The sequence below is a fragment of the Mus caroli genome, unplaced genomic scaffold (assembly GCF_978045245.1).
Source record: "Mus caroli unplaced genomic scaffold, Mus_caroli_1 scaffold_6, whole genome shotgun sequence".
NCBI lineage: Eukaryota > Metazoa > Chordata > Mammalia > Rodentia > Muridae > Mus > Mus caroli.
Window position 1 is genome coordinate 1353565 of NW_028227261.1, and position 141099 is coordinate 1494663.

Sequence of the window (141099 nt, forward strand, 5' to 3'; positions counted from 1 at the left end):
TCTTTTAGGTTTCTTAAAGATTTACTTTCTTGCTTTTTTTAGGGTGTAATTCCCCTCCTTGTGTTGGTGTTTTCCATTTATTATCCTTTTGAAGGGCTGGATTTGTGGAAAGATATTGTGTGAATTTGGTTTTGTCATGGAATACTTTGGTTTCTCCATCTATGGTAATTGAGAGTTTTGCTGGGTATAGTAGCCCGGGCTGGCATTTGTGTTCTTTTAGTGTCTGTATAACACCTGTCCAGTATCTTCTGGCTTTCATAGTCTCTGGTGAGAAGTCTGGTGTAACTCTAATAGGTCTGCCTTTATATGTTACTTGACCTTTTTCCCTTACTGCTTTTAATAATCTATCTTTATTTAGTGCATTTGTTTTTCTGATTACTATGTGTCGGGAGGAATTTCTTTTCTTGTCCAGTCTGCTTGGAGTTCTGTAGGCTTCTCGTATGTTCGTGGGCATCTCTTTCTTTAGGTATGGGAAGTTTTCTTCTATAACTTTATTGAAGATATTTATTGGCCCTTTAAGTTGAAAATCTTCATTCTTCTCATCTATTATCCTTAGGTTTGGTCTTCTCATTGTGTCCTGGATGTCCTGGATGTTGACCCTTCTACCTCTGCCTTCCAAATAACACTGTGATTACTACATGATCCTCCAAACTGGGGGGTGGGGAGTGGGGCTCCAGTGCTTTCTATTCTTCTTGTGTGTGTGTGTGTGTGTGTGTATTACCCTGTTTTCCTATCAGCCTCAGGAAAATCAAGTTTTACCCTCTCACTGTTTCACCAGCCCCAGAGAATTTACATGCTCAGAAAAAAGTCTGCAGAGGGATTGATCAATTGCTGACTCCACACCTCTCCTCAGTGTACCTGACCAATCCAAGCTGGCCTTTGACACTTGTCTCTTAGTAGCTAGCCATCTTGAGCTAACCTGGACTTCACCAATTTGGCTAGATTAGCTTACCATTGAGCCCTGAGCCCCGGGTATCCCCTTGACTCTGTCTTCTCGGTGTTGGGATTAAGGTACTATGTCAAGCGTTTAAAGTGGATTCTGTGGATAAACTTAGCTTCAAGAACACAGGTCCTTATGCTGCAGAGCATGTACTGTAGCGATTGTACCATCCCCCTGGCTTTGCATGAATTTATAACTTATAGAAAATAAATATTTGCCAGGCATGGTGGTGCACGCCTTTAATCCCAGCACTCGGGAGGCAAAGGCAGGCAGATTTCTGAGGCGTTCCAGGACAGCCAGGGCTACACAGAGAAACCCTGTCTCGAAAACCAACCCCCCCCCAAAAAAAAACCAACCAAACAAACAAACAAAAAAAAAACCCTGAAAATAAATATTTTGTTATATGCTCTCTCTGTCTTGTGTCTCATTAAACATCTGTCTGTCCTGTGAGAATGATAGTGGTTGCTCCAAGTTAACTATGTTCTCATGCATGCCACATAGTCGCTTGGTGAGGGGCTTCCACTGGCAGGAGGTGCAGTCACCCTCGATAATATCACAGCAACCACAGGTTTTTCCATCCTGCTTGGTGGTTGGTTTCATCGTTGCCTTATTTTCTGGCTCCGGTGTTTCTGTGGGCATCCTTTCCAATAGGATTCTTTGAATATCTCCCATCACCTCATGGGAGTGACTGCCCGTCAGGCCAAATGCTGTGTTTCAGGCTCACCTGTTCCTCTACACCTGTCCTGGCATCTCCCAAGAACTGTATGAAGCCAGCGACCATAAACTGCTACAACTGTGAGCAGAAACACAGCCTTCCTCCTTGAACTATTCCTCTCAGGTGTTTGCCACAGCAGTGGAAAGCCTCATTAGGCTACATGTCACCCCTCTGTATATCTGTCATTTTATCTCCTTCTTAGTCACTGTTCTGTCGTGAAGAGACACCATGAACAAGACAACTCTTAAATATTACAAACAAACAAACAACCATTTTATCATGGGCTTGCTCACAGTTTCAGAGGGTTGTCATCTTGGCAGGAAGGAGACAGGCATGATATTGAAGTAATAGCTGAGAACTTTATATCCTCATCTACAGACAGTAGCTCTCTCTCTCTCTCTCTCTCTCTCTCTCTCTCTCTCTCTCACACACACACACACACACACACACACACACACAGAGGGAGGGGGACTGGTCCTGATGTGGGATTTTGAAACCTCAAAGCCCACCCCCAGCGATACACCTTCTCTGGTAAGGCCACGCCTCCTAATCCTTCCCAAACAGTTCCACTACCTGACAGCTAAGCATTCAAACATATGACCTTATGGGAATTTTCGTTCAAACCACCACAATTTCTATTTATCTTTCTCATCTGTTTGTTTTATCCACCCATCTTCTCTTTATCATCTAGCTTTTCTTTTTTTTTTAAAGAGTTATTTATTTTTTATATGTAAGTACACTGTAGCTGTCTTCAGACACTCCAGAAGAGGGTGTCAGATCTTGTTATGGATGGTTGTGAGCCACCATGTGGTTGCTGGAGTTTGAACTCATGACCTTCAGAAGAGCAGTCAATGCTCTTAACCACTGAGCCATCTCTCCAGCCTCCATCTATCTTTTCTTATCTTCCACGTGTCTATCTTCTTTACACCATGTAATCTTGTGACTCACACTCTCATTAGTCCATGGAACACAGAGAGGAACCTGTTATGTTAATGCTAGTGGTTAAGGAAGTTGAGTTAGGAGGCAGAAGTGGGCAGGTTGTACGAGTGCCTGATGTTTGCTGTCTCTGGTTGATTGTAATTACAGTACAGAACGAGACTGCATCCATGTCTCACAAAGAGGATATCAGCACTTGAACCCATGATCACAAACAGGGCCTCCAGAAACACAGAGGGCTCTGTCCACCAAGGAACCACACAAACTTTGGGTGAGCGTTCACATGCATGAATACAGCTTGACCTGATGTAGCCTTCCTGAGTCTTAACCACACAGCAGGCCCCGACCTACCTGGTCTGTTTTCTTCAGATAGTCTCCCAGCAAACAAACGGAGACAAAACCATTCAGGGTGACATGGAGCCTCATGTGGGGAGACTCTGCTATCAGCACCCGGAACATGCTTGGTGACCCTGGAGTCCGTTTGAGATAAATCAGGTCTTGACTGGCATTGCTTTTTCTCTGGCCACTTTCTAAACCCTTCATTCTGATGCAATTGCAGGGGTCAGTTTTCTGCCACCCAGGCCCATACATACTTTGCCTGTAAGTCTCCAGTAAAATGCCCGTTGTATTGTTCTCGATCTGTTGGCCTCTGACTTTGCTCTGACTACATCTAGGGCCTGGTCTTCAAACACAAGGCCCAGGTTGCCTTGGAATAACATTGATCATGGAGCTGTGAATTTAAAAATGAGATGCTAGAATTACTGGGAGATGTCAGAGTGGTTGTTAAACAAGATTTAGACAGAGTGGGCCTGAGAGATGCTCTTCTTGCTGCTGACAGAGTGGGTGGACATTCGGAGCAGGGACATGAGCAGGGCCTGGGACACTTCTCTGCCACTGCAGATCCCTCTTCTCTCTGTTCTGCTCTCCTACAGCAACACAGGGTGTGCATGCTCAGCCAAGCACAGGCAGAGTCCACATCCCCCACCCCCAATAAATGGGTGCCTGGGCAGCTGCATGGAGCCCTGTTCCTATTGCTCCTCGAGATGGTTATCTGAGGATGCAGAGGACTGTGGGCCTGCCCGGTCTGGATCAGCACTGGAGCCAGGGGTCACCAGGACCAGTACCTTCAAGCCACACTTACCTGAGAGGCGCAGTGGGACCCTTAAGGCAGCCTGTTCTTTGTAGCCAGCGGCCCACAATAGATGCCTATCCTGAACATGGTTTCATTCTGATGGCTTGACATCTGGAGGCTCTCTTATCCTTTTGGGAAGAACCAACTCCTAAATTCGGGAACCGGTGACCTGGGAGTTTGCAATTTATGTTCAGACCGGCCAGTCTGAAGCCCACCCGTATGAGTGACTTTTCTTAGTGCTTGGCTCAAACAGGAAACCATGTGAGGAAGAAGGGGTTATTTCAGTTCCTGGTTTCAGGTCCACCATGGTGGGAAAGACGGATGTGAGTTGGCTGGCCACCTTTCGTGTGCAGTGAGGACACTCAGCAACGGATGCTGGTGCTCAGCTTCCTTCCTGAGCTTTATTCAGACCCTTGCCCGTGAGAGGATGCTCCCTCGAATTAGGCTGGGTCTACCCACCTCAACCCGGTTCATTTCCATGATGATTCTAAATCTCATCAAGTTAATAATCAATGTTAACCAAATTGCACTGTTGGACTTAGAGCCGGAGCCTGTGCCGAACAAGCTCAGTTTGGACTCCAGCCCCTGAGGAGGCGATTTAACTTTTTTTTTTTTAATTTTTAATTTTTGAAAATCTAACTTGCTTGCCTGAATCATGGTAGTGTCTGCACCGTGAGCCACAGGACAAGGCTGCATTGTCTCTTCAGGTGGATAGCTAGAGCAACCAGGCAACACTAGGCCACCATGCTGTGTTTCCAGCCCAGCTTTGTCTATTATGTAACTTTCCCTGAGAGATAGGAGCGAATGTCTAATTACCCCAGATTGGGTGCTGAAGACCTTTGCCCTGCAGGTCCTGCCCCTGGGGCCTCTGAGGTGCCGCCTCAGAAGTGTCCCAGGAATAAGGTGTGTTCACAGGTGCTTCAGGATGGGCTAAGGGATGGCAGGTGGGAAGGAAGGTGCCAAGGTTCATCTGAGGCCAAGGAAGTGGTGAGGGCCTGGACTCACTAGAATGGAGTCTGCAGATGGCCACACTGGGAAAGGGGACAGATACCCAGTGACCCCAGCAAGTCCATCTTTCTTTCTTTCTTTTTTTTTTTTTAAAGATTTATTTATTTATTATATGTAAGTACACTGTAGCTGTCTTCAGACACTCCAGAAGAGGGCGCCAGATCTCGTTACGGATGGTTGTTAGCCACCTTGTGGTTGCTGGGATTTGAACTCTGGACCTTTGGAAGAGCAGTCGGATGCTCTTACCCACTGAGCCATCTCACCAGCCCAAGTCCATCTTTCTAGTCGTGATTTGAAGTTGAGGTTAAAGCAGAAGCCAAAGTTATGCATAACTTTGAAGCAAAGTTATTCAGCAGTCCTGGGTAAGGTGTGGTCCCACCCATCACCACCTCTCCTGTGAAGTCGCATGGCAAATTGGAAGTCTCTTTCCAGAACAGTTTCTCTTCTTGCTGGTCCATGCTCTAGGCTTTCTTCTCTCAAGGGATGAGAATTCTGAGGTAATTTCAGTCCCCTGGGGTCTACTATTTCAATAGTCTGAGAGTCAATGAGAGGAACAAATGAGTCTTTAGACTATCTTCCTCTCTGTCACACCACCTAGAGGTGTCCTCTGAGGCCCTTTATACCCCAGACCAATGGTCTCTAGAGCCCCAGAGCTAAGATTGGACCCTATAGTCCAGAATCTATAAAATCACCTACATAAACCTACCCACACCATGTCTTCAGCTTGTGACCCCAGACTTCCTGACGGTCAACCACGATTGGTCCCTGTACCTCAGAGTCTGGAAAACCATGATCTGTACCAACCTAGCCTATGCCTGCTCAGTGACCTTGTCCGGCCTTTCCCATGGAAACTACATGAAGGCTCTCACCTGTAGGGACCTTGGTCCTTCTGCTTATTGATAATCCCTGGGGCTTCCCCGGGTGGCCTTGGTGGCACGGAGGAAGGGTTATAACAAGCCTGCTTCTTGGTGGTGGTGGTTTCCCCTGATCTGCAGTCTTTGCAGCCTGCACCATGGTAATACCTGCACTGTGAGACAGGTCACAGGGCAAGACTATGCTATCTTAGCCACAGTGGATGGCTAGAGAGATAGAACAACCTTAGGGCCATAGGGCTGGGTCTTCAGCCTAGCTTCTCTTCTTCATGTATTGTGTGAGCTTTGTGTAGAAGATACTACCTAGGTCTAGCTTAGGTAACCGGATGGAAGTCGCTCCTCTCAGCTGCCAGGATCCCTAACCCTGGATCTCTGTGTGTGAAGCACTTGGGGCCAGGCTGAAGCCTCTCAATAACAGGTTTCCGCTCCAGGCAGCCCCTGCAGGTCCCACCTGTTGTGGGGCCTTTGAAAAGACTGCCTTGGAAATGTTTTGGGAGAGTGGTGTGGCCCACAGAAGCTGGTAGGAATGGGGCAAGGAACTGGCGCCTGGTGCCAGAGGACAACAGGGAGGCAAGAGGAAAGGAAAGCGGGGAGCCTCACCTGAGGCCTGGGCAGGACTCACCAGAGTGTGTGGAGTCTGCAGAATGCCATGACTAAGGCCTAGGGCATCAGCTCCAGAGACTGGGACTGTGCAAGAGGCTGACTCTTGGTTTGTTCCTAGCCTAAGCAAGAGGACGACTCTTGGTTTGTTCCTAGCCTATGTGCCCCAGCAACTCAGCTGCTTAGTCAGCATCTCAGCAGAGTGCCTGAGCCCAGTCTGCCAAGGTAACTATTGTGGTGGTGGTAGGTCAGCATCAACCCTGAATGCTTAGGGGTCTATAAAGCAAAGTGGAAATGGAGGGGTACAGGTAGCTGAAGGGGAGACACCCAGGATGGGACAGTAGGCTTCAGGCTCCCCATCCCATTCCAAGGTTTCCCCTTGGAATTCCCCCATAAACAGCCTCACCCTCCTCTGTGAGGATTCATCCTATCTACACAGGATAAATGAATGGATTACTGAGACCTGGGTATCCTGTCAGGTGTCTGGAGAGGCTGTGCACATGAAGTAGGGCTTCTAGTAAACACACACACACACAGAGTTCACACTGGACAAACCGGGAACAACAGGACATAAATTAATAACAGCAGCCAGGATCAGAGCACTTGACTACAGTGAGAAGCCCCAGGCAGTGCATTAGGAACTGGAAGAAAGAGAGTGTTTTGCTGCAGTAGATGGCCAGCTTCGCTAAAAAGGAGGCCAGAATCTTTGCTACCCCTCCCCAACCATAAAAAAAAAAAAAAAAAAGCGCAGAATTTGGACAACCATGAAGGGCAAAAGTGGGTGAGAAGGAAGAGAAGGAAAATGTTCCCAGCCTGAGGTGTCTTCTGACTCCATTTTATCATAAATACAGGGAAAGGGGTGGGGCTGGAGATCTGGCTTAGGGAGGAAAAGGCTCTTGCTCCAAGCTGGTGGCCTGAGTTTAATCCCTGGAACCCACATGATTTAAGGCAAAAACCGATTTCTCCAAGTTGTCTTGTGATCTCTGCATGTGAGCTGTGGCCCATGCTCACATGTACATAGACACACAGGCTCACATGTACACAGACACACAGACTCACATGTACACAGACACACAGACTCACATGTACACAGACACATAGGCTCACATGTACACAGACACACAGACTCACATGTACACAGACACACAGACTCCCATGTACACAGACACACAGACTCCCATGTACACAGACACACAGACTCACATGTACACAGACACACAGACTCCCATGTACACAGACACACAGGCTCCCATGTTCACAGACACACAGGCTCACATGTACACAGACACATAGGCTCACATGTACACAGACACACAGACTCACATGTACACAGACACATAGACTCACATGTACTCAGACACACAGGCTCACATGTACACAGACACACAGGCTCACATGTACACAGACACACAGGCTCCCATGTACACAGACACACAGGCTCACATGTACACAGACACACAGGCTCACATGTACACAGACACACAGACTCACATGTACACAGACACACAGGCTCCCATGTACTCAGACCCACAGGCTCACATGTACACAGACACACAGACTCACATGTACACAGACACACAGGCTCACATGTACTCAGACCCACAGGCTCACATGTACACAGACACACAGGCTCACATGTACACAGACACACAGGCTCACATGTACACAGACACACAGGCTCACATGTACACAGACCCACAGGCTCACATGTACTCAGACCCACAGGCTCACATGTACTCAGACCCACAGGCTCACATGTACACAGACACACAGGCTCACATGTACACAGACACACAGGCTCACATGTACACAGACACATAGGCTCACATGTACTCAGACCCACAGGCTCCCATGTACACAGACACACAGACTCACATGTACACAGACACACAGGCTCACATGTACTCAGACCCACAGGCTCAAATGTACACAGACACACAGGCTCACATGTACACAGACACACAGGCTCACATGTACACAGACACACAGGCTCACATGTACACAGACCCACAGGCTCACATGTACACAGACCCACAGGCTCACATGTACACAGACACACAGGCTCACATGTACACAGACACACAGGCTCACATGTACACAGACACACACAGGCTCACATGTACACAAGCACACATGCTCACATAAATGTAATACTCCTGCAAGTTGTCCTGTGATCTCTACGTGTGTGCTGTGGCCCATGCTCACATGTACACAGACACACAGGCTCACATAAATATAATACTCCTGCGAGTTGTCCTGTGATCTCTGGCTGGCACTATTGATACCACTGTGCCCAGTCCCACCCAGCCCCACCCCAACTCCATCTCTACTGTACAAACACCCTTATCAGCAGAGAAGGGTGCAGGTGCTCAGCCCCTTGCCCTGCCAGGGCTGCAACCGTCATGGTGCTACCACCACTGCTTCTGAATGAGGGTCAGAGGCAGGGGCTTTCTCAGTGGGGCTGGCTTCCCCGAACCCTTCTCCTCCAGAGATAGGACCGTGCAGTAGGGCCTGGGAAAGCTCTAGAGAGAAGAGCATAGGCTTTTTCTCCATGAGCTGCAAAGCCAGACAAGGCCGTGGAACCTAGGGAGAAGTTTGAGGTGGAGGCTGGGAGGGATGGGGACAGAGGGAGGACTGCAGCCTGTCACCTGAACTCTTGGATGGAAGAGGAACTCTGCCACCGTTGTGTCTGATAGCTGACAGTCCCTTGAGTGTGGAAGTTGTCAGAATCCAGAGTCAGCAGTGTCAAGAAGGTTGAGAAGGAGTGGCTCTCCCCTCACTCCACATTGCCTCAGAGCAATGACCACAAGCGCTTGGCCAGAACCACAGAGCCTTGTATGGAAACACTGCCGTGGGAAGCCAGCCCAGTCCTGCGTGTTCAGGCTCAGGCTGGTGTCCCCCTCATTAGTAATCCTTGTGGGCAGAGATTAGGGCTTCATGGGCTGTAACAGTGCTCACTTTATCTTTAAGAACCCCCTGGCCCCAGCTGCCTTGAATACGGACACTGTTCACTGCTGTACATATTCATTCCCTTGGAATGCTCCATCATGTCCAAACTCCTGGAGAATGGCTCTGTGGTCATCGGGTTAACAAGACTGCCCGCTGACCCGGGCTTATCCCTGTACCCGGTTCACCCAGGCAGCAAAGGGGTATGGAGTCAGAGTCAGCAATGGATCGATCGATCGATCGGGGTCAAAACTGCTTTACCTTTGGCAATTCTGTCAGCGATTGCATGGCCAAAAGCTGCTTGCTTTTGTTTGTTTGTTTGTTTGTTTGGCAGTTTTCTGTCTTTAACTCTGCTATTCTGTGGCCAAAAGCCACTGACTTCTGCTGACTTAACACCATGCTGATACTGCAGGGGATTTAAGAAAGAAGTGTTAGTTTCTTTCTGGGTCAAGGGCCCTTGCTGGGTAGAGGAGAGACTTGGAGTTTGTTAACTCTTCATGAGCCAGAGAGAAAAGAAAAGGAAGAAAGAGAATTCAAGCACACACAGAGACACACATGAACACACACAGACACACAAACACACACATGCACACACAAACACACACACACAAGCACACACTTAAACTTTGGCTGGGCCCAACTACCTGTCTCAACAAATCCACAAGTGTTCATGCAAACTTACATACATACATATACCTACACGTGTATGTATGTACACACATATAGACAGACATATGCATATATACATTTGGTGGATGGGGCTGAGCCCCACACGCCACACTTTATTCCTTTGCTCAGCCTCTCTTATATTTTCTTAGACAAAGAAAGTTACGTCATAGATAGAATGTTACACAAAGGGGGTTACAGAAGGATGCTAACAGTCAGTTCAAAGCAGTCATATCCGACGAGTGGGAAGGACCTGTCGTGCCCATTTGGGCACAGGGAGGCATCCCCCAGCCCCTAGTTATTTCTGGCTATTTTTATTTCTGGTTAATTGAGTTTGGAGTCCTGCAGATCCCCTGCTGGGACCAGGAGATGAATTATGAAGTTTCAAAAGTTTTGAAAAGTGTGAAAGTTTCACGCTCTGAGATGCCAGGCTTTGACTCTGGCTGTCAATGAAAAGGATTGGTGGACTTCTAAAGCAAAGAGTCCCAGTTGTTAAATGTTGTTGCCTTGTTTCTCTGTTTTTGCTTTGGCTTTATGTGTCTTGTCTTGTGTATCTGGTCCATATTCATGTGTTCTGATTTGGGGCCGTATCACCGCCACACAATGGTCCCTATAAGACAGGTGCTGCCTGTGCCGCCCCACTTCCTGCCCAGGTCCAGCTGGTGGCAAGGCTGAGCCATGGGATCTGTGTTGACCTCTGACCTCTGACAGTACTGCTGTGATTTTGGTGGTTCAAGATTTGACAGTGCTCTGAGTGCTTGCTACTCGGTCACAGGATTGTGAAGTTTCTTCGGCTGTCTTCTAGATATAGACTTAGAGATGTCTTTCTTCGGGCTAAAACATCTCTGTCAAATCTATATACCTGGCTTTCTAGACCAAAAACAAACAAACAAACAAACAAAAACCCATGCTTTTTAACCTGAAGCTACGATTCTTACATAGATGCAAAGGCTTGAGTCTCCCTTGGAGGTTGATTTTGTGCATTGTGTATTCATTCAAATGCTAATTGCTGCGTCCAGAGATCTGGTTGCAGTACCGACACACTGGCATCATGGAGAATCCCCTGTCTCAGCACTGTATAAAATTGTTTTCCACCATCTCTGGCTGGTTAATGAAGATCTGATCAGCCAATAGCTGGGCAGGAGAAGAGGAGGAGAGAAGTCTCCATGAGGATAAGACGGATGGAACAGGAGCAGCCAAAGAGAGACCAAGATGGCAGCTAACCTGTGTGGCTGGGAAGTTGCTGGGAAGTAGTCAGGCTAGTGTGGTCGGGTTAGCATAGATAAGAACCCTGCCCAGAGGGCTGGTGAGATGGCTCAGTGGGTAAGAGCACCCGACTGCTCTTCCGAAGGTCCAGAGTTCAAATCCCAGCAACCACATGGTGGCTCACAACCATCCGTAACGAGATCTGGCGCCCTCTTCTGGAGTGTCTGAAGTATAGCTACAGTGTACTTACATATAATAAATAAATAAATCTTAAAAAAAAAAAAAAAAAAAAAGAACCCTGCCCAGAAATAGTGCAAGAAGCTTTTTAAAAAAGATACCAGCTCTCCCAGTCATCATTTCAGAGCTAGAGCAGACATGGAAAAGCCCTGTACTTTCACATTGGTACCTAACAGAACTGGATTGCAATGGTAACTGCAATGGTACATTGGTAGGCACAGAATCCAAACTTAGACAGATACTCAAACGTATACAGAACCAGGCTTAGAGCCTGAAAAGTACCGGGTCGAAAGCGGGCTCTGTGAGTAGAGCAGATGAAGTCCGGCTGGCCACAAGAGCCAGGGAAACAGCCCGTGTCCTAAGGTGAGGGAGGCTTGGCGTGAACAGGGATCAGAATGGGCAGCTTCTCAAGGTCCGGAGCACGTGCTAGAGAGAGCTAGGTGGTACACATGGGTACCGAGCCGGGTGGGTGGGGGCGCTTACTTAGCATGTATGCTTTCACGGTCTCTCCCGAGTGTGCAGCTATGTGGTCGACGCACAGTGCCATGGAGGAGGCTATGTTTTTGCCTGTAGCTGAGACGCACATTCCCCAGCTAGCAAACAGCTTGCAGCAGGGCCTCTTTTCTGTGAGCAGAAGGGCTGGGCGGGGCTAGCCACAGCTAGGTGGTGAACCGAACAGCAGAGGGAGACAGAGAGCACGGATGAACTTCTGAGCAGGTAAAACTGTTTGGAATTGCGCTTAAATGCAGAAGAAAAAAGGAAACTGGTTGTTAAAATATCATAGACAGAGATAAAGAATTTGAAATGAACAAAATTAAAAATAAGCCACATAAGGCTGGAAAGAGTTTAGAAAAAAATAAATCCAAAAAGAAAAGATATTTAAGTTTAGAAAGCAGTAAGAGAAATAAATACACATAAAAGATAAAGTCCCTGAAGGAAAGAAAAAGAAATACATAGAAATGTTTTAAAGGGTACACAGAGGCTAAAGAAAGTGAACACAGTCATAAATACCAAGTTTAAATATAAAAGATAAAGTGTCCAAAGAAAGAGAGTTAGAGAAATTAGAGAAGAAAATATTTTCCATGTTAAAAAAACGGAAAAACACTGTAGAAGAAGGTTTGGACCCCATATAATTTTGTTTTGAGTGTCAGCATGAAAATAATTGTATGTTCAGTAATAATTACAATTTTATATATTCTCTCTCTCGTTCTCTCTTTTTTGTTTTTGTTTGTTTGTTTGTTTGTTTGTTTGTTTTCGAGACAGGGTTTCTCTGTGTAGCCCTGGCTGTCCTGGAACTCACTCTGTAGATCAGGCTGGCCTCGAACTCAGAAATCTGCCTGCCTCTGCCTCCCAAGTGCTGGGATTAAAGGCGTGTGGCACCACTGCCCGGCCTTATATATTCTCTTTAAGAGAGACCAAAATAAAACAGACTTAGAAAAAGAGAAGACTTAAGTAGTAGATGCTGGAACAGACATCACAGAACAGAGATCAGAGGATTTTTCAATCAGGATAAAGAATCTTCAAAAGATCCAGGCATGGTGGTGCACGTCTTTAATCCCAGCACTTGGGAGGCAGAGGCAAGCTGATTTCTGAGTTCAAGGCCGGCCTGGTCTACAAAGTGAGTTCCAGGACAGCCAAGACTACACAGAGAAACCCTGTCTCGAAAAAAATCAAAAAAAAAAAAAAAAAAAAGAAAGAAAAGAAAAGAAAAGAAAAAAAATCTTCGAAAGAATCCAATCTGGGACCAGCAATGACAGCAAGAAAAGGTAGTTCCAGATAAGAAAAAGCCATAAAGGCTTGAGGAAGTAGAATGAAAAGCCACAGAGATACAGTATACTGAGTTAAAAATACAGATTCTGAGATACAAAGTCACCTTAGAGCAATGTCATTCAATAGCTTACATGTTTCATTTCATAGAATTTGAAAATTTAAAATATATACATATGTTGGTACATCATACTATTGATACATGATCAGAATTCCAGGGGGCTCCCGCCCTAAGTTCTGAAAAGGATGACTCCTAGATTGCACATTTATTAGAGGTAATAGCTGTCTTGAAAATGCCTTTGCAGATCTGTGGAAAGCCTTTTGAGGCACCGCTTGGCAGGAGTCTGACACTGGCCAAGGACAAGGAAATGAGCTTCAGGCAGGAATCTGACATTGGAAGTAAGCTCAGGCAGGAAGGACTCTGACATTAGGGCATAATAAGGAAGTTTCGGCAAGAATCTAACTTTAGGCTGTAAGGGAAGTTAGGTAAGGCAGGAATTTTAGTCTTAGGGTGGAACAGAAGAACTAGGCTTCAGGCAAGATTTTGGGCTTGCACGAGGAAGTGGGCTCAAGTATTTCGGCCATTATGACAAGCCCTTTTAAACAACTGTCACGGGAGTAATCTTAGGACTTTGCTTGCTGCTTTGTTAGCTCCTTATTGTACTTCTTGCCCAAAATATTTGCATGTAATTAAAATGGTATAGAAAGTGGACTGGAAAATAAAAATTTGCCTTCAGTCTCAGGATTGACTGGGGTCACACTACAATGTTGTCTAACTGTCTTTTTTCTTTTTAATCCTCACTCCCTCGCTGGAGAACTTGTTGACTGACTGAGCGGGCTTGGTCACAGATCTGAGCTGATGATGCTCTGACATATGTATCTATTAGGGTACAACAGTTTTTTTTTAGACATTATGGCATAAAATATGTTACAAATGTATCTTATAACCCTACAGGTCAGGGTAAGAAGTTCTAACTATGCTTTAAAGAAAATACTCATGGAACAGAAAGGGGATATGGGATCTCCCAGAGATCAACTAAATAATGCTTTATTGATTTAAAATTTTTTAAATGTCAAGGAGACAGATAGCAATAGAAAGCCCTGGAGTTTAGAAACATCTATGTGTTTAGCCCATGTATGTGTTAACTTCAGAATGGAAGGAAGGAAATAGGTTGCATTGGGGAAGAGGTTTTGTCTTTGTTTCACTGGGAGAAGAAAAGCTATGGATTCCATCAAAATTAATAAAGATTAGATTTGACTAGGGGAGATCTCCTGAGAATTTTGGCTGCAGACATGAAGGGGGAAAAGTAAGAACAACAACAAAACAGGTAATGTTGATTCCTCTGCGTGGGGACAGTTCTGAGACCGGCTGGGACATGAAAATATCTCCAGCAGGACTTCAACAAATCCTGTTGGCTACAGGGTCCTCAGTTCTTATCATGCCATCCTTTCAAATGGCATAGATGAAATTTATATTACGGTTTGGTTATACAATCCAAACCAACGTATAAGGACAGATGCCTCACCTGCTCTGACAGAGAGCAGAGAATCCTTGGCCGAATGATGATCACTGCACATTCCATATATATGCTAATGCGCAAATGTATAGCGTCTACAGCGCAAAGGGACCAGACACCCAAACAGAGGAGACAAAAGCCCAGGTGTCGCCTGTAGCTTTGCCATCCCGCCTAAGCTCCGGGGATGGGATGTGTTACTAACCCCCACTCCAGCTTCCCATGAATCCAAGGATAAAAGAGACACACACAGGTTGCTCATTTTCAACTTGCCTTCTGACACAATTGCTGGGCGCTACTATCTCCCACGTGGAAAAGAGTGCCCTTATCAAAATGCTTGTCTCTGTACCTCTCCACTTCCCCTAAAGTTTAGTTGCTCAGTTGCATCCAGTCCCTGCTAAACATTTGCAACCTTCTGCCTTATAGGAGCGGCCACAGGACTCCACTCCTCCCAAGATCTCACACAGCTGCTTGGCTTTTTTCTCTCGAAAGCCTGGCGAACTCTGTCTCTCCTCTCCTTGCATCTCTCCCTTGCCTCCTGGAACCCAGTTCCGCCTATTCCTTCTGCCCAGCAATTGGCCCAGGGCTTCTTTCTGACAGATCAAGAACCAAATTGGGGAACAGGACCTCACCGTCTGACCCGCCCCTACACAGGTGATCCAGCCTCATTGGCTGCCTCAAATGCCGTTTCCTCAAAAATCTACCTCCAGAACAACTTGAAAATGCCGCCAGGACTTCAATTACGTCCTGTACGTTCAAATCACACAGAGGCTGGAGCAAATGTTGCAGCGCGATTTCTTAGGACTTGAACAATAGTCCCAGTTTCCTTAGGGCCCTCAACACAGCAGGAAGCAATTTTAAGAGACCGACGTTCCCTTTCTAAGAGACGGGGTGGGTGGAGTTTGGTGATGCATGCTTGTCATTGTTTAAGGGGGATTGGTTACAGTTTGTTAATGGTCTTGATCAGGGGAGAAACAAAGTATAGCAGGCTAGATTCAGGGATTTTTCTCTTTCTTTTTCTTTTCTCTCAAATGTTAGGGGAAAAGGGTGGAGAAGGGATGAAAAGAAAAGGGGGAGATACAGAAATGATAGGATAAAAGGGTAGATTATTAAATCTACTTTTTTTACTTTTTCACTCTGGATTTTCTGGGCATTTAAGGTGGTATTTATTTATTTATTTATTCATTTGTTGTTTATTCTTTTCTCTTTCTTTCTTTCTTTCTTTCTTTCTCTCTCTCTTTCTTTCTTTTTCCTTGTTTTTGTTTTTGTTTTTCGAGACAGGTTTTTCTGTATAGCCCTGGCTGTCCTGGAACTCACTTTGTAGACCAGACTGGCCTCGAACTCAGAAATCTGCCTGCCTCTGCCTCCCGAGTGCTGGGATTAAAGGCGTGCACCACGCCCAGCTTGTTTTTACTCTTTAATCCTTTTACTCTTTAATCCTTGTCTTTACTCTTTAATCCTTTTTTACAGTCCAGTCTTCATCCCCCTCCCAGTCTGCCCCCCCCCCGCCGCTCCCCATTCCATACCTCCTCTCCTCCACCCCAATCCCTTCTCCAAGAGGATATCCCCATCTCCACCCCCACCCCCACCTCACCAGACCTCCCCACTCCCTGGGGCCTCAAGTCTCTTGAGGATTAGGTGCATCTTCTCTCACTGAGGCCAGACCAGGCAGTCCTGTGCTGTATGTATCCGGGGCCTCATATCAGCTGGTGTATGCTATCTGGTTGGTGGCTTAGTGTCTGAGAGATCTCAGGGGTTGAGGTCAGTTGAGACTGCTGGTCTTCCCATGGGGCCGCCTTCCTCCTCAGCTTCTTCCAGCTTTCCCCCAATTCAACCACAGGGTTCCCAGGCTTCTGTCCATTTGTTGGGTGTAAATATCTGCATCTGACTCTTTCAGCTGCTTGTTGGACCTCTCAGAGGGCAGCTGTGCCAGGCTCCTGTCTATAAGCACACCACAGCATCACTAACAGTGCCAGGGCCCTGTGCATCCCTTTGAGTTGGATCCTAATTTGGGCTTGCTGGATCTCCTTTCCCTCATGCTCTCCTCCATTTTTGTCCCTGCAGTTCAGACAGGAACAATTCTGGGTCAGAGCTTTTGACTGTAAGATGGCAGCCCATCCCTCCACTTGATGTTCTGTCCCTCTACTGGAGGTGGAATCTACAAGTTCCCCCTCCCCACTGTAGAGCACTTCATTCAAGTTTCCACCCTTTGAGTCTCTCACCTTCCAAGTCTTTGGTATATTCCAGAGAGTGCCCCCACCTCCTACATCCCTATGTTGCCTGTTTGCATTCTCTCTACTGTCCCTCAGGGCTTTAGTCCTGTTACCCCCTGCCCCTTGAATCTACTTTTTTTTTTTTTTTTTTAGATTTATTTATTTATTATATGTAACTACACTGTAGCTGTCCTCAGACGCTCCAGAAGAGGGCACCAGATCTCATTACGGGTGGTTGTGAGCCACCATGTGGATGCTGGGATTTGAACTCTGGACCCCTTTGGAAGAACAGTCGGGTGCTCTTACCCACTGAGCCATCTCACCAGCCCTTGGATCTACTTTTAAACTAAAGAGCATCAACAAGCCAAATATTTTCACAGGCAAGCTGATTTTTATCCAGAAGGGTGGGAATTAGATATGATTAACAGCCTAATGATCTTCAGGGCCAGGCCATTATCAAATCCCACAACCAGGACCAGAAATAGCAAGTAGTTTACATGACCCTTACATAATCTGTGTAGTCAGGGATTCCCCCAAGCTCCCACAACCAGGACTAGAGGGGGCTAATAGCCCAAATGACCTCTATGTTACTTGTACGACCAAGACCATGGCAGATCCTTCCCTAGGGATAGCCTATCTGTGAATCTTCTTGGAAGAAATGACATCTACTTTGAGTTTCAATGTAATTATATCTTCTTGTGCCCTGGGGATTATATTACAAAGGGAAACGTTCCCAAACTGGACTGTGTTTAAATATTTTGGAAAGTTTGACTCACCTCTTTGCAGATCATTTTTGCTATCAGTTGTAGTGCCTGCAGGGACCTCTACAGATCAGCCATACTTCCAGGGTGTGTGGTCAGAAATGGCAGTCTGAGCCAGTGACCCAGAGGGATCACCTGTGAGGCCTCTTTGGTCTCTTACATGTTCAGGACCTCCAGGTAGGATAGCCAGGCTCCTATTGGCCTCTCCCTCTGTATCTGCACTGTGTGCCAAGGATGGTGTGCTGGTTTCAGTAAGAATGGCCCTATAGGATAGATATCTGCATGCTTAGTCACCAGGGAGTGACACTCTTTGAAAGGATTAGAGGGATTAGGAGGTATGGCTTTGTTAGAGGAAGTGTGTTGCTGTGAGGGTGGGCTATGAAATCTCTATCCTCAAGCTCCACCCAGTATGTCCTCCTAGCTGCCTGCAGAAGACAGTCTCTTTCTGGCTGCCTTTGTATCAAGATGTAGACCTCTCAGTTCCTTCTTCAGGACCATGTCTGCCCGTATGCTGCCATGCTCCCTGTCATGATGATAATGAACTGAACCTCTGAACCTGTAAGCCAGCCCCAATTAAATGTTGTCCTTTATAAAACTTGCCTTGGTTATGGTGTCTGTTCACAGCAATAGAGACCCCAACTGAGACAGTCATGGTGTCCTTAGAACAGTGACTAAGATAGGTGAAATTCCCTTCTACCCAACTACTGATCAAAGATATTGCTCAGGATTGTGTATGCCCCTCTGGCAACTCTCAAGGGACCTCTACATTACCCTGCTTGTGGGCAGCACACACACAGGTCCCCCAGTCTGCTGTGTCACACATAGTTACACCCCAGGAAATCAGCCTAGCATTTATGCCTGGAGTCTCATATTTTCTGATAACAGTGATGGGTGATAACTAGCTTGCTCAGTTCCAGACTAGAAAATGCTTTGTGGAAGACATGTACTTTCCTGTCCCCAGAATCCACCTGGCCATTACTGAGCTCTGGCCAATGTCATGTGAGCATAACAATATGTCCCAGTTCTGTTCTGCCAGGAGAAGGCAAGTTCCAGCGTGCTATAGCTCTTTCTCGTAGCCTGGATCTCAGAATAAGCAAGCATCGGGAGTACAAAGCCCTACCTTCTGACACACACTGGAGCAGGAGGTGTAACTTAGTTGCAGTCTTCACTTGAGGCTTGAGGTTGTTACTGTAGCACAACCCAAAGAAAGCTGACACAAGATGACATATTAAAACTTACAGATGAGGGCTGGTGAGATGGCTCAGTGGGTAAGAGCACCCAACTGCTCTTCCGAAGGTCTGAAGTTCAAATCCCAGCAACCACATGGTGGCTCACAACCACCCGTAATGAGATCTGATGCCCTCTTCTGGTGTGTCTGAAGGCAGTTACAGTGTACTTACATATAATAAATAAATAAATAAATAAATAAATAAATCTTTAAAAAAAAAACTTACAGATGAATAAACCCAGCTGTCCTCTGAGGTTGGCACTTCTCTGCTTAAATGTTTAGTTCCACAGGTGACTTAGTTTGGATTACAATGTTATAAAGAGACAACATGACCAAGGCAACTCTTTGAAAGAAAACATTTAATTGGGGCTGGCTTACAGTTTCAAAGGTTTAGTCCATTATCATCATGGCAGGAAGCAAGGCAGCATTCTAGTCGACTGGGGCTGGAGAAGATGCTGAGAGTTGTATATCTTGATCAGCAGGCAGTGATGGTGACTGTTCCACACTGGGCAGAGCTTGAGCATAGGAGACCTCAAAGCCCATATCCACAGTTTCACACTTCTTCCAACAAGGGCCACACCTCCTAACAGTGCTACCGCCCATGGGCCAAGCATTCAAACCCATGGAGTCTATGACAGCTAAGCCTATTCCAACCACCACACATGTCATTGATATGAGATAGTCAAGATTATGCCAGTCCAATTTTACTGGTTTGGCATAAGAACCAATAAAAGCAGAAGCTAAAATGATCATGCAAGAGAGGCACTGGAGGAAAACCACAACAACATAGGAAATCATAGGAAAGCATAGGAAATCAGCATCCCTGGAAGATTCTGGAAATACAGGAAAGGAATGGCCACAAGTGTTTTTAGGTCCTTGAGCTAGGAAAGGAATGGCCACAAGTGTTTTCAGGCCCTTGGACTAGGTACCTCTAACCTATAAAACTTGGAGCAAAGACTCTACAATGCTCTGCTCCTGATGACCTGTCTTACCTGGGGCTCCATGAAGATGAGGTGGGTTCTGTCACACTGTGTAGGCATATGTGAGTGAGCAGCCTCAGGCCTGCTGGCTCTTCCTGTTCAACATGCAGCACTTTCTGCAGGCATCTTCCCATGCTCCTGGGACCCTCGCATTGTACCCCTCAACACTTACCAGGACGCAGAGGAAGCCCCATCTCTGGATTTCTTCTGGTGGTGCTTCCAGGACTAGTTGCTCTATAGGACCAGCTCCTCCTGACTCTGCAATTTTCTTTTCTTTCCTTTTTTAAAATGTATGTTTGCACACCTGTGTGCACTTGTGTGTGCCCGGGGAGTTCAGCAGTTGAGTGTTTTACTCAGTGCCTCTCAATTGTATTTCTTGAGACAAGGTCTATTGCTGATTCTCATGCCTTTGCTTCCCCAGGACATGGGATTACAGGTCTCTGTCATTTTACCGAGTCACCCAGGACATGGGATTACAGGTCTCTGTCATTTTACCGAGTCACCTCCCCAGCCTACTCTTGCTTGCATAGGTTTGGGCCCAATGTGAGTGTCTGGTGCCTGAAGAGACCATAAGGAAGCATCAGGTGCCCTGAAGCTGGAGTTGCAGAGGATTGTGAGTCGCTGTAGGGATGCTGGGAACCAAACCGTGGGCCTTCTGCAAGAGCAGCTAGTGCTCTTAACCACTGAGCCATCTCTCTAGCTTCTCCTTTTGACATAGTGCTATGTATGGTTCCTAACTTCCTGCTTGGCTGTTCAGCCTCAGCTAGGTATCTTGTGGTGGCTCTCTTCCTTTCCCAGCTTCTACATCTGTCAGATGCTTGAATATGGCCCTAGAAAGCATCACAGGGCTTACTTAGTGAGGAAAGGACAGAACACGTGGATTCCTGAGCCCTCTACTCTTCCTAGGGACACACCACTGCGAGCTTCTGTTTATCTCCTTTGGATTGTTGTACACGAGAGCCCATAGTTTAAAAACTGACACCCACACAGCAGGAAATGGTACTTTACGATGGAAGTTAATAGGATTTCGCGAAAATGCAAAGCAGGAACTTAGACTTGGAAAGGATGGTCCTTTCACTATTGTAAGTGCCGGCTGCCCTACTGTTCCTCACCTTAGTGATTTGTGAGTTCGATTCCCCGCTTCAACTTTTTAGCTCTAATTCTACCACCCTGCTGCACTACTAGGGACCACCTGATGCTAGTGGAGAGCCACGCAAATGCTAGAGAGCCACACAAACGCATTCTGCGCAGGCGCACCGCTTGCAGCTTGTCGGTTGAGCTTTACCTGCTACGCCATTGGCTTATACATATGCAAATAAAGCAACCCAGGCAGAGGCAAAGAGATCTTCAGTGATTGCCTCTTTGGAGAGAGGGTGTGCCTGTATACTAATATCAGGGGCGGAGCCTGGGGCGAGACAAGCGCATAGTCCTGTGACCTGAACTCCCTGGAGGTGGTGCCCTCCAGGACTGGGGCGGGATTATGGGCGGGGCATAGGCTGGCTGAAGAGCCTGCGCAGGACTGAGTGAGCCTCCCCGGGGCCAGGAGAAGGGATCCCGGAGCAGAAAGGGACGGAGGAGGCCATGAATGTGGTGGACCTTGGTCGCGTAGGAGCGTGTGTCTTGAAGCATGCAGTGACTGGGGAGGTGAGATTTGGCTCGCGCAGGGCGGAGAACGCCTCCCCTAGCACCTGGCCCAGAGCCTTGGCAACTCACATGGGTTGGAGTGGAGGTCCTGAGGGGTCCTATGAGTTCGCGTACTGGGTGTGGGTACAGCTCATGGTCCACAGAGGAACCATCAGGAGGACCAGTCAGCTGCGAATCTTGGAGCAGCACGCTGCGGGACATGTGAGGCTGCCGGGCATAGGGGGTTGGTGAGCCCATGTCCCCTGACCCATCCATTCTGTAGGCTGTGGAGCTGCGGAGCCTATGGCAGGAGAAAGCGTGTGTGGTGGCCGGTCTGCGACGCTTCGGCTGCATGGTGTGCCGCTGGATCGCCCAGGACCTCAGCAACCTCCGGAGCATCCTGGACCAACACGATGTGCGCCTAGTGGGCGTAGGGCCTGAGGCCCTGGGCCTGCAGGAGTTTCTAGATGGTGGTTACTTCTCAGGAGGTGCGACTCTTCCCGGACTCAGAGCCTGGACTGACCTCTCCCTTTCTAGGCCCAACAAGAACATATTCATGTGTCAGCATATGCAGCTCTTCCCTGCCCAGCCTTTAGCCTGTGCTCTGGCTGGTGCCCAGACCTAGTGGCAAAGTCCCAGTGACTCTTGCCCTTCCCGTTTAAGCTCTGGTGACATTCAATCCTGCCTTGCTACTCCTGGCTTGGGTGGGTGGAGCTGGATACAGTAAGTGGAGGGGACAGACTGTTGGAAGCCTGGGGCGCATAGCTGTGGCTTTCCTTTCTAGAACTCTACCTTGATGAGAGCAAGCAAATCTATAAGGAGCTGGGCTTCAAGCGGTAAGTGTTACTGTTTGGGGGCATGAGTTTAGCCAGGGACAGGAGGACAGAGTGGCTACTGCTGTCTTATGCGCCTTCTTGCTACTGCCGTTTGCTCTGCTTTCCAGTTTGTCTCCTGGAAACTGACACTGGTGCTTCAGTCAGCCCTTCTATGGGGTCTTCTAATGGGTGTTGGTCCCAAGCCAGGCCTGTCCTCAGAAGTCTGCAATTTCATAAACAGGAGGGACCTTGGAGCCCAGTGCCTTAGCCATGGCCCATTGCAGTCCTCTGTTGCCACAGACTGCCTGTCATGATAGGCAGTGCCAGCTAAGCGAGATCCCTGGGCACACCCAGCTTGGAGCTCATTTCCTCACACTCCATACCATCTCTCTTCAGGGCCCCCAAGGCTAACTGTATTCAGCCTGGGGTCTCTCAGGGCTTGTGTAGATCCTGGTTAGACTGGTTGCTGATCTGCCTGAGCCCTGGGTTAGATAAGTGGGTGGGGCAGGACACTGGGAACAGGTGTGGATACTTGTGCTCCACCAGAATCTGGACTAGGGACCCTATGTCTTTGTAGGTACAACAGCTTGAGCATCCTACCAGCTGCCCTGGGAAAACCTGTTCGTGATGTAGCCTCCAAGGTTTGTGGTTTGAGAGCATTGGTGGAAATCCCTGTGGCATTCCCTCCGAGACTGACCTGAGTCCCGTTCCTGTCTTTGCAGGCTAAAGCTGTTGGTATCCAGGGGAACCTGTCTGGTGACCTGCTGCAAAGTGGAGGGCTGCTGGTGGTCAGCAAGGGTGGGTCAGGGCAAGATAGAGAGCCCCATCTTGCTCATCTTGGTGGCTCATGTCATGTCCTTATGCTCCCTCTCTGGTCTTGGGTACCTGGGTGAGGGATTGGGCTGCTTGGCTTGGTCAGTGGATTACTCTCACTTCCCGGCACAGAGATGCAAGATGCACACAACTGACTCCCTGCCTGTGATCACAGGTGGCGACAAGGTACTGTTGCACTTCATCCAGAAGTCCCCGGGTGACTATGTTCCCCAGGAGAACATCCTGCAGGCCTTGGGTATCTCTGCAGAGGTTTGCTCCAGCAAGCCACCCCAGGTGAGCAGAGGCCTTGGGGAACACTGCTTGTTACCAACCCTTAAGTATATATCACTCGCTTTGGGACAGTGCTTGGCGTAGCCAGGCGCTGAGCTATAGCCTCTTAGGATTTACGTAATTTTCTCCACGTTGGCAGCCTTGGGAGGTAGATGAGTCTCTATGATTCTGCTTGCAGAGAGGGGGATAGGGTGAGCAGTAGAGAGGCCAGTGGGCAGGCAAAGCAGGGCCCCACTGTGTGAGAAAAGGTGGGCTGTTACCTAGATGTGTCTGTCAGGCCTTAGTATGTCCTGCCTCCCATTCTCCCGTGGAAGAGAGTAACGTGTGGGTTAGGCTGCTTCCCATGTCCAGCGTGCCTCCTTCACGATTTGGGTGGTGGGCGCCACTAGCCTCTGAGGAGTGCGACCAGGCTGACGGCCCCTGCGGTCTCCACAGTGTGATGAAGAGGTGTGTGGGAGGTGACACGCACAGCCTGAGGACCTGGAGGCATCTGTAACCTTGGATGTGTTTGGAACACAAAGAATCCCTGTGGAGCCACTGAGCCAAGACGTTGGACCTTGTTCATCTTTCAACAGCAATGAGCCATTAAAGTGCAGGTCCTGGGCAGTGAGCGTCTCACTGCTTCCACAGTGCACCCACATCCTTCCCCACAGCACTGTTGTTCCCTACAGGCAGGAGGGGTGTCAAAGTGTCATCTTCCTAGAGGACAGACTTCAGGCCTTGGTTATGGGACCCTGGGGACAACCATGTCATTTCCTTCCAAGGTGACCTAACGCTGTAGCTCACTTTGTTTGGGACAGAGAGTCAGGCTGAGGATATGGAGGGGAGAGTTCTTCAGTAGGACTTTGGCCCCAGCCCCCAAATGGAGCCCAGTTGTGGGGACTGGGAAGGCGGGTGTCTGCTTGTGTCTATGGTGGAAGACTGAAGGCTAATGGGGTTCAGGGAAGAGATGACAGATGAAGACCGAGGAATCCTTCCCTGATCTGAATGGCTGGTATGTCCTGGGAGAAGCCTGGGTCAGGATAAGCATGTCTGTGTCCCCAGGGTCCTAAGGTCCAAGCAGAACTCCAGACACCCCACCATTTCAGGGCTCCCCTTGTCAAGGGATCTTCCCTCGAGGTGGGGCCCTGATGGCCAGATTAGCACTTTCTAAATCCAAGCCAGGGTGACTACAATGTCCACCTTGATGTCCTCCCTCTATCCAGTGACATTTTGTAAACAGCAGGTGATGTCCCCTTTACAATCTAGACCATCTCTGGCTTCCAGATTCCACCCCTTGCTCCCCAGGTCTCTGGGTGTCCCTGCCAGGTACTGACGTGAGTCACCAGAATGTAGATCTGGTCCAGCCCTGTAAGCCCAATCCACTGAATTGTGGTTGTGGCCTTCAGGGGTATCCTGGTCTCCTCATGGTTCCCACAGCACCAGGATTCTCAGAGGCTGGTCTTGAACCCTTTCTCTCAGCAGCTGTAATTCTCCCCCTGGCCACAGCTTACCCAGGCCTTCCACCCCCACTCCCCGGACTCCAACATATACAAAACAAAGTCGTCTTTGAAGCGTTTACTTAGCTCAAGTCTGAAGCTCGAGAACGTTTAGCCACACACTATGGAGAGGGTGGAAGGCAGCTGACTGCTCTTACCGGGCTGCTGACCCTCACTGGCCTGAGGGGGCGCAGGACCGGCACCACTCATCCCGGGTGTGTGTGGGCGGGTGGCTACACTCTAGGCTGGGCGCGGAGGGCTGGCTGGTGGCTCCAGTGGCCTTCAGGCAAAGACCTGCACATCTCTGCCAGCTACACCATTCAAGAAGCCTCTGGGTGGCGAGGCATGGGCTGCAGCATAGATCAACCTTGGCTACCAGATGCGACATCGCTTCATGGGGTGCATGGGGCTGCCTCGTGGGCAGTGGAATGCCTCAGAGAAGCCTGGCAGGTTCTGTAGTGAGCCCAGCACCCTGTAGACCAGCAAGAAGGTCTGAGATGTTGGGAGGAGCCCAGGACCGAGGCGGTGTAAGCATGCTAGCTTGGGGACTGCACTTGCCTGTACTTAAGAGGACTGTGGACATCCGTCTTGATGGACTGGACGGCGAACTCTGGCCTGTAGGACCCACACCACACCTGGAGATGCATGGGTGGTCTGGTTACTGGCCTGAGGGCCAGAGCAGCACCCCTTGCACTAGGGAGTTCCTATCTCCCTAAACAGCTGTTCGTAAGATGAGGATATGGAGGCCAACAGGTCCCTTCCCTCCCTCCACATCTGCTGCCTTCCCCCCAGCCGGTGTTTTTGGGGTGTGGCAAGCTCATGGTGACCTTGGAAGTACTCTAGAGAGAACTCTCCAAAGCCATGAGAGAGGAGACCAAGGACTAGGTCCCTCCTAGGGATTACCTGGGCATAGTTGATGAAGAAAAGCTGGGCATAGGTCAGGTTCAGTCCCGGCAGTCGCTGATCTTTGCCACCATCAGCCAGCCACCGTAGGTAAGCCTGCGAGCACCAAAGTGGGTCTGGGTCCAGCCAGGCTTCCAGAGAGCCACATGCAGAATAATCCAGGACCTGCCCAGGTGGATGCCCTGCCTCCCAAGCTTAGGGCTGATGTGCATAAGGCAGCTGATGTGCATAAGGCAGCTGCAGTCCTCCAAAGGTCTATTCAACAGGGCTCTGTGAGACCCTCGGCCAGAGAGCTACCACCCGGACTCTACCTACATGGGTCCTGGTACCCGGTGCTCTCTATCCTGAGGCTGTCCATGTGGGCTGTTGACACCCATGGTTATGTCATCTCTGTTGCGTATACTCGCTAGGAGACAAAAATGGTTCCTGTACCAGCTCAAGTGTGGGAAATGTGCAAGACTCCAGGTATACGGCTATGGGATACAGCTTCCTCCACAATTCAACTGGAGGGGTTTTAGGACACAGCCCCAGTTTGGGCATGGCCCTGCTTTGTTAGGACAATACCAGTGTCTCCAAGGGCCCTGCTAGGGCCCACCTTGTATGCCTGTCGCACACCTCCATTGTCGGCAATGTTCTCCCCGAGGGTGCTGAATCCGTTCACCTGCATAAAAGGATGGAAGCTAGCTGGCCCTGGCCCCCTCTCGTCCCATGGGGCCAGGGCTGGGTACAGTTGCAGAGCCACCACAATGCTGGTGACATGCTTACATTCTGGTTGTCTGCTAGTTCCCAAGAGAAGTTGCCGTACTGATAGATCATGCATTGCGACTGCTGTTGGAAGTGCCGGGCCGAGAAGTTACTCCACCAGTCCAGCATGTTGCCGTTCTTGTCAAAGTTCCGACCTGCGCAGGAGCAGAGGACCTGCACACTTGGGGACATGCATACTGTCCCCAAGGCCCTGTTTTACCGCCCCACTGCACCCTCTAGCAAGGCCAGCTCAGTGCTCGGATGTTTATGATCTTTCTCTGGCAGCTAGAGTTCAGGGGTTCCAAGCACATAGCACCATGTTTGGGGGCTGCTTAGGAGAGCTTCCATGCCACCCCATCCTTGCCCCTGAAATTAGGGCCAGGAGTCCCAAATTCAGCTGATCCAACCCCACATGGAGGAGCACATGGCTACCCTCATATGATCCCCCTGGCTAAACCACGTGGGAGAAAAAGCTAAGACATCATTGATGGTGTCAGGCCCTAAGAGTCAATGGGGCAGCTCCTTCAGGAATGGAGACTAGGCGAGGCCTCTGTCCAACTAACCCGTTAAGAAACTAAATGGATGACCCTAGCCTGCTCAGTGTGTTGGGGCACTCCTGAATGCTGCTTTACCATTATCATCAAAGCCGTGTGTGATCTCATGCCCGATCACCATCCCGATGCCCCCAAAATTCAAGGACTGTGGTTGGTCCTTGCTGAAGAAGGGCGGCTGGAGAATCCCTGCTGGAAAGACTGTCCCCCCCAGGGTGACAAAGATGATCAGTGAGTGGGCACCTGTGTGTGCCAAGCTCAGGTGAGTGCCTCCACTGGGCCCTGTCATCTGAAGCTAGGACTCCTGCCCAATGTACAGATAAGGAAACACTCAGACACCAAAGCAGGAGTGTTGGATGAGGACCCATGCCCAATTTCTTACTGACTACTGCTGCCTTCTGAAAAGTGCTCCCTTCTGTTTCCTTTGTGTCCCTCCCGACCTACGACCCTTGAGGTGGACCATAGGTGACTGACATCACCTGGAACCCATTCCCCTTCTGAGAATAGACAGTTTCCTGGACAAGGGTGAGGGGCTGTACTGGAGAGGCAAGGTGGACTTACCGATCTGGTTTCTGTTTGGGGAGTAGAATGCATTGACCACTGCAGCCCCGATGATCCAGCTGTGGTAAATACACCGGTCACTTGGAGTCCACATCTGCCAGGATGCTCTCTATGGTCCCTGTGCCCTGGCTGACCAGATCCTGCCCTTAAGAGCTCTGTGGCAGAGTGGCCAGCTACTACTGCAGCATCCTAAGCCAACCCCAAGGTCTGGTTCCTCTCTGAGGCCCCCAAAGCAGAGGATGCTGGGGAGGAGGAGGACTTAGGTCTAGTGTCCTCTTTGGCTGGCATCAGGACAGACTCGTGTAGCCACCCTAGTAGGTAAGTCCTGTGTGCCAGGCTAGCCCATGTAGCCATCCTACTCACAGATTCTGGTCCACCTTTTCCCGAAGCTTCTTGAGGCTCCTCTGGGCATTGTTCTTGAGGTTCTGAAGCCCGTTCTCAAAATACAGGTCCTCATAGAAAGTCAACTATGAGAAGAAAAGAGCTTCGTGTGGCTGGCACTCAGCCTGGGTCCTCCAGAGTATGACAGGAGGGGCTAAGGGTTGGGGAAGGGTCTCAAGACACAAAGGTCAGCTGGGCTGACTCCTGGAAGAGGTACATGGGGAGGGTACCCCAACTCCAAGCATTTATGTGACTGTCAGAAAACTCGGTTTCTCTGGGCCTCAGTTTCCCCATCTGTGAACAGGGTGAGGTTAGAGTCACTCCAGGGTGTAGGGGTGTGGCTGAATGAATTAGGAGAGCAGAAGAATGCTTTACATGGAGTGCCCCCCCTCTCCGGGGTGGGGTGGGGGAGGTTGACTCAGAACAGGGGACTGGGGGGCGGGCAGGCCGAGCACTGAAGGTACGCACACTGGAGTACTCCTCATCCAGGTGTTTATTGTTATCTTCCAAAATGTAGTCAGGGTAGCCAATCTGTTCCCGGATATTCATGGCCTGAGTGGAGGAAGGGCTGCTAGAGTCATCTGCCATGGGCGATTCCCCCAGCCCCACTGCTGGTTCTGCTCCCTGCTATGTCAGCAAGGGAGTAACAGACAAGTTCCCTCCACCAGCTCGCAGAACCAGGCATGTAAGTGGTTCTCTATGTAAGTAGTTCTCTAGGCTCGGGAGTGACTGCCTTGTCACTGGCCCCAGAGGAACTTGGCTAGGTTCTAGCCTCAGACCGCAGAGCCTCCTTCTGCTCCCTGGGGATTACCCAGATGTGGGACCCATTCCAGCTTCCCTCCCACTAGGGCTGGACCTCCAGCAGGGGGTCCTGACCGCAGGAACTCCCCTGGGGATATCACACTGGTTGTGGCTTGCCCACCTTTTCCTGGGCCTTCTTCTTGGATTCCTCGTCCATCCAGTTCAGCTCATCCAGGTTATCCACAAACACGGACCTTACCTTCTCAATCAGCTCTCTGACCTGGGGAAATGCGCATGCCCATGTCCTAGAGGGCACGATTCGTGATCCAGGCTTGGTCTAGGATACCTTTTAGGAGGAGGCCAGTGCCACCCTGGCCCTGACCTCCTGGAAGAGTGACATTAATGTGGGCCACTGTTCTGGCACAGGGTTGTAGCCTCACTGGCTTTTTGGAAGCTTGCTTATACTTGGCTCAGAACCCATACAGCCTGTGCCTTCCTGGGGAGCCTAATAGGGTCCAGGGCTGGAGCCCAGGGTCAGAAACACCTGGGGTGGGGTTTCTTTCTCTGGGTCTTCCTCTGTTTTTTTGTGGGCACTGGCATTAATGCATATTCCATTAGGAGCCACCGACTTCAGGGAGAAAATAGGGGTTGAGTTGCTGTGCTCAAGTAGAGTGGAGATGGAGTCACCGGGTGGGGCGCTGATGACGGGGACTGGTATCCTTGCCAGGCGGCTGACCCACGGTAAGCCTCAGGTACCACGGGCGGTGCCCGTTTGGAGTCAAGGATACGCACCGTACTCTTGCTGTCCTTAGAGAAGGCCCGCTTGATGTAGAGGGAGCCCACAGCGCTCTCCATGTTACTGTTGACATAGCTGACACACTCTCGCCAGCGTACCTCCTCCACGGTTGTGCCGTACAGCGCCTGGTGTGTTTCTTTATTCACTGGCTTGCTCACCCACTCACTGTTTCCCGTGTGCCAAGGCTAACTTTCCCAGGTCAGGTTTGGGGCCCTGAGCTTGTGAGGCAGGCAGGTCTCTCCCACCATGGGCTTCAGGGTACCCAGAGGGGGACACCAGATGCTGCCCCTGGACATGAGAAGGTCATTGTGCTATTTTGAAGGGACTTGTCTTTCCCACTCAGACTCTGCTCTCATCCTCTGGGTGCTGTGGTCTGCCTGGACTTTTCCCAAAGCTCAGGGCTAGCACTGACCCTGGAGCAAAAGCATGGAAATGTGTACGGCTTTGGCTACCAGCTCTCTAGATCCTGGTTCCCCTGGCTGTAGTGGCTGTAGGATTGCCTTCCTCCCCGTTCAGACTTGGTCCCTGAGCCCAAGCCAGGCCATTGAGAACTCTGTATCCTTGAAGTGGAGTGTCCTGCTCATATGGAGGCCTTGTGGCTGTTTCTCTTGTCTAGCCACTTGCCTTTTCTAGTGTCTCTACTGGCTGTTTACCCCTGGACCTCTTTGTCCTAATCTCACGACTTCTATAGAGCAACTCCTTAGATGTCCTGGTCCCTCCTCTGGCCACATTTGGTTTTGTCGGCTGCTGGCCGTTGACTGCCCTAGTAGAGCAGGGGCCCTTGTCTACCAGGTTCCAGTCTCAGACCCAAGGATGACAGACAGTGCATGGCCCTCAGCTTTACAGGCTGAAATGGACCCTGGAACCCTTGCCTGGGCAGGAGCTTCATCTCCAGGATGCGCTCACCTTGCGGTAGTCCACACGTGCCTCTTTGAATCTCTGGCTCAGGCTGCCAATGCGATCTAGCACCAGGCGCCATACCAGGTAGTTCTGCATGGTCCTAGAGGTAGCAGAGGTTAAATGAGACAGGGGACATGGGTTAGCCAGCAGGTTCCACACCCTGCATGGTTCTAGATTCTCCAAGAATTAACCTACTTATCCCTCATGCTTGACATGAGGTGCTGTGGACACCAAAATTGAACCTCTGTGTTCCTCACACTGGAGGAAAAGTGCTGGATGGGATCTTCTCCAGGAAGTAGTAGAAACTGTGTGTGTGCGTGTGTGTGTGCATGTGCGTGTGCGTGTGTGTGTGTTGTGGGCCAGGGACAAAGATGCTGAGGCCCTGTGGAAACTACCCTTGGGCTCACCGTGCTGAGTAGCTATCAATGATATCCTCCAGATTCTCCAGGTAGGGGATGCCGTAGACCACCACCTCCTCATCTGGGAACAGCTCGACTTCCACAGAAGACAGCACATTTTGTATGAAGAGAGTCCAGTTAAACCCCTGTAGAGAGGTGGGGAGGGAGAGAGGGGCTGGTGGCCCATACATCTAGGAAACTCACTTCCAGCTGAAGAACTTTTGGGAAACAGGTCAGGGGAGAAAGGACTGTCAATAGGAATCAGGACCAAAGGTGACATTTCTCTAGAGCCTGTGGGCTATGAAACAGTCAAGAGTCTATGTAGGCAGGGTGGTGGTGGCGCACACCTTTAATCCCAGCTCTTGGGAGGCAGAGGCAGAGGCAGGCAGATTTCTGAGTTCAAGGCCAGCCTGGTCTACAGAGTGAGTTCCAGGACAGCCAGGGCTATACAGAGAAACCCTGTCTTGAAAAACAAAACAAAACAAAACAGAAGAGTCTATGTAGAATATTTGAAAAATTAAGTGTAGTTGGGGAAAAATGCTGAGAGTGACTTACAAAGTAGGAAATATGATAGTCTTATATACTACATAAGTGGGATATTTATGTTTAAACATTTTTTTAGTATTCATGCTGAGAACTGAACACAGGACATCATACAGGCTAGGGCAGAGCTCCATTACTAAGCTCTCCCATTCCTATGGTCATATTTACTCTTAATAAATACTCCACAGTGCTGAGCTTTTAATGGCGTAACTTTAACTACTTTGGAAAAAAATGTGTTGACACATGGACTCTAGTCAGGCTGGCCTAGAACTGCTCTTGAGAATGCTCTTGGGGAGCTTACTGTGTGTGTGTGTGTGTGTGTGTGTGTGTGTGTGTGTGTGTGTGTGTGTTTTGTTTGTTTGTTTGAGTCAGGACTTCTCTGTGTAGCCCTGGCTGTCCTGGAACTCAGAGATCCACCTGCCTCTCCATCCCAAGTGCTGGGATTAAAGGCCTGTGCCACCATGCCTGGCTTGAGGTTATTGCTTAATTGAAGATTTATTTTAATTTTTCCTATGTGTGTGTGGTGTGCTTGCATATCTGTGGGTGTCTGTGGGTGCCCATGGAAATAAGAAGAGAACATTGGATTCCTGGAGCTGGAGTTGCAGGTGGTCATTAGCTGCCTGATGTGGGTACTGGATACTGAACGCTGGTCCTCTGAAAGTGCAAGTTCTTAATTCCTGAGCATTGTCTATAGCAACGACCTTCAAATCCAGGGACATGAGATGTGAAACACTGGATGTAATGAGCTGGGTCCCGGGCTCTCTTAGGCTTTTCCTGTTCTGTCCTTGGACAGAGAAATATAGATCCAAATGTTTATTTAGATGCTCCGGTCAGTAGGGAGGGGCTGAAGGCCCAATCACTTACTTCTGACCCGGGCCCTGTCCCAGCCCTGTCCTCTCTCTGACATGGCCCTTTAGAGCAGCTGTATCTCACCCTAGGGAGGAAGCCTGTTCCAGAGCAACAATGGCTGTTCTGCTGGGATTTTTCCACTGTGCTCATTTAAAGGTACTTTCTTCCCGAGTGCCAGCCATGTTAGAGCCAGGAGTAGCTATCTGGGAAATGAGTACCCAGATGGGTTGGGGCTGGGTCAGTGGGTGGGTACCTGGGTCTCACCTTCAGACCAAACCTTTCCTGTAGCTCCATCAGGTCCATTCGGTGGTACAGGGCAGTGACATCATGCCTTTTCTCCTGGGGGACTGTGGCCTGTGTGGGGACCAAGGGTCACACAGTGTGGTACTCAGCACCTAGCCCTAGCCTCCCAGCACAGCCCTGCCTCACGTTGGCCAGATGCGTCTCCAGTTCCAGCACCTCCGCCATCTCCTCCCGCACCATGGTGCTCTCCTTGGACAGGTTCTGGTCTTTCCTAAGCATAGTGGCCACTGACGTCATGAACTCCAGGTAGGCTTTCCGTACCTGGGCCAAAGGATGGATGGATGGACCTAGGTGGCTTTGGCCACCTGGGCCATCATGGAATACTCTGTGGGGTGGGGAAGGGGCGGGGTGTGACATGGAGTGGCCCCTGGAAGTTTGCCTTTCTAGCCTCCTCAACAGGCTCCAGCACAGATAGCACAGAAGGGAACATGTGGGGACTGTCCACAGCACACCCAGCTGTCACTGCCACCCTGATCCCCCTCCAGGGACAAGCCTGCCCGACAGCCTTTGTGTTCTGTGGTTTGGGCCAGCCAGCCAGCCCCTGTTCCTTTTCACCATGCCCATGCCTCTGTGGGTGAGGACGGTTTTTCAGAGACACACAGTGCCAGATTGGCCTCCTCAGGAGCTCAGTGTGTTCTCAGCTGTCGGTGCCTGGCTGAGGCTGCCCTGGCCATGATTCGACCATGGAGTGGTGGGGTATTGCTTCTTCAGGATGTTTGTCTATCCACCTGACATCTTTCTGCCTTCATGCCCATTCTTGAAGGGGCTGCCCTCGCTCTAGCTGAGGCTGGAGACTACCCCCTCCACTAGTGCTTAGCTCTGCCACCTGCCAGATTGCTGGCCACACACTCAAGCTTTTGGGATATTCCAGATCCCAATTGTCTGTATCCTGCGACCTTCTTCCAGCCCCCATCTTTGACCACATGGTCCTTCCTCCTGGTCCCAACCATCTGTCAGATCCCGGCAGCTTGACACCCATGAGCCCTTCCAGCCCTGCAGCGTGGGTTACTCCTGCCTCCTGCCCCTTCCCATCCTGTTCCTGGGTGTCCTTGCTGTCCCTGTCTTCTTTCTGCCCATCCCAGCTCTCCCTCCCACCCTGGGCTACTTAATAGTTGGCTTCTCTTCACAAATGCAGGAGCCGACTCTACCTAGCAGTCTCGGGGCCTCTGCCCACCCTAGGCTGAGTTCTGGGCCTCCCAGACACTGGACATCATTCTGCAAGGGAGGGTCAAGTTAAATGGATTGCCTGGGGCTGGAGAGATGGATCAGTGGTTAGAAATACTGACTGCTCTTTCAGAGGTTCTGAGTTTAATTCCCAGCAATCACATGGTGGCTCACAACCATCTGTAATGGGATCTGATGCCCTCTTCTGGTGTGTCTGAAGACAGCTATAGTGTATGCACATCAATCAATCAATCTTTTTTTTTTTTTTTTTTTTTTGGTTTTTCGAGACAAGGTTTCTCTGTGTAGCCCTGGCTGTCCTGGAACTCACTGTAGACCAGGCTGGCCTCGAACTCAGAAATCTGCCTGCCTCTGCCTCCCAAGTGCTGGGATTAAAGCCGTGCGCCACCACGCCTGGCTCAACCTTTAAAATAATGGATTGCCTGCCTGGATGAACTCACCCACCTCAGGACTGACATAAGTGTAGAAATTGAGTGTCCATGTTTTTGTCCCCAGCACTTAGTACCTGGCCACATTCCCATAAGTGCTTATACAGGCTGATTTGGGAAGCAAGGCTAGTGGATAAACGGTAGTGCTGAGTCCCAGGTGGGCCCAAGGCCTGTGACATGCACACAACGGTATCTGACATGAGCCCTCAAGGCTCCCTGCTTACCTTGTGGTTGTTGTCCTCCTGGAAATAGTACTCCCGGGATGGCATGCCCAAGGTGGGCTGGTCTATCTGGAAACACACAGAGGGCGTGACTCCTGGCAGAGTGGGGATCCCCGTAGCCTGGCTGAGGTGGGCACTGGTCCCCTCCCCCAGGACTGTGCCTGGTAGAACACCGGCTCCCTGTGGAAGTCAGATGCTTCCAACCCCAAACCTCTCCCTGACATAGAGAGGGGGTTGCAGGTTGGGACTTGCAAGGAGGCCAGAGAGGGGATGGATGGGACACAGGTCCCCCATGGGAAGAACTCACATCGTACCTAAAGTATGCTTCTCTGACCTTCCAGCTATGGCTCCTGCAGGCTTCCTGCCCAGGTGCCAAAACCCTCACAATGGGCAAGAAACAGGCTAAGCACAAGGCCAGCCTCTCTGCTCAGCACAATTCACATCATAGCCGTGGCAGAGAAAACATGCACTGAGCTCACAGGTCTTCCCCAGCCATCGTCCTGGTCTATCTCCCTGCTTTGCTGCCAAAGTCCAGAGTCAGGCACCGGGGAGCCTGCTGACCCTGTTCCACAACCCCCTCTCCCCGAGGGCATTGCATACGTAGATGACGTGCCGGCTGGAGTTCTGGTCGTCATTCCAGATGAAGAGGTCGATGAGGACCCGTCTGTTGAACTGTGAGTTCAACACAGCCAACTGTCGCTCCAGTTCCCACTTGAAGCCTGAGGAGTTAGCACCCATGATGGAGACCAGCTAGCCCATCTCCAGACAGGGAACTAACTGCCTCCTAAGCACAGAGCATTCTGGAGGTGTAGGGAGCCCTGTCTGGCTTAGGTAGGAAACTCACTGTGGGCCTTTGGGGACTGAGGGACTATTCTCCAAGTATTCCGTAGGGAGATAGGTTCTGAGACAATCGTGTGTGTGTGTGTGTGTGTGTGTGTGTGTGTGTGTGTGTGTGTGTGTGTGTGTGATGCTGTCTAAGGGATGAGCAGAGGGATATGAAGACTGGGTCTAGAACAGAGGTTCAGGGAACCAGCTGTCACCGACTTCCCCCAATGTGGAGCCTAAGCCAGCTTTTGGGATCCTAAATTGGCTCTGGAAGGAACGAGCCCTCGGGGCTTCCCAAGAGCAGGTGGTTAGCTTGTGGGCAGCTTTGGGGTTGAGTAAACCTCTCCCTGAAGTCTGCAAACTGGACGATACTCACCCATGGTCTCGTTCCACTTATCCATGGCCACAGGCCAACCTCCTACCATTTTTAAGACGCTCAGCAGGGGCTCAGAGTCTCTCTTCTCAATCACACCTGGGAAGGGGAGGAGGGATGTGTGCTCAGTTAGACTCCACTGGCTCAGGCGCCATGACACAAACCCGGAGCATGACCCCTTTGTAGGCTCAGCTTTAGTTCAGAGGTTGCTGGTGAAGTACACACTTCCCTGGGGCCAAGGAGCTTGGGAACTAGCTTGGTGAGCAAGCCTAGGAAAGGAGTTGTGGCCAGGAGGGAGGCCCAGAGACAGAAGGTCACACGGGGCCCATGTGACTTGTGTCTGCAGCACAATGGCAGTCTAAAGACTTGGGCTAAGGAGGGTCCCTCTAAGGAAGTGTTTTTTTTTTGTTTTTTTTTTTTCGTTTTTTTTTTTTTTTTTCTGACGGGAAACTTGGAAGAACTCCAGGCAAAGACTAAGTAGACAGGGTACATCCAGAAGTCACCACAGACACAGAGGAGGACTCTCGGGTGACAGAAGCAGAACTTCAGAGCTGGCAACAAGAAGGGGCTGATGTCCATGTCAAGGCATGTGGCAAAGGCTGAGGGGACACAGGGAAGGGACAAAGGTTTGGCAGAAAAGGGAGAGCTATATGGCTCCGATGGAGGGTACTAGCCTCAAGATGCCATGGATGGGAGACAAGAGGTAAGGCTAGAAATTTAGTAAAGATGAGAATCCAAAGGAAGTTTTCAATCTGGTAGGTATTGGCCACATGATTTGGGGAGATAAGATAGCCCTGGGCAAGCCCAGGCAGGGGTTCCAATGGAGATGACCTCATAAAACCACGGTCCCACTGACTCCCATTGGTGGTACACTGGACTCAACTTCAAACCTCTAGGAGATGCCCAGCTGAGCTGGACCCATCCCTGCTGCTCAGAAGTGATGATTTTGGGCAGTGTAGCACAGGTTGGGACTTCAAAGCCCAGTACACAGGGCATCTGGTAGGCAGTCAGGCCGGTCTGGGCACAGCACATAGATGCTTTAATGTATGTGCTCTGCAGGGTGCCCTCTCCCATCTCATGGCGTTCAGTGTGTGCCTTGGTACTGGAGCTAACTGGGCCCTAGCAGGGGGTGGCTCTACTCACTTTGGTTCATACAGGAGCGATATAGTGTCTTGGCCTTCTCCACAGCCGGGCGGTGCTGGGAAGTGGAATCCTCCAGCACCCCTGTGGGCAGAGGAGAAAGCTGAACAGAGGTTGAGGTGACTGTTGAGGGCCTAGGTCAACAACTTAAGTCTCCTGTAGCCCTTGGTCCCGTCTGGCCCTGGGCAAGCATCCCAGGGTTCCCTCTGACAGACCAGGGGCTTCATCAGGCTAGGCAGAGACACCGCAGTGACGGCTCAGTTCAACTCCTGAGCAGCGATTTCTCTACTGACCCTGCTGACCAAGATGCTAGGCAGGAGCCCACCCAAGGGTCAGTGTCACCCCCTGTTCACTGGTGGTGGCCACTCTTCACCTTTGAGGATAACCTCCAGCTCGTCCCGAAGGATGTCAAAGACGCTGTATCGGGAGTTGGTCTCCGGGATCACATGGTGCCTCAGCCAGCCTCCGCAAGCATACTGGTAGAAGTTTTCACAGGGGTTCCTCGATTGGTCCATGTTTTCGAGGATTCTGGCAGCTTTGTATTCCAAGGGGGTGGAGGGAGGACAGGAGACTGGATTGTGGACACCTTGACACTGTCTTTGAGTCAGAGACAGCGGCACCCCTCCGGGGACAGTTTGTTTGAGATTTATTTCAACTATCAGCTCGCTGGCAGCTACTGATCTGCTCTTGAGTATGTTAGTCACTTTCCCTGAGCCACAGGAAGTCTGGAAACATGGGAGGAATTGCCCAAGTAGCTTCAAGGGCTACGGTTGCCACTGATAAACCACAGGACCTTGAACCCTCCTGTCTTCTCCCATCTGAGGACCTGATTTGGAATATGGTTTCTGCCCTGAGGAAGGCCCCAGTGGATGACCTTGCCCTCTAACTTGGTCCCAGACTCCTGGATGTCTCCATAGCCCTCTGCCTCTTGTAGTCTCAGTGGCTTCTCACTCCATGTCCTTGAGGTTTCTTACTTAACAGACGGGACAACTGTTTTCCAGAATCTGGAGTATGTTGGTGACAGGAGCCTGAGCTTACGTGCTCGGCGCTCTGCCCGGGATCCCCTAGAATCTTGCCCAGCTTTTTATCTTGGTCTCTTGCAGTTGGAGATTTCATTAAAAAGCATCACTGTGGGACTCCAGGATCCACCCAGATAAAACCATATTCTGTGATTCTGTGTCTCTCTGTAGGCTTTTTTCTGTCCCCTTTCACTTCCCCACAAGATTTTTTTTCTTTCTGCCTCCTCAGAGCCGCCCATAGCACCCAGTTTTAAGACAAAAAAAATCTCAGCTTGGCTTCAGGCAGCGCCCCGCCCCCTGCCCCCCGCCCCCCCCCCCCGCCCTGAATGGCCACCCTGGGGGAGAAGCTCACCTGCTATCACGCAGCTTGGGGTGGTGCAGATGTCACTTTTCTGTGATGAATCCCTGAGGGCTGGAGGAACAGAACGGGGAGGAGCGTGAGGTGTGCAGAGTCAGAGGGCTTGGGTGGGCGTGGCGCAGGCTGGGTGGGCGTGGCAGGGTAGATGAGGAGGGCCTCTATTTGTCCCACCCTTCATCGACACCTCCAAGATAGGTTTGAAGTGTAGTCTTGCTGCAGTGACCTGGGATCCCCTTCAAATTCTCTGCCTCTGTGGACCCCTACTGTGGCCCAGGACCCTCAGGGCTTGAGGTGGCTCATGCCCTGCTACCTTGCTGTCCCACCAGCTCTAAGGTCCTATACTATCCCACCTTATCCTTACCCTGTGGTTAGTACATCCATAGATGGTATCAAGCCAGCCTCACGGGTGGTACCCAGCTGTCCCCAGACATCCCACATACAGCAACCACTGGCGATTGGTGTCCCTGCCAATATCCTTTCTTCCCCATCCCTCCTGTGCTCCCTGCCCATCCATGTGACCCCACCCATGGCAGGTCCAGATGCCAAGCCCACCTCCTCAGGGCTGCCTGGCAGGGAAGGTAAAGGCTACCTCGTTTTACAACCGTCCTCTCATCCCAGGAGAAGTGCAGCAGGCTAGTTAAGAGGGGCAGCTGCTTCCCTGGGGAGAAACACAGTGCTCAGCCCCCAAGTCACCCTCAGAGCCTCGGGGATCATTGCATGTCAGCGCTCAGGGCTATAGTGTTCACCACACACCAGGGAACGGAGGCAGGGAGACTGTCTTACTCGTCTTCTTCTCTTCCTCCTCTTCCTCCTCCTTATACTTTCTGCTAGGATTGAGTGGGAGAGGGGAAGTTTCCCCCTAGCTTGTTATTCCTATTTTCTTGTCCTTCCTGAACTACCCAGGCTCTGACTGCCTTCCCGGGATGTGCCTACAGAAGGCTGCTCTTGCAGCCCCACCACAGGAATAAATAGGTTAATTTAGGAAAATTGGGTCTTGTAGGTAGGGGGCTTCCCTAGTGGCAACCTTCACCCTTGCAACTTTTGTATTCTCACTGCCTGCTGAAGGTTCAAGGCTACCTACCCCCCTTGACCCTGTCCCTCCACTACATGTGGGGAGAGACTCTGTTTAGCATGGGAGTCTTCAGGACCTGGATGGGGGTCTGGGAAAGAGCAGGTTTAGAGCTAATAAGAAATTAGAACAAGACTGAGGTGGATGTTACAGCGAGGAGCAGCTAGCTCATATCAGCTGCCTGGAGTAGACAAGAGCTGGATGAGCAGCCAGCTCCCGCCAGCTCCTGCCAGCTCCTGCCAGCTCTGTGTGTAACTGATAAGAATGAAGTAATAGACAGTGATGTAATGTAATGATGTAGCTAATAAAAGCAGAGGCTCATAGCAGACAAGCAGAGACCGTGATGCTGGCATAGTGAAGACTGTCACAGTGGTGTTGGCTCTCCGGCCAGAGGACAACCAACTGCCACCCTGGCTGCAAGAGGATACAGAGGAGGGAGTCGTAGCCCGAGACATGGCCAGCAACAAGCAAAAGAAAGATGGGAAATGAGGTCACTGGAGATACCCAAGGCCACCCAGGAGATAGACATGGGAGGACTAGGAGTTCAAGACCAGCCTCTCAACATAGCCAGTTTAAGGATACACAAGGAAGCAAAGATGGAAAGGCTGAAGCTCAGGGATGGCCTAGGCCAGTGAGACCTGAACTCAGACAGAAATGGAAACAAGCTGTCGCCCTGGAGCTAAAACCACAGGATGTGAATGGCTACAGGGGATGGGATTCCAGGAAGGATCAAGTTCCTTTGGCGCCCTCTGGTGCTTGTTTAGGTAACTTCTACAGTATGCCAACCTCCCAAAGTAGCCCTGCGATGGCTCAGTGGCCATGCAAGTGTGGGGACCTGAGTTTGGATCCCCAGTACCCAAGTAAAGGCCAGCAGGCATGATGACCCCATCTGTAACCCCAGTGCTTTGTATGTGGAGACATGGAGTCTCTGGAACAAGCTGGCCACCCAGATTAACTGAATCTGTAAGCTCTGGGTTCAAGTGAGAGACCACCTCACACATAACATAGAGAATGATGGAAGACACTCAGTGCCAACCTCAGCCCTATACACACACACTCCCGTACACATGTATACCTCCACACATACAAACATATCTCTCTGTGTGTGCTACACATACATTCATAAAAGAATAGTCGTCACAATTCCTCTGAAACTTTGTTTTTCTAAAATTTTGTTTTTCAAAACATTAAAAACTCCTCAACTTGGCTAAGACTTTAATTTTTATAAAATTTATTATAGCTGTGAGCTGCTGTGTAGTTGCTGGGTATTGAAACTGGTTCCTCTGGGCTGGAGAGATGGCTCAGTGGTTAAGAGCACTGACTGCTCTACCTAAGGTCCTGAGTTCAAATCCCAGCAACCACATGGTGGCTAACAACCATCTGTAAGGAAATCTGACACCCTCTTCTGGAGTGTCTGAAGACAGCTACAGTGTACTTACATATAATAAATAAATAAATATTACAAAGAGAAAAGAAAAAGAAACTGGTTCCTCTAGAAGAGCAGCCAGTGCTCTTAAACCACTGAACTATCTTCTCCAGTCCCTTAAATGACTTAAGGTTTTCCCCTCCTTCTCAGCCTCTCTCGGGGCATACCCACCACTCCAGTCAGTGAGGTCCTTGCTGAACAAGTGAGCCCCAGGTTCAGTGACAAACCCTTTCTCAAAAAATAAGGTGGAGCGCCTGGAGAGACAGATGGCTCAGGATAAAAAGCATGTACTGTTCTTGTGGTGGGTCAGACAGAATTCAGTTCCTGACTCTGGGATTCTTGATGCCCTCTTCCTGCCTCAGAGGGAAAATGCACTGTGTACACGTGTCCCTACACAAACATACATGTGTGCAAAGAACTAAAATACAGATATAATAACTCTTTACAAGATAAAGTGGAGAGTGATAGAGGACACTGTCACACTGATCTCCGGCCTACATGCCTGCATACACAGTGCATGCACACACACATGTACACACACAGACATCACACACACAGACATCACATACACACAGACACAGATCACACACTCACACACAAACACACATAACACACACAGACACACATCACACATTCACATCACAGACACATCACACACAGACACACATCACACACAGACACATGACACATCACACACTCACACACACACATCACACACATACAGCACACAGACACATTACACACATCACACAGTCACACATCTCTCTCACACACACACTTCAGACACACACATCAAATGGACATCACACACATATCACATATCACACACACACATCAAATACACATCACACAGTCACACATCACAAACTCACTCACACATCTCTCACACACACACATACATCATACATCAAACACACACATCTTTTACACACCACACGCACACACACATCAAACACACACATCAAATACACATCACACAGACAAACATCACACATCATACACACATCACATAGACACATTACACACTCACATATGCATCACACACACACACACTCTTACACACACACACACACATCACACATGAGAGACAGGAGAGAGAGAGAGAGAGAGAGAGAGAGAGAGAGAGAGAGAGAGAGAGAGAGCTAACTAGCTTCCGGGCAGGGCTGGGAGGCAGATGTCTGTGGTGTGGCCAAGGGAATGGATCCTGACAGTCAACAGGAAGCTCTCCCAAATGGAGACACCAGATGGAAACAAACACAGTCTCAGAGGTAAACCTTCCCCACTTACATCATACAGGAGGCCAAAACAAAGGCCACAGGGATATGTGAGTTTATGTTTATGCGCCATGCGACCTGAGTACTTTCATGTGTCCCCTTGAATTTCTTCTCTCCAGGAGAGGAAAATGACCAGCTAGGCCTCTGTGCCTGGATGAGGTTCCCCTGCCACAGAGGTGCTCAAGCTGAGTCTGGCTTGGGCCAGCTTGACCTCAGCCAAGGACAGATATTAGGTAATTGTTGTTTTGGGCACTCTGTTTCTCTCTGTCTCCCTTTCTCTGCCTCCATCTCTCTGTCTCTCTCTTTCTGCCTCTGTCTCCCTCTCTGCTTCTCTCTCTGTCTCTCTCCCTCTCACACACACCCATGCATTTTCACCTCCACACAAATAACAAATACAATAACACATATTTTTAAAAAGAAAAGCATGCAGTTGCTGAAGTTTATGAACAACTGCAGACCCAGAATGGATGGAGTCAACTAATGATTTACAACAGATCATTTCCAGGTAGGCATCACTGAGGTGTCTGAAGAAAGACTTAGCACTAGAAGGATATTCTATGGAATTTACCAGGAATGCATAGCAAAGCCAGGGACAGAAATGACCACAGAAAAATTGAGCATCAGAAAGGACAGACTGAGAAAAGGCGAGTCTATAAGCAACGGGAATTTTCTTTCATTAATGTTGTATTTCTTGTTTGTGTGAGGGGAATGGATACATGAACTTGTGTGTGGAGGTCGGAAGTCAGTCTTGGTATTGTTTCTCAGCGTGTGGAGGTCAGCGGTCAGTCTTCTCAGGCATGCTCCACCTTATCTTTTGGGTTGGAATTTCTCATTGGCAGGCTGCTTACCAGATATGTTAGGCTGGCTTCAGCCCCAGGGATCCCTCTCCCTCCTTAATGCTGGGCTTTTTAGCGAATACACTACCATGCCTGACTTTCCTTTATGGAATCTGGGGACAGAACTCAGGCCTTTGCTTGTACAGCAAGCACTTGGCTGACTGAGCTCTCTCCACAGCTGTTAGCTGAATTTTAGGAGTGAGTAGAGATTCTCAGTCTCTCTCTGTGTGTGTCTCTGTCTCTCTCTCGTGTGTGTGTGTGTGTGTGTGTGTGTCTGACGTGTCACACTCGGGAAGCAGCTTGATCACACTTTTCCCTCCCGCACCAGGGAAAGCATGGAAACAGAGCAGGAAGTGGAGCCGAGCTATAACGCCCACCCCCAGTGACGTGCTTCCGTCAGCAAGGCTCCACCCGCTAAGGGTTCCATAACCTTTCCAACAGCGCCTCCAGGCGGAGACCAAGTGATCGAACACGGGATCCCACGCTAGGCATTTTCGTTCAGACCTGTAATGACCAACCTGATAATCAAGCTGCCCCATACCAACAAACTGTTTTAAAGGTACTGGTTGAAAACGGGTGTGGAGGTGTAATCCCAGCGCTTGCTAGGTACGGACAAAAAGGTCAGAAGTTCAGAGTCATCCTTGACTATATATAGTAAGATAGAGGCTAGCCTGGGCTACATGAAATTCTCTCTCTCTCTCTCTCTCTCTCTCTCTCTCTCACACACACACACACACACACACACACACGTGTGCTCACACGTCAAATACACAAAAGGCACAAACTGCCTTTTGAAATGCTAAAGACAAACTTTGCATAACAATCACTAGACAGAAAAAGGACCTGTCAAGAGAGCTATGAAATGATGAAATCCAGACAATAGCAAGGAAAGAAAATATAACTCGAGCTTTTCATAGCTCAGGTGTTAAAAAAAAAAAAAAAAAAACAGTGAGACCAGGGCCTGGAGAGATAGCTCACCGACTGAAAGCACTTTCTGTTCTTGCAGAGGACTGGAGTCCAGGTCCCAGCACCCACATAACTGTTCAGTCATTTGCAACTTTAGTTTCCAGAGTTGACCTCTGAGAGTACTCACACTCATGTGTGCACACATCCCTCCATACATGTAATTCAAAATAATATTTAAAAATACAGCATAAAATATATAACTGACAAGGGTGTGTTTAAGCAAAAACTTTGGAGATATCTCTATTGGAATGTGCAAGCATGTTGTCCCACAAGCTAATTTACCTTCACACAGGACAAAATGTCAAGATTGATAGGATCAATAGCAAAACTGACTTCTTGTTACTAAATCTGATAATGACCAGTGTAGTGGTCGTTTTTCTAAGCATTCCTGTTGCATTAAGTTTTCAAACCCTCGTGTGAGCCTCTAAGACACACACCCCTATCAGTTCTGTTTTGCAGGCCAGGAAGCTGAAGCACAGAGATGTCATGGAAGTGGTCTGAGGTCACACAGCAGGGATGGGAGCTGGAATGCCCCGCCAGCCAGGCTGTATAGCTGGGCAGTGGCGTGCATACCACCTCAGGTCCCTCCTTTCCTCACTGAGTAACAGGCAGAAAAGCCCAAGGATGACCAAGGATGAGCTGCCGACTCCGAGGACACAGCTCAGGTCCAGGCTGGTGACATCTCCCTGCAAAGAGGGTTGCTGGCAGGCTCAGCCTCACCTACGCAGCTCTGCTGCTTGGCGGGGAGAGAAGCATAGCACACACAGTGGGCAAGGCAGCGTGCCACTAAAGCTTTGTTTACAAAAACAGACAGAGGCTGTGGTCAGCTAACCTGAACAATGAATGTGGTTGCTTGTGAACAGAATTCCCGATGACCATGAATGAAAGTGGAGTGCCCAGCTATTTATGAAAATACTTGACATCCAGAGCCTACCTGATAGCTCAAGGACAAAAACACTTTTTCAGAAAGACTGGGACCTGAGGCTGATCCCCAGAATCCATGTAAAGGTGGAAGGATTGAATCAACTCCAAAAGGTAGTCTCTGACCTCCATACCATGCCACCACACACACCACCACAAAGAACACAAAATAAAATAGGCTTTCATGGAGGAAAAGGATTTGCATCTAATTTTAAACTAGCAAAAAGTTAAAAGAAAAAGTCAGCAACTATCAAAAGGATAGAAAAAGAATTTCAAGCAAATTGAGAGGGGAAATAGCTCAGATTGAACAAAGGCAGGAACGGCTGGAGATGCATCAGAAACACAGCCATGGTAGACAAAAGACAGATTCTGGAGATTCAAGGAATGCAAATAAGGAAAATCCTCCCAGTAAAGGACAAATTCAAAGCCCAGCCTTGCATGGCTGCAGAAGAAACAGAGGAGCGGTACACAGAATGCTCCAGATAAAAGGACAGAAGTACTCATATTCAATTTTCTGCACTCAGTGGGAGAGTAGTGGCACATGCCTTTAATCCCAGCACAGAGGCAGGGATTAAAGTTCTAGAGGCCAGCCTGGTCTGTACAGTGAGTTCCAGGACAGCCAGGGATATACAGAGAAACCCTGTCTTGAAAAAACCAAGCCAATCAAACTTAACCAAACGGAAAATCAACAACAACAACAACAACAACAACAAACAACAACAACTACTCTCTGGATCCATGTGGTAGCAGGAAAAACTACAAATTGTCCTCTGACCTTCGTGTGTGTGTGTGTGTGTGTGTGTGTGTGTGTGTGATAACATTCTCTACCTCAAGTAATTGTAAAAGAAAAATTGCAAATAAATTGGTTTTATTTTTATGTATAAGGGTGTTTTTGCTTGTATGTATGTATGCCTGCGTGCCACATGTGTGTCTGATGCCTGTAGAAGCCAGAAGATGATATCTGGTCCTCTGGAACTAGAATTAAACACAGTTGTTAGCTGCCACGTGGATGCTAGGAGTCGCACTCCTGTCCTCTGGAAGAACAGCCAGTGTTCTTAACTGCTGAGACACCTCTCCAACCACTTATGGTTGAATTTATGTTCATTCACTAGTCTTAAATTATAGACAAGTTGATGGGCAGTGGTAGTGCACACCTTTAATCCCAGCACTTGGGAGGCAGAGGCAGACGGATTTCTGAGTTCAAGGCCAGCCTGGTCTACAGAGTGAGTTCCAGGACAGCCAGGGCTACACAGAGAAACTCTGCCTCAAAAAAACAAACAAACAAACAAACAAACAAACAAACAAACAAAATATAGACAAGTTAATCCTTGGTCCCACTCAGGAAAAACGACAAGTCTTTAGTGCAAGGTTTTCAGAGGCACTCCTTTGAACAACAGGAAGACTAAGTGATAAAATCTGGGGTGTGAGAGATGGCTCAGTGGTTAGGAACACTGACTGCTCTTCCAGGGGTCATGAGTGCAATTCCCAGCAACCACGTGGTGGCTCACAACCATCTGTAATGAGATCCCAGGCCCTCTTCTGGTGTGTCTGAAGACAGTGTACTCACATACAAAAAAAATTATATGAATAAATAAATAAATTGTGGCGAGACAGAGAGAGTCGGGTCTTTTTTTTTTTTAAATACTTTAACTGAGTTGTCAAATATCAACAGATTAGATATTATAAATGTGTAACCATACCTTATAGTTTTCATAATTGTTATAATTGTATTCCACTTATATATGTATATTTTAAAAGAGCCTCTTATTGGACTGAAAAGGGGAAATTGTAGAGAGATTGTCTGGTATATGATACAGATGCAGCACCTGTCAATTACAAAGCCTGTGGCCAATGGCTTAGGCAGGAAATAGAGGTGGGACATCAGGAGGAGAAAGGATTCTGGGAGAGAAGAGGCAGGGAGAGGGACGCACGGTGCCTGAGCACAGGTCACCAGCCACATGACACAATGTAGGCTACAGTAAATGGGTTGTCTTTGTCTTTAGTTATGATCTAGTCTGAGTAGAGCCTAGCTCTATGTCCGAGGTATTTGTAAATATAATTGGTGTCTGGATCTTATTTCTGGGAGCATGGGGCTGTGAGACAGAACCAGGGCCTAACATCAACAACCAAGTGAATGAAGGAAGCCAATATCTCAAGGGACCTTGACTGAGCTCACAGGAACCTATGGTCTCTCCTCAGGTTGGGGCTGGCATGGCCTACAAGAGTACCTGGCCTATTTTACACTTTTTTTTTTTAAATTGACCAAGCCTTACTTGGCCTAGGCTAGTGAGATGAGTCAGCGTTATCAACTAGATAGGATCCAGAGTCACCTGGGACAAAGGCCTCTCCTGCATGCTAGAGGGGGATTACCTTGACTGAACTGAGTGTCAGAGCTGCCTACTGTGGGTAGGGTATCCCAGGATTGAACAGAATTAAAACAAGGAGCTGAACATTGGTAGTGTTCATTGCATTCCTGATGACTTCAAGTTCCTGCTGCCTTGACTTCTGGAAAAATGCTCTCTCTCTTAACGTTGCTGTGTCAGGATGTGTTTTTATCACAGCAACAGGAGCACACCCAAGATTAACCTCAGGCAAGCACCAGAGGTCTCACCAACCAGCTCCCACTGCCCATGGTACAGCTGACCCAGAAGTCAGTGAAATTTAAAATGGCGGCATAAGGCCACACGACCCAGAAACGAAAGAGTAAAACGATAGCTCACAAATCAGAAACTATAAGAAAGCATCAGAACAGAAAGGAGAAGAAAATACTTTAAGATGGGTAAATACAAAATTTTCTATCTTTTCAGTCCTGGACGGAAGCTGATGTTAGCTGTAGGGTCACTCCAGGGACTCAGGAAGCAGAGATTGTGGGGCCCTGGCAGAGTCAAAGAGATCCTGGCTATGCCAGAAGTCACACTGCTCAAAGGATAAAGGGAGAAGACACATGGGGGTGGGGGGTGGGAGGTGGGAGTGGGGGACAGAGCAGAAGTCCCACTCCCATCCCCCAGTCCTGTACCTCATGGCTGGCTGTGAGCCTATAGGGTCTGGTCTCTAGAGGCCTCAAAACCAGGTGTTTTGAGACCAGTGAACTTCAAACAAAGGTCTCTGGAACCCTGGGCTCCACTAGAGGGTGGACCCTGTCATTCCTGTTCCTACCTGGAGTTGGTTGCTCCTGTCAACACTTGCCTGAGAAACACATGGGCAGAAGTCACACTATGTGGGCCCTTGAAGGCAGCCCTTGGATGGGGGATATACCCACCTCCTCCTTAGGCAGAACCCACTTATGTTTTCCAGCTGTCCCTCATCCGTAGTCCCCTGAGGGAACTTCCAGGCTCTGGTGCCCTGGTGTGAGAGCCAGAACCAGGTTAGTGCATCACTGCAGAGACATGGCCAGAGTAGAGTAGTGTAGTAGACTGATGCTGTATGTATATCTATATGCTGCATGTGGGTCTTCCTTCCTTCCTTCCTTCCTTCCTTCCTTCCTTCCTTCCTTCCTTCCTTCCTTCCTTCCTTCCTTCCTTCCTTCCTTCCTTCCTTCCCACCCCTGGCTCAAAGGGGATGAAGAGATTGGAAGGTACAGGGTGCGGGGCTGCTGGGTGTCTAGATTCCCCATGCGAAGGGGAGCACCCTAGTCCTACATGTGGTCCTTTGGGGAGGGGTCAGCGTGTAAAGCCGTTCCTAAGACACCTGAGGTCTACCCAAAGGGCAATCCTAGCCACACCCCCACTCTCGTGGATTCTCAGGCTAGCCCCTTCCTTCGAACGTGCAATAAACAAGAGACTGTATCAGAAACCACCAGGTCATCCTGACTAGCGAGCGCCAGGTGAGACAGCTGGAGGGACCCCCTTGATTCAGGGGCTTGGGCTCCTGCTGCTGGGCCACCTGGGAACTGCAGCAGTCACTCTGCTGGGCTGGGCTTCGGACTAGAAGGGGGCTGGACCGGTGGGGCGGGGGACCTGTGAGCTGTCTGCAGCATCCTAGAGTCCTGCTGAGGCAGAGGGGGGCGGAGGCAGAGCCTGCAGAAGCTGCCGCACCAGCAAGCCGGGACAGACAGAGCTTTCTGGATGGGGTCGCTGGGCCCGTGCAGGTTAGTGTCCTTTCCGTGGCACCTCTGGAGTCAGCAGTATGGCCCTAGGAGCTGGCGGGGCGGGGGGGGGGCTAGCAGACCCCCACCCCTTTGCCCCACTCTACAGGGTTGGTTTCTCTCAGGGACATGCAAAGCCCTGGGCAGGTATGGGTTGGGGGAAGGTAAGGGGGTAGGGTATCCTTGCTCACCTATGCTGTAGAAGACACCCAGAGTCACTATGGCTCCCAGCAACAGCAGCAGCAGCAGCAGCAGCAGCCCATACTCCACGAAGCCTGGGGACTTCTTCCGACACCAGCCTGCTCTCTCCACCATCCCCACTGGGCTCTCAGACTTTCCCTATCAGCCGGTTCTGGGTGGAAGGCACACTGCTAAGCCCCCCAGGCCAGGGCTAGGAGAGAGGCAGCTGGAGCCCGGATGCCTAGAACACACTGAAGCTGGTGCACTGTCCTGGTCTCTGCTTTCAATGCTGTAAGCTGTGCCCCAAGTGCCCAGGGGACCCTGTGTAGAAGGGAAACCGGACCAACTAGTCCTCATGTCCATTGCTTCTCAAAAGCTTCTCTCTTGTTCCATTGTCTGACATGGCAAGGACTAGCTAGGCAAGGACTAACTAGGCCTGAGGTTACTCTGCCCAATAAATGCAGGAGGCTCAGTCTAGGTGTCCACTGGCCTCTACGGTGGAGCCTGCTTGGCTTGCCTGTGCCCAGAGGCTCCAGGAGTTTGGGGGCTTGGAAACTGGATCGGGAATGTAGTTGGGGAGGTTGCTCAGGCCCTGAGATCCTTGCTTGCCCTTTCTCTGTTCCTGTAGGAATCGAGGAATATTGAGGGTCGGTGGGGTTGGAAGGACAATGTGTGTGGGAACAATACATAACAAGAGGGTTAGGGTTAGCAGCTTAAAGCAGGGCCCCATTATCCATAGGGCTTAGGCGTCTCTGTCTGTACATCATCTTCCAAGTGGTCCAGCCTGGGGAGGGGTTTAGATGCTTACTCCCCGCTTCCTGGCTGTCAGTCACATGCTGCCTGTCTCTTGGTGTTCACATGCCCTGCATTTCTCTGGATGCTCAGTCAGTGGCTGTCTGGTCCTTCACATCCTCACAAGACCTCTGCTGTCCTCCGTCCCTTTATTGAAGCCAAGCTTTGGATCACACTTGATCCTAGGCCTTTAGTTCTGCTGGAGTCTGACCTTGCCTCCTTCCTATACTCTATTTGCTCCAGGCTGCCATCACCTTGAGTTGCAGCCAGACCTGAGGGTGGATCTCCCTTTCCACCCAGAGAGGATCCCTCTGGAGAGCCAAAAGATGTCACTCTCTAGTCTTCCCTTATATCTCCCTGTTTCCTCAAGCCCCTTTGTCAGGACGCCTGTCTTCCAGGTCCCTCACTAAGGAGAAAATGAAGAAGGCATCATTTTTTCAGGGTCCTTTCCCCTACTTGGCTTTCAAGTTCAACTGAGCAAACCTTAGCCTGCTCCTGTTCTGAGTTATCCTAACATACAGTTCTGTAACCCTGAGTGTTCTTATTCATGTCATCCCTAGGAGAATATCAGCTCCCCCAGGGCTGGGGCTCCTGTGTCTTCATGTGGGGGTACCCACAACATCAGTTGAGCGAGTGGGTGAGTGGGTGTGTATGCCAGCCTTGCAGGACAAGCCCGGCCTTTGCAGCTCATGTTCCAGCATGTTCTGACTCCAAATGCATTAGCTGATTCTCTTCTGCATTCTGTTGGCTCACATCATGGCCTGCAAACTTCACTTCCGCCTGACAAGTCCCACACAGTAAAAAAACAAAACAAAACAAAACCCCACAGCCAAGTGGCCTGGGTCAGGTGTGGGGTGATTGTGCTGTGTAAGGGGGAAAAGAGTCAGTGAGACCCCCCAAAGTGAGTCTTCCTCTCTCTAGAGAAGGGGGTCTCTGGGCTGTCATGAGGAGGAGGCAGGGCACCCCAGGCAGGAAGTGGTATCAAAGGTGTAGGTGATGAGGTGCTCACTGGGCTCTGAGTGAAGTGCCTGGGTCTTAGAGGCTGTCATGGCAAAGCTTAGGTGTCAGTATGGTGGCACAAGCATGGGATCAGCATTTGGGAGGCTGAGGCAGGAGGATGACTGTGAACTCAAGACTGTCTCAAACAAAAGGAAACTAAAAACAAACAAACAAACAAACAAAAACAAGATACCACCTGGTAAAGCAGCCGGGCAGGCCCCTCTCAGTGAATCCTACCTGGTGCTCTCAGCCACTGCTAGGCAAGTCCTTAAAGGGTAGGTTGGGATGTCTCAAAGCTGGGGTGAGCTGGCCAAGGTGGGCTCCGGGTGGAGTAGAGCAGCGGTCAGGCTGAGCTGGCTGTGAGGTCACACGGTGCTGGCTCCCGGCCCACCTTTGTGATGATGTGAACTCCTTGGAGATGATGATATACCAGGGCATTCCGTGGGCTTTCGTGTGGGGGAGGGGCGGGTGGGCTTTCTAGTATAGGGACCCTGCTGAGTGGGTGTTCTGCCCCCTCCCCCCAATCCCATCTCTGTCTCATTTCTGTCTCTTGACTCTAGCCCAAAGCGACCCAGGGTCTGCTGGCCTGACCCTGGTAGGTTTTCTATGGGCTGACATGAGTGGTTCCTCCCTGGGTGTTCTTCCTTGCAGTCACTGGGTGGGGTAAGGGGGTTGGTTATGGGGGCTTACCCATGTAAGGGAGGACCTTCCCATCTTGATGGACGGGCACAGGAGTAGGAAGGGTCCTACCTGGAGATGATGGTGAGAGGCTGCACTGTTCGTCAGTTCTGTCTCCAACCAAGGAGTCTCTAGAGCCAGGGAGGGAGCCTGGCTAGGGAGCTGGAACAGGGGCTTTGGACTCCAGATTTTCAAATATGAGCCGGGAATGGGCTCAAAGAAAGGAATAGGGCTCTAAGCAAGAGCTGATCAGGCCTGGGTGACCTTCGAACAGTTCTCCTGGCCTCCAAGGGCATCAGGAAGGGCTGGACCACAAAGCTTGGGTCCAATGAGAACAATCTCCAAACGGTGCTGTTAGAAACATTGGGTCTGTGCTCTGATGGCTTCTGAGGGTGGCCCATGGCCCTGAAGAAGAGCAGTCTCCAGCTGCAGCTCAGAGCTGGGATCAGACCTTAGGTTTATCACCTGGGGCTTGGCGTAGGATTAGGAGTTACTTTTCTTTAGGTATGGCCGAGTGCTTAACAAAAGCAATTTAAGGAAGAATTTAATTGAGTGGTCTGAAGGTTCAGTGCATCACGGTAGGGAGGCAGCTGACCTCCTTACATCTGCAGCCAGAATGACAGACGCTGGCACCCAGCTCATTTTCTCCTTTTTATTCAGTCCAGGATGCCAGCCCACGGAACGGTGCCACCCACATCCAGGGTGGTTCCTCCCTCTTTAGTTGAACCTTTCTGGAAATACTCTTGCCAACACACTCAGAGACGTATCTCCGTCCGAGGTGATTCCAAATCCAGGCAAGTTGATACTGATTAACCAGCAAAGAGGGATTTGTCATGAAAATTTTGCAAACTCAATGTCAGGCATAAGAAGTGGTTAAGCTTCACCGGAGAGGGGCTGGGCAGCTTGAGTCGGGGAGCTGTTTCCTGAGCAGAGAGGGGCAGCTGATGTCTGGTGGCTGCCTTAGAACTTTGCAGTCTGTGGTGTATGAGTTAGCACAAAGGAGACACACTAACTCCCTAAGAGTGAGTAGCTCTCTGTATAAACTGATGCTACGGCGTGGCTTCTGCTGCTGCCTTTGTAGATGTCTCCTCCTGCCTACACAAGTAGGAAGGCTGTCTGGTCAGTTAGCCTCAAGGACGCTCTTGTCCCTGACTTGCCCGGCATGGAGATTCTATGTGTGGGATATTCTGGCCTCGTGAGTTTTTTCTTTCTTTGCTTGTTTTCTATTCCAGTTCCTAGGATTGAGCTCAGGTCCTGTGCTTGTACAAGAAGCACTTTACTGACTGAAGTGTTACCCTGCCCCGTTACTGAGTTCTTATAAGAAAAACTAGGGCATTGAGCAAGAACTGGACTCTGAAACTTGGAATGGGCACATCTGAATGGGCTGAGGTGAGGACCCCCATTCCTTCAAGTGCATTTGGGGACACTAGCCTTTCTCGCTTGAAAATGCTATGGTCAGTCAGTGCTAAAAGACCTGGCTTTAGGCCCTTAGCAGGTCAGTTTTTGGGAATCCCTGAGTACAAATAAAGACCAAGTTGGGCCCTCGAGGCTGTGGGTCACACACTGTGACACCTCCAGGAGTTCTGGGATGGCAGGTGGGAGCAGAGACTAGGGTCATAGCCAACTGGGCACACAGATCCCCTGATGATGACTCTCTTGTATCTGATCACACACTGCTGGAAGTGACCCACAGTTTGCTTTGTGAAAGCTGCACTCCATGGTCGACAATAAACTAGAGACACTGGGACTACGCAAGGGCTGGACACCTGCCCTTGGGACACACGGCTTGGGTTGTTTCCACTCCAGCCAAGCATGGAAGGAGGAACTGGATGGTTGTGGGTAGGCTTTGGGGGGCTGCAAGGAGGTAGATGGGTTTGCAGAGTGTGAGCTCTAGATGGTGGGGGCCAGCAGCCCTGGACATGTCCTGTAGCTAGGGTGAAATGCCTCATACCTCAGCTAGGGTGAAATGCACAGCTTCTAGAACCCTCCACCACAGTCTCCAGGCTGCTGGGGTACCTGGTCTAGCCTGGGATTCTTCCATGAGACAGTGTGTAGGCTGAGCGGCTTGACCAGCTAAGACTCATCTCCATCTTCAGGGATTAGAGGTCTGTGGTCAGGACAGAGGTGGTGGTGAGGAGACGGTGCACTTCACTGAGACAAAATCCTACAGGCTGGGAACCTTATCAAGTGAGATTTATTTCTCATGGCTGTGGAGGTAGAACTCCAAGGAGGAGCCCTGGTAGGTATGTGGGGACGGGCCTGCATCCTGGTTTGTAGGTGGCACTCCCCGACTCCGTTCTCATACATGGGTGGGCTGAAGTACCTTCAAAGCCACAGACCCCAATCTTTAGGGCTCCATCATCACAACCTAACTCCTCCCCACCCACAAGACCCACATTCTGGCAACATCCCATCAGTAGTGGGGTCTCAATGCATGGATTTTTGGGAACCTATTCAGACCACAGCAAGGTGCCAGATCAGTGGCAGAGAGAGCAAGTGAGCTAAGACCTCGGGAGACCACGAGGTGCTGGATGATGCCCCTGGTAGCTGGGAGGAGCTCTGCCAGATCTGAGTTCCTTCATGTTTAGAATGTCAAGGCTGAGGCATCCTGGAAGGAATAGGCATGACAGGGTACCTTAGGCTGAAAGCCAGCAAAGGCACAGGATGTGGAGGGCACACCCAGGTGACAACTGCTTGACCTTGGTGCTGCTGGATGTCCACAGGTGTCTGCAGTGCCAAGGGACACCCAGGTGGAGAGATGGACATGAGGTGGGTGAAAGGGTAACCCGGTGGAGACATGCACCAGACTATCCTAGAGATTATGGTGGGGAAGGGTGGCAGGAACCAGGGTGTGCCTCACAGAAGAGCCTTTCTGGGCCCTCCTGTGGAATACACGGAGGCATAGCTTGCCAGGTCTCAGGTATTACAGCAGTGGGGAGGAGGGCTCCCGCACCATGGAGGGATGTCAGGGCAGGTGAGAAGGCTTTCATAAGAAGGGACTGCTAATCCTATCCAGTCACTTCATCACTACCTGGGGATGGGCAGGCTCAGGAATCCTGTATCTGAGCTGGGGGGGTTGGTTTGTGTAGGTCAGACGGTGGGTTTCAACGGTGCTAAAAGGACTGCAGGAGGAAGGGGCAGAGAAGGCAGCCTGGGGCAAAGGGAAGTCTCAGACCCCACTCTCATCTTCACTGTAGAAGCTAAGGAAGAGGTTTGCCATGTCATGCCAAGCAGTCCTGTCCATTGTGAGTGCATGAAGTGCTCCAGCCCGGCCCCTGTGACAGACAGCTTTGGTGATGGTGGTAGTGAAGGTGACAGGCTGGAGCCCCCCTGGCAGAGATCGAGACTGGATGGGAAGTTTGCCCACATAAAGCTATCTCAGCTCAGATGCACCAAAACACACGCTGACACTTTGGACAGTAGGCTGAGTGGAAGCCTGAGGTCTCTCGGCCTTATGAGGGAAGGGGCTGCCTGGGCTGTGCTTGCTGGCATGGGCACTGGGTCCCTGGAGGATGACCAGGCAAGGTCAGTTCCACACAGGCAGCCAGGAATCTGGAGCAATCTAGGCCTGCTTTAAGCAGCCTCCTTCCCCAGAAAGGGCTCCTTGGGCCAGCGACTCTCCCGCTAGGCCGTGAGGTGCTAACCCTGACCTTGCCCATGTCCCAGGTATAAGCAGAGTACTGAGGCTGCCCACTGCAGTGGGGCTGTGAGCCACCCAGGCCAGCTGCTCTGTATACGCAGGAAGTTTCTCCTCTAATCCCACAGCAAAGGACAGGCAAGGGTGGCCAGCGGAGAGAACCACTCTTGGATCTGGGGAGCCAGGCGCATCCTAGATGAGAAGTGGTACTGGTAGAGGAGTCAAGCAGGTTAGTGTAGTCTGCAGCCAGAGGTGGCCACCTTGCGAGTTCTCAGCTTCAGTTTCTTTAGCCCACTGTGGCTGGGGTCCACCAGGAGTCCATTCTGGACTGCTGTCCAGGCCTCCTCAAAGTGCTGCTCCTCTAGACAGCGCTGGCCATGGATCAAGAACACACTGGCTGTCATGGCCTGGCCTGGTTGCTCCAACAGGCTGTTTTGAGCCTGGGCTGGTGCCAGGGCCAAAGCCTGGGTAAAGGCCCCTGCGGCTCCATCCTTATCCCCCAGGCTCAGAAGCAGGCGACCCTGGGTGCAGAAATCTTCCGACCGTCTTGGCAGGTCACTGTCCTCTGCAGGGTGCTGCAGCACCCGGTCCAGGTCCCTGAGTGCCCTGTCATACTCCTGCAGCTGGGTCAAGCAGGCCACTCGGACACGTAGATAGTAAGGATTGTTGCCTCCGGCCAGGATGGCCAAAGAACAGTAGCTCAGTGCCTGCCCTGGATTCCCTAAATCCAAGATGTTGCTTGCTTCCTTGGCAGCTGTCTGTGAAGGGGACACAGGGAAAGAGCTCAGAGTTAAGTCTCTGGACATAGTCAGCCTCTGCTGGTGTCTGGTCCCCTCCCTGTGCAGAAGACACCCACACTCTGGAGGCCTGGTCATGGATAGGGGTAAGGGACTGGCTTCCTCCTGTGACTGAGGGCTGGGGCTGGCCCAGTATGTCCACCTCCCCATAGTCCCTGAAGGCAACGTTGTTTCCGGAGCAGACAGGTTTGCACCCGAAGTTGCTAAACATTTTCATCTCCTCCTCCCTGATCCTGTTTCTCTAGGCCACTATGAAGGCAGGCAACTTCATCTCAGCATAAATTCGTTAGACTCACAGAATTCCTCCTCTGCTCAATAACCTACAACGGTTCCACAGAACCTGAGACGGGCCTCTGGGTCCCTCCCTCCCCCTTTTAACTGCATCCAGTCTCACAGCATACACCACCATAAACTCTTAAAGCCTTCAGAGGCAGGTAAAGCTCCGAGCATCCCGGGCAGAGTCACTCCTAAAGGGAGAAAACACCACAGTCTCCCAACACTAGACTGAAGGCTCCCATGGAGGACTCAAGGCTCTGAGGCTCGCACAAGAGCACCCGCTTTTCTTGTTCCCTGCTGTGTGACCTCGCAAGAGCCTCTTGCCCTCCTTGCTGCATGGTCCACGTGGCTGCTGGGTACAGATAGAAGGGATTCAAAAGCTTAAAAAAAAAATGCTTAAACACAGACCCAGCCTCTCAAGCTCTGAGCTCCGCTCCGCCCAGCTCGGGGAGGGACAACAGCTCTGCAAACGCAGGCGCAGTACATAAGGACCACGCTGGGGGCGGAGAGGCGGGGTAGTGAGACTGCCTCGTGGCAGGAAGCCAGAAAGGTCACTTCCGGGTTGGCCCCTGTTGCTGGGCAACCGAAAGCTGCCTTGCCAAACCCAGCCCCTGGTGTCTAAGACCCGCCCGCCCCCCCGCCCCCTTAGGCCTTTGGATTTCGCCAGTGTTTTCCTGATTCTCTTCTTGGAGTTCGGGAAGCTCCCAAGCGCTCCACCTCAAGTTCCCTTTCCCTGCTTTAGCTCCAGGACTGCCCCCTCCCGGACCTCAGGAACTCAGGGTTCTCCAGTCCTAGAGCTTTGGGATCAGGATTCCCCTCCCGACCCTTTTGAAGTTTCAGGATCTCACTTCCCCACCCCACTCCAGTTCTGGGACTCCTATCTGGCACCAGGACCTCAAAGACAACCCTAGCCCCACTCAGGACTCCCTAGGTCCTGAACCTGCGTAAGCTTGTGGACTCTTGCCCACCTTCCCTGGATGTTCAGACACTTTATCTTACCCCTTTCTCTTAGTTCACAAGCCATGTCCCTGGCCCTCCCTTCTTAGAGGCTTTAATCCTTAGAACTCTATATTACAGAACACTATTCTATAGAGTTCATAGCCTACAGCCTAGACGTTCCCCTCGGTTCAACTCCAGCCAGTACCACAGTCCTGTTTGCCTTTCCCAGGCAGCAGGTCCTTTGCTTTAGGAAGCATTCAACACGGTTCAGCCGACTCTCCTGTTTCAGCCACTCTCTGATAGGCCCTTTTCCATGTCACGTGACTGGCAGAACTCCGAACAACTGACAGGAAGGCATTTGGAGTAACACTTGTCTTGCCCCATGTCAACTCTTGACTTGGTTCCCTCTGACCCCAAGGCCTAAAGCCTGGACCTGTTAGCATTCCTTCTAGGCTCCACCCCACAGTTACCTGGTATGATGGTTTGTATATGCTCCGCCCAGGGCACTATTAGAAGGTGTGGCCCTGTTGGAGTAGGTGTGTCACTGTGGTGGTGGACTTGAAGACCCTCATCCTAGCTGCCTAGAAGCCAGTATTCTGCTAGCAGCCTTCAGATGAAGATGTAGAACTCTCAGCTTCTCCTGTACCATGCCTGCCTGGATGCTGCCATGTTCCCGCCTTGATGATAATGGACTGAACCTCTGAATCTGTAAGTCAGCCCCAATTAAATGTCTTTTACGAGGTTGCCTTTCAGAGGTCCTGAGTTCAATTCCCAGCAACCACATGGTGGCTCACAACCATCTGTAATAGGATCAGAAGACCTCTTCTGGCATATCTGAAGACAGCAACAGTGTACTCACTCACATTTAAAAAAAAAAAAAAGAGTTGCCTTGGTCAGGGTGTTTGTTCACAGCAGTAAAACCCTAACTAAGACACCTGGCAACATACAGGTGTGCCCGACTCAGTATAAAGAGAGCTGTTTGCCCCCTCCTCACTCTCTTACTCTCTTCCCTTCTGTCTCTTCTGTCCCCATTCCCCTCCCCCCTCCACATCTTCATGGCCTCTCTCCTCTCTCTCTCTCTCTCTCTCTCTCTCTCTCCTCCCTCAATTTCCCTCCCCATCCCCTAAATAAACTCTATTTCATAATATATTTCATACCATCATATGGCTGGTACCTCAGGAGGAAGGGATGTCTCCACATGGGCCCCCAGAGGTACCCCCTTCCACCTCCCACCAGTACCGTGCCTCTATAAGCATATCCAGGTTTTTTCTTTCTTTTTATAAAACACAACAGGACCTATATGCCCTGATCTGGGTCCTGGGGTGGGCCTTGTACCAGGACGAGGTTCCTCAGCCCCAGTTACCTGTGGCTTGCATGCACAGCAAAGAAACAGGGATAGTATTTCCAGAGATCTTCCTTGGCCAGGTCCAGGGCTTCTTACTCTATCTCATCCCAAACCCAAGAAAGCCGGCTAGCATCAAGAAGGGAAGGGCTGCCTGGGGTGAGTGTGGAAGCCAGCTAGCATCAAGAAGGGAAGGGCTGCCTGGGGTGAGTGTGGATCTGGGGCTCCTGGTGCTGGGGCAAGGTCAGCATAGGGCTTGTGGACTAATACATACCTGCGCAAGACTCTGCCGCTCTGGGGAGTCAAGGAGGCGTAACAGGAAGCCAAGGTCCTGAGTATCTCTCTCTGCCAGGCACTGCAAGCCATGGGCAGCAGCTGACACATCTCCTTTTTTAAGCTGGAGCAAGCCTCGCCGGGCCTGGGCAGCCTCTGATGATGGGGTGAGGTGTAGTGCTTCTTGCAAGTGGGTGCCGGCCTCCTGATACTTGCCTGTGGGGACCAGGGAAAGATGTTCAATGAGTGTAGGTGTGGCTGGGATGGAGGCATGCCCAGGAAGGCAGGCATCTAGCCCCAGGGAGCTACTCTGATGTCCCCTACTCTGTCTTGGGTGGAGTCCAGTTGATGGGTGCAGACTTAGCTCAGGTAATAGTAGAGCTGAGAGGTAGCCCACCCCCCTGAAGTCTTTGGAGGGCAAAGGTAGGTTTCAGAGAGCGTCCCTTCAAACAAGGGCGACAGAGACCCACATGGCACAAGTGGATGTACAAATCCTTCTTGGGGTCTTCCCTCTGCCAGCAGAGGGATGTGACTTGAAAAACCAGAGGGTAAACCCAGGCAGTGGTAGGACACACCTTTAACCCCAGCATTCAGGAGGCAGGGACAGGTGATTTTCTAAGTTTGAGGCCAGACTGGTCTACAGAGCAAGTTTCAGGACAGCCAAAGCCGGACACAACACACAGAGAAACCCCGTCTCAAAAAAATATATCAACCAACGAAACAAACAAACAAACAGAGAAATCCAGAGTTGCCATTCCACAGGCCCCACAGGGGTTGGAGGATTTGGAGTGTTAGAAGCCATAGTTCAGAGTCCCTTCTCCACTTCACAGGGAGAAACACTAAGGGTTGGGAATGTGGCCCAGAGACCCATGTCCCCTGCCCTTACACATACCCAGTCCTGTAAGGATGTCTGTGAGAAGCAGGTGCCAATTGGGCTGTGTAGCATTTATTCTAATCAGTGCCTTCCCCATGGCAAGGAGGCCTTGGGTGTCCTCTTCCCTGAGGGGCACCCCAGTGTTCAGACACTGGTTCAGGAGGACCCGGCAGCGAGTGTACAGGCCCTGGGTGAGGGGCAACTGAACTTCTGTCTTCAGGGAGAGAATCTCTGGGGTAACAGTGCCCGGGTCAAGCTTCAGGGCAGAGACCATGTCATCCATAGCTTCCTGCAAGGAAGGAGAGCCCATGAGTGTCGGAGTGGGATGGATCATTCCCTCCCCAGGAGACTCAGAAAGTCGGTCCCATCCAGCTTTCTACCTTCTCTGCTCCGACTATCCATGGCCTACCCACCGCCCACATTCACTGTGGAAATATTTAAGATCCACTAGCTGCCCCCAGGGCTTGCACACCTATCCACACACACTGAGGTATTGGAGCATGAAAGGCAGGATTACTCAAAGGTGGATCTGTGGGAATGTGGCTTTTGATCCCTGCAAGTGCTTGTAGCGGGGTGGAGGGTGGGAGAACATGGAGTCCCAATGTACACCCTGAGGGCTGGAAGGCCTGATCTTGCTCACCCTCCTTCAGGAGAGGAGGAAGGCAGCACCATGGTCTCCCTCACTCCTGCTTGCCCAGCCCCAGGTGGGGAGGATGGGCTGGCACCTGCAGCTGGTCCAGGGCCAGATGCACGAGAGCTCGTCCACACAGAGCTTTCACATTTCCTGGTTCCTCCCGAAGTATGGCGTTGAAATCAAACATGGCTGTCTTCTTCTGACCCAGGAGCCCGTAACAGCGGGCTCGGACAAGGAGGGACTCACTGGCTCCACTCCCTGAAGGAAGAAAATGTGGTCAGGCACAGCTTTGGCTGGCTCTCTTGTCCTGGGTCCCATCTAGTGCTCAACCTTGGTGGGCATGGGGATGTAAGGTCCACCCTGGGGAGCAACCACCCCACTGGGTACAGAGACAGAGCCAGGTAGCCAGGGTTAATGGCCACAGGGCAAGAGAAACCCAACCAGGACAGCTGAAGCCTGGGAGTACTGGCAGATGGTTGGGGTGTTCAAGAAAAGTCTATGGCTCTGTTTTGGGGGGAGTAGGCAGGGGTTGAGTAGGACATGTTAGGCCAGGGTAGAAGCACAGAGTAGGTACAGTATGAGGCTCAAGGTGGGCTGCAGTTCCTAGTGAACTCTGGGAAGGAACTCTGAAGGAAGAAAATGTGGTCAGGCACAGCTTGACTACCAAACAGAATGCTTCCTCCAGAGTCCTTCTGTATATCTGTCTGGTGTTCCCCCAGGGAACCACACAGTGAACTCAGGAATCAGTTCACTAACCACTTCCCTCCCATGGGCTCTCTTCCACTTACTCTGAGGAGGAGCAGTGGAGAGATGCCAGTACAAGTCACCTCAATCGGCATGATCACACTACCCCCAGCCCTGGCCATGTCACTGTCCAGGGACTTGTATGTGCACCATGGCACTCACACACTGAGTCACTCCAGCACACCCAGGGCAGGCCTGCTGCAACCCAGATGGGATGGCTTGGCAATGTATGGAGGGCAGGTGTGACCATACAGAACCTGTCACTACTGTGAAAGGTTCAGGGGAGCCAAGGTCTGGCCTACACCTCAGCATGGAGCATGCAGTGGAGGGCAGTCCAGGAGCAGGGCAGTGTCTCAGTTAGCCCAGGCCCTTCTGAAGCCTTGGTATGTTTATGGACAGCCAGGAGTTCCAATACTAGGTACTCTTGGTGAATGGTCCCATCTTGTCCACACCCTGGAGGCTCCAGGGTGCAGGATATTGAGAAGCAAGCTTGTTCACAAATCCCACGTGCCCCATGCACCTGGCACAGGATTGGACCTCTGAGGCTGATGGGGGTTCCTACCTGCAGCAAAGATGGCCAAAGAGAGATAGGCGATGGCTTCCCTGGTGTGGGCCTCGCTGTCTGACCCACCTGGCCGAGCCCGCAGAATGCTTAATGCCCGTGTATGGCAGTGGTCTTGCAGCAGCTGCAGGTCCTCATGATGGAAGATGTCCAGCATGTGCTGGAGGCAGGCAGTGTCTCCAGACTGGGCTACCTTCTTTACTAGCTGTGGATGTGAGATCAGAGTCATTGCAGTCCTCTCCACAGGCCCGCCCCCTTTTCTTCCTATCCATGCCTGGCTCTGTTTCTACAAGCCTGGAGTTTATTCTGAGCCCTGGAAAGTTTTCCATGAATTGCAGCCCCAGCCACTTAAGCCTTTGAAGGTGTGTTTGTCTCCATCTACTGTGCCTCCTCCAACAAGGACAGGGATGAAGGGAGCAAGGAAGCGCTGGGCAGAGCAAAAGCCCAATCTGCAAAGTGACCAGGTGGGGTGGGACTCTCCTTTCCCTGAGTCGCCTGGGTGGAGACCCCACTCCAACATGCTGATCCAAGGAAGGCTCGAACAACAAGCCTGTGCAAGGGACCTTCAGAACAGCATGTGACGGGAACTCAGAAGGTGTAGTCCAAGAGCCAAGGGTCTTACAGGCTCTAGCTAGGTGTCCTCAGGCAGACACAATCTCCTCCCTCCATGACTTCTGTCTGGGAGATGAAACATTGTTTCTCATGGGCCTGGTACAGACTCCCTTCCCTGCTAGAAAGAGATTGGTTGGTTCTAGGGTGATCTTTCTACCTACTTGTCTGCCCAGGGGATCAAGATTCCAGCTAGGGCAGAGAAGAACAAAGAGGCTGGCTGGTCCTTCAGCCCAGACTTTGAGGCCTGAAATCCCCCAGAAACAGGACTTCAGTGAAAACAGAAAGCCCTACTACACCTAAGTCAGGTTCTAAACTCCCCATTCCAGGGGAGGGTTCTCAGAGGCTGGCAAGCAGAGTCAGGGGTCTTGTGAAACCCATACTTCTATCCCAGGCTAAGTTATGTTCAAGTCCAGCTTATCTGGGAGGATTGAGTAAGAACTCAGTCTATGAAGCATTAGTTCTTGGCCACTTTCCATTATACCACAGCCAAAGCAAATCAGAAGCAACTAGTGTAAGCAGGAACCTCCCAGGTCCCAGGGACCTCAGCCAATTCCCTAGACAATTTACAAAAGCAGGCACAGATGAGGAAGCTGAGGGTCAGAGAGGCAAGGGCTGGATACAGGTGTGAAGTGGGTCCTACCTTTTCCACAAGGCCACATGTATCTGGGGCCACAGGATACATAGTGTCCCCTGCAATGCTGTGTTCATTCCTCCCTGCACCAGCCCACCTAGGTCGACTCACCTGGTTGGCATCATAGCAGAAGCCCCTCCGCAGCTGAAGTAGGGCCAGCCGCACCAGCACAGGGGCTGCCTGGGGCCTCTGGGAAAGAGCCACCAGCAAGGATTTGTGAGCATCATCCAGACGGCCCAAGCGGTACAGGGCATCAGCCGCCAAGAGGCAGGAAGTCTCGTCCTCTGCATCCATCCCAATTAACAGCATGGCCAGCTGGTAAACACCATAGGCATCCCTATGAAGAGGGGGGCTCAGTGTGGGACAGGCCTTTTTCTACATCCCCTCCATTGAGGTCAGGGCTCAGGTGAACCTTGTTCCCATCCATGCCTATAGTCTGGGTAGCTCCTTTCCCAATGAGCTGCAGAGGGACCATCACATCACCTCTGTCCAGATTCCTAACCTGCTCCTTCACTCTCTCTCCCTGCTCCTCCTACCATCCCATGGGGCAGACACTACACAGAAGTAGGCACCAAATCTGCCTGAGGACCCCAGCAGACTCCACTTCAGTTTCCTTTTTTGTAAACACAAGAATCGATGGTTTAGCTTTGCTGGGTTCATCACAAAGAAACATAACAGCAATTCACACCAGGGCAGAGGAAGCTCATGGGGAGGTGTGGGGTGTGGACTGACAGTGGTGGGGGAGGGATAGGCAGCTGGAGGTGCACACACCAGGCAGCAGTGTGTCACGTGTGTCTGGAAGGGGAGGGGAGGCAGCAATTGAAATCAAAGACCCTTCCTTGGAGCTGCCCACTGAGCCAGAGCTACACCTGTCCCCTCTTTAAGACAAAGCGTTCTAGAGACAAGGTGTCACAAAATCATTTAGCAACAAAGAGAAACTTAAAACTCATTATCTACTGCAGGTGGGACTAGCTACAGCTTCAGCAAAAACTCTGTATTTTGAGACATGCACAAAAAGAAACAACCAGAACTATACACGGCAGGGAACTAATGTTCAAGGATTTTGTTTTTTCCATTTAAAAAGGAAAAAGTGTGTGTGCTAGTGGTGGGGAGAGGGCAGAGAGGTGCCTCAGTGGTTAAAAGGACTTTCCCAGAAGACTGGGGTTCGATTCCCAGCATCCACTTGGTGACCACAATTGTAATTCCCAAGAGCTGACACCCTCTTCTGGCTTTTGCTGGCACTGCACACATGTGATACAAATACAATCCAGCAAATAAAAAAAAATTAAAAAAAAATAAAACAAGAAAATTATTTTGAACATTGTGTGTGAGAGCATGTGTGAGTATGTACGTATATGAGGGCAAGTGCCCTTGAAGGCCAGAGGCATGGAATTCCTCTGAAGCTGGAGTTATAGGCTGAGGTGAGCTACGTAAGGCAGGCTGCTGGAAACTAGGCTATCAGCACTCACGCTTAACTGTTAAGCCATTTCTCCTGCCTCCTGCCCCTTTCGATTTTGACTTTCTGGTTTGTTTGCATTTTGTGCTTTTGAGACAAAGTCTCACTCTGTATGTAGCCCAGGCAGGCCTGGAATTCACTGTGGAGCTCAGGCTGTCCTCCTGCACCAATCTTCCAAGTGCTGGGATTGCAGGTGTGAGCCAACACCTCCAGCTTGTTCCTAACTTTAAGGGGAGAACGCCCGCAGGGCACCACTTTCTGAGACCCAGGATCCTGAGATCTCAGCCCTGGATCCAGATCCCGAACTTGGCATAGGGAAGCCATCTAGCGGATCCCAGCGCAAATATCAGACTCTCCTTGCTAGCTTCTCCACCTCCGGCGCGGCGCAGGTTCTCACCCCTCCTGCGCCTGCGCAGCCTTCCCCGCGTAGCTCGGCGAGCGCCGCAGCATCTTGCGGCCCTCCTCCCGCAGCACGGTCAGCAGCAGCCCACGCTGGTTCCAGGGCACGTAGGCCTTGGCGATCAGCAGCGCCTCCTCCGGTCGCAGCCGGCAGGCGGTGACATAGTCCAGCGCGCCCAGGAAGGCGCTACCCGCCAGCACGCGTAGCAGCCCTCGGCCGCACAGCGCGCGCACGCAGCCTCCCGCGTGCGGCGCCGCGCGCTCCACCACTGCCTGGAAGTCCTCGCGCGCGCGCCGCGCATCCCCCGCGTGCAGCGCGCAGAAGCCGCGCAGCGCTAGCAGCGGCGCGTGCTCTCCGGTGCGGTCCCCCGCGCGCTCCCCCGGACGCCTGGGACGGAGGAGGCGCTCACACTGCGCGCGAGCCCCCGCCACGTCCCCGGCCAGCAGCAGGCACTCGGCCAGTCGGATGCCCAGCGCTGGTCGCTGTCGGGCAGGTGCCACGCGAAGCAGGACGCGGAGCGCGCGCGTCACGGGAACCAAGAGCTCGCGGTCTGCATCCCGGCGCAGCTCGCGGCTTCGCACAGCCTCCAGGAAGCGGGCAAAGCCCAGGCCCGCGGCCTCCTGCGCCTGTGTCTGCAGGCGTTCGCGGTCCTCCGCGGACAGCAGGGCCTGGAACTGCTTCCGTGCGCCGGCGGGGCTCTCGCGGAAGGCCTCCTGTAGGTCCCGCAGCATGTCCCCAGCTGGTCCATCCTGGAAGAAGGTGGCGGCCGCGCGGGTGATCAGCAGGGCCGCCAGGTGCTCGCCTAGGGACAGAAACAGGTGTGAGCCTGACTTCCTACAGCTCTCTATGTCAGCTCAGGGCATCTCTCCAAAGTCTGCTAGAATCCAGGGCTCCAGAGAACCACAAGGATGACTCTGAGCCCATGGGCACCCAGAGAGTGATGCTACAGGACTTGTGCCAGCACCACAGCCAGCAGCTCCCGGTGCCACTCAGCATTGCTCCCTCAGAGTGACTCTTGTAGGCATCACCTCTCGGCTCAAATGGAAGTTTATTTATATTCCTTTCTGCCCTGACTTTTAGTGATGGGCTTTAGTTTCCTTTTCAGGGATGTAGCCCCACCCAGCCCATTCTGTGAAGCTGGGGTTCCGACTCTGATTTTTTAGGGTCACCAGTCCTGGACGTTTTTGCTGTTTTGCCTTCTTGGAACTCAGCACTTGTCTGTAGGAAACAGAGACAGTTAGAGGGTCCAGAAAGGAAGCACTTCAGTTATCTGAAGTCCTTACCGGAAGCCCGAAGAGTGGGTGGACTAGGTGTCTGCCCCCTCCACATTGTTAAGTGGAGAGTTACAGTTATGGACACTCCCCAGGGTCTGAGGATGGGTGTGGGGAGGACACTGCCACATCCCGGAGGCCAGCGAAACAACAAGCAACCGGTTTGCACAGACTGGTTGAGAAACCCACCACCACCAGTGTTCCCTGCCCAGTCCTGGTGGCAGAAGCCAAGGGTGAACACAAAACATTGTGAACCAAAGGTCAGCCGCGGAAGCAGCAGAGGCCCCCAGCAACTGCTAACATCACACCCATGTCTCTGTTCAAGAATACAGCCACACAATACATTTCTTAATGGCCCTGCAAGCCAGTAAGGCTGTAGCCATTTTTCTTCGGTTTTGCATATCACAGAATCTCTATTTTATTTTAAATTTTGCTGGCTCTTCTCCAGTCTCTACAACTTTTCTCTACAACTGACTTTTTTCATTATTATTTTACTTCTCAGCTAATTTCCATTTTGGGGTGGTGGTGGTGCTGGATATCAAACCCTGCTCTGTGTACACATTAGGCAAACACTTAACCACTGAGTTATATATCCCAGCTGGTACTTTTTAAATTGTACACCAGACATTTGAGCGATGCTTCATAAAGACTCTGGATTTAGTTCTGTGCTTCAGGTGAGGGCTGAACTTTATTTTAGTAACTGGTGTCACACGCCTTTAATCCCAGCACTTGGGAGGCAGAGGCAGGCGGATTTCTGAGTTTGAGGCCAGCCTGGTCTACAAAGTGAGCGTTGTCTAGACTCAAACTTCAAATTCTGTCTTCAGAAGCAAATTCTCTTTTTAGTTCCTGAAGCTGCCACCTGATGCTTTACACAGACCATCTTGTTTCTCCTGCCTGTGTTCAGTCCAGCAGTCAGCCATAGGTTTATGTTTAGATTTTGGAGTTCATCCCTTCTGTAACCGTTCAGGACTTTGCTTCCCAGCTTCCCATTTTATTCAGCCCCGAACACTCTGACATCTTCTCAAGTCAGGAAAACCATGACTTTAATTGTACACATGACTGTACAGAAGAAAAATCACCAACCTGCAGTCTCACCTCATATAGCCCCAGTTTTATGCATTCAGGCAGTGACCATCCAACACTTTCAGGCACTGGCTTTTGGTATTTTGTCCAAATTAGGAGGTTGTTGCCTGAGGGGCAGGTGCCCTGTCAGATTAGCTGATCTTTCCCAGGACCAGATCTGCTGTTAGTCTTAGCAGTTTTGACAGCCTGGGTCTTCTAAAGTGCTATTTCACCGTTTTAATTTTCATTTTTTTCTGGGGTTCACTAATTTTCTTTCCAATCGGCTGTGTCCAAAGGAAATACTTTTCCATTGTGTTAATTTGCCTCCATTGCGTTACCATGGTGATGACGATTTCCCACAGTTTTTGCTCGCTATCTGTGTTTTCTCTTTGGGGAAAAGTTTTCCCCCCACTTCCTTTATTCATTTGCCTTGCTGATATGTGGGAATTCCACAAATACTTTGCATATGGTTGTATTTTCTGCCATTGTATGTTTTAAAAACATTCTCCTCTCTGAGAATTGTCCTTTCATCTTTGTACAGGTATGTGGGAAAAACTTTAAAATTTTAATTTTATTGGGAGGCAGAGGCAGGCAGATTTCTGAGTTTGATGCAAGCCTGGTCTACAAAGTGAGTTCCAGGACGCCAGGGCTATGCAGAGCAACCCTGTCTTGTGTCTTTTAAAAATAAATAAATAAATTTATTTATTTTATTTATATGAGTACACTATAACTGTTTTCAGACATGCCAGAAATGCATCAGATCCAGTTACAGATGGTTGTGAGCAACCATGTGGTTGCTGGAAATTGAACTCAGGACCTCTTAACTGCTGAGCCATCTCTCCTGCCCCTACTTTTGTATATTAAAAAAAATACTTAGCCCCAACTTTGTATCTTTTAAAAATATTTATTATTATTAATTTTGAGGGAGATAGGGTTTCTATATGCAGCTCTGTATGTCCTGACACTCATTCTGTAGACCAGGATAGCCTCAAACTCTGAGATATGCCTGCCTCTGCCTCCCAAGCCTTGGGCCTAAAGGTGGGCACCACCCTGTCCAGCTGTCCTATATGATGTAATACACTTTTGCCTGCCTGGCTGTCCTGTATGATGTAATGCACTTTGGCCTGCCCGGCTGTCCTGTATGATGATGTAATGCACTTTTGCCTACCTGGCAGTCCTATATGGTGTAATACACTTTTGCCTGCCTGGCTGTCCTATATGATGATGTAATGCACTTTTGCCTGCCCGGCTGTCCTATATGGTGTAATGCAGTTTTGCCTGCCTGGCTGTCCTATATGATGATGTAATGCACTTTGGCCTGCCTGGCTGTCCTATATGATGATGTAATGCACTTTTGCCTACCTGATGCATCAGAGTCAAGACCTGGGGCTTTCCAGTTCTCTCCAGCTGATTCCTCCTTTTACCTTGCTGGTGTCCAGGTCCCTGGGAACCCTGCCACTCAACAGATACTTTGTCTCTCTTACCACAACTCAACAAAGGAGCTTTGTGTACTGGCCCCTTGGTGCCCTGTGAGACCCTCTGGACAGCTGACCACAGACTGAAATCCACAAAACCCGGCAAACAGAAAGGAACCTTCTCTTTATAATTTGGTTATCTTAGGTGTTTTGCTATTGTAAGAGAAAGCAGGTAGCACAGGGTTACTGCCCCAGCCAACCCCTCTGCAGTCAAGTCTTCAAGGCTAACTCTTTAAATCACTCGCCGTCCTCCGTTAGTTAACTATGTCCACAGTCCTGCTACAAATGACTCAGTGGGCTCTCACACTGCAACACTTCCTCCCAGGTAAAGGCCATGGTCTCCTGGTGAGAGTACAAGGACCCTTGATAGATGGCTCTGGTCTGGACCATCCCTCCAGCTTCCCAGCCTCCTCTTTGTTTCTTAGCCTCCCAACCTTTCCAGCTCCTGTCCTGTTCCTCCAGTCTCTGCTTTCCTACTCCCTCAGTCTCCCCCCAGCCTTCTAGGTCCCAGCAGGTCTAGCCCCCTTCTGGCTCCCGAATCACAGTCCATACATAACAGCGGAAGAAGCAGGCTCACATCAGTTTGAAAACGCTCTTGTGGTTTTAAGAGTAAGATCCAGACACTTCCAGGCCCTGGCCTGCTGCCACCTCTTTCCCTTCAACCACCGTGACTATTTGGTGGCAAGGACATTTCAAGCTTTCTTCCCAAGGGCATTGGTATATGGTTTCTTATGCGTGGACTATGAAAAGCCACCTATGCTGGGAAGCCTTCCCTGACTGACAGCCAGATTTGCGCCTTGCATTTAGTAAGGCAAGACTTTGTTTGCTCCTTTTTTTGGGCTCCATGTCTTTTCACTGTGGTGTCCCCAGCTCCGCCCCAGCTCCGCCCAGCTCCGCCCCCAACCCCGCCCCAACCCTAGTCCCAGACCTAGCTCTGGTCCCACCATAGGCAGGTTTTAGCTGTGACTGGAGCGGCTGTCGCCATGGCTCTTGGAGAATGTGACTTGTAAGTCACTCTCCTACCTTGGGGTCTACTCCCCGTTGAGTCAGGCTGAAGGTCTCGGCTGCATGCCGCCCTGCAATCCTCAAACCGGCCTCTGCGAAGCAGAGCTTCCGGTGACATGGCACCCATCCAGCTGCCTCTGGGGTCCAGGGCCTCTAGTAGTCCCCGGCAGTTGGTCTCTTGCTGGCTGGCGCTGGTTTTCGGGTGTCCTGAGAGGTAGTTCTGGAGGCAGCCAAGCAACTTGGGAAGGTAGGGCTGCTGGTGGCTACGAATGAAGGCCACTGTCCGGGCTGCGCTGGAGGCAAAGTTCTGAAGATAGGCCGCTATGCCCTCTCTGGTCTGGTCCACAGACAGAACCCAGGCCAGGGCACGTGTCAGCTGAAGCTCCAGGGCCTGCTTGGAGTGTGCATCCAGCAGAGTGTTACAGCGCTGCACCACTTCCACGTGACGCCCTTGGGCCAGCAGGCCAGCCAAAAGGTACAGGACAGTGGCAGGGTGATCCGGGCAAATGGCACCGAGGAAGGCAGAGGCCAGTGGCCCAGTCAGGGAGACCACCGTCATGCCATCCCAGTGGATAGCAGGGATCTGACTGTCCCCACAACACCAGGACTCCAGGGTGGCCACCACAGGTGCCCCTGGCGACTCAGCCAGAAGAGCCTGTACATGCCGCACAGCTGAAGGCGCATGGCAGCTGAAGGCGGCCAGATAGAAGGCTGTGGCTAAGGGCAGCTCCTCCAGGGCCAGGTGCTTGTCCCCCTCCTGGCAGAGGCAGGCCACGAGCTCCTGAGCTGACATCACGGTCTCAGTCCCCACTGACCCATGTTTGGTCTTCCTGGGTACCTGCAGGAAGGGAATTGAAGTTAGTGTCCGAATTGTCATGTTCAGCTTGAGCTTGACTCCAGAGTCCTCAGAATCTGTGCAGACCCTGGTGTGTGGAACCTGAGACCTGGCCACTGAAGAGATATTAGTGGCACTCTCTCAGCAGGCAGGCTCCATAGCTGGGCGTGGGCTCTGCTAGAATGTAAGGAGCCGTCCTCACATTCGCCATTATAAGATGGCACTGACACCTGTGTTCTAAGTAGTAAACAAACCATCTGCACATGCGCTGGGGTAGTTTCCCACCCCATGTGCTCTGCCTTTCCCGTGATGACAACTCTGGCTGATGGGCTGCAGCCAATCAGGGAGTGACACGTCCGAGGCGGAGGACAGTCCTCCATAAAAGGGAGGGGGCTCCGCTTCTCTCTCTCTCTCTCTGGCTCTCTTCTCCACTGGCTCCTGATGGGGTAAGCAATAAAGCTTGTGCCGCAGAAGATTCCGGTTGCCCTGAGTGTGTTCTTACCAGGGGGAACAAAAGCGGCGGGCAACAAATGGTGCCGAAACCCGGGACTACTACATCACGGGGAAGGAGCGGTTAATGAAGTGTTCCCGGAAAACAGACTGTTGAGAAGGATCCGGTGTGGATTCAGAACTCTTCAGCTGGGGAACGGATGCGCGTTCGTTACAGCTTTACAAGGTATGTCTGGTCTTGAACTTTCTCTAGTGTTAAAAGCCCTTTTATTTCTTTTCACATGTCAACAAGTGGTTAAGGCAGGGTGGAGAATTCTGAATGAAATTCAAGACAGTCTATCAGAAGTAAAGCGGGGAGAGAGAGCAGGAAAAAAGAGAAAGCATGGCGTGCGAAATAAGTATACAGGCCTTTCCACGGGTCTTGAACCCAAGGAAAAGTTAATGTCAGGGAAGAATACCTGGGGAGAGATTAGAAGGAAAGAGGAGAAAAAACAAAGGAAAAAAGAAAAGTTAATGTCAGGGAAAAATACCTGGGGAGAGATTAGAAGGAAAGAGGAGAAAAGAGATGAGTTTAAAGAGCCAGTTCTTAGTAGCTGTGAATCAGATAAAAAAATTAGCCCTTCTGAGAAAACAGACTTGGAGGAGGGAGCAGCTCATTATGAGAGAGAAATGCGAGCTTATAGGTCAAGAAAAAAGCCAAAAGCGGCTGGCAAAGGCCAGCTTGCTGCTCGGCCTCAGGGCAGTCGGTTCAAAGTCATAGTGCACCTCCGCCCTATGCGAAGCCCCCACCCTGCGTAGTACATCAGCCCTGCGCAGAGAGACAGTGCGCAGACTCGTTCATTCCAAGAGAGAAACAAAGGAAGATGCAACAGGCATTTCCGGTCTTTGAAAGAGCTGAGGGTGGGTATGTTCACGCTCCGGTAGATTATACACAGATTAAAGAGCTTGCCGAATCGGTTCGTAAATATGGAGCCAATGCTAATTTCACCTTGGTGCAGTTAGGCAGGCTTGCTGGCGAGGCATTAACTCCTGCCGATTGGCAAATGATTGCAAAAGCCGCTCTCCCCAGTGCGGGCAAATATATGGAATGGAGAGCTCTATGGCAAGAGGCTGCACAAACGCAGGCCCGAGCAAATGCTGCCGCTTTGACTCCAGAGCAGAGAGATTGGACCTTTGACCTGTTAACGGGTCAGGGAGCTTATACCGCTGATCAAACAAATTATCACTGGGGAGCTTATGCCCAAATTTCCTCCACGGCTATTAAGGCCTGGAAGGTGCTCTCTCGAACAGGTGAAGCCACTGGACAATTAACAAAGATACAGTGGCTGAACGTCATTGTTCAGAGCCAGATAGGCCCAAAGAGATGGTTAAATGGAAAGATGTTTTAAATAACAAATGGAAAGGCCCGGATCCTATTTTGATAAGATCCAGGGGAGCTGTTTGTGTTTTTCTACAGAATGAAGACAACCCATTTTGGATACCAGAAAGACTCACCCGAAAAATCCAGACTGACCAAGGGAATACTGATGTCCCTCGTCTTGGTGATGTCCAGTGCGATAACAACAAAGGGAGAGCAGCGTTGGGAGATACAGAATTGGACGGCTAAATTTGAACAGACCCTTTGAAAATTGAGACTTGCCCCACGCACTTGGACCTGTCCCTGACCTAAGGACTATCTTTTCAACATTTTCCTTCTTTAAAGAATGGGTGGGGGTGGAATTATTTGGAGCTGTTCTTTGCTGTGGATTAGTGTTGCTTCTCTGATTGGTCTGTAAGCTTAAGGCCCAAATTAGGAGAGACATGGTGGTTATTTCCCAGGCGCTTGCAGCACTAGAACATGGTGCTTCCCCTGATATATGGTTATCTATGCTTAAGCAATAGGTCGCTGGCCACTCAGCTCTTGCACCCCACGAGGCTAGTCTCATTGCACGGGATAGAGTGAGTGTGCTTCAGCAGCCCGAGAGAGTTGCACGGCTAAGCACTGCAGTAGAAGGGCTCTGTGGCATTTATGAGCCTATTCTAGGGAGACATGTCATCTTTCAAGAAGGTTGAGTGTCCAAGTGTCCTTCCCCCAGGAAAAACGACACGGGAGCGGACCAAGACCCCTTCAGGTGATGAGCCTGGGAGGAGGTTTTGTGTAAAGCCCCTATTTTACACACTGGGGATTTGACCTCTATCTCCACTCTCATTATTATGGGTGGCCTATTGCTCTTAAATAAAAGAAAAGGGGGAGATGTAAGGAGCCGTCCTCACATTCGCCATTATAAGATGGCACTGACACCTGTGTTCTAAGTAGTAAACAAACCATCTGCACATGCGCTGGGGTAGTTTCCCACCCCATGTGCTCTGCCTTTCCCGTGATGACAACTCTGGCTGATGGGCTGCAGCCAATCAGGGAGTGACACGTCCGAGGCGGAGGACAGTCCTCCATAAAAGGGAGGGGGCTCCGCTTCTCTCTCTCTCTCTCTGGCTCTCTTCTCCACTGGCTCCTGATGGGGTAAGCAATAAAGCTTGTGCCGCAGAAGATTCCGGTTGCCCTGAGTGTGTTCTTACCAGGGGGAACAAAAGCGGCGGGCAACACTAGAACCTGTCACGTTGGGTTTCAAGTTACTCTTCTCTTGAGCCTTGGTTTCCTCTCGTGTCTAGTGGGATGGGACCCTGCCTACTCAGGTCAGCCTAAGAGGGTTTTGGTGTTCAAGTTGGGGGGCTGGACTGAATGCTAAGAGATCAGGGGCCAGGGCAGGCTCTGAGACACCTGGCTCCATCTACCTCCAGGAAAAAAGTGTCTCAGAACTCCAACCCAGCAGTACACCCCCACTCACCTGCTCATGCCTGGGTGATGCAGGCTGAGGGTTAAGGTCAAGAAGTGCCTGCCAGGTCTGGAGCAGGGTGGAGAGCACTACCAGACAACCCACGGTGGGGAGCACTACCAGACCAATCCGTGGTGGGGAGCACTACCAGACTACCCATGGTGGGGAGCACTACCAGACCAATCCATGGTGGGGAGCACTATCAGACAACCCATGGTGGGGAGCACTACCAGACCAATCCGTGGTGGGGAGCACTACCAGACTACCCATGGTGAGGAGCACTACCAGACCAATCCATGGTGGGGAGCACTACCAGACAACCCATGGTGGGGAGCACTACCAGACCAATCCGTGGTGGGGAGCACTACCAGACCAATCCGTGGTGGGGAGCACTACCAGACCAATCCATGGTGGGGAGCACTACCAGACTACCCATGGTGGGGAGCACAATCAGACAACCCATGGTGGGGAGCACTACCAGACCAATCCATGGTGGGGAGCACTACCAGACCAATCCGTGGTTGGGGAGCACTACCAGACTACCCATGGTGGGGAGCACAGCCAGACAACCCATGGTGGGGAGCACTACCAGACCAATCCATGGTGGGGAGCACTACCAGACTACCCATGGTGGGGAGCACAATCAGACAACCCATGGTGGGGAGCACTACCAGACCAGTCCATGGTGGGAAGCACAAACAACCCATAATCAGCTCAGAGAAAGACTCTAGAACAAGTCTGTCTTCTAACCCTGCCCTCTGACCCCAGGAACTACTCTTGGCCCCAACAAGCCCTTCGTGACAGACACATATACATATGCCTACCCTGCTCACACTCACAAGCTGAACCAGCCAGGCCTGGACATGGAAAGGCTCTGATGACTCAAATTCCTTATTAGGTCCCGGATTGGGGGTGGTGGGTGAAGCTGCTGGTCAGCCCCAGGGGCTCTGGGCCTTTAGAGACAGAGGCCCAGCACAGTAGACACAGAACAGGCAAGGCCAGTTTCCAGGGAGAGTGTCAACATCCCAAAGCTGCCTGGCTGCTCAGCTATGCCCTCTAGTGGCCAGACCTGCTCAGGCAGCGGGGAGGGCAAGGGGAAGGTTTAACTGGGCTTCATGGGGCAGCCTTGGAGGAGAGAATCTAAGTCTCGGAGGAGGGAGGCTCAGGATTGTACAGTGCCTGGGTTTTGGGTGAACTGTTTGTTCCATGCCTTGTGCTACCCCCTGCCCCACAGGTTCAGCCTTTGTCTCTGAGTCCCACAACTCAACCTTGGACAGAGTGATGGATTTTTCACCCCATACCACGTCTGGTCTCACTCCCCTTCCTGCAGCCCCTGTCCACGTTGGGGGTCCTGTGGTCTTCTTATTTGCCCCAAGTCCTTGGCCCCACTGGGCAAGTAGGCTAGGCTCTAGTTCTGTGCCCACAGCCTGTTTCCTGGGGTTACCCTGGCTCTGCCAGCCCTTTGATGGGGATGGCTAGGTCTAGACTGAGGAGGGGGCATACGGTTCAGTTTTAGAAGGAGGAAGTAGAGGCTGTGGCCTGAGAATCAGCCATGCTTTGTCAGCTGCCCTACCGGGCATGCTGGGTAATCAACTTCATATGACTGCAGAGGGATCTGCTTTGGGTGGCCCCTCCCAACTCGCCTCACCAAAGTGTTCAGGTATGGGTGAGCACTGGCTCCTCTGGGGGCTCTGGGGACTGGATACAAGGCTGCTGGGGGTGGGTGGGATAGCTTCCAGGGATACAGTCTGCACACACCCCTCTATGGAGGGAGCTGTGATATAGAGAGCCTGGGTCTGAGGGAGCAAGGTGGGTGCAGCCAGCAAGGCCCGCTTTCCTGTACAGCCTACCTTCGCTTCAGCTCCTTGACATTCACAAAGGCACAAAACTTGCAGTCGGCAGTGGTGAGGGCTTATTAAGAAATTTCCTATTATGTTACTTTGATTACTTTCATTTTAATTACCCTAATTAGGCGAGCTCTGTAATGGAGTGGGCTGTCCTATGGGGCTGTTGCAAGGGCCTGGGGCACAGAGGGGCACTGACTATGGCAATCACATTAGCCCTGATATGTCCCCTGTGCCCTGCCTGGGTGTAGGGAGCCTGAGGGGCTGCAGGCACTGGCCAGATGGCCCATCTTCTGGTTGGGATTGGGCTGTGACTGTAACTCCCATTTGAGAGCAACATGCCTGGGTGCTGGAACCCACCTGTCCACGCTGTGTCTTCTATATTGTGTTTACACCTCTGATACTGTGGTAAACAAATCCAGACTGCTGGAGTTGAGTAGGGAGTCCAAGTTTCAGAATCCGGACATGGGAACCAATCGCAAGGCTTTAGTCTCTCTGGTCCAAAGGATTTCTGCTGTGACTGACTCGAATCTAGTTGGTGGTGACCAGAATTTCAGCCCTGTTCACTACATAGGACCTATGAGTTACCCTAGACACCCTGCTTTGTTGGGGATCTAGGATGTCTGAGCAGGAGTCAGCCCTGCTCCATAGTGACATCCCTTAAACAACCCATGAGAATAGTTCTGACCATCTGACCACTCCTCTGTGGTGATAGCTTTGTATCTGAGGCTGTGCCTGGCCTCATGGGAACAGGGGCAGAGTCACTGTAGCTCCCAATGTAGCTTTCTGCATACAGTGTTTAAGCAGGCCCTTGGGATGCCCTTCATTGGAAAGAGCACTGGAATTGTACACAAATGGTAGGCCTCTCCTCTCTTCTCTGGGCTAGTGACCAGGGTCTTCTCAGATGAGCAGGGAACAGGGCAGACGTTGAGAAAACTCCGAATCAAACCTTGTTGGGTGTGGGTCTGATAACTGTGAGTTGCTGTTCTGGGACAGTACTCACAGGGCCTATAGGGAGCTCTTTCTCAGCTCTCCAGAGGAAGAGTGGGAGTGGCTGTTCCCATGGAAAGGTCTTTATGGATGGATCCTCTTCCCAGATCCCCGGTGTCCCCCCAAGAGGGCTGCATTAGAAAGATCTGGTGCATCTTTCCAGAATTCATTCGTGTCTCCCATGCAGTGGGTAGTGGTCACTGTTTCCTGCAAAGTGCCCCTCAGATACTGATGTGTCCCCAATGACTAGCTTTAACCCTAGGGGCTGGGAAAATGGTCCCCCTTCCTGGTGAGGACCTGAGCTCTCCTGACCCTGTGAGCTGGTAGTGGTGCTGAATACAGGGTAGAGAGGCCTCGGCTCAGTTCATAGGTGAGTTGGCCAGTTTGTCTGTCCATCCCCAAGGGAGTCTGAGTATCTCTTTACCACTGACATGTTCTCCCTAAGGGCTTCCCAGGGCACCTCGTCTACCCGTCTCCCTCTCTTCTCCTCCATAGGAACTCATTGTGTCTGAGCCACTGAGAATCGAGAATCAAAACAGGACTGCAGCCAGGATTCCTCAAAGGGCAACCTTGGGCTCTTGGGTGCTTTTCACTCCCCACTTCCTTGAGAGCCAGGCACAACACTGGCTAATTCTATGAGCTTTGTCCCTGCTCGTACCCACCAGGGCCATCTGCACCACCAAGCATCCAGAATGTTCTTCCAGGCTGTGTAAGCTATCCCTAGCCACCAGGGCTTTGGATACCCTCCCCCATCAGGGTTCTTTGTGACCCCACTCAGTAGAGGCTTCAGAAAATTTACCTGAGGCAGTCTGGAAGTTACCTGGTGGAGTTTCAACCTGCCTTCTCTGTTGACAGCCAGCAGGAATTGTACACAAATGGTAGGCCTCTCCTCTCTTCTCCTCTCTTCTCCTCTCTTCTCCTCTCCTTCCTCCTCATCAGCCTAGACCCTGCACCAGTGAAGCTCAGCTCTTGGCAGGCCCTGCAGCTGGCAGACACGCCCAATCCACACCTGCCAGGGCGCTAGCTCCTCTTGTTCCCCTAGAGCTCTTGTTCCATCCTGAGATCAATAATGTAGTAGGATTGGGGTGTTCCCCCTTTTCCCAGTCACCTGCCCACCTGTTTCTTCTGGCTGCTTCTGTCTCTCTTACAGGCATAGGAGACTGTACCTGGGAGGTGGGTGAAACACTTTTCCTGAATAGGGAAAGTGATACAGGGGCTATCTGAGTATTTGTACAGGTTGTCCATCTGGGGATTCCAGGCTCCTCTGGCAGACAGTTCAGCTGCAGACAGGGTTGTGTTCATGGAGGGGAAGCTATAGCCCCCCACGGCTGCTTTGCTCAGCAGGGACCCCATCTTATCAATGAGAACTGGGTTATGAGGTCAAGTGGTGGGTCCAGACCCTTAAAGGGAATGCTTGGCTCAGAAGTGTCCTGCTGGAGCATTAGATACCTGGCCACGGCATCCAGGGTCCCTCAGACAGGCCTTCCATGCAGCTCCTCTGCTCCTGCCCCCATTGCCTCATCACCATCAAAGCAAAACACATGTTCAATGGTATCCATCTCAGCATCTGCGTGCCTGTAGCCCATCTGTGACATGTCTGAAGCACAGCTCACAAAGCCCACTCAGATCTCCACCTAGGGATCGGCCCTGCCCTTCTCAGCCATCTCAGCACCTGAATTATGCAGGCCACTCACAGCAGCTCCTTGTAGGGTCCTACCACAAATGCCCAGGAAATTCTACCCTTGTCCCCTATAAGCTGGTCCTTCTCCAGCACCACTGAGTGAGGTTTCCTCTATGTATCCACCAGGCTCAGTCACCCCCACTTAGACAGACCCTCTTATATGAAATAATTTCCCTGGTTCTCTTTGCCACCGTCACCATCAGCCCTGCGCTCACTCAGATATAGTTGGCTTCCACTCTGGGATTCCAGTTGAAGATTCCAACCACTCAATTGAGGAGGTCAGGGCTGGGTTACCGTCATCCAGCAGATGCCTGGCAGGCAGCTAGAATGGAGGAGAACAAGGGGACTAGTGAGGGAGAGAAGGAGGAAGGAAGGAAGGAAGGAAGGAAGGAAGGAAGGAAGGAAGGAAGGAAGGAAGGAAGGAAGGAAGAGACAGGATTGTACAGGTTCCAGCTAAGATCTTCATGTGGCACTGTGCAGGGGACATCCTGGAATCCTTAAGTTCAGCCCTAAGACACACAGATCTCCTCAAACATGACCGTGTAAGCAAACAGTGCCCACTGTTGCTGGGCAGAGTGGTGCATTCTGGAACCTGTCCTTTTAACACCAAGAAGTACTCTGGCCCCAAGAACTGCCCAACTTTCTCCTTTGCTTCCTTTTTCCCCAGAAACTTTGTCATCTACACAGTTGGGGAGCTCACAAGGAGAGATTGATGGGAGCCGCTCTGCAGTCTGTGTACACAGCCTAGATTGGCTAGAACTAACGAAGTTTATCAACCAGGCCACCAGGAACCATTAATCACACAGAAAAATAACAGAGTGAAATGACTTTTCAAAATGCCGTGGGTATAATGATCATCTTGGCCATTCTGCTAACTGCTGCCATTTGTGTCTGAGATACTTAAGTATGCAAACAGTAATTAACGTGGTAATGAACGGGGGCTCAGAGCCTCCCCTCCCCAAGCTCATTTGCATGTTAATTATCATCAGCGACCAGGGAAACAAGTTATAAACAGCCTAATTAGCAGCCGGATCATTTTTACAAGAAATCACATGCACTTTGACACAAGAGTCAGCATGAGATTAATGATGCTGGGCAGAGCTGCACCCCCTGCTGGGGTGTGCATGCCGGGGTGTATAGGGTGCCCTCTCTGCCATGGTCTTGGTAGTCTGGACGACAGGGAGTAGGTTGGCTGTGGGCTCAGTGTGGACCGGAAGTGTCCAGATCAGCCAGAGAGGACAAGGGCAATGGGCAACTGGTAAGGAGATGATCCTGGTCCTGTCAAAACAGCAAGGGAGCCTGCACTGAAGGCTGGTGCCACAGCTAGAGGGAGGGAGGCTCCAGCCTGTTACAAGGATGACTTAGGTTCTTGATGGTGGAAAACAGGATGGTCCCTAGAGTTGTCCAGGGTCCATAGGGCTCTTGCTCCTGACAGCAGAGGTGACTGACTGGTGCCTCTTTACCCTGACTAGCAGGAGTTTGCTAAAACAATTAAGCTGGTTAGAGGCAGTATCAGTTGAGGCTTGGTCACACTGGACCTGTCTAATGTCTATCATCACAAGGTCTAAGATCTCTCTCTCTCTCTCTCTCTCTCTCTCTCTCTCTCTCTCTCTCTCTCTCTCTCTCTCCCTCCCTCCCTCCCTCTCTCCTTCCCCCCTCCCCCATGGGAATCCTAAGCTTAGCAGGCTGTGTTTGCCACCAGAAGCAGCTATGGAGTCTTGTACCAGCCTTGACCTGTACAACAGCTCTGTGAAGTGCAAGGTAGACCCAGAACCAGCTCCTGCCCTCAGACCGCTACACTAACTCTTGTACTTTGCAAAGTTACAAAGTATCCCTGATCCCAGCAGATGTTTTACTCAGCTGGAACTTCTTGGTGCCCCCTCTTTAGAAAATTAGCCTGACTACCGCCCTAGATCCCCATCATTCTGGCCTGACTTGTCTTTTCTCAGGCCCTTGCCTGTTCCCACAGTTTTGTCTGTTTTGAATCTTTCTGATGCCCTCCTTGGTACACAGTAGGTCCAACAAATGGTGAAACTGATACTCCAGTACTATCCTGCACTGCATTCTCCTAAGAGGGGTTGGCAGATATTTCCTGGAAGGCTTCTCTTATGATGTTCATGTTTTTTGAACCTTGTGGTCTCTGTAAAAGCTTTTCTTTCATTGCCACGGAGCAGAAGCCATCAGACAGCACTTGAGTGAGGGAGCTGACACACTCTGGGGCTGAGCTTTGTGTCTATGACAAGGTACCCTCCCCTGTCTGATCACATGGCCATGAAGCCCCTCCTAACATGCTCCCCTCCCCCCAGTTCCAAACAGATCCTAGGGTCTCACATCGGTGTCACCTGATTAGTGGAAAGATTATCTCACCTCCTTTGCTCTTGTGGCTATTGAAGGGCTGTGCCCACACCTGTAGGAAAGCCACCATCCCTTGGCCTGAGGGATCTTGGGTCAGGGAACAACCATTTCTTCTTTTGTAGGCACCAAGAGGGGCCTGGCATAGGCCACTGCTCTGGTACCTGCCCTATTCCCAACCCCAACCCCTGGTCCATCACACTTCCTGAGGCTGCTTCTGGACAGGAAGTGGTTCCCAAGTTTCCTCTTGTTGGGTGTTTGTGTTTCTGACCTCAGGAGGGAGGTCTGAGAGTCTTGGGTGCTGGTGGCAGTGAGAAGGTGACAACCCTGGATAGATGGTCTCAAGTAATCAGGCTGCCATCTGGCTGGCTTGCATGAGATGCAGGTGGAGGTGAGTTTTGGGAAGCTGGTCATAGTGGTCTTGTTAGGAAGGGCGGTGGCTGGCTCGCTGTTGGCTGCCTGCTTTGGAAACATGCAGAAAAACAGAGGTTTGGGGGCTTAGGATGAAATTTCTATGAACTTCTCTACAAGCTATATGGTGTTTCCTGATGAAAACTAGGCTAGGATCCCAGGGGTTTGGGGCGCAGAGCTGCAGTGGGGATGATGTCCAGCCTTCTGATTTCCTAGGAAGAAATCAAGGTCCTAGAGCAAAGGGAAGAACCCCTAAGAAGTGAAGAGGCTCCCAGGATCCCTGGGCAGAAGCTGCCTCACTGATACCTTACTGCAGTTGTATGCTTGGGACGTCCAACGCAGTGGGAAACTCTCAAGCTGTCCTGTGCTTCTTAGTTCTTGCCTGTCACTCATTTTTTGGGGGGTTGCTAATCAGGGCCAACACATCACAACTCCTGAGTCTTAAGGATGTTTAGGCCCTGCAAGAACAGGTTCCTGCCGGGTGGTGGTGGTGGCGCACACCTTTAATCCCAGCACTTGGGAGGCAGAGGCAGGCGGATTTCTGAGTTCGAGGCCAGCCTGGTCTACAGAGTGAGTTCCAGGACAGTCAGGGCTATACAGAGAAACCCTGTCTCGAAAAAAACCCCAAAAACCAAAAAAACCCAAAAACCAAAAAACAAAACCAGGTTCCTGCTGGAGGATCAAGAGGGCAGTCTCAAATGGATGGGGAACTCTGGGGCCTCTGCAGGAGTGAGTCAGAGGCAGTGGGCAAGGAGGGTGAGATGAGAGGTTGAGGGTGTGCTTTGGTCCTGGGCCTGCAAGACTGTTGGGACATGAGAGAAAAGACTAGGTCATAGGGACTCTGGGAGGTGAGCATGGGGGTCAGAGAACTCAGAAAGGTCAAGGGGCACACTGCAGCAGGGCTCCTGGGCCATGGTGTGGCTCCTCGCTGTGGTTAGGGTAGGTGATGCTGGTGCAGATCTCTGCTAATGTCTTAGTGTAGGCGAGGTTGGGTATAGCACAATAGGTACCATCCGAATGGGAGCAGAGGGGGCTGGAGAGATGGCTCAGTAGTTAATAGCACTGACTGCTCTTCCAGAGGTCCTGAGTTCAATTCCCTGCAACCTCGTGGTGACTGACAACCATCTGTAATGGGATCTGATGCCCTCTTGTGGTGTGTCTGAGAACAGCTACAGTGTATCCAAATGGGAGCGGGTGATCCTTAGGGAACTGTGAGCTCATTGTGGTGCATGACCAAGCCCTTCTCAGTAATGGAGCCAGCAGAAACCCAAGCTCATGGCTTAGCCCACCTTTAACCTCATAGCTATACTTTGCCTGGGAGCTGCAATCTGTTTTATAGGCCTTCCTGTTTTGTTGAGACCCAGGGACAGTCATGCAGACCCATCTTGGACAAGCTGCCGTCTATAGGCAGCTGTTATTGCCTGTAGTAGTGTATCAGGACTAGAGAGTAGTCAGGCTTTGGGTGAGCTCCAGCTGGTGTTGTATTCCCGTGGGATACAGGTTGGGGAAAGCACCCCTTGTTAAGGGTGAGGACACAGAGCCAAAGAAGAAAGGGGACCTTCAAGAGCAAAGCCGCCTGCTCTGTGCCTTAAGGAGGCTGCAGCCTCCTGGGAAGTCACATGTAGCAAGGTTGGTTGGAAGTCCAGGCTGGAATTTGTTTCTTGTGTCTTAAGCCTTGTCAGAAAGGTCCTGAAAGTGGATTCTCATATCAGTGAGTGTGTGTCTGGGACCCTGAATCTATATAATTGAGTGATACTCTCCAAGGAGTCTGGTGTTGATGCTCCAGGCTGTCATAGAGACATGTATGGAACCCACAAAAGGTAGCAGGTCACCTATGCGGTGGGGGCTCAGCCTACACCTCCTCCTTTCTTGCAGTGGTTCAGCACTGGACTCCTGCAACACCCAACTCCTTTTCTGATACCTCATCCTGGCTTTCCCGTTCCTCATCAAGAAACACAGAACCTTGCTCTTCTTATTTTTTTTAAAGATTTATTTATTTATTTATTTATTTATTTATTTATTTAATATATGCAAGTACACTGTTGCTGTCTTCAGACACACCAGAAGAGAGCATCAGAACCCATTATATATGGTTGTGAGCCACCATGTGGTTACTGGGAATTGAACTCAGGACCTCTGGAAGAACAGTCGGTGCTCTTAACCACTGAGCCATCTCTCCAGCCTGAGGTGACCTTCTTAAGAAGCCCACTTAGCACTGTCCCTGTACCTTTCAGGCAATCTGAAGCCTTGTCCTTGCTGTGCCCCAGTTGGCGGTTAGCCAATCCTCCCTTACCCCTCCCTGAGATGGGAAGGCTGGTGGGCCCCTCAAGGTGGGGACATGTGCCTGTGCAGCAGAAATTGACCATCCAGGCTCAGCTGAACTTCCCTCTGACCCCCGTGGGTCTGCTATTGCTTTTGCTCCTCCAACCCCCTTTAAGGCCCCCGTCTTTGATCTCCCTGTGATGTCCCTACTCCCTGTTCAGCCTGGCAGCTTTCTTGTGGTAAGGACAATGGCTGGGATGGATGAGCGTCTGGGTGCATAGCTCACGATGAACCACAGGTGTGGCAGGGTGTGAATGACATGCTTGGGATCTGCCCCTGACTCCTCAACCAGTTGCTGCTTAAGGAGGTTGTCGCTGTAGGTCTGGATCCAGGGGAGGGTCAGCAGATTTGCCCACTGGAGCTTTTAGCCTGTGGCCACCTTTGCTCAGCACTAGGAGAAGTTCTACAGGGCAGGGTGATCCTTGTCCTCTGAGCACTACCTCCAGAGAGTCATGACTTCCTCAGGAACTAGGTCTGAGCTGGCTCCTGACTGTTCCCTTTGACCTGGCTAGTGCATGCTGTATGACACAACAGGGCTCTTAGTGATAGGCAGGAGGCTGGACTCTGGGGCCAGGTATCTTGGATGCAGCTTGTCCTCAAAGCTGTTCACTCTGGCCTGTGACCCTGGCCTCCTGGAGGGGTTTCCAGGTCAGACCCAGCTCAGGGCAGTATCTGAAACCAGGAAGAGCAGACTTTTGAGTGTCTGATTGTCTGTGCAGTGTCAGAAGAAGTCTCCGCTAGCTTCTGCTGCCGTCACAAGATCTTTAGTAACTGAAGATACCAGCTTTTCTTCTGGATGGCATTCCCTGATGGGTGGATATCTGAGCCCTTCTAGGCTCTGTTGAATCCTCTTGTCTTTACTGAGCTCAGTTTGAAGCCAGGAAACAAGGCCAGCCTCCGCACGAGGGTGATAGTGTCCCCCAGCTTGGACTCAGAGGTCTTTTTATGGTTTGAGAGTCTTGTGGTTATAAAAAACCTCAGATCATGAGAAAGGTCACGTGGACCCACAACCCATTACCCTGGGGAGTAACTGTCCCTGTCCCCTTGGAGAATGGGACTGGAGCCCAGAATTGGCACACTGAGGCAGAGCTGTTGGTTCCAGTTTGGCTGTTCAGATATAATCTCTGTATTTGGCATTGTGAATATCCAGGATGCTGAAAAGGCGCTGGCTGCCGCACTGTCCAGGAGATCAACCCATGACTGTTGTTCAGTTATTTACTAACATATTAGCTAAAGAATAGTTAAATTTTCAGTGGAGCAGCATAGGGCAGCTTTCCTAGGGCTGTGAAAAGTGTTGCCATTTTAAGGGAACTTGAAGGTTTTCTTGGTCATTGAGGCCATCAGCATTTGGAAAGGTTTGTTTATTGAGGTAACAGAAATCATCTAGAAGGAATACATTGTATTCATAAATATCTGAAGTATTTAAAGGAACTCCCCGGCCCCACACCTGAAAAAAAAATAATGGTGGCAACTTTGAAATTGTAGAAGAGTCAGGTGATGGTACACAGGCTACTGTGATGGTGTTCACCTTTAACCCCAGCACTGGGGAGGCAGAGACAGGCCAGTCTCTGAGTTTGAGAATAGCTTGGTCTACAGAGTGAGTTCCAGAACAGCCAGGGCTACACAGAGAAACCCTGTCTGGAAAAACAAAAACAAAAACAAGGAAAAGAAAAGAAAGTGAAAGAACAGTGTGACAGAGATGACTCAGTCCCTAAGCACAAAGGCTCAGAGACTCATAGGTGCCTCACAACTCTCTGAAACTCCAACTCCAGGGCATCTGATGCCCTCTTCTGGCCTCTGTGGATACTTGTATGTCTCCTTTCCCTAAGAAACAAAAACAAAGGGTAGTGGGGAGCAGCAGGAAGTTCCTGTGTTGCTCAGGCTTAGAGAGGACTGGTTGTCTCACTTTATAGGAAGTTGGAACAAGGCGCAAGGAGCAAGGCAGGACCTCGTGGACCCCAAGCACTGAAGTATTGGGGGAGGTGGTGGTGGGTACCTCCCTGTAAGCTGGCTTCTGTCCCTGGCTAGACTGAAGGCTGAGGCTGAGACTTTCTGAGCTTCGGCCTCTGTCTGGAGAATAGTGAGACTGTGTCTAACCACGTGGGACTTAGGCTCCAGAGGGCCTGGCTGGGCCTTCTGGTCTCCTAAGGCTTCTAGAGATCTGATGCGTTAGAGACTACGGGTTTGGGAGCTTCTGGGAATTGGGGGATCCAGGCCTTGAGCACAGCACAGGGTCTTGTCAGTGAATGTTTAATGGTGCCTCAGGGGAGGGGACAGAGTACTCCTGCCCAGGTCACACACCTACCTGTCCTGTTCTTGACCCACTGGGATAAAGGGCAGTGTTCAATCTCTACTCTCCCTGGGGTTTGTCTTCTGTCTCTCCATGAGGTTCTCTGGCTGAAGGAGGCTTCAGGCTGTACCTTATGGGTGCTCTAATTGGGGTGGGCCAGCAACAGTGGCTTGAGGTCTCTTTTTCTCAGTTTTTCTATCTAGACAAGGCAAAATTGTTGATCTTTCTACTCCCATGGCCCTTTCTGTCTGGGGGTGATCATTAGCATTGGGGAGAGGGAGTGCTAACCCATGTAGCACTTGGTATGAAGCAGTCTCCATGTAGACAGTGGTCTTTTGCCTGCATCTGTCTACTTTCAGACAAAATAAATCCTTATACATGCCTCGAGGCTGTGGGGAGGCGGTGCCTAGTGTCTAACTGTCCTACTCAGGGAGTGGTTGGTTAGGGTCACTTGGAGGGATTTGCTTTGCTGGCGGGAGTCCTTTGTGGTCATTGCTCAGAGATGCCAGCAGAGGGCAGCCACACTCCATATCCTGGGCTGCCCTTCGCACTATAAGCGGGGGGGTCTCTCCATCCCAAGGTCAGCAGAAGAGCAGGGAGGGGCTCCCACACCACAAAACTTCACCCTCTTAGGCTCAGGTGATCCTGGGCTTGGACTTACAGGATCACCACAGACAGAGTGGAAGGGATGTGGTGGGCCCAATGGTTCCTCTGGACCAGGCCTGCTCTGCAGTGCCCACAAATGGTTGTATGGGGCTTGGTCTGGGTCAGGACAGAGCGCACAGCGGGGCAGAGGGAGGCAAGATAGGTAGGTAGGGCAAAGGCTCACTTGGGACTGCTTAGTCTGCTACTCAGAGGGTGCTCTGCGGACCAAGGTGGCCACTTCTGTCCTGCAGCCGTTCCTGACATTTGTCACCGTCAGGATAGAGTTCCAAGGTGGTTGTGTTTTGGTAGAAAACTCCCCCTTATTGTCCCTATTCAGGCAGAAGAACAAGCTGGAAACAGGCTTGGATAGAGGGTGCTGGTCTCGCCCACCATGACCCCCATGACCTGGTGTGGATACCTACTTCTGGCTGGGGTACTCAGCAGGGACCAAAAGCATGGAAGCTCATCTGTCATGAGAAGGCGGAGCCTGCCCGGTTCCCAGGGCAGAAGAGCCTGTGTGGAATGTGAGTATGACTGATGTTTGGGGTTGGAGGTCAGGTTTCTGGATGGTTCCTTGAGGAGTCTGGGGGTCCCCAGTGTCTTTCCTGCAGGAGAGGCGGTGAGCACTGAGGAGATGATTGCATGAAGGGTGGGTCAGAGCAAGGGTTGTCCTGTGGCTCTAGGGAAAGCAAGACAATCCCCTCCAGTGTCCAGGCCAAGGTTGAAGCAAGCGGTTCTTCAAAACTGTCAAGCACACTTGATATGTGCAGAATAACCAGCCCACCTTCCTCTCAGCTGCTGGGACAAGGCTGGGACGGTGTGACAGTCACCAAGGCTAATCCAGCAGTAGTGTTCAGACCTGGTGCTTTGCTGTTGGGGATCCAAGAAAAGGACATGCCACAGACACCCCTAGGCTCTGGGCATGAACAGAACCAGCTACTCAGCTCTGTTTATAGTGCCTGTACTCAGAAAAACAAACAAACAAACAAACAAACAAACAAACAAACAAACAAGCGTCAGCCCTGAAGGAAGAGCTAAGCAGGTGTGATGAACGCCAGATAATGTTGCTTGAAAGCAGGACCAATTTATTATCTCACACTCTGGAGATTGGGGTCCTGAAATGGAGGTGTGAGCAGGACACATCCCTTCTGAGGATTCTAGCAGAGAAATAATTTTTTTTTTGCCCCTTCCAATGTTCAGAGGTCACCCACATCTTCTACCCCAGCAGTCAGGCCAGTGTCTTCCAATCTTCAATTCTTGCTCCATCTGCACAGGGCCTCCTTTGCTTCTCTCCTCTCTCCCTCTCCCTCTTGCTCCCCTCCCCTTCTCTTTAAGCTTATTTGTTAATTTTTATTTTACATGCATGATGAGTGTTTTGCCTGTGCGTGTGTCTGAGCATCGAATGTGTCCCTGGTGCCCATAGAGGTCAGAAGAAGGTGTTAGGTCTCTTGGAACTGGAGTTACAAATGTGGCTGTGAGCCGGGGATTGAACTCAGGTTCTCAGCAAGAGCAAATGCTTTTACCCGCTGAGTCATCTTTCTAGCCATACATTTATTGTTTTAAGAGACAGGTTCTCACTGTGTAGAACTTCCCTGGAATTCATGATCCTCCTGCCTCAGCCTCCTGAGTGCTTGGACAACAGACCTGACCATCAGACCCAGCTTGTCAATTTTGATCCTCCTACCTCCCTCTGGTAGGCTCTTGTGGTGGCTCTGCCCCATCCAGATAATCCAGGACATTTCTCATGGCAAGGCTGTTTGCTTAGTCCCATCTGCAATGTTAATTTTGTGTTTGGCCAGGGGTGCCAGGCATTTGTAGGAAGGTCCTTCGAGTGTGTCTGAGACACGAAATAAACATTTGAATCTGGGGACTGGCTGCTTACAATGTGTTGGGTCATCAATAGTCAATTGATGGTCTTAAAAGAACTAAAGGGGTTACTACCCCAAATGATGTGGCATCCACTGTGCCTTCAGATGTAAGCTCAAAAATGGGCCCTTTACAAGTCCTGAGCCAGCTGAGTTTCAGATCCGAGTGACACCTGAGGCTCTCCTGGTCTCCAGCATTCGCAGATTGCCAGCTCGTGAGTCTCCTCATATTTGCTCCTCGTCTCAAAGCCTATGGGTTCCACCTCTGGGGAGTCCCATGAGCTAGCAAGCTGGCCACATGTTCTCTGTTCTGGGATCTGGACATGGGTGTCGTGGGCACCATTATCCCACTGACCACACACAGGCAAAGCTGATCAGGGTGATTAGGACATTTCAGAGCAGAACAGGGGGCCTGTGGGAGCTTACAGTCTGTCTGTGCAGTGGAGACTGAGTTCCCTTCCTCAACACATCTAGGTTCTTTTGCCCTTTTGTCTTGGTGGAAATTTTTAATGCATAAATACTGATATACTGGTTAGTTTTTATAGTTGAGTTGACCCAAAGTGTCACAGAGAAGAGAAAACTTCAATTGAGGAGTTGCTTACTTCAGATTGGCTTATGGGCATGTCTGTAGGGCATCTTTGTCTTGATTGCTAATTAATGTAGGAAGGCCCACTGTGGGCGGTTCTATCCCTTGACAGGTAGTCCTGACCTGTATAAGAAAGCTAGCGGAGCAGAAGCCAGGAGTAAGCTAGTCAGCACTGTCCCACCGTGGTCCCTGCTTCTAGGTTCTTGGCTTAACGTCCCTCTTTGATAGACTATAACCTGTAAGATGAAATAAATCCCTCCATCTCAAGTTGCTTTTGGTTATGGTATTTATCACAGCAATAGGAAGCAAGACAAGGTGCAGCAAATGCACTGGGGCCACTTGGTGGGCCAGTGTCGTATTGGGCTGCCTGGTGCAACTATCTGCATGTGCACACAGTCAGTGTTTTTCTACCTTTTATGTCTAGATGCTCTGATGTGTCCTGAGAGTTATTCTGCCAAAGAGCATTTCAGGGAGCAGGGGAGAGAAACAGGGCCAGGGATGAGGATGTTACCTCAGGTTCTGGAAGCAAGAACCAGCTGCTATCTGATTTAGATCAGGGATCTTAGGGGCTGAGTTCTGCTGGGCTATATACCAAGCTTGCCACTCAGGGCCAGATGCGAGTACTGGAGGAAAAGCTGAGTGCCAGAGAGGAGCCTGGAACCCCAGTCAGCTGTAAGATACAAAGTCATAGGATTCCCCACTAAAGGAAGAGGCTGTTGAGTCTCGAGGAAACCGCGTCTGGCGGTGGCTCAGGTTCACACAGAAGGAATGGTGGTGAGGCCAGAGTCAGGCATCTGCTCATGCGGGGTAGGCTCTGCTCAGAGCGTCCTCTGTTCTCTGTAGGCTTCAGCAGACATAGGACATAAGTGCCCAACATGTTAGTTTGGGGACATGGGAGCAGACAGGGCTGTGCCCTCACAATCTGGGGTGAGGTCCAAGATCAAGGTGTTGGCCTGCTGGTTCTTCCCAAGGCCTGTCCTGCCTTGTGGTGGAGTCTTCACCCTGTGTTCTCACACAGCGTTCCACGCTGTGTATACATTGCCCTCTCTCTTCTCAAAGGACACCCATCAGTAGGGTTGCCCAATGACCTTATTTTTCCTCAATAAACTCTTTCAAGACCCCCTCTCTGAGTTTAGTCATATTCTGAGGTGCTGAGGGTGGGCAGTTCAGGATCAACATACTTTCTGTGGGAGACCTTGATGCAAACAGGGTTTCTCTAAAGCCTGTGAGAGGCCAGCTGGGTGTGGGGCCTTTGCCTCGGTGGTCTGTGGAAAGGTCCCTTCCAGAGTTTCCTGCCTTAAAGGGCTAAGAACCATGGAACTTTTGCTCAGGACCCTATGGGCTTCCCATGGTCTGGGGCAAGTTTTCCTGTATTGGCTTTTTGTGGTCCTTGTAAAGACATTGTCTTGTCTGTGTTGACAAGCAGCTTATGAACTGTAAACTTTTATAAAAGCTGACTATTCTATGGAAAGGAGCCAACGTAGCCTGGGACTGCTACCATCATAGCTGCTACCTTCTTGAGTTGTTTGTGGATTACAGCAGGGGCTCAAAGGCCAGTGTAGATGCTCACTGGACCGAGCTGTGTACAGAGAGAACTTACTTACACTCTGGGAACAGACTGGGCAAGAGCTCCCTCCCTCCCTATGTAACCTATTCTCGCACCGTGGGATTCCCTAAAGCCTGGTGGGCACCACAGAAGCCTGCCCTTGCTTCTAACCCACCTGGGCTAGAAGATCCAGCCAGATTCTTTTTCCTTGCGGAACTGTGGGAAACGAGCAAAGATTGAGACTTACCTGTATCTCTTGAGTTCCTGCCAGAAAACTTGAGAAACAGAGAGTGGGTGAGATGGGCCAGTTTGGTCCCCGTCTAGACAGGAGCCCTGGCTGAAGTGTGGGCTAATGAGGAGAGGCTGTATCTGCACTAGAGAAGTTTGTGGTACCCACCCCAGCACTGGGCAATGCTCGGCACTGGTGGGAAGGTGCCTGGCTCTGAGCCGCCTCATGCTGTCCCAACTTGAAGACTGGAGTGTCCCTGGAGTGCCAGCCCCCCCCATGTCATATCATCATTGTCAACAGGGCTGAGTCTGATGTGTTGTCCAGATGGCTTGCCTCTGGGTCTAGTCTCACCAGGAGCTATCATGAGCCCCACTCAACATGACAGAGCCATCAGGAGACCCATCCAATGTGTCAGGGGTGGCTGGACTGCAGGCCCCGGGGATTCTGACTGGGAGAGAAAATTGTAACTACCCTGACTTAGTTCCCGTAGTAGGGCTGAAGGGAAACGGTTGTTGAAGGTGACTTCTTGTCACTGTGAATGGGTTCCATTTCACAGAGTGGACCTAAAATCTGATCAGAAAGGGTTTATCACTCCCTTAATATTTGTGCTAAGCTTGCTCCAGAATAACATATAGGCAGGTTGCTGCTGTGGGTCTCAGAGTATGTAACTCGGAGATGTTGATGGCTAATTTCCTACTCTGGTAGGAAAGCACACAGCATATCCACAGAATACCTTAAAGCACCTCTAATTCCAGTCAGCAGGGTGAAACATCTGTTTAGGTGCTGGCTCTCTTTCTCCATGATCAATGGCATAAGTGAGTTGTAGCTTCAGCAAGAGAGCCTTGCCTACAAGTTGTGGAGGGTAACCAATAGCCTTGGGCAATAGTCAGTGGTGCTTTGGAGAGTCCATAGGACCCCCTTAGCCAACAACGCAGCAAGACGTACCCAGACTGGAGTTGGAGGTTGCTTGCAGTAGAGGTGGCACTCAGCAGCATAAGATGGTCCTCTAGACTCAGGATCTCTTCAGATGGTAAGAGCCAGAGGTGGTGTTTGACACCAAGGAAACTATCTTCACAGAGACCACGGCAGCTTGCACAAGACCTGCACAAAGCTCAGACCAGACAACAAACAGCACAAAGTCCCACCCCTAACCAAGAACCTATTTGCAGTTGCCATTGGGAAAGGCAACTCAGTCACTGGCTATACTAAACACGTCAGAGCAGGCACTATGCCTGGGCCAACACAAAAACAAATTCCAGCTTTTTCTTTGCATGTGTGTGTGTGTGTGTATGAGAGTTGTTGTTGCTTCATTTGTTTGTTTTGATTCCTGTTTTATTTAGTTTTTGAGTGAGACAGAGATAGAGAAACAGAGATGGGGAGATGGACAGAGAGAGACTGAGTGGAAAGGGAAGTGGGGAAGGTGTAGGAGAAGTTGGGAGAGCAGAAAGGATATGATCAAATTCTATTGCATGTTAAATCTTCTTTCCTTTTTAAAAAGGTGGCTTCTGGTGACTGAGATCAACTGGAGGGGTGTGGCTCTGTTCCCAGGGAAGTCCTGGCTTGGGGAGGAAGGGGTGTCTGGGGGGCTCTCAGTACTCCGCATCTCAGCCACTGGAAGAGACAAGTGTGCTGGGCCAGCTATCCCATCACTCCCCGAGAAGCATTTGGGACATACGTGTGCTAGCAAATGAATCCTTGCTGACCTGATTCAAATTTCAATGGGTAGCTGTCTCATTCGCAGCAGCTCCATCTGCAGGGAATTGGCTCACAGATGTTCCTTTTCTGCCAGGAAATCCGAAGTGACTCTCAGGAGTCCTCTCTCTGGAGTCCTCCCTCAGGAGTCCTCTCTCTGGAGTCCTCCCCCAGGAGTCCTCTCTCTGGAGTCCTTCCTCAGGAGTCCTCTCTCTGGAGTCCTCCCCCAGGAGTCCTCTCTCTGGAGTCATCCCTCAGGAGTCCTCTCTCTCTGGAGTCCTCCCTCAGGAGTCCTCTCTCTGGAGTCCTCCCTCAGGAGTCCTCTCTCTGGAGTCCTTCCTCAGGAGTCCTCTCTCTGGAGTCCTCCCCCAGGAGTCCTCTCTCTGGAGTCATCCCTCAGGAGTCCTCTCTCTCTGGAGTCCTCCCTCAGGAGTCCTCTCTCTGGAGTCCTCCCCCCAGGAGTCCTCTCTCTGGAATCCTCCCTCAGGAGTCCCCTCTGAGGAGTTGGTTCTGAACCATAGGCTGTGCTCCTGGAAATTCCTGCAGAGCTGGGAAGGGAGGATGGAGGAAGCAAGGAGGGGGGAGAGGAAGGAAGGAGAAAGGGGGGCAAGGGAGGGATGGAAGGGGAAAGGGTGGAGGAAGGAACAAGGAAGCTCTAGAGTCAGGCATGCTGCAGCTTTACCAGTTCCTTAGGACATTCATTCAGCAACCATTTTCTGAGCATCTCGGCTGTCCTAGGTGAAACCCTCCCTATGGAACTGCGGCCTACAGCCTGGCCCAGGAGTCCTCCAGTCCTCCGGGCCTGGCTATGGCTATTTCCTGCTCTCCCTGTCCTTCAGTGTGATGAGGGACTCAGACAGGGTCATGCCTGCATGTGACAAGGCATCTCAGCTGAGGACGGGCTGTCCTGTGGGTGCTGTGTGGCGGCCTCTGCGAGAGCTCAAAGCCAGCACTCGGAGTCCCCGAAAGATCTCAGGGAGGCAAAGCCCACAGGTGCACCCTAGTTACTGTCCTCAGGGTTCCCATCAGGGTCAGGGTTATGTTCCTGCAGGGCAGTTAGGCACATCAAGGTCACATGGGCATGAAGGCATCAGGCCGTATGTCTGACTCTGGTCTCTTCTCCTCATATTGGTGTCCTGGGGAAGGCACAAGGCCTTCAGCACAGCTGCTTGTCCCTCCCACACACCTCTGGGCTCTTTGGCTTAGGACCCTGGGGTCACCTGAGGTTGCCAGCTTGGGAGAGGGTCTCTAGGATTGGCAGCTACTGCCATTACAAAGGCTCTGCCTAGCTAGCATAGGCCTGATCACAACTAGCACAGACCTGACCACAGCTAGCACAGACTTGACCACAGCTGGCACAGACTTGACCACAGCTCTGGTTCTGCATGTGGAGCACAAAAGTACTAATGTTTGGTGGCAACAAGAGACTCTGGCTGCTCTCCCTGGGTCCCTGCCTGGGGTCTCCTGCTCTGGCAGCAAGGGCCTTGGCATCAGAGTTTGCCAAACAGGCAGGGAGGTGTGGGTAGGTCAGCCCGTGGTTGGAGTGCAATCCAAATTCGGGTGGGAATCCAAGTCGGATTGAGAGATGCCTGTGCGTAGCAGCCATTAACTACCAGGTAACAGATTTGATTAATTTTGTGCCTGGAGGTTTTTTTTTTTTTCTTAGTTTTTTTGCCCCCCCTCCTTCCTAAAGAAATCAGAGAAAACAAAATATTTTTCTAATTAAATAAATCTACGGTGCTCGCTAATGGAGCCCGTCTGTGGGCTTGTGACAGGGCAGGGGGAGCTGTGGAATAATGATTTTATTTTTTCATTAAATAGAATTATAGGCAGTTACTCAAAGCAGCGCTGAGCCTAATTGAAAGAAACCCATTTCTTCTTAATTTACTTTCACGGTTTTGGATGATAAAAGAGTGTGTTCGTTGGAAAATTAAATAAAAAACACAACACAGGGAAAGAACTCTGTTTAGGTGAGTTATTCTTTCCCCTGTCCCCAGGCTCAGGTGAGGAAAAGGGAGACACAGGCCCTGGGGATCTATCTGGGGGTCAGTGGCTGCAGCAGGGAGGTCCCGAGTCCTCCCTGGTCTGGGGGGTTCTGGCTCAGTTCCTGGGGGTGCTCACAGCCCCCTGCCCCAGCCAGCAGGGATTGTACCATTGCTTGGGCCTCTTTCCTGCGTCTCTAGTAGCTGGACCACCTATTGCAAGTGGTTTCCACTCCTGGGAATGGTGAACATGACTGCAGGCCTGATGTATGAGACTGTGGAGTCAGACCTGGGTCAGTGGGGCACCTGGTGACTGGGTGTCCACTGAGAGCTCTGGCCCCTGTGTCTGTGTGGATGTCCTGGCTATGCCCACACAGCCCTCTGCCACCCCTGTGCCTGTGTGGATGTCCTGGCTGTGACTCATAGCCTTCTGACACTTTTGTCACCTATTCAGTTGCCATGGCTCCCCTCTTCCAGGTAGCCTTCCTGGATCAGCACCTCTCTTGCACTTATCGCTAGCAATTAGTGGGTCCAGGTCACAGGGTGGCCAAGGTTACCCACCATTCTATCCTGTTCTTCCAGCTAGGTAGAGTATGTGCCTGCAAAGACAGAGAACCTAATCACAGAGGCACCCTACAAGGCACTGTTCCAACTGTGAGCCTGCTCTGTCCTTTTCTAACCTATCAGGTTGTGGAGGATTCAGAGGAACTGATGCAGGGCAGAGGGCTGCTCTGTCCCTGACAGCCAGTGTGATAATGCCTGAGTTCCCTGGCCCTCCTTAGTCTCTCAGGGCCACCCCAGCTCTGCTCTCTTGCAGAGTCTGCACCTGACCACCTGGCTGTGCCTTAGGTCACCTCTGGGTGAGGTCCTAGCTGATTCCATGGGGGCTACAGCTGCTAAAGTCTCTTTCTGTTCACAGCTTCTGCTGCTTTCTACACTGATTACTTCTCAGGAAGGGCTAGGTGACCGAGATAATGTCTCCAGTGTGTGAAGCCCTCGGGTATTCACAGCCCTCTCTTCATCCACTCCTCTAGCCTGCAACTATCAGAGGTCCTGTCCCCTGAGGTGGTCTGAACCTGGGTTGGGGTACTGTCTTAGTTAGGGTTTTACTACTGTGAACAGACACCATGACCAAGGCAACTCTTTTTTTTAATTAATTAATTAATTAATTAATTAATTTATATGTAAGTACACTGTAGTTGTCTTCAGACACTCCAGAAGAGGGAGTCAGATCTCCTTACAGATGGTTGTGAGCCACCATGTGGTTGCTGGGATTTGAACTCTGGACCTTTGGAAGAGCAGTCGGGTGCTCTTACCCACTGAGCCATCTCACCAGCCCCTCAAGGCAACTCTTATGAGGACAACATTTAATTGGTGCTGGCTTATAGATTCAGAGATTCAGTCCATAATAATCAAGGCCGGAGCATGGCAGCTTCCAGGCAGGCATGGTGCAGGAAGAGCTGAGAGTTCTACATCTTCATCTGAAGGCTGCTAGTGGAAGACTGAGTTCCAGGCAGCTAGGATGAGGGTCTTAAAGCCCATGCCCACAGTGACACAGCTATTCGAACAAGGCCACACCTACTCCAACAAAGCCCCACCTCCAAATAGTGCTACTCCCTGGGCCAAGCATGTTCAACCCACGACAGGTGACAGGTATCTTCCAGCAGACCCTGAGCATGAACACTGGAGTCTCCATCTGGGATGGCTCCTCACCCAGGCTACTTATAGGTACTTACCTGTTATATATGGGGCTGAACTCTAGAGACTCCTGGGCTCCTCTCTCTTCCCACAGCTAATTCAGCCCCAGCCAGACACTTCACTAACATGGTGGCATTTCTGGTTATTTGGGGAGGGTTCTGTCAGGATCTCGGCTCAGTAGCAATCGGTTAGTGATACCTGCTCTGTGTGAGATGTGCCATGGGTACCAGCGGCAGGCATTGGCCATCGGCTGACTGATTTTTATTTTGTTTTGTTTGTTTGTTTTTGTTTTGTCTTTTGCCATGGTTAGAATGTGTCCCCTCCAAAGTTCAAGCATTGAAACACATGACCAACAGGATGGTGTTAAGAGTGCCTTTAAGACGAAACTGGGAGACAGAGCCCTTCTTCCCAACAGCAGGACCCAAATGAGCCCTTACAAAAGGGCTGATCCGTGCTGTCCTTGCTCCCTATTCTTGTCCTTTGAGGACCAGCTCTGCTGCCCCTCTGTACTGACTGGTTTTGTGTGTCAACTTGACACAGGCTGGAGTTGTCACAGAGAAAGGAGCTTCAGTTGGGGAAGTGTTTCCATGAGATCCAGCTGTAAGGCATTTTCTCAGTTGGTGGTGGTGGGGGAAGGGCATTGTGGGTGGTGCCATCCCTGGGCTGGTAGACCTGGGTCTGTAACAAAGCAAGCTGAGCAAGTTAGGAGAAGCAAGCCAGTAAGTAACATCCCTCCATGGCCTCTGCATCAGCTCCTGCTTCCTGACCTGCTTGAGTTCCAGTCTTGATTTCCTTTGGTGATGAACAGCAAGGTGGAAATGTAAGCTGAATAAACCATTTCCTCCCCAATTTGCTTCTTGGTCATGATGTTTGTGCAGGAATAGAAACCCTGACTAAGACACCCCTCTGGAGGACACAGACCTCTCTCCAATGCTGAGCCTTCTAGCATCTTGATCTGGACCAGGGTCTCTTTAAAATCTTCCATTTGTGACCAACCCCTTCTTGCCTAAGAAATTTTTATGTGACCCTGGGAATTTAGGTGTACAAGTCAAACACTTACAGAGACTCAAAGAAATATACTGTTTGGGGCTGGTGAGATGGCTCAGTGGGTAAGAGCACCCGACTGCTCTTCCAAAGGTCCAGAGTTCAAATCCCAGCAACCACATGGTGGCTCACAACCACCTGAAATGAGATCTGACTCCCTCTTCTGGAGTGTCTGAAGACAGCTATAGTGTACTTACATATAATAAAAATAAATCTTTTTTTAAAAAAAGAAATATACTGTTTTTAAACAATTCTTTGGAATAAATATAATTTTGGTAAAGATGGGAGCCATTTGCATACTAATGAGCTATATACTAATGAAACAGATGTGTTGTTTATTTCTCTCTGTGTGTGCATGTGCACGTGTGTGTAGTATGCATGTGTATACATGTGTTTATGCCCGTGCACACCTTGTAGAGAGGCCTGAAGAGGATACCTCATGTCTTTCTCTGTTATTCCCCAGAGACAGGGTCTCTCCCTGAACGTGGAGTGATTTGGGGGAAGTCTAGTTGGCCATTGAGCCCCATCGATCTTCTTGCCTGCAGCCCCACCCCACTCCCAGCTAAAGGGTTATAGGCACATGGGCACACCCATCTTTTTATGCGGGTGCTGGGATCTGAGCTCAAGTCTGCATGCTGTGTGGCAAGTGCTCTTATTCACAGAGCATCTCTCCTGCTCCTGGGTTACATCTACATAAATCTTGGCCGGGTATTTGCTACTACTGCAGGGCACACATGGCCTTCAGCATCTTTTAGAGTTGGCAGACTCTTGTTTTTGTTTTTTTTCCCAATCCCCAGCATTGAAAACCACGCTCTGCATAAATATGCAGCACAAAGAAGAGGCAGAGGAGTGTCTAGGCTCCTTTCAGAAGTCGATAGAGAGCCTGTCCTTACCCTAAGACAAAACTCACTGAATGATTTTTTTCATAGAACTCATTATCAACTAAAAAAAAGGAACATTTAAAATCAAACACTCTAACACAACCTAATCTGAAGAAATGGCCATTTCACACTTATGTGCTGAAGAGTGAGGGTAGGAAGGTATTGAAATCTTTTCTTCTTCTTCTGCAGTTAACCCTCTCTCCCACCTTCTGAGACAAGCTGAAGGCTAATTCCTATGTAGCCGAGGCTGCCCTTGAACGCCTGATCCTCCTGCCTCCACTCCCAAGTTCGGAGATCACAATTGTGTATCTCCACTCTCAGCTTATTGACATGTTTCTGCAGTGGCAGAAAGGGTTGTATGTGGGGTGAAAACACTCTTAAGTCCTGACATCAAATACTTCCCATGCTGAGCTGAGACATTTTGGTGTGTGTGTGTGTGTGTGTGTGTGTGTGTGTGATCCTTGTAGATCCCTCCTGTGATGGCAGGTGCACAAGGCCTCAGTGAAGCCTTGAGGAAACACCACCAGATACACCTTGGGTACACGACACATTTGATTTTGAATTAATTGTTGGTCACTCCAGGACTGAGAGACAGAGTTTTCTCACCAGCCACCAGGCCTGGTTTGTGGCTCTGTCAGGTGGGTCTAATCAATGGGATAGCCACACCCGCTCAGCAATGTCCACCCAATTCACTGACTCACAATGACAAACATGGCTGACTAGCACTGAGTGCTAATCATGGGGTGGGGAGGGGAGGGCAGGACATCAGGGAGAAGATGAAGGCTCTTTGAAACTAGGCTCTTTTGAATAGTTGGCAGGGGTGTCTGGCCTCTCTACTGCAGGTGTGAGAGGGGGGATCTGTGGCTACAAGGGTTGGGTGAGCTGTGGCTGGCCTCAGAGGGGACTTTGAATATTTGCCCAGTCATACTGACCAGGGCAGCAGTGACTCTGCTTATTTTGAGCCCTCTATCAACAACCAGCCAATCATCTTTACTCTCTGGCTTCTAGGGGGTACACCCCTGCACTCTGATCACCGCTCCCAGATTGTAAGAAAGACCCTCATTTCCCCATGGTGCTATGACACCCCACTTTCTTGTCATAAAACCAGGGGACTGGCTTTGTCTCTGTCCCATCCAGGGGTACTGAGCTACGAGGACCCTCTTTGGGTCTTGGTGCCCCTGACTCATTTGCACATTCTCCCAGGTGGCTCCATCCCCCTTCCCAGCCCTGGGGGCAATTAGGACATTCAGCCTCACTGGCCGGCTATGGGTGCTGGCCCAGGGCATGATGGATGGGAGAGACCATCTGCAGAGCTGTGACAAATGTCCCTCTCACTCACGGGCTCTCTTTGGAATCCTCTAATACTCCTCGAAGGTGAAGTTCCATTTTTCGCTGTAATCACAGTATTAAACTTTAATAACCAATATTAATAAAACATACTCTCCCTGATAGAACCCACAAGGCGGGGGCTGAATGCGATGAAGACGAGGCCCCTGCTGGGTCGGTACTGGGGGTAGCAGTGCTGGGAGAGGGCTTACGGGGGAGGGGAAGAGCTGAGGGCATTGTCTGTCTGTCTGTCTGTCTGCTGGTGCACATTCTAAAACTAGGCCCTTTCGAATAGTGGGCAGAGATGTCGGACCTCATGGATACCAGGTATGGACCCTGCCCTGCAGCAGGGAGTGAGCCAGTGTCTGAAGCAGCCTATGTCCCCGCCGAGGGCCCCACAGAAGGAGGGTGAGCCTCCTGTCCTGTCCACTGTGCCCCAGCCCTCCTGGACTGATCAACCACTTGGAGTTGCTTTGCTATGCTTTACTAAGCTGGGGTGCTGCTAAGGGGGAGAGCAGCCAGCCAGTGGCTGCTCCCCAGACCACTGGTACAACGGAGACATCCAGGCACTGACTCTTCACTCAATTCCTGTGTCTATCTCACCTGGCCTTGGCTCAGGGGGCACGTTCCTGATGTCTGATCCCTCAGGGTTCCTCCTTTAGAGTCCTCCCCAAGTGCAGGAGCAGGAGCTTATGAGCCCTGGAGCTGCCCTCTGGGTTGCTGAGGGCTGACCTTAGGTGTGGTTTGAGGATGCTGTCTGCCCTGTGGTCAGGAGACCAGGCAGTGGAGAAGACAGAGCAGAGCTAATGAGGAAACTGCAGATCTTGCTGGGCATTGCTGTCTGCAGTGAGGACCTAGCTGGTACTGGGGGGCTGGAGCAGCAGGTAGGTACCATGGGAAGGAGACCAGACACCTCTGTGGTGGCAGTACATGCTGTCTTGATTCTAGGATGCTTCTTTTTTGTCCCCCAGACAAGGCTGTGGAGCAAGGAATTGTATGGAAGAGGTGTGTAATCACTCAGTTGACCCTGCCAAGCTGAGCTTTGGTAAGGAGTCAGCAGCTGAACCTTCTTATTCGCAGGTTCCTTATTTATATGCTTGCCTGTTGGCCAGAAGGCATTTATGGTCCCCATGCCAGTTCTCCTGGTACACTGAAGGTCATTCACAGACAACTAAGGGTGGTGATAAATTTTAGTACCATGAGCTCACGTTCTCAGGTGAGGCTCTCAGTCCATAAACAAGAGCCAGCCTCCAGGTCTATCGACTGGGCGCCAAGTGGTTTGTATTTTTATGCTTTTCTGCAATGGCCCCCACAGCTGAGAAGTGGCTCAATGGATAAAGGATTTGCCGAATGAGCAAAGGGGCAACCAGTCTCTAGACCCTGAGCACCCACAAAAAAGCTGTGTGAGAATGAAGATTTGGCTGTAATCCTAGAGCTCTGGCAATGGAGATGGGCTGGGATGGAGATAAGAGATTCTAGATCAGCACCCCTCTGACCTGAGGGTTGATCAAGGAGAAATCAAGAGCCGGAGAAACCCCAGACCCTGAAGCTACCTTGGAGATACCCCCACCTATGCAAAGTGCCAGTCCACATCTGTCTGACCGCCTTTCGGGGGAGGAGCAGTTTTATTTTCTTTTGAAGATAAAGAAGTCAGGTGTAGAGGAGCCATGCCACTTCCTCTGGTTACCTGTGTCCAAGACAGGTGTGTTGTCTTGCGTCACTGTCTCCTTGGCCTCCTCTTGTCCCTTTTCCTCAAATACTGGCTTTTCATGGGTAAGTGTGTGCAGTTAGGGATATCTGCGTGTGTAAGAATATGATGTTCGCAGTTACTGACAGGCATCCTGACTCTCATCCTCGTGAGGCCTGAGACAGCTCACCTGGGAAGTGAGTTTACATCAAAGAGGAGTCACATCCTGTTCCCCAGCAGCTTCCTGCTTCCTGCCTGGAAACCAGAGAGCCAGGCTGCAGGCCCTTGCTATGACTCTCCTCAGTAGGTATAAGAAGCCCTGCTTCCTCAGCTACATGGGTTCTGAGTCTCTTCAGAGTCCATCCCTCATCTACACCAGGCTGTCTCCTTTCCTAGGAGCCCTCCACCTCCTGCCCTGCTGCCCCTTTGTCTGTCCTTGGTGTTAATAACTTGAAGAAATTCCTTATTCTGTAGTAATGCATCTAGCCCCAAACGGAACCTAGTGGTGAGTTCAGGGTGGAAAGGAAGAGGAAGAGGAAGAGGAATCTCTCTATTCAGGGGTCTTTAGGCTGGCAGGTACCCACTGAAGAATCAGAGTCTGCTGCCCACCAGCCCAGAGGTCAGGGGGTTGAGCGGGTTTTCCAGAGCTGCCTGGAGAGAGATAGGTTTGCTAGGAAGCTAGGGACAAAGTTTTGCTGGTAGGCTGTGGGAGCTGGGGCAGGGATGGGGCAGGCCTAAGGCAGGACTGGGCCAGGCTGGGGTCGGGCTGGGACCAGGCTGGGGTGGGGGTAGGGCAGGGTGGGCAGGCAGTTAGGGCAGGGGTAGGGCAGAGGTGGGGGAGGGTTGAGAGGGGGTTAAGGCAGACCTTTAGCAGTTCCCTAGAAGGAGGTATAATGGAGAAGAGAGTATTTACCCCCTCATCTTGAACCCAGGCTGGCCTTACTCTGGCTGTCTTTGTGCCCACCAGGCTCAGAGCAACAGACTTTCGGAAGCCTTCCTTTCAGAAGCCCGACTTCCTTCTTGTCAGACCCGGGTTTTGTAATCATGAATGAGGGTCCCAGATCAAGGGTTCTGAATTTAAGATCGGAAGTCCCCTGGTGGTTTGACTGGCTGGCTGGTGGGAGGGAGGGGCACAGGGATTGGACGGTGGGGGGTCAGGAGGGGTCTGGCCACCCAGAAGTCACCAGGACACTCCCTGGAACCTGAGAATCACCTGACAAAATTCCTGAAGCTGACAGAAGTTTTCACCCCGGGCTCTCAGTCTATTGAGCACCTGACTACGGGGAGTTCTGGCTACTGTTTCTGTGTTCCCATACCTACTGAGACATTGCTTCCCAGACTGGGCCACAGCCAACCTGAGCCCTGGAACTAAAGCCCACAGAGCCATTGAAAACTCTGACTACAAGCTCTGCTCTCTCCCTGGCTGTAATTCTTCCTTTTGGGCTCTGGGCTCCTGTTTCTTGAAGGACATCCCTGGGTCACTGGTCTCAGCCACTGGTGAGGTGGGCTTTTGGCAGCCAAGTGCTAGCTCTGTCTCTCTCTCTCTTTCTGTATGAAAAAGGTTGCTATGTATCCACTAATGTGAAATTTAAAATTAATTATGATTCCCACAGAAACCCCATTATGTAAAACATCATCATATTCCCTGGAAGGGCCTCACTGTGGTCTGGAGGTGCCTCACCCCCACCCACCCCCATCTCCAGGGTGTTATCTGTTAGGAACTTTGTCAGATGCAAGCACGGAGCCCCTGAGCAGGAGAAACCTCTGTCCCCACCACATTCCTAGAGTCAGCAGCAAGGTGCCTTTCAAAGCCTTGCAGAGGCTGAGAAAGAATCATAACTCCATTAATGATGGCTCAGAGCACATTGCCTTGCTGTAGTCATGGGACGGACAGACCATGAAGACAGACCCAGGGTACAGAGCCCTTGGCACACAACCCTGTCTGCTTTATCAGGGCCAGCCTTTGTCCCCCTCACCAGTACCTGCCCATGTCCTGAGGGGCAGGTTGGAGTCAGCGGCTCTAATCTGTGACTCAGAATCCTCTGTTTTGTTGCTGTTGGGAACTCTTCACAGGAGAGGGCAACTTTGTTCTGTGGACAGTGTCGCCTTGGGGCCAGAGGACTGTGAGCACAGAAGAGGGAGTCAGGGGGTGGCCTGGAGGGAACAGAGTAACCGTGTCCACTGCTTTTAGTCACTGTTCTGTTGCTGTGAAGAGACACCATGACCAAGACTGCTCTTATAAAAGGAAGCATCTAAGTGAGGCTTGCTTACAGTTTCAGAGACCATTGTCATCGTGGTGAAGCAGGAGTTAATGGTTATACCCTGGTCTGCAGGCTGAAAGGGAGTGAGCCTGGGCCTGGAACAGGCTTTTGAAACCTCAAAGCCCACCCATGGTGACACAGTTCCTCCAACGAGAACTCCCTTCCTCATCCTTCTAATCCTTTAGAATGGTGTCTTTCCCTGGTGACTAAACATTCAAAACTATGAGCCCATTGGGCATTCTCACCCCAACTACCACACTCACAGGAAGAGCAAGGCAGGCAAAGTCCCCGCTCATTTTAACGCACAGATAAAATGTGTCCAGAAATGACAGTGGAGACCCTGTGGTCACAGGGTGTGCCCCTCAGTGTGCTGCTTAGGCAGGGAGTGTGCACTCTTCCACATTTACAGGCTCATGGGTCTGTGTGTGCTGGGAATGATTAATGCTTTTTCAGTAAGTTGAAGAACCATGAGTCCATGGTGACAGTCATTCTACAGGGGGAGGTGACAAGATCCCAGGATAGCGAAAGGAACTGAAGGAGGTAGTTACGTGTGCAGAAGTGTAAAGGGAGAGGGAAGTGTGTGTACGTCCAACCTCAGACACCACCAACGCCACTCACAACACATAGGCTGTCCCACCCACAGTGGCTTCACTGTGGTTATTAATTTGCATTTCCTTGGTGATTGGTGACAGTTGAGTGCTTTTTCACCCAAACGTCAGCCGTTCACATGCTTTCTTTTGAGAAATGTCTGTTTAGGTCCTTCGCCCATTTTTTAAAATTAGGTCATTTGTTTTCTGGCTGTTGAACTGAGTTTCTTGTATATGTTGGACGTCTGCCCCTTCACAGATGTTGTGCTATTTGCAAATGTCTTCTCTTGTTTGTCAGACGGTTTCTTTACTTGGTGGATCATTTCCTTTGTTGGGCAGAAGTTTCCTGGTTTGATGCGATCCCTTTTTAGTTGGGTATCTCTAGTTACTCATGGTTTCTGAAAAGAAAGCCAGGCTGGGGAAATGACTCAGTGGGTAAAACACTTGGGGTGTAAGCGTGAGGGTCCTGAGTTCAAACACCCAGGATTCAGTTGAATCTGTTACAAAATGGGCTCTCTGTGAACATTCAGGCTCAAATGACTTTGTGAACCATCCTGCTATTAGAAACAGGGAGGGGACACCACAGGGGCATATGTATGATGTTGTCACATGAGTATAAAATGCTCCCATAGGCTCAGAGGGTTGCTGGTCTCCAGATGGCGGCACTGTTGAGTCTCTCTCTCTCTCTCTCTCTCTCTCTCTCTCTCTCTCTCTCTCTTTCTGTTTGTCTCTCTGCTCTCTCCTCTTTCTCTCTCTCCCACCCACATATGTGTGTATATCTTTCTGTCTGTCTCTGTCCCTCTATGTCTCTGTCTCTCTCTGTCTCTCTGTCTCTGTCTCTCTCTCTCTCTGTCTCTCTCTCTCTCTCCCCTCCCTCTCTATCTCTCTCCTTGACTCTCATGTGGTGAGCATCCTGGTTCCATTATGATATTCTGCAATAGGGAGAAGCAGCCGAGGTCAGGGAGACTGTGGACTGAAATCTCTTTAACTCTAGACAAGATCTCTTTCTTACTTAAAACAGTTTTTCTTGGGTACCCTGTCACAGTAGTGGAAGGCTGGCTAACACTGAGATGGTCTTGGAATGGGGACATAGGTTCCCCCCTTAACCCAGCCTTGCATCTTGGCTTCACTACCACGTTCTTCCTGATGTCCACTGGGCTGAGCTGTCCAGCTTGAGCGATCCACTATCATGGCCTTTGCTTCTTCTAGGAGATTAGCATGGTCCCTGAGGTTCCCACAACCTTCCCTAATGGAAGGAAAGAGTCACAGAGAAAACCTCTGACTTTAATCTTTTCTCCCCATTCCAGTCCCTAGTGACCTGCAGAATCTGTATCAATAGAGAAAGATCCTGCTGGGGCTTAGTCTGAGAGGAATTTGAGCTCAGTCTCCTGGAAACTCACAGAAGTCATCTTGTGCCCCTACCCCTCCAAGAGAATGTGGCTCTTTTGGGTTGGTGTGGGCTATTTACAACTGATAGTCCTGGGGACCCCTCAACCCTGGACAATTTGGGACAGCTGGCCACCCCATATCTGCCCCCTTGTCCTCCTTGTCTGCTGCTCTGAAGACATGTTCTGGAGCTCAGAATAGGGAAGGAGATTACCCTGTGCTGGCCCTGCCTGTGTACAGAAGGCTTAGCTGACTCTTGTTCTTTGGGTGTTAGCTGGAGACTTTCTCCTTAGGGCTCTCCACCTGCCCCCCTTGACGTATACTCTGTCGTGTCTCTTAGGGTTGCTGATAAAGCTCATGTTGGGAGATGCAGGCACTGGTTTCCATCTCTTCAGTTCTGTGGGCTCCTGGGATCTGTTCAGCCAGCACCGTGGCTAGTAGAGCATATAGGTCTCATCTCAGGGCAGCAGTGCTGAGTCCCAGGAGGGAGGGTGAAGCTCACTGTGCCTTGAGTGGCCTGAAGTGAGTCTTAGTCTTGCACTGGGAACCAGCATGCAAAGACAAGCTTGGGGTACCTGCTAATAGCACATCCAGCTCATTGTGCCGTGGCGTGTCGAAGCTGGTTGTAGCATCTCTCCAGTTGCAAGGCTCTTTCAGCCCTTGAACTTGTCAGTCCCAGTAGAGTTGTGATTGCTCAGAGGATGGACAGTGGTGTGCAGTGGGACAAGCATCTTGCTACCTTCACCCTGCGTAGCCACCACAAAGACCTGTTTCCAAGGCTTGATCTGAACACTGGGCAAGAAGAATCCAGACAAAGGTTTCCCATATCTGGTGCCACAGAAGGGATGGAGACATGGGAGGGGATAGATGGGGGGTCTTAGCTTCTGTGAGGACATTGTCTGTGCCATGTGTCTAGAACTTTGCACTGCCTATTCAGATGCCAAAGCATCTAATAGGGCTAGAACCCCTCCCTGGGTTTAGGAATAGTGTACAGGGCTTTACTTCATCTTTCTTTTTGGTTATTTTATTGAGACATCCTTTAGTACTAAAATTAATCCACTGAAATGCATTCTATTAGGGTGGCTAATTAATAGCCAGAAAGGCAAATGCAAAACCATACTCCAAGCAGTAAGTATTAAGTGTAGATAGGCTGTAGAAAAACTGTATCTCCTTCATATTGTTGAAGGAGATGGGTAACAAAGAAGCCAGGACAGAAGACAGCACGGTGTTCTCTCAAAAAATAGCGAACAGAACTACCATGCGTGTGTGCCAGCAATCCTATTCTTTGGGTATGCACACACCAAAAAAGGCCCGAAAGGTGTCTCTACAGGCATGTTATCAGCACAGCTTCTAACACCAAAAGGAAGAAGCAATCTAAATGTCCTTGAGTAGGTAAGCAGAAAGGCAACCTGCATGGAGTCACTCAGCACTTCATGGAATATTACTCAGCAAGGGACTCACATCACAAGCTTCAACATGGGAAAGCTTTAAGTAAGAACACTAGGGATTTACAGAGACAAAAGACAGGCAGCAGAGGCTGAGGACTTCCTGTTTATCGGGGACAGAGTTCCAGCTTGGGAAGATGCAAGACTCTGGAAATTGAAGGGTGGTCCTATAACATGAATGTACTTTTCTTTTGTTTGTTTGAGATACGGCCATGTTACAAAGTTCTGACTGACCCAGCACACACTATATGGCCCTGCTTGGCCTTAGACTCTGGATAATCCTCTTGCCTCAGTTTCCCAAGAGTTGAGATTACAGATGTTCATGGTCATGCTTGGCATTTGTGGATGGACTTAATGCCACTGGACTGTCTACTTAAGAATGGCCAGTGTAGTAACTTTAAAATTCTGTTTATTTTATGTGTATGGGTGTTTTGCCCATAGGTATGTTTGTGCATCACATGTGTGCAGACCCACAGAAGCTGAGAGTGTCAGATCATCTGGAACTGGAGTTACAGACTGTTGTGAGTCATGTTGTGGGAGCTGGGAACCAAACCCAGTGCTCTGAAAGAGCAGCCAGTGTTCCTAATTGCTAAGCTATTTGCCAGTCCTAGATACAGTAACTTTTATGTGTATTTTTTTAACCACAATTAAACAATGTATCCAGTTAACTGTTCAGCTCTCTGAGTTTTCTGTCCTTCAAGTTACATACTTGGCCAAATCCCCTGAAAGTTCTTCCTTCCCCTCTACTCCAGGCACCCCAAGGTCAGATTCCCATCATTGTAGACGCGTTTACATTCTTTTGGAGTTTTACAGGAGTCTTGGTGTGTCCGCTGAAGTCCGGATCCTTTTTCACAGGGTAATTGTTTTTTGATGCACTTGTGTAACTAGGTGCCGGTAAGTTTCTATTATTAAACAGTCATCCTGCCTGTCTGTGACGCACACATTGTATCTCAGAATCTCAATGGTTCCCAACTTCTGAGCAGAATCAGTCCCACCATGGGCTTGGTTCTGCCAGATGGGTCAGGAGTGGAGTGTGGCAGAACCTGGAGGCTAGAGAAGTGTCTAACAGATGGGAGGGACTTCTTGTGGGATTGCTACACACTGCTAACTCAGGCCATGACTAGAAATGTGCTGCTGGCCATTCCTTTATCTGTTCCCTACCTGGCCAGGGGAGGGAGCCAAGGCCCCATATACACGTGGGAAAGCCAGACTTGGGACTAGCTATATGATCAGCCTAGGGCTCCCAGGAAGGAGATACTATATAGCTCAATGGGCTTGGGACCCAGGAGGTGCCTACAACATATATCTTTATGCTGTTCAGGGCTCCATTAGGCTCGTCTGCGTGTGTGTGTGTGTGTGTTTGTGTGTGTCTGTCTGACCTCACCTTCAGTTTCACAACTTATCTGGGAAGTCAGTATCTAGAATCCAGAACTCTACATCCTGCTCTGATTGATGGAGGAATAGGCTTCCTAAGTTGATGGGGAAGTGGAGGTCTTGGTGGGACTTTCCCATGGGACCTTTGTGCCCTGTAGCTGCTGTGGAAAGGCTTTGCTTGGCTTCTGAAGGCTCTGCTGAGGGTGGAGGTGGGTGATGGAGTCATGACGGCCTCATGGTCAATCAATGAGGCTCATCAAGTAGGGTGAGCTCTTGCTCAAGATCCTCAGAGGGGCCTTACAGGACTTTGATAACGATGTCTTTTTATAGACATTTAAAAATTTTTTAAATGTTAATAGATTGTGTGTGTGTGTGTGTGTGTGCGTGTATGAATGTATATGTGTGTGTACATGCACTGGTGTGTATATGTGAGTGTGTGTGGGTGAATGTGTGTTTGAGAGTGTGTGTGTGAGAGTGTGTGTCTGTGAGTGTGTGTGAGTGTATGTGAGTGAGTGTGAGAGTGTGTGTGAGTGTGTATGTGTGTGAGTGTATATGAGTGTGTGTGAGTATGTGTATATGAGTGAGTGTGTGAGAGTATGTGAGAGTGTGTATGTGAGTGAGTGTGTGAGTGTGTGTATGTGTGTGAGTGTATGTGAGTGTGTGTGTATGTATGTGAGTGTGTGTGAGTGTGTGTATATGAGTGTGTGTGAGTATGTGTGTATGTAAGTGTGTATGTGTATATGAGTGTGTGAGCGTGTATGTGAGTGTGTTGTGTGAGTGTGTGTATATGAGTGTGTGTATGTGAGTGTGTGAGTGTGTGTGAGCGTGTAGGTTACAGGTCAGTATCTGTGTCATCCTTTATTACTTTCCTCCTTACTTTTCGAGATAGAATCTCTTTGGAGCCCTCTGATTTGGCTTTACTAATTGACCAGCAAGCCCCAGGGATCTTCCTCCTACTCACCCCTGCCCCTCCATAGTGCCACTATGTCAAGCTTTTTACATGGGGGTTGAGGATTAAACTTAGGCCTTCATGGAAGTACTTCACTGCCTCATCAGTTGGCCTGTGGTCTGGGGACTGGTCAGCTCAGACCCTCCCTCCTCACCCACGGGGTCACCCTGTGGTGGTCCATTTCGTTGCTTTCTCTCCCGTAGTTCTGGAATTTGGGCCCAGATGTCTTCATTAACTAATGATTATTTCAGTTTCTTAAAAAAAAAAAAAAACTAATCAGAGACATCCCAAGCTGCCAATCTGAGGTTTGATCAGCCACGATAACCAGCGTGCCCACACGGTGCTGGTGGGATTCCAGCCTGGAGCACGGAAACTTGACATTCTCGACAGCCTGGAAATGTAGGATTTCCGTTTGCCTTGTAATGTGGAGCCAGCTCAAGGGACCCCCATCTCCCACTTTGCAGCCCTCCAGCGGGGGGCCTCTTGGGACCATATGGCTTGGTGGTGGGGTAATGTGCTCTCTGGGGATACCTGATGCCCCTCTTCCCTCTTTGCTCCTCCAGGATGCTTCCAGAGCCCTTTCTGGGCTCCCCAGCCTGCAGGTTGCAAGCAGGGGATCTGAGGCCCAGGGCTGGCAGTGCTGGCCCCCTCCCCCTCGGAGCTCACCGGTTCTGCGCTATCATGCCCTCTATCGCCTTTGTGTGAAACGTAACCCACAAAATGCTTTCGTGGTAACCTTATCCATCGGCAGCCAGCGATAGCATCTTGCGGCCCGTGACGGGCAGGAACTCGAAAGCATGGAGTTAATAACGTAGACTTTCAAAAAATGAGGCTGGCAGAGGGAGACGAGGGCGGGAATAAAGGGGGCCGGTGTGGTTGTAATTGGGACCATGTGAACTTCCTCGGAGGAGGATTAGGAGGAGAGACAGGCCTTGCCCGCGAAGATTAGTTTCAATTAGATGGGCTGGAGGCGAAAGGCCGGGCTCGGTGAAAGATTAAAACAAGAAGGAGAAAGTTTCCGCGGCGGAGGCTCCGGGCCTGCAGCAGGGGCCGGCGAGATCCGCTAATTGAAGGCAAAGCGTGCACCGGGCTCGGAAGAACGCCCATTAATTGATTCGATGCTGGTCTGCTTCTAGGCCTTTCCCGCTCACCCCCATTCTTAACTTACTTCCAGATACTCATTTGTGTTTGAAATCAGGGGGGTGGGGCAGGGCCTGCCCTGCCCTGCCTGAGCCCCTCAGATAGGGGGAGGTGAGAAGGACTGTGGTCAGTGGGCCAGACACCAGCCTGGTCACTTGGGGGTTCTTTCCTCTGCCTGGGGCCACTGGGTTTCCCAAGTGGAGGTGTGAAGGTTTATCCTGGCTGCACTGGATCAGCCACCATCAGGCTCCTGAGAGGCTTCAGTGGGACCCTCAAACAGACTGTGCCTCTGGGCTTGGGGTTTCTCTATGCTTTCAGAGCTAACCTATATTCCTTCTTCCATGTTTCCATCTACCTACCCCCCTCACGGCCCTCCCATTCACCCAACCGTCCACCTTTCCAAATTCATGAATTCACCTTTAAACCTCTTCTCCTTTTTTTTTTTTTTTTTTTTTTTTTTTGATTTTTCAAGACAGGGTTTCTCTGTATAGCCCTGGCTGTCCTGGAACCCACTTTGTAGACCAGGCTTGCCTGGAACTCAGAAATCCACCTGCCTCTGCCTCCCAAGTGCTGGGATTAAAGGCGTGCGCCACCACGCCCGGCCTCTCCTTCTTTCTTAACCTCTGGCCGCTATTCCTTTGACAACAGCTTTCTCAATAAACATGTCTCCATTTGAATGTTTTCCGTCCTATGCTCTGAGTCCCCATGCATGGCTGGTGACCAGTGCCTCTTGAAGCTCCATCTTGAATACTTGGGCTGAGGACAGGAGGGTGCCACCCTCTCTCTCTAGTCCCATGTTGTCTCCCCTTTTCCTCTGAGACCCAGCTACCTGCCAGGTGGTCTCCTCCATCCCAAAACCATCCGTATTTTCTTCCTGGTGTTATGGAAAGGTGAAAACTATGACACTTGAGGAGCTTCAGAGAGAGGAGGAGCCAGGAGCCGAGGGGTATATGGTGCCAGTGGCTCTGAAGGAGCCTGGTTCTTGGGTCTTGAGTTCTAGCTCCAGAGAGGAAGGGACAGGGATTGGCCAGGGGATGGTGTGACCTCTGTTGTCCTTGTTTCTTAAAGAGGCAGAAAAGAAACCTGGTCCCAATTCATGGTTCACAGACTCAGTCCTGTCTTCCACCTGATGAGGTATAGAGTCCAGGGAATGGCTGTGCTCTGCTGCAGGGTGCTCTCAGCAACATCCTGTCCTAGCTTGGGGGTCCAAGCCAGGTGGCCAGGTGTGGCCAGCAGACTGCATTTCACAGGGAGGCCAGCTGCTTCTAGGCCTTTCCTGGACAGCTCCCCTCCAGGGCCTCAGAGCACGTTGTGTGTGCGTGTGTTTTATAAATCCTTCCCATTGTAATGACAGCTAAATTATGGAAAATGCATTTTCACAGCTGGTGAGAAAACCCATTAGCATTAATCAAGGACCAGGCCTCGTTGGGGATTCTCAGGCTGGGGCTCTGTTGGTAAAGTTATGGACGTGCTAAATAGTCATTAGCGGTACTCGTTTGCAACGGACCAATCTTTCATCTCACAGCACGTGGGTGCCTCCCTGCCTGTGACTGAGGGTGGAGCTCCATGCAAGGCTTCTGTGGCTGCTGTGGTCTCCACCTTGGTGTGGGTGGGGTCCAGGGGAGACTGTCCTGGTGATGGCTATGGAGCCAGTCCAGTCACACTAAGGAGAGGCGGCCCCCTCTGTCCCTGCACCAGTGGCCCCGATGGCCCCAGGCAGGCCTGTATAGAAGCCATGCAACCAGGAGCCTCACTGTCCTCTGGGCTCCTTGCGTTCTGGGGGTCCATGGTCCCAAAACTGACACGTCTCTGAGCTGGACAGCCCAGTGTAGCACAGGGAATGTAGCTTGAGGGTGTGGAGTAATGGTTGAGCTGCCAGCTGAATCAAGTCTGAACACTTAGTGCTGGTCCTTGGTCCTTAAGTTCTAGCTATGAACCAGGGCACCAGAGAGGAACTGGAACTGGCCAAAGGATGGTCTGGCTCCTGCTGTCACACCAGGGTAACTTTTTATGTGTGTGCTGTATGTGTTCATGGGCACATATGTGCACATACCACTGTGAGTACCCTTGAAGGCCTGAACACTGGGTGTCTTCACACCTCTGCCGTATCTCCCCGAGACAGGGCCTTTCACTGAATGTAGACTCACTGATCCAGCTAGGCTGACTAACCCACTAGTATACGGGATCCACCCATCTCTCCCTCCCACTGCTGGGATTATATGCGCACCCTGCCACTTCTGGCTTTTACGTGATTTTACAATTGTGAACTTGGCTCCTCATGATGGCTCAGCAATCGTTCTCACTACTGAGCCATCTCCCCAGCTCCAGGGGAACTTTTAAAACAGTGTTTTATACTGGAACAACTTCAGAGAGCATAAAGAAAAAGAATAGCTGGTTTAGTTCCAGTATCCCCACCCCTCTGGGGTTTCTCACCAATATCCGTCAACGTAGGTGACTCACAGAAACATGTTAGTTAGATCCAGGTAGGTGGCTTTTCAGGTCAGCCAGTTGATCCTTCCAAGGACTGACTGTCTTGATATCTTCAAGGAATCTTTGTTACTATGAGGGTCAGCGTTGTGGAAGTCATAGGAAGGCATACAGTATGTCAAATACCCATGAGGCAAAGTAACCACTGGCTCCCTGATCCTAGACTCTCCCATCCCTTCCTCCCCATCAACACTAGGGTCTATGTTCTTGTCCAGTTCTCTAGCTTTGTCAGAGCCTTCCCCACATTCTTCCTATGGAAGTATAGATATATGCTGTACTGGCTAATCTTGTGTCAACTTGTCACAGCTGGCGTTATCACAGAGAAAGGAGCTTCAGTTGAGGAAATGCCTCCATGAGATCCAACTGTAAGGCATTTTCTCAATTAGTGATCAAGGGGGAAAGGCCCCTTGTGGGTGGTGCCATCTCTGGGCTGGTAGTCTTGGGTTCTATAAGAGAGCAGGCTGAGCAAGCCAGGGGAGGCAAGCCAATAAAGAACATCCCTCCATGGCCTCTGCATCAGCTCCTGCTTCCTGACCTGCTTGAGTTCCAGTCCTGACTTCTTTGGTGATGAACAGCAGCATGGAAGTGTAAGCTGAATAAACCCTTTCCTCCCCAACTTGCTTCTTGGTCATGATGTTTGTGCAGGAATAGAAACCCTGACTAAGACATATGCATATAAATGAGTTGGTGTACACCCACACATACACATGCACAGATAGACATACCTGAATATAGATAGGTATGTCAATACATGATTACAGTCTGCACACACACACACACACACACACACACACACACAATCTATATAGGCATGCACACGTAGTGACTTGTGCACACAGACTGGTACATGTATTTGGTCACATAGGGGCAGATGTCCGCCCCCTTTTACTAGTTCAATATACCAAGAGCCTACAAGGTCACCCAGCTGCATAAGAACAGCAGCATCCTAGATGTCCATTGTCCAGTAAGGAAGAACAGCCATCCCAGAGGTGGGGCAGGGAGCCTGGAACATCTTGTAATGTCCAAAAAGAAGGAAACAGTTGGAGTATAGACTGCTGGGCATGTTAAAGGAAATAGGCTGGATGGGACTCCTAATTGCCTAGGCTGGGGCAGGGAGAAAGGAAGAAAAGAAAAGGGAGAGAGGGCACTGTCTGGTTGAAGGGCCAGTGTGCAGCTGTCCTATCCCTCAGAGAGGTGGATCCATCCCAAGCATCCACCAGGAGATACCTGGGGTCTTTCATATCAAACAGATGGTGGTCATGGGATCTTCCTCCTTTGGAGAGTGCCATTAGCCCTGGGTCACTGTGAGGCAGTGAGGGATTCCAGAGGCTGAGTTACTTGCCTGGGGTCATGCAGCAGATACCTGGGGTCCGACAGGTCTCACCTATTTATAACCAGCCAAGGGGCTCATCCTTGAAGTGTCAAGAATGGGTTGGCTAAGGAAAACTCCCAACTTTAGTGCAAGTTGGCAGCTTCTTGTGGATGGGGGGGGGGATAGCTCTGGGCTTTCAGAGCCGGTATCCTCGGGACCAGGAAGCCTGTGTGTGCAGGGCCAGGCTGGGGCCCCATCCTGAATGCGGCCTTTATATTGGGTCCTGGATAGGAGATATAACTTACTTTCATTTCTTCATATGGAAATTGGAGAGGCCAATATCTTCCTGTCAACCCTCTGGGCTGCTCAGGTTAGGGTTCAGGAAAACACGAGGTCTACTGAAGGGACAGCATGTGGGTTTTTGTTTTTGTTTTTTTGTCTTTGTAACCAAATCATCACAGTTTTAGAGACGGAGGGACTTTTTTTTTTTTTTTTCCCCATCTCTATTGGCAAGTGCCATTGGTCCCACATCACTGATCTCTGTTGTCCTAGGGAGTGGCCTTAACTTGCAACCACTTTGCTGGTTCAAGGGCCTTGGAGCCTCTTCGTGACACCTGACTGTCAGTTTCCCCCTCCTGGCAATATGCTACAGCTAGAGAGGGCCCAACCTAACACATGCCAAAGCCAGAGAGAGAGAGCTTCAGTAGTTTCCTTGAAAACCTGGGTGAAGCCTCCATGCCCAAATCAGCTCACACATGGAAACCTGCTCTGTGACTACCAGGAAGGACAGCATAAGGCCACCAACCTACCATTGGTGACCTAAAGGCCCTTTGCAGTTCCTTCTCCCAAACCTTGAACAGCTACTGTGAAGGAGCTGCTTATCTTGTCCACTAGAGGGCAGCATAGTTACCCAGTGGGCAGGACGTCTTCCCACATCTAAGGTACCCTTTGTTGGGAATCCAGCATATCCCTCTCTCTCTCTCTCTCTCTCTCATCTGTGAACAGGGTTTGAGGTGTGTGATCGCCCAGTCTGCTAGACAGATGTTTTCTGGGGCAATGATCACCCACATCTATTCACTCTCAATAAAGTTGCATTTATCAGCCCTCCAGAGAATAGGTGTTAAGCCATCTGTGAACTCAGATGGATGTCCAAAGGGCACGGATGTGGCGTCGTCCGTGTTAGGCTGGCATGAGAGACACAATTGCCCTAATTAGGAGGTGGCACTCTGGTGGGTGCTAAGATTCACACCTGGTGGCATCAGAGCTTGTGGTGCACAGGGCACCTGGAAGGACTGGGCACTCTGTGGAGCCAGTGGGTCAGAGACGTACTCCATTTGCTAAATTTAGTGTAAACTCAGATGAGATTGATTTGAATTTTAAAGGTTCTGTTCATTTGGGGGCTGAACCTATGGCTCACTGGGATTTGAGCTCAAACTCTTAAAAATCAACGTGGTAATGATCAATTTGTTAGCGATAGCCACAATGAGTACCTGGCTTCCCATCTGGCCAGTTGCTCAAAGCCTGTTGATAATAACTAATTGCCCAGAGAGGTCCCCGCATCCCCACACCTGGTGTGTTGCTTTGGCTGGGAACAGACTCCTGCTCTGGCTCAGGCCACCCCGAAAGTTTCCCAGGAGACAGGAAGACGAGGCTGCCAGGAGCCCTTCCTTCAGATAGGACCAGAGGCTTGGTGGGTCTTGGAGAGAAGCCACAAAAGGTCTGTAGGACCTTAGCTCCCTCAGGTGGCGTCTCTATATTTCCTAGATGAGCTGTGAGGTGACCCATCCCACAGATGAGAAACCTGTTAGAAGATTCCGAACCTCTAGTGAGTATCTCCCACAAAAGTGACATAAGAGGGCCAGCATCCAGCTGACTCTCTAAGCTGCTTCTTGCATCTTGGGGCCACCTTCAGTCCCAGGGCCAGCATGTTCTTATCTATTACTCTCTGAAGCCTTCAGCTCTCAGGGTCTTCTCCAGCCCAGGCTAGCTTGGGACTCTTGACTCTGTTTCCCCAAACTCCTGAGAGCTTGCTTGGGTTACAGGAGTTTTCTACCATATCTAGTTTCTCCTGAAGGTCTGGTGAAATCTGTGATCTTTATGGAGGACACGTTTAATGGAAGAGGAGGAGGTGAGGGGATTTGAGTCCAGCTGTTGAACAGTTAGGGACAGACAGACAGCTCAATAGACTAAAGCTAGACACACAGGTGGGCTTTCCGGGATCAGCCCTGCCCTCCTCTCACCTCTGTGGCCCAAGAGTCATGAGAAATGAATCTTTGAAAGCACAGAGTGACTCCAAACTTACGAGGAAGAACAGTGACGGACATAATCTGAGCTTTGGGGTGGGGGTTTTGGCCCTCCTCTGTTCCACTGGGATCATGAGTCTGGAGCCCTCCATGCCACCAAGAGCCACCTGGTGATGATCCAAAGCTATCTTTCTTTGTGGAGGGGTGGATGGGGCAGCTGGAACCCAGCCGAGGGCCGAAGGCTCACTAGGCTTGGGGGTGGGGGAGTAACATCCGTCACAGCAAGAGGCCAGTGACCATGAATGGATGCTACAGAAAATGCAGTTTGTTTAAGGGCATAGGAGAGGGTGTGTGCTCCTCCCCAGGATCGCCAGACTCAGGATGACGTTCGAGTGATCACCTAGCTCCAAGATGGCGGCTGTTGCAGGAGAGTAAGCATCCTCTTCCAGAATGTCAAGAGAGTATGTGCCTAGCTCCAGGCATCTTGGGCTAGCCTGGGCTGCCAAGCATGGGGATGCCAAGCAAGGAAGCAGGCTAGCGTCCTTGAGCTCCACTCAGGTGGGCAATGCATCCACTCTTTTCCTTTGCCATCTGGCTTTGAATTCTTTCAAAGGTGGGGGTGTTCTTCCGAACCCCATGAAGGGAAATGTATATCAACAATCTTCTTACATCCCAGAGACTAAGCGGCTTCTTCCCCGACACGCTGTCTCCTTGCTACACTGACACCGATCCTCCTGCTCCCAGCCCTGCCCATAGGTACTTTCCCCATTCAGGGACGGCTAAGGAGACCTTCAGAGAAGCGGTCAGGTGGTGAAGGTGGATATGGGGTGAGTTGATCCCTCTGTGGAGAAAGTTTAAATTTAACTTTCAAACACTAGCAGAGTCAGTGGGGTTCTCCAGGGAACAGTGGAGGAAGCTCGAGAGCCTCGGGCCTCTCCAGGCAAACCTTCTATAGTAGATCACAGACGAGAAGGCTAGCACTCTCAATTCTCATAGACCTCTCTGGTGGGATAACCTCTGTTCCTGCCCTCAGACTGACCGGTCTTATTAAGGCTCTCATTAGTCTTTAATAACATTGACTGGGCCGTCTCCCACCTGTGTGGAAAGGATGGCATCTGGCCATGCACAAACACCCTGGGATCCAGAGCGAGAGGCTGTGTTTTCTCCTCATCCACTGTCCTGAGCATCAGTTAGGGGCACTGCTGGAGGCAGAGGAAGGAAGTCCTGGCACCTCCCCTGGGCACAATGGGAGGGGCTCCCAAGGGCTGAACTACGTATGGGGAAGGCATGTGGTCACCATGGCCTTTTTGTTTGTTTTTCAAGACAGGGTTTCTCTGTGTAGTCCTGGCTGTCCTGGAACTCTCTCTGTAGACCAGGTTGGCCTCAAACTCAGAAATCTGCCTGCCTCTGCCTCCCAAGTGCTGGGATTAAAGGCATGTGTCACTACTGCTCGGCGGTCCTGTCCTTTCTTGAGTTAGACCTTTGAAGGTGCTTGTGCCTAGGCAGAAAGCCACTCACTAGATGTTCACACTCTGAGCACACCCCGGACCCATACTGTCTGCCCAGCAGAGTGCTGTGCCTTTTATCTGGGAAGGATCCTGGTATTGGTCAGATACCATGGGCTCCTCTCTGGGCCCTGGGAAGTAGCTGAGTCTGTAGAAGGTACCAGTGGGATTTCTTGCAGATCAGCGTAGTGAGAGAGGGAGTCACAGCCCCTCCCTCCCCAAGGCTTTGATAGTTAGCCTTCAGCCCAGGTATGTCCACCCTGAACTGGCTTTAGAGTATGGGTAAGGAGGTACAGCTGCTATCTGAAGATGAGTGGGATGAGGGATGGATGGGGACAGTGATAGGAAGAAATAAGTACAGACATGGAGGTGCTGCTGATGCTGATGCTGATGGTGATGATGAAGGTGGAGGTGATGATGATAATGATGATGATAGCCTTGAGGCCTTGCTCCAGAGTGGCACCTCCCCAGGGCTCTCCCCACAGTTCTTGTTGGGGTTAAGTATTCCAGGAAAGTTAGCTAACACAGAGAGCTGAAAATGGCATAAATAGGCAATCAACCAGGGTGTCTGGCCATCCCACCCGCCCCGGTCCTGTTGACAGACAGGCTACCTGGTGCCATGTAGGACTGTCCTGACTCTGTGACAGCCACAGACATTCACAAGTATGTGCTTGGAGGGACTTGAGCCTTCTGTCACAGGCGCTCTGGTCTGGAAGATGAGACTCAACCCCATCTTCCACCCAGTGATGGAGGGGGACACAGGTAGTGAGTGAACATGTGCCCACACCTGTGGGACCATGGCATAGAGCTTTCTTACAGGGTGATATGGGGGACTTTTGGGATAGCAATGGAAATGTAATTGAGGAAAATACGTAATAAAAAAAATAAATAAATAAAAAATAAAAACTTAATAAAAAAAAAAAGAGCTTTCTTACCCTGTTCCACCACGGTAACTCGGCCCACTGAGGGGCTTAGGAGGCCCTGTCAGCCCCGCCCTGCAGCAGGGAAGTCTGCTGCTGTTCATGGGGTTACCAGTGTCACCTAGGGCCTGGTCTCTGACCTTGGGGCCTCCAGTGCAGCATGCATCCCCTCTCATCCAAGGCTGATGCTCAGGACCATGGAGGCCCACGGATTAGCTCTGAAGTCTGGCGCCCCATGGTGTCCTCACCCCTTCCTATGCCGGGAAGAGCTGGAGCCCTGTTTATTTAGACTTTTCCTAAAGCTGACAGCTTGAATCAGGCTAATTCACCTGAAGTATACCAACCGTCCTTATATTTATTTTAGGATACTCCACCGGTGTAACCTAATCCTGCCCTCCCCCGCCTTGTTTACACGGCTTAGGACCATGCATCTGTCTCCCATCCCTTGCAGCCCACTGCCCCACATTCCAAGGACAAGGGCAGGGAAGTTTGCACGTAGGGGTGGGGGTGGGGGGCCAGCTGGTGTCGGACTGCACAAACTGCTTTAGTGATGGCACAGGGTCCTGCGGCCTTCTGCACTGGAGGTGTGGGGTTTGTGCCTTGGGATGGGTCTCAAGGTGAACAGAGTTGGTGGCAGTTACTTGCACAGAGGGCCTGCCTCTCTGGGTGAGGATGGGGAGGAAGGACAGGCAGGCCCCAAAGGGATGCTGGGGCTTCACAAGGCCACGCTGTTGGTCACTGGGCAGTCTGATGCTACAGGAAGGAAACTGCCACTCAGAGCAACCTGCCGACAGCAGCATCGGACAGAGCTGGATACTCGTCCAGCCCAGGCCACTCTAAAATGATGTTCCCAGGCGTGGGGGCTGGGCTGAGGGAGACCCAGAGCCTAGCAGAGGCTAGGCCTCTGTTCTGGTAGCTGGATCAGAAAGCCACAGAGGTGAGGACCCCTCCTCGAGGAGGGGCTTTTTGCTGTTAATATCAACAGAAAATAAAGAAGAAACAACTTCCAGGCCAGGAACATTGTTTTCTGACCCCGGTCAGTCATGAATTGGGTACCAGTTGTCCATTAAAAGGCCATCATAGACCACACATGCTGTGTAGACACCAGTTTATAGATCAAAATTCTACATCTATCTCTGAGGGCTGCGTATTCGAGGTTCTCTGGACCCTGAAAGGCAACTGCCGAGAATCCTCAAGCTTTGAGCTCACCTTCTGTCTGAGAAGTGGCTGTGACCAAGAGCAAAAATGGAATGGACAGACATCTTTTAGAGAGCAGTTGAGGGGAAAGATATCATGGCAAATGTGGTATGCATGGGCCCTGGCCCTGGCAGAAGTGGTCCATGGGCAATCAGGAAGAGCTTCATGGAGAAGAAGGTCACATTTGAAACTGAGGAAGAACTGTTTGGGACCAGCAGGAGTTCCCAGAAGAGGGAGTCTAAAGTAGACTGGCCTTGATTTGAAGCTGTAGCAGCCAGAGTGTGTTGAGAGGAGGAAGGCAGAGAGAAGTCAGGCCAACAGATATGGCAGATCCAGATCTCTGGGGCATGCTCAATCCAGACTCGGGACAAAGGCCCAGAAGCCCATGGTCCTTGGGAGGTGAGATGGTGGGTGGTTTAAAAAGAGCTCTCAAGTGGGTCTGAAGCACTCTTGGGGTGCTTTCTCTTACTCTGCTGCCAAAAACAGGAACCTCAGCCAGTGTAGCCATTCTGTTGCCACAGCTCTTCTTGCTGAGGGAGTGCCAGGTTCAGGCTGTCTCCAGCTCTCTGTGGCTCCTTTGCAGCTGCTCACAGGTCCTAGGAGATGGTGGGGACATTGGGGAGAAGGGGCTTCAAGGGGGATCCTCTGTAACCATGGTAGGTTGGTGGCTTTATATGGTTCTACCTTTAGAGCAACTTTGAAGGGAAGAATTGATTATGTACGTGAGGAGGCGGGACTTCACCAAGGCTCTGCCTTTGGTAGAAGGAAAGACATACTCCCCTAGGAACAGGGTCATTGAGAAGAGAGAGCAGGTTTGTCTAGGCCAGGATGAGCAAGACAGATCCAGGGGCAGTGGGAGGGGTGGGCTAGACCCCCGATGGACTCTGGTCTGCCTGTCTGTAGCACTTGCTTTTCTATGCGCGTGCGCGCTCCCCTGGGCAGGGGCCACGCTGTACTGTGCCATACATCTCTGTCAAAACCCCTATGAATAAATTAACCTTTCTAAAGATTAGCACACTCTAATACCTCAGGGTTTTTAAACAGAACAAATGCTAAAAATATTTTGACAGAGCTCACAGAGTTTGCAGGCTGGCTCATCAACAAAGGCAGGGCCCAGTGTCCCTTAAAGGGCCAGTGGCCTACTGGCTGCACTTGTGAGCGCGGTTGCCACTTACAGAGGTTAGCTCCATCCCTGGACACTGAATGGAGACATAGTCCTTTGAGAGGGATGGTGTCTGCCCTGTGAAGTAGGAGCCCGGAAGGGAACAGGGCCATGGCCATGGCGGGGTCTCTATGGTGGCTCTGTTTCTCCATATGGATGTCCTTAGCCAGGCCACTGCAGTTCTTGCTAATAAAGCCCTTGACTCTCGGGGTTAGGTGTGGCTTGCAACACAGGTCTTCACCCCACGCTAGCTGCAGGAGACAACTCAGGCTAGTTCCAGGTTCAGGGTGTGGGCTTCTCTCTGGAAGGCAAAGAGAAGCCTGAGTCTCAGGCAGGATCTTCTTCACAAGGGCTCAGAGGAGGGAAGCTGGAATTGAGCATCCACAGGGATGCTGTGAGTCTGGGCTGAGGGCATCCTGTGACCTGATCTGTAGGCCACGGTATCTCCAGGCACTGGGAGAGGGGCCTCAGGGGATACTCTGGGGAGCAGCTGGATGCAGGAGAGAAGCTAGCTTCCTGCCCTGAGCTGAAAGGGACCACTGAGGGCTGTGGAGGAGGTGACAGCATGGCCAGACCAGAAGGCACCAGGAGCAGAGGTGGCACAGCTGGTGGGGGCTACAAATGTTCCATGTGAAGCCTTGCTTCAGCATTAGGGGGCTGGAGGAGGTACCCAGACCCTTCCTTATACCAGATACTCTGCTCTGTGAAGCTCCTCTTGGCTTACACTGGCCTCAGCGTTCAGAGTCAGGCTGACACTGAGCACCTACCTAGGATGGAAGGAAGGCTAGGTATATGTGGGTTCTGGAACCTGGCTCCCGCTTTTGGCCCCAAACCTACCTACACTCCTGGAAGATGGGGTGACAGTGTGCAGGGGTCCTGTGTTCCTGGGGTACCCGTGGTACCTCTTTCTACTGTTCAGTTGGGCTAAGGAGGGACCTGTCATTTGACCTGGTAACCAAAAACCTCTTTCCTCTGTAGCAGGCAGACCTCCTTCCAGCGCACCTTAGACCCTTCCCCAGACCAGCATAGGTAGCAGAACTTCGGAAGGTCAACGGTTTCACTGCTGTCTGCAGGAAAGCCCATAAAGCCAGACAAAATAGAGCCTAGCACCTGCCTTTGGGGGGCCCTGGGTACAAATGACATCTATGGAATTGATGTTGTGTAAGAAAACCAATGCTTAGGTCAGAGCTACCCTACTGGCACTGTCAGGGCTGAGTTCAAATGCAGGCTCCTAGCCCTGGTCTGGCTTCCCCTCCTTGAGCTGGAGAGATAAACTCAAGACCACCAGTTTAGAGAACATTTTGATGGTGTCCGCTGGCTGAGCCCTGGTCCAGCCTTTCTGCCGTGGCCGGCTTTAGATGCAGCCTAGTGACTCAAGGCTGTGTCCCACCTGCCCGGGGGAAAGCCCAGCTCTGAAGCCTCTCTGGAACATCGCTCCTCCATTACATCTTTCTTGGTCTGTGTATCCTTCTGGAACTACTTTCTACCTGTTGAACATTCTGAGGCACAAACGGCTACTAGAACATTCTAAGTGCTCATTGGGCTTGGGGTGGAGTCCACCAAGAGCTTGTGGTGATCTTATGGGAGACGCCAACCGGCCTTCAGTTTGCCTCTGTGTACCTCACATCTCATACGCTGCAGGTCCTCAGTGACACTGGGGACAAGATAACAACCCAGGTTATCAGGACAGACTCCCTGAGGTGGTCTGAGACTTTGCAAGGCCTTTATCCATCAGAAGCCCCTCACCCTGGACAGCCTTGGGTTTGGTTACTGTCTGGGCTTCTCTGTAATGGCAGGACAATGGCCAGGTTCTATAACAGTACCAGGAGACTCCTGGGAGCCAGGATGGGAGAGAGGAGGCCTTCCCTCGGGCTCTAGGATGGGAAATGGTGGCAAGGCTGAGATGGATAGGTGCTTGTGGATGTTGAAATAGAATCATTCAGGTATCTCTGGAACCGACCTTTTGTCTTTCCACCAGGGACCAAGATTCAGACTCCCTAGCTGCCTGAGCATATCTTCTGTGTAGGTATAACTGTCTTGGCCTCATTCTCAGTGGGTGGAGCCTTGGGATGGGATGGGGAGATGGTGGTGATGGTGGTGATGGTGGTGTTGGTGGTGTTGGTATTGGTGATGATGGAGGTGGTGGTGATGGTGATGGTGACCACTCTCCTTTGAGCGCTTGCTGTGTTCAGGACGAGTTCTGAGCCCTATCCTGGCCTCTCTCTATGCAATCTCATTACAACCTTTGGTGCAGGCACTGTCACTAACCCCCTTGCCTCAGATAAATACCCAGAAGTCCAGGAAGGACATGCTTTTATACTTCTAGCTCACGCAAAGTGGGACAGGGGTAGCCAGAGGACAGAGGGACAGAGGGACAAAGGGACAGAGGGAAGCCTGGGAAAACCCACAAAATTGAAGCAAAGATGCTTCAATCAGTGTTTGTTCAGGCCACAAGGAGTCAGAGCTCTATAAGCCAGGAGGTCTGGGCTATGCTGGGTGGGCCAAACAGGTAAGGTCCCCTCCCCACAATGTCACCGCCTTTCTCCTCAGAGTTCCATGTGGAATGTAGATTAATTTCAGTCAGCAGATGTGTATGTGAGGGTATCACGTTGAGATGCCACCCTCAGACTGGACCAAAGCAAAGCCACCAGTGATATTTTAAATGGTGAATCAAAAGCTTCGTGTAGAAGAAGGGACCATGAAGATTGCTTGGGGGCAAAAATCAAATCCTGGTGCTATCCCAAGGCACCTTAGTGGAGGGAGTGGCTGCACTGAGGTGGAGTTAAACTGGGGTGCACACCCTGGGTGAGATAACTCCGAGAAGAGTTTTCCCCATGGGTAAAACTTGAGGTGGGCAGCACCACAGGCCTGAGCTTATACGACTGAGTCCCCACCATGGGTGAGATCATGTTGGGGTCAGCAGACCTGAGGTCCGCCGGCTTTCTGCTCCTTTGACACAGGGGTTCCCACTCTTAGCTGGCATGGTGACCAAGCAGCTGAAGGTGTCAGAAATCAGGGGTTCCCATGGTAAAGTCACAGTATAAGCAAAGGAGACAGACAGGGTCTTGGCATTTCAGAGACACAGAGGTCTAGGGAGACCCCCAGAGACTCCCCATCCCCCTTGCTCATGTTTGAGGGTGATGGGGAAAGGCTGTTTGGGGGAAGTTGGGGTGGCTAGTTTTGTGAGCTCTGACAGACTGTCCCTGCTGGCACACCCAGGTCAGCCCCACGGCTGATAGGAGTGGTTCCTGTGGGAGTGATCATCTTGAACTCTGGAGTCAGGATGGCCCTTCTCTGGCCAGCTGGTTCCTGTCTGTTCTCAACCTCTTTGGCTTCTGTCCTCTTGCTTGTTGTCAGAGTGCAGACACTGGCGTAGACACTGGGCCTCTGTGGGTGTCTGTGCTCTGGGGGGGGCCCACTTTAGGAGGAGCAGACCTTGTGGGGGTATCTCGGGCGGGGGGTGGCATCCCTGGTTCTGCTCTTACCAGCACAGCCCTGCGGCAGCTTTTACAAAAAGGTAATTCAGCAAGCTTTGGAGCAAGCCCTGAGGTTTGCTCACAAGGACCTCTATTTATAGATTCCACTCCTCTCCGGGGTCGATCAGCCATCCGTACACTTCGGAGAGTTTATAACTCTGTTATTAAATTTAGAGCTGGCTTCGGCTTTAATTCAGAGTGAAAACTGCATACCGTGGGGGAATCCCGAGAATGCATTTTTGGGGAGACTGCCAACAGGCCGGTTTCTAGGACTCACTGCCCCCAGAGATGGGCAGTGGGCCCAGGAGACTCCATAATGCCTGGATATCATGCTCAAGGTGCAGCAGCCAGGTATCTCACACCAGGTGTCTGTCACCCCTCAGTAGCCAGGGGTTACAAACTAGAATCTGGTGGCTGGCCTGACATTGCTAGTGTCCTCTAGGTTGAATGGAGCCATTCACCAGCTCCTGAGACTTTTGGAGACTCTGGAGAGGGAGTGTTCTTATAGCCCAGGGGGATGAGGACAATTTGAGAATCTAGATGGACCTGTTCATGGGACAACTTAGTATCCTTGCTATGGTGTGGAAGTCTGGGTCAGGATGCTGTGTGGGAGGGGCTTACTCTAAGTCCTTGTCCCGACAGCTACCTTCCAAAGCCCCCCCTTGCCCTCCAGGTGATAAATACATGCTGTGTTTAGGGTGGCTTCTGATCCACACCCAATGCTATCGATGCCTGTCCTTGGGAGGGAAGCTATGTAGACACCACCCAAGCTTTGTAATTTTAGTGGCTAGTAGGAGACAGAGGCAGCTAGAGAGGGTTTGGCAGAGTGGCCAGGACCCCTGGCTCTGAAGCTTCTGGGCACTGTTGATGACAGATTCTGAAGCCACACACAAACAACTGTATATCCACAATACAACAGGTAGTCTGGGGGAGCAAGGAGCCTAGCCTAGATGTTAGGTGCTGCCAGCCACTGGCCAGCAGGTGGTGTTCCTTGCCTACTTTCCCCACCTACACACGACTCTCCTCCGCCAAGCTGGGCCCATCTGGAAATGTTTGATTTGATAGAGTGTCGCTTTACATTGCAGAAATGAGCGTAAGCGGTTTTTTAACCCACCAAGTGAGAAATGTGATCTGGGTTTTACTGTCGACCCTTTAAATAAAAAACAGATCGCTTATTAAACCATTATCTGTTGTGGATGAAGCATTGAGAGTGGACCCTGACTGGACACCCACGCAAAGGGATGGCTCTATCTTCTGTCTGTGTGAGGGTAACCTGGGCTATCGGACACCACTCTCAGGGGACCAAGCAGGGGCTGGCACCCATCACCCAACCATTCTGCCTTTATGTGCAGGTTACTGTTCTGGTAGAAGCTCTCCCTTCCCATCGGGTTGTCTGAAGGAGCTATATAGTCTGAATGATGGATCTCCAGAGCTGGGGACTCCAGAGCCATGGTCATGCATCATAGGGCTCCCTGGGGGATTCATTCCCTTGACCCCTGCTCTGGAGTGCTGGGATTCCACTGTGCTGTGACCCTGGATGGAGCTGTCTGGAAGCTAGGGAAGTGTAGCATCTAGCTTTTGCATTGTGCTGATGGACATGTGCATGGTCGGTGCCCAGTATTACACACAGGGACCTGGAGCTTCAGGCTAGTCAAGCCTCTAAGCGAGGACACAGTGGCTGTGGGAGGTGAGGAAGGGGGAGATGATTGGCTCCTTACTTCCTGGACAAGACCTATGCTGAGCTGCCCTGCCTGATGTATGGGGTATCAGCTTTGATCCTCTCTGTTCCTTGAGGTCTGATGCTACATCCCTGTCTTTCTGTGTTGGGAAAATGCCTCTTCATCCTGCTTGGAGGAGATGGCCCTGGAAAGCCAACAAAAGGTCTTGTCATTCCAGCACTTGGAGGACAGGTACTGGAAACACAGTGGCTCCTCACTCCATCCATGCTCCAAGGGCATGACACTGGAGTTGTCCTCAGTGGGAGCACTGTGGGCATCGGTGCCTGTTAGGGTGGGAGTCAGTGGGCCTGGTGGCCCAGTGGCTATCTCTGCAGTGATCCCAGGTTCTATCTCCCTCAGCCTTGTTGTCCAGTCAAACTCTGTGTGGCAAAGAGACCTGATCTGGGGCCTCACAAATGGTCACCTAAAGTCCCTTTAAGAGTGGGGGGACACTTCCTGATCACCAGCCTGGCTGTGTCACCTACCCACTGGCCCAAGATTCCTGGGGTTGGAGTTTCAGAGCAGTTAACAGAGAGTCTTGGGAGGTAGCTTGAGGACTGTGGAAGCCCTTGGGGGACATGGGCAGTGGGGGAGGGAGGCTGGGACGAAGGAGGTTCTAAAGAACCTGAGTTGAGCCAGCAACCAGCAAGTCGGTGCCAGGATGAGGGATGTTATTTTGAGGTCCTGCTCAGTGTCCCAGCATAGTGAGGACAACCCGAAGCTGGTACAAGCCTGCTGTGGCCGGCTAGCTCTTTGCTGTCCTGCTGCTGGTGCAGTGGATTTTGTCTCAGGCTTCAACAGCAGTCACTAAGACTGGTGACCCTGCTCTGAGCATGAGAAAAGGGGGGTGGGGAGATTCAAAAAGACTCCAAGAGTGTCCCAGGGTCGAACAGCCACAAGTGACAGATATAAGCTGGGATTCCCAGAGTGGGGGCAGGGCAGGAGCCCAGTGGTTGGATCTCTTCACAGGCATGCTGGTGGAGTGAGAGGAGAGGTGCTTAAGTTCCCAAGGGGCCAGGAAGCAGCAGCTTCCTCTGTCTCCACGTCTGGCAGCCGCGGGGCCAGTGTGAGTACAAGGTCACACACACCCTGTCCCTACCGGTTGGTCCCCAGTAGCTCCTGCCCCTATTGGCTATACCTTTATTGCTATGCCTTGCTGCCCATAGGTGATTGGTTGGGGACAGATTTATTTCTGCTGTCACAGCCAATAGAAATATGCTTCTGTCCGAGTTACCAGGTGGTTACAGTGACCAAGCTGGGATTGGCTGCTTCAGGAATTTATGGTTCCTGCTGAAGATAGCCAGTCCAGGGACCAGACTTGCAGGCAGGTTCAAAGTCAAGGCAGGGACCCTCACATGTCATGGGTGGGTTGTGGATTACCTTCTCCTAGTGGCTATATCAAGGTGGGGAGACTAGGGTGTGGCATCTCCACTTGGCAGGATGGATTCAGGTGAGGAGGGGGTCCTGAAACAAGGGGACTGCTCAGCCTGGTGTCCAGGTAGCTCCCAGTCTTAGACACACAACCAGAACATTCTCATTCCTCCATGCTATGACCCAAACTGCTCTCAGCCATGGCCACCCTTATTCACACATCCTTACTTGCTACCCATCCACGGGACTCTGCTGAGAACCCAGCTCTTGTGCTCTCCTTCCTGGCTGCCTCCCTGACCATATCCTCATTAATCCACTCTCCAAAACCCTGGTGCTATTGACCAATTGGTCTTAACTAGTGTTATTCTGGATGTCTGGAGCCTTCTGGGTCTTTGGTGACCATGAGCACCAGGCTCCTGGGAATCCCTGTGTGCTACCTTAAGCTGAGAGATAGCAAGCAGGAGTGCTTTGGCCTTGTAGCCAGAGTCACCACAAGCCACAGGAATAGAATTAGACCTATTGTGGCTCCAGCAGCATGAGGTGAGGTGTGTGCAGGGACATCCTGCTCTGCCAGTCTTTTATTTCCCTGTACTCTTTGATGGCTGTGTCCTCCAATCCAGGAATCCTGCAAGGAGGCACGAACTTACTTCTAGAGACTAGAATCCTAATCAGAAAGCTGAGGACGAGGCCAAGAGACACAGGGATGCTCTCAGCCTTACTGGTCACAGGCAAGGGTGTGGGGGAATCCCAGAGTACCTGGGGGTCGAGGAGGAATTGTCTGTAGTCCCCTTCCTGCCCACTGCATCCCCAGGGACCTTTGATAGGAGAATCCTGCTATGGTCCTGGCACAACATCTTAGCTACTTCTCTAATACAGTAATAAAATCCCGTGACTCAGGCAACTCACAGGGGGAAGGGCTTACTTGGATGTCAGTCCCAGAGGGTAAGAATCCATCACCATCACCGAGGAGGGATAGTGGAGCAGCAGGCACCAGGTGCCATGGTGAGAAGAGCTGAGTACTCTTATCCGGAAGCAGAAACAGGCAGGAAACAGAACATCTTGAAATGGTGCAAGCTCTCAAAACCCACCCTCCATGACGTACCCTCTCAGTAACTACACACCTTCTAGCGATTCCAGGGAGTGCCACCCACTGGGGACCAAGCACTCCAATGCTCCGGATGGAGGACACCACATTCAGATCACCACATATGGCAATCACCACACACCCTTGCTTCCTTGGGCAGAGCCTCTGCCATGTAGATCCTGAGCCCATGTGCAAAAGGAAATGGAGGCTCCAGTGTGAAGGCTTGCTATCCTCTCCCAGGGACTGTCCTATCTGCAGGATGAGAGCCAAAGGAGACGGAACTGAGCAGGGACTGGTGGCAGTAATCACAGTGGATGCCTCCAGCAGTGTCTCCTCATCCCAGTGGCTTCTGTGGAGGGCATCTCCTCTGTACTCAGGTCTAGGAAGGTCCTGGGATGACTGCCACGGTATAGCCCTAGGCTGTAGGCTCTGAGGCCTTGTTTACAGTAGTTGGTATTGGAGGCAGGGAAGGGGTATAGGGAAGAGAGAATAATTTCCATAAGCACACAGGATGATCATGGTTTTGACCTTATAGAGGTTTAAGGATTGGGAGATAGGGTGTGGGGCAAAGGCCCTGGACTATGAGTGTGGTTTCTGCCCTGCAGGCTGGGTGATCACAGATGAACTCATCTAGTCTGACCTGCTGCAATGAAAGCCTGAACCACCAGCATAAAGGGGCCTGGAGATGTGGGGTTAGCTTAAGCATGTGTTGGATGCAGTTACCTCTAGGACCACTTACCCTCCTCCTCCTCTGGTTTACTGGCCCAGCTCCTGGAACCAGATGCAAGGTTATGCTTTGGCAAGTTCCAACCTGGTAGGCAACACACATATGTAAGCTTTCACACCGGTGTCCCTAGTGCTTCTCATCTGTCTGGCTTCCAACAGCATCCCAGGCTAAGAGCTGACCTGTGTTTGGGAAAGACGATTCTAATTAGACCAATAGAAACAGAGTCATTCAGCAGCACTCCTTTGCTGCTGAGGCTGTGGTGTCTGCTGTGAGACCTTGGGTGTAGCTCAGTAGTAGCATCATGCTGCAGAGCCTGGAGGGATACCTAGGGCTTCTGTCTAGAATGGAGCACAGAGAGTTACACATGGCCCGATAGAAGGACCAGTAGACACATCCTGCTTACATGGGCTTCTAAGAAGGGTAGGGATTAGGATCTGGGGCCAGCCAGACTAGGACCTGATTGTTCATGGTTCTTAACAGTAGCCTTGACATGATACTCACAGGCTTATGCAGAGAGAGAGCCTCCGAGAGTTTGCAATATTAGCAGCACAGCTGGCTACCCAGCAAGGTCACTTGGAGAAGCTGAGGCAGCCGTCCTTTGTCTAGTCTTATTGTCCAAGACACCCTGACTGTGGGAATACAGGGCCTGAGTAGTTTAAGTACTGATAGGGAAATTGTGAAGGGCCTTGTCTGGTCTGGATGAAGTTCTTGGGGCCACAGCCTGGCTGTGAAGAGGGGCCTGCTCTGCTCCAGAGCCTAGCGCAGTTTAAGGCTGAGGAGACTCTCTGGCTTGTGGATTTTCAGGGCTCTGCTCACCAAACCCATTGAATTTTTATTTTCTGAAGTCATGTTGTTGCTGATACCTTAAGGGACATAGTTGCCAAGACTGGGCTCTCCACATCTTTCCCTTTTTGCTGGCCAGCAGGCAGCTTGTGGGCTATGTTACCAGGACTGGAATCAGCTGCTCCTTAGTGTAGCACCTGGCTTCTCTGTACCCCGTGAGGGAAGAAGCTTAGATGGCAGTGCAGACAGCACACATCCTTGACTCTCCACCAAGCTACTGCTGCTTCCCCGACTTGCTCATTCTCAGCTCTCCAGCACCAGTAAACACAAAACATGAGGTATCCTCGTTGTATACTTAAAACCTTAGGGACCAAGGGAACCTAGTGTCTACAGATGAGAGCCCTGAGCCAGGCAATCTCTCTAAGAGATGGGCAGAGTTTCCATAGCCCCTTTACGCAGAGAGTCCACAACAGCGTGGCGGCTTTGTGGCGCCCACTGACTCCGGCAGAACTCAGGGCCAGTCTCTTACATGGTTTGCTGTTGCTGCCTAGCACCAAGGCCACATGGGGACCTTCCACCCATCTGCACTCTCCCCAGGTCAGCTGCTATGTGGGGGCCAGGAGAACTGGGTTTCATTAACCCCATTTTCCCCAGGCCTGGAAAAACGCTGCAAACTTAACCCACGCCTGTGGTGTGATCGTATCAGGCACCCAAAGGCCCAAACTGCTTCCTTCCTCTGTCTTGAAGATTCACAGCTGTGTAGACATAAAGGCATCTAGGATGTTCATCTAGGCCAGCCACATCTGGTTGGATTCTGCTCCTCTGCCTCGCCCAGAAGACAGAGGCAGGAGCATGGGGTCCTTTGCCTAAGAAATGGGGCACTCCACTGTTTTGTGTGGTGCAAACCTTGCTGGAGGCCAGAGCTGGGCCAGGGCGGGGGGTGGGGGCTGTCCACATAGAACCACTTATGCTGCAAATGCAAACTGCAGGAGAGACCTGCTGTGGGTCTGAAGGGCCAACCTCAGCCCTGGATGTCAGTGCCTGTCACCCAGGAGGAGGAACATTCAGACTAGGATGGGTGGGTCACTGCCCACAGCCAGCTCCGTATCTGCCATGGGTACCTTGATTTACTGTCCCTGCTTCCTGACTGGCCTTCCCGCACACCCGGCCCCTCCTGCCCCCACGCTGCCCCGTGCGGCTGAGCTTGGGAAAATCTATTACCGCCAAGCCATTAATCTGGGGCTGCCGCCTCAGGCGCTTTCTGGCCCCTCTATTTAATGGCCTCTGCTTCCTGAGCTTCGGAGCCGTGCTGCTTGCCTCTCTTGATCAGCTTTGTTTAATTATCAAAATATTTGATGCAGAAAATTGACATTAGTTCTGAAGGTTCTGCCCTCCTCCCCCCACCCAGCTCCTGGTGACATTGAGCGGTTCAGCCAAGGCACCAATGGCCTTAAAATAGCGAATGGGCGCTAGCCTGTGCCGGGCTAGGTGAACGCGTGAGGATGTAGTGAAGGTTTCCCCTCCTGTTTTTCAAGTGTGTCTGACCTAGCTGCTTCTGGGAACAACTGGAGTTGGGTTTAGCTTTGCTGAGCTGTCTCAGGGACTCACACACCCTTTGTCCTGTCTGAGTTAAGCGAACATCTGCTCTTCACACCTGGTCTTAGGCCTGGCTCAACTTGGGTCCTGCTAAAATAGCTCAGAGGTCTGAGGGTGCACTGCCTTTTGGGTGTCCTGTGTACTTTGACTCCTCCTGCAGAACATTTGAGGGACCTAGTTGGTACATTGAGGAGGCCTAGACAGCAGAGCCTCCTGCATGAGAGGCAGGAGGGATCTCCCAGGACAACTGTGTATTCAGTACCTGTGATAAGTAGAACCAGTGCCTGTGCCTGGCAGGACTATGGGTCCCTAGGTCCCGGCTGGGCTTCACTGGTTTGATGATCTCTGAAGGCTTCTGTTCTGGCTAATGCCAGAGTCAGCAAGCACCAAACACATTCTCATTAATGTTCCAGGCTATGATGGGTTCTGCTGGGAGTATGGTCTTGGGGATTCGTGTGTGTGTGTGTGTGTTTATGTGTATATGTGTAGGAGGACATGGGTGCACATGTGAGCTCCTATTGCATAGGCATGTCTGTGGCATGTTTGTCTGTGACCTCATGCACAAATGTACACGTGTGACTTTCATACATCCCCTGCGTTTGCCTGCCTCCTCTGAGAACACATCCATAGGCCCTCTGGGTGCCGTGTGAACTTTTAGTCCTGTAATTTGAGTCCCCACCCTGTGATCTGTGTGAGCTGGTTTTTGCTTCCAGAGGTCAGTGACCACTGGAATTGGCTTCTTGGTCCAAGTGGCCAAGCTTAGAGCCCAGGATTCTGTACTGTAGCATCTGGAGTCACGGGCTTCTGAACAGGGACGGCACCAATCACGCCCTGGAGGAATATTGCTACGGTCGTCACTGCATCGGCAGACCCAGAATTCATTTATTGGATGGCAGTCCCCTAGTCTTGGGTACACAGGTCGGCATTTGTCCTGGAATCAGCGTATTTTCAGATGTCAGATAATTTTCAAAACAGAAACTAGTTTCAAGGTTGAGAAGGTACCATTATGAAAAACAAATAGTGCTCCGGCCGAGACTCCTGGCTTTTTCCCTTCCAATCGATGTCCCTGGGGGAGAGAGGGGACAAAGGGAAGGTGTCACAGGCCTGGGGGGACAGAGCTCAGAAATGACTTCATTTTCAGGAAATGAAGAGGAGGAACAGGCAGGGATGTGGCACCAGACCAGGGATCCCTGAACCACTCAGAAGCCAAGAGATGTTGGGGAATGAGGGTTGAGCCACGTTGCCTGGCTCTGTCCTGTTCCATTCGTTGTGTCTGTGGCTGGCCAGGCCCAGAGAGACAGAGATATCCTGTCCTGTTCACTCTATCTGGGGTGCAAGATGCCACCCTCTGCTCCCTGGTGTTAAGGGGCTGTATTAGTCAAGGATCCTTAGAGTCACAGAACTTACAGAATCTCTCTATATTTTAAGGGAATTTACTATAATGATTTACAGTCTGTAGTCTGATTAACCCAACAATGGGAAGTCCAAAAGTTGCTCAGTCCACGAGGCTAGTTGTTTCAGCTGGTCTTAATCCTGAAGAAGTAGGTCCCAACAGATGTGCTGGCAAGTAAGTGCAAGCAGGTGAGGAAGAGCGAGTCTTCCTTCTTCCAATGTCCTTACGTAGGTCTCCAGAAGAAGGTGTGGCTCAGATTAAAGGGGTGTGCCACCACACCTGGATCTGGAACCTGCTTTTTCCAAGGTTGGCCTTGAACTCAGAGATAAGCTTGCCTCAGTCTCCTGGGATTAAAGGTGAGTACTACCTTGCCTGGGCCTAAGCTTTGCATGGCCACTATGCCTCAAGATCTCCATGTCAAGATCCAGGTCAGAAAAGTCTGTGTCCTTCCAGCCTCAAGATCTGGATCACAGGTGTGCCCTCCAATTCTGGATTGTAGTTCATTCCAGATGCAGTCAAGTCAACAATCAAGACTAGCCAGCCATCACAGGCTCTGGACATCTTTCCCATTCTGCCCCTATCTTCTCTGGCACAGAAGTCAGCACTCTGGGGTTGCAGGGATGGCTAGGTGGTTAAAAGTACATCCTGCTCTTGCACGGGACAGGAATTCAGTTTCCAGAATCCATGCCAGGCAGCTTACAACTCACTGTAACTCCAGGTGATCCTGACTCCCTCTTCTGGCCTTTGCTGGTACCTGCACTCATGTGGACATATCCCTGTCCACATCTCTGCACAGTACATATAAGTCAAAAAAAAATTTTTTTTTTTTTAAGAAGTAGGGACTGGAAAGATAGCTCAGGATTTATTACTAATTGCTCTTGCAGAGGACAGGGGTTCAGTTCCCAAGGAATTATCTGTAATTCCAGCTTTGGGGACTCTGACACCCTCTTCTGGCCTCGAAGGTTACTGCATGTATGTGTGTTGCAAAAATATACTTGCAGGCAAAAACCTCATATAAAGTAAAAATAAATAAATATGTTAAAAAGGGAGTCAACATTCTGTGTTTATAACACCGCCACTGATGTCCCATCCCAAAGTGACTGGGTGAATCACCTTCACATGGGACCTTCTAGGGATACCTGTTTCCTAGGATAAGGCTTTGGTCCAAGGAGCGGAGAAGGTAGGTGTATGTGTTCCTATACTTGTGTGTGTGTGTGTGGTGGTAGGGTTGACCACAAGGTTCTCCACGTGGCTGTGGTTTGGGGAGCTTCTGGAAGACACTGATGTCAGTAGAAACCTGCACCGTGACATGGGGTCCTGGAAGCCTCCGTACCAGCCTGGACCCTTGCTGGCCAGTTCCTTGAAACTGGCATGGATTCAAATAGGTAGTAGATACTCCTTTCCCCCAGCACTTCAGTCCTGGAGTATAGGCCACAGTTCCAAGGGAGAGAGAGCCATCTCTTTCAGATTCTGGCATCTCTAGATATCCCATGGCACCTGACTACATGGCTCCAGTCTGACTTCACTGTCTCATAGGACTCACTACACTCTACCTTTACACAGGACACCAACCATCAGACTAGAGTCACCCCAAACCCAGGAGAGTTTTTTTTACCTTGGAGGTCCTTAGGTAAGAGCTGGGTGGTATAGAAGACACCAGGCATTTGGGAGGCTACATAAGACCTGTACTGGAAGTTCAAGATCAAACCTGGCCTCAGCAGCAAAGGGACACATTGTTTCAAAAACAAGAAAGAAAGAAAGAAAGAAAGAAAGAAAGATAGAAAGAAAGAAAGGGAGGAAGAAAGAAAGAAGGAAAGAAGATAAAGAAAGAAAAGAAAGAGGAAAGAAAGTAAAAGGAGGAGGGAGAGAAAATGGAAAAGGTGATTGGGAGACCGTTAACGAATTATATATGTGAGTCCTTTTTCCAGTCATTCTCAGAGACTTGGGTGGACATGTTTTTGGTGAAGGTCTAGTTTGTTATTCACCACCCCAGTCTCTTCTCTGTGAGATATCGGCAGGTGTGTAAAGTCTTCCAGGAAGAGCTCACTGGGGCTTAGGGGATTGGGGAGGTGTTCTCCAGCTCTGAGCACTTGAGCCTGGACCATCCATGGGTGTGAGCTATGCACTTAGCCTGGACAGGACTTGGGCTAGGTAACTAATGCCTGATACTGTAACCTAGCAGGAGTCAAATGAAAAAACTAATCAGTATCTGTGGAAACGACCTGCTACTGCCACCAGTGCCCTGAGGTCTTTGATCTCATTACACCAGGTGCCTGCTTGGAGGCTGTGGGCAGGTGAACGTCCTGAATATTCACAGATACCTTTGGTTTTCTTTTTTTAACTTTTATTTTTGCGGCGTATCATCTAACCTAGAACCTAGCTCACACTAGGCAAACACCATACTACTGAGCCCTCATGTACTTTAATTTCAAGACAGAGAATCACTAAGTTGAACTGGCTTTGTATCTAAGCCAGCCCTGACCTTTGGATTTTTCTGCCTCATTTCCCCAGTGGCTTGGATTGCAGGTGTGTGTGTATGCATGAGTGTATGTGCATGAGTGTATGTGTGTGCATGAGTGTGTGTGTGCATGAGTGTGTGTGTATGTGTGTGTGTACATGAGTGTGTGTGCGCATGAGTGTGTGTATGTGTGTGCATGAGTGTGTGTGTACATGAGTGTGCATATGTGTGTGCATGAGTGTGTGTATGAGTGTGTGTGTATGAGTGTGTGTACATGAGTGTGCGTATATGTGTGTGCATAAATGTGTGTGCATGAGTGTGTATTCATGAGTGTGTGTGTGCATGAGTGTGTGCGTGGTGTATGTACATGAGTGTGTGTATGTGTGTGTGCATGAGTGTGTGTGTATGTGTGTGTGTGTGCATGAGTGTGTGTGTGTGTGTGTGTGTACATCTGGGAGGCCCTTTGCATTTTCATGGCCAAGCCATGAAGGTCTGCTTCTGTGGCCAAGGTTATCCCTGTAGGTGAAGATGGCTTTGGCCTATGCTTTAACTCTCAGGGTCCTGTGTCTCACTGGCTTTCTATCTGTGTTCCTTGCTGTTAGAACCCCTACCCATTACCCTCACCCTTTCTGGAAATTAAGGCTGGGGTCTTCTGTGTCAGTAATGGGAGACTGCCAGTCTTGGCATGATGGGTTTTTCTGGTTGGAAAGATGAATGGGCAGAGGGACAAATCATTGACTTCTGTATCTCTCAGGGGTGGACCAGTGCATGTGGGCCTGCTGGCCACACCTCCCTCCCATGCACAGGGCCATAGAGCCCCAGGCAGGCCATTGTTTTCATAACTATATTTAATGTGGTCAAAGGCTGTGTCAGACCATGGCTTCCTGACACCTAGAGTCTGGTTAATATGATTATCGCCACTCCGGGAACTCATTTTCTGTGCCGTTAGTGAGAGAGCTGGTTGGTCCTCTCTTCATTCTCCTGTCCACAAAATGGTTGGTTCCTCCTCTTAGCCCTACCAGCTGCAGCCTCTTCTCCAAAGACCCCTAACTGTGTGACACCTGGTGCCCATTGACTAAGTAGACTGCAGAATCAGGGACCTTGCTGCCCCTCAGGCCACCCTGCTACCCGTGGCTGCTTCCCATTGTCTATCAGCAGGGACTTTCCTGGCTTCTCACATTGCCAAAGCCTTCACATATGGCCTAAGGAAGGGGGGACAGGAGGAGGAGATGGGAGACACATGTATCCACTTGGCCCTTAGCTTCTTACCTGTGCAGAAAGAGGTGCTCATTAACCCTAGCCTCCACCATACTCCCATCCTGCATTTCAACCACCCCAATCCCATGTACATACTGTACATACCGGATATCCACTTGGCTAGAGGAGGGGTCTGGCTAGCCCTTCCTACCCCTTAGCTTACAGGAGGGAGGCAGCATTGGTCAGGACCTTTAGTCTGTCCTTAGGGCTGACTACTGTGACCCTGAAAGTCAGTGGCAGTTCTAGGGAGGGGACTGCCAATTGTGAAATCCCAATCTGCACTATGGATGGTGTGACCACCCCTCAAGGGGTTAGGAAAGTGCAGTCAGACCTGGCCAGCCCCTGCCACCATTGGTGAACAAAGCAGCCCGAACCAGCCCAGCACTGGAGAGCAGGTGGGTGCCTCAGAGGATGGACAGGAGTAAGCCCTGGTCTGCCACCTTCAGTGTCTGCTTTGGCCTTCAGCCCCACTTCTGTGGCTTTTCTTTTTTTCTTTCTTTCTTTCTTTTTTTTGGTTTTTCGAGACAGGGTTTCTCTGTGTAGCCCTGGCTATCCTGGCACTCACTTTGTAGACCAGGCTGGCCTCGAACTTAGAAATCCACCTGCCTCTGCCTCCCAAGTGCTGGGATTAAAGGCGTGCGCCACCACGCCCGGCTTTCTGTGGCTTTTCTGATAGGCGCTGTCTACAAAGGACTAAGGCTCCTCTAATGAGCCTCAGGGTCATGACTTTCCCCATATATACATGGGGGTTCTCCTCTTATCTCAGCCACCCCTGTTACAGTGTGGGAGCCCCATGGCTGTCACATTTGTGTCCCACAGGCAAAGTGTCTTGCCAGATGCTGAGTCCTCCTCTCCCATCTCATTTTCTTGGCTCAGGTCAGGGTAATATGATTGTTTCCTAGGCCATTCACCTTGGTCCCTGCACTTATCCCAGACCTTGTCCCATACTTACCACTACTTTCTGCTTGGTCTCATGAGCCCTCAAGCCCTGCACACCAGAATGAATCTAGTTCTGCCCCGAATCTGCCTCTTTTCTGGTCTTCTAGTGAACTATCTGGTGGTCTTTCTCTCTCTCTCTCCCTCTCTCTCCCTCCCTCCCTCCCTCCCTCCCTCCCTCCCTCCCTCCCTCCCTCCCTCTCTCTCTCTCCCTCCCTCCCTCTCTCTCCCTCCCTCCTCCCTCCCTTTCTTTCTTCTCTCTCTCTCTCTCTCTCTCTCTCTCTCTCTCTCTCTCTCTCTCTCTTCCTCTCTCCATATCCCTTCCCTTCTCCCTCTCTTCCTCTCTCCATATCCCTTCCCTTCTCCCTCTCCCTTCCTCCCCCTTCCCTCCCCATCTTGTCCAGGGACCATCTGGGAATGACAAGGCATAGGGAGAGAACCTACACACACACACACACACACACACACACACACCACCCCCACCCAAGGTTTTCTAGTGGTTATTAGGCCTTAAGTTCAGGACTCAAGAGACCCAGGTATGGAGAGACAGGAGTCTTGTCAAAGCTCCTGCCTGGCCCTGGGCTTGTGGGGATAGGATGTCTGCTGGGTGTTGAGACTGGGGGCAGCTTCCTGAAAATGGCCGGCTATGGCTGTACCTCAACCAACTGGCCTAGGCTGGTCCTGCCCCCCTCGGAGTCTGTTTTGATTTCCACTTAATGGTTTATGGTGTGGAGCTGCACTATGCTAATAGAGCTATGCATATTCAATGAGCGTGCCCTGCAAGAGGCAGGTTGCAGTTCAGCCTCTGGCTGGCAGGTAATGAGCCCTGCAGGGGTCCCAGGCTGTGTTGCATTCATCACTACTCAGTTTTCTGGGGAGTCTTGGCCGGATGTACCCCTAGTGGGGGACACCTTTACCCGCCCTGTATGTGCACCTGTTCGGTAAGGGGACCTGGTTCTGAACTTGAGACTGGATCAGGTTCCCCCAGCTCACTTACTGCGGCGTGATTATCATAGCAGCTTACCCCCTTTGACTCCCACATCCTGAGCCATACACACAGCAGGGCACCTGCTTCATGGGTCTGGTGTAGGAAGGAGGAGTAAGGCTCCCAGTGGGCTGTTATTAGGGTCATACAAGCTCTAGCAGACCTGGAGTGGGACTGGGTAAGGCTGGCCCTGTACCAGCCTCTAGGCATTTCCTGTGGCTTTCCTATGGCCTTCCTACCTGGAGTGGGTGTGGGCTTGTCTGCGGACCCATGTCTCCTTGGCCATTTTAGTTTAGTCCTTTGCTGGGAGGCACAGCCAGAGCCTAGTGCTGCCACATGGAGGTTTGGCAGTGGACAGGGTTAGGTGCTGGTCTGAGGGAAGTTCTCCACCCGTCTTGGCAGTCAGTCCTTACTGGGAACAGTGTGGGCTCATCTGTTGGAGAGTGGTTCCCCTCAGCGTCTGCCATGACTGTGGGGAGAGCACAAGTGTTCAGATGTCATAGAACCTGCCGATCTGGGAGTGGGGTTCACATGATCTTTTGTTCCTGAACACCACCACAGGACAGACCACAGCACTCTGAGCCTCTTCTTTGGTGTAAACCCAGACTCTGTTGCTTTTGCTCCTGCAGAGACTTCCCCTTGCAAGGGAGGCTTCGGATCAGCCCTGACCCATGCTGTAAGTGGGCAGCTGGCTCTTGGAAATCACTGTACGTTGACATAGAGTTAATGCATAAAGTGCTGTCTTATCCAGGTGTCAATGTGGCCAATGGCCTTCACGTTACCAGTTAGGGTAGCCTTTGGCAGGGTCTGGAGGTGACCGGGCTGGTCCTGAACAGCACCAGAGTTCTGGTAGACTATTTACTGAGGGAGGCTGCTGTTGACCCCCTGGGATACCAAGAGGGCTGGAGGTCAAGGAGATGACCCTGGACTGGGAGGTTGCAGCTTCTGGAAGCCACCAATTGCAGGGCAGAGCAGGGACAAATACCTCCTCTGTTTCCTCCCTGGTAAAGTGGGAGACTTGGCCAAACACCACTGATCTTACTTGGTGAACTGGGCTCTTCTTCAATCACTCCCAACTCTAGGGCTCCAAATATGGTCGCTCTGCACGGAGGATTAGAGTTTGTGCGGTAGGGTCTAAAGGGAAACCTAAGTTGGGTGTTCTCCTAGAAGTCTCCCCCCTGGGTAACAAACGCTCCTTCTCTCTCGGATCTCAGAGACAGGCAGTGTCCTCCAGACTTTTCTGTAGAGGGAAGAACCAGGGCTTTGGAGAGTGGGCTCTGCCAGGAGAGTGAGTGGGCTCTGCCAGGAGAGTGAGTGGGCTCCGCATGCTGCTCTGGGTGGAGGGACTGAGGTGCTAAGCTTAGCTCCACAGGGTGGGACAACTCTGAAGGGGGCAGAGCAGAGTGGCAGTGAAATGGGCAGACCCCTGGAGTGCTTTGGGCAGCTATCAGAAGGACTAGCTCCACTGGGGACAGACCAATTAACCCTTTCCATCTCCTCCTCCCTATAGGCTCATGTTGCTCCTGGTAGTCTTAGAGTAGGTCTGGCACAGGTCTCAGTTTGTGAATGTCTCAAGCGAGACATGGTGAGACACACTCAAGGGAATGCTAAATCTGAAATTCCCACCAGAGTGGTGTCCTGGTGGTCCTAGGTCCAGCCACACTGACCCTATCTTGGCTCCCTGTGTCTACCCAGAACCAAAGTAGGGCCTAGAAGATAGCCTTTGACGTCAATTGTCATTTGATGTCCCCTTTCCTGGGGTTGAAGTTGTGCGTTGTCCTGCTTCAGGTGGTAGGCCTTCCTCACTTCTGGAAGGGTTCTGGGGAGGCCTGGAGATATAGGAGATTGTCCCTCCAAAGGACTGGCAGTGACTGGAGTGGGGGAGGGGATGCAAGTTGGAGAACCAGAAGTCAATGTTTGGCTGGGGCCAAGGTCCTCCCCTCCTGCCAAGGCCAGAGGCTTTTCGCTCGGGGTTAGGACCGCTCACCACACACCTCAGATCATAGACATTTGTGGGGAAGCCAGGACTGAGCCTGTGGCTGCTGGGATGACAGGGTGAGGAGCTGGCCTCATGGACCTTATTCCTTCCTGATCACCATCTATCCTGGCTGAGAATACGTGTGTGTGTGGCAGAGTAAAAGCTGCCCTTCCATGCCAGGTCAGTGGGGCCTCACTGCATGTACCTCAAAATGCTGTGTCCGCGGGCACGGGGACCAGAGTGTAGCCGCACGTCTCAAGCTACTACTGCATTTGATCCGTGGAGCCCAGGACGTCTCTAGAAGAAAAATGTGGAAGCAATTACCCCGAAAGCCGTCGTTTGAGTAATTCCCAAAGAGACACCAGGGCCGGTGCTTGCGAAGCCTGGTGCGCGGCGCCCTAATGAAGCAATTAAGGCAAAGATCCTCTGACTTTGATCTCGATGGGGTAATTTTTACAAAAACATCACGGAGTGATAGATACCCATAACTCAGAGTCCTTAATTGTACTTAATTTGTTTGGAATACGAATGTGCATTTAATTAAACCCCAGCTCGGCCCGCATGCTTCAAGCAGGGCTGTCAAGGAAAATTAAGACCCAGTTTGCTTTGAAAGTTACTGGTTTTTATCAGGCAAGGACAGCAGTCTTCGAACAGAAGGTTCGAGATAATTAGGCCGAGAGCTACAACCCCAGAAAGCAGAGAGGGGCACCATGGTGGGGGGAAGGGCAGGTGAGACGGGGCCACTATTGTAGGCAGCAGGGCCCCTTCTCACCCAGACCCCAGCTCAGGATGGGGCCTTGGACAAGTAGATCTGTGTGGCAGCTGGTGCAGGGATGATGGCCCTGAGTGTCCCACTTCAGGAATGTTTTCTAGGTCACACTGGCTGTGAGGACACACAGAAGACTTGGTCTGTAACTCTGAAAGGAATGTGATGATGCAGAACCCCCTTCAGAGTCCAGTGGGGAGGGGGAAACTGAGGCACCAGGCAAGCATCTGGTCTTATCCACATGGCCCAGGAAGCTCCAGCAGAG

The 141099-nt window shown here is 50.9% G+C and overlaps 4 protein-coding genes across 11 annotated transcripts in view; 2 read left to right on the forward strand and 2 right to left on the reverse strand.

Moving 5' to 3' along the window:
* Nucleotides 1-1349, forward strand: part of Tnfrsf14 (TNF receptor superfamily member 14) — a 9881-nt gene extending 8532 nt beyond the window's left edge. For all 4 annotated transcript variants that reach the window (XM_021160596.3, XM_021160598.3, XM_085838529.1 and 1 more), the window contains one exon: nt 1-1349. This exon is cut by the window's left edge. The gene's annotated coding sequence lies outside the window, so the exon portion shown is untranslated.
* Nucleotides 1350-21200: 19851 nt separating this feature from the next.
* On the forward strand, nt 21201-23915 carry Prxl2b (peroxiredoxin like 2B). Its single transcript, XM_021160132.3, has 7 exons — nt 21201-21365; nt 21628-21832; nt 22129-22180; nt 22737-22800; nt 22882-22957; nt 23148-23266; nt 23699-23915. Exons 1-7 carry the CDS (start codon nt 21303-21305, stop codon nt 23723-23725), a joined length of 606 nt encoding a protein of 201 aa, XP_021015791.1. The 5' UTR covers nt 21201-21302; the 3' UTR covers nt 23726-23915.
* Nucleotides 23916-24822: 907 nt separating this feature from the next.
* Mmel1 (membrane metalloendopeptidase like 1) lies at nt 24823-50878 on the reverse strand. Of its 5 annotated transcripts, none has more exons than XM_021160126.3 (24): nt 50742-50878; nt 48725-48885; nt 38547-38615; nt 37952-38011; nt 36954-37115; nt 36584-36664; nt 35444-35539; nt 34843-34961; nt 34246-34311; nt 32538-32672; nt 32373-32462; nt 30726-30862; nt 30325-30418; nt 29415-29543; nt 28804-28902; nt 28350-28433; nt 27864-27967; nt 27501-27559; nt 27021-27140; nt 26410-26543; nt 26240-26305; nt 25645-25740; nt 25300-25376; nt 24823-25213 (listed from the first exon to the last, which is right to left on the reverse strand). In XM_021160126.3, exons 2-24 carry the CDS (start codon nt 48846-48848, stop codon nt 25114-25116), a joined length of 2301 nt encoding a protein of 766 aa, XP_021015785.1. In that variant the 5' UTR covers nt 48849-48885; nt 50742-50878; the 3' UTR covers nt 24823-25113. The 5 variants fall into 5 exon arrangements, with proteins under 5 accessions (XP_021015785.1, XP_021015784.1, XP_021015788.1 ...); XM_021160125.2 differs by having other exon boundaries at nt 48725-49034; XM_021160129.3 differs by lacking the exon at nt 38547-38615 and having other exon boundaries at nt 48725-49034.
* Nucleotides 50879-53446: 2568 nt separating this feature from the next.
* Ttc34 (tetratricopeptide repeat domain 34) lies at nt 53447-70004 on the reverse strand. The gene is made up of 8 exons (XM_021161146.3): nt 69191-70004; nt 64357-65161; nt 62615-62840; nt 61261-61465; nt 60046-60212; nt 59339-59609; nt 58448-58662; nt 53447-55577 (listed from the first exon to the last, which is right to left on the reverse strand). Exons 1-8 carry the CDS (start codon nt 69963-69965, stop codon nt 55050-55052), a joined length of 3192 nt encoding a protein of 1063 aa, XP_021016805.2. The 5' UTR covers nt 69966-70004; the 3' UTR covers nt 53447-55049.
* Between the last annotated feature and the right edge of the window lie 71095 nt (nt 70005-141099).

Bases quoted from the DNA above. Each gene is read 5' to 3' on its own strand.
- Prxl2b (XM_021160132.3), top strand. From the start codon at position 21,303: ATGAATGTGGTGGACCTTGGTCGCGTAGGAGCGTGTGTCTTGAAGCAT. The intron at 22,801-22,881 runs GTTTGTGGTTTG...CTGTCTTTGCAG, and splicing joins TTCGTGATGTAGCCTCCAAG to GCTAAAGCTGTTGGTATCCA. The intron at 22,958-23,147 runs GTGGGTCAGGGC...CTGTGATCACAG, and splicing joins GCTGCTGGTGGTCAGCAAGG to GTGGCGACAAGGTACTGTTG.
- Mmel1 (XM_021160126.3), bottom strand. From the start codon at position 48,848: ATGGTGGAGAGAGCAGGCTGGTGTCGGAAGAAGTCCCCAGGCTTCGTG. The intron at 27,968-28,349 runs GTGCGTACCTTC...TTCTTCTCATAG, and splicing joins TGGATGAGGAGTACTCCAGT to TTGACTTTCTATGAGGACCT. The intron at 25,214-25,299 runs GCAAGTGCAGTC...GCTGGTCTACAG, and splicing joins CACAGTCCTCTTAAGTACAG to GGTGCTGGGCTCACTACAGA.
- Ttc34 (XM_021161146.3), bottom strand. From the start codon at position 69,965: ATGTCAGCTCAGGAGCTCGTGGCCTGCCTCTGCCAGGAGGGGGACAAG. The intron at 62,841-64,356 runs GTGAGAACCTGC...CCCTCTTCATAG, and splicing joins GCTGCGCAGGCGCAGGAGGG to GGATGCCTATGGTGTTTACC. The intron at 55,578-58,447 runs GTATGTATTAGT...TCCCCTTCACAG, and splicing joins AGCGGCAGAGTCTTGCGCAG to ACAGCTGCCAAGGAAGCAAG.